This window comes from Chiloscyllium punctatum, chromosome 15 (genome assembly GCF_047496795.1).
Source record: "Chiloscyllium punctatum isolate Juve2018m chromosome 15, sChiPun1.3, whole genome shotgun sequence".
NCBI classification, from domain to species: Eukaryota; Metazoa; Chordata; class Chondrichthyes; order Orectolobiformes; family Hemiscylliidae; genus Chiloscyllium; species Chiloscyllium punctatum.
In genome coordinates, this window is record NC_092753.1 from 22228581 (window position 1) to 22372759 (window position 144179).

The window sequence follows — 144179 nt, forward strand, 5'->3', positions numbered from 1 at the left end:
GGGTGGTGTTAAACTTCTTGAGTGTTGTTGGAGCTGCATCCATCCAGGCAAGTGGGGAATATTTCATCACACTCCTGACTTGTGTCTTGTAGATGATGGTCAGACTTTGGGGTGTCAGGAGGTGAGTCACCCGCCACATTACCTCTAGTCTCTGACATGCTTTTGTAGCCACTGTGTTTATGTGGTGAGTCCAATTGAGTTTCTGGTCAATGGTAACCCAAGGTGGCGATTCAGTGATGCTAATACCGTTGAATGTCGAGGGGTGATGGTCATTGTCTGGCATTTGTTTGGCGCGAATGCTACTTGCCACTTGTTGGCTCAAGCCTGGAAATTGTCCAGATCTTGTTGCATTTGAGCACGGACTGCTTCGGTATCTGAGAAGTCACAAATGGTGCTGAACACTGTTCAATCACTGGTGAACATCCCCACTTCTGACCTTCTGACAGAGGGAATGTCATTCATGAAGCAGCTGAAGATTGTTGGACCTAGGACATTACCCCGAGGCACTCCTGCAGAGATGCCCTGGAGCTGAGATGACTGACCCTCCACAACCACAACCTTCTTCCTTTGTGCCAAGTATGACTCTAACCACTGGAGTGTTGCCCCCGATACCCATTGATTACAGTTTTGCCAGGGCTCCTTGATGTCATACTCGGTCAAATGTGGCCTTGATGTCAAGGGCAGTCACTCTCACATTCTCTCTGGAATTCAGCTCTTTTGTCCATGTTCGAACCAAGGATGTAATGAGATTAGGAGCTGAGTGACCCTGGTGGAACCCAAACTGGGAATCACTGAGCAGATGCTGCTTGATAGCACTGTTGATGACCCCTTCCATCACTTTACTGATGATGGAGAGTAGACTGACTGGGCAGTAATTGGCCGTGTTGGATTTGTCCTGCGTTTTGTGTACAGACAGACCTAAGCAATTTTCCACATTGTAGGGTAGATGCCAGTGTTGTAACTGTACTGGAAGAGCTTGGCTAAGGGAGTGGCAAGTTCTGGAGCACAGGTCCTCAGCACTGTTGCTGAAATGTTATCAGGGCCCATTGCCTTTGCAGTATCCAGTGCCTCCACCTGTTTCTTGATATCACATGGAGTGAATCAAATTCGCTGGAGACTGGTATCTGTGATGCTGGGGACCACTGGAAGGTTGTTGCGAATCATCAGCCTTATCTTTTGCCCTGATGTGCTAGGCTCCTCCATCATTGAGGATGGGCATATTTGTTGAGCCTCCTCCTCCAGTGAGTTGTTTAATTGTTCACCACCATTCACAACTGGATGTGGAAGAACTGCAGAGCTTAGATCTAATTCGTTGGTCATGGGATCACTTAGCTCTATCACTTGCTGTTTATGCCGTTTGGCACACAAGTCGTCCTGTTGGTATTTTCACTAGGTCGACACGTCATTTTTAGGTATGGCTGATGCTGCTGCTGGCATGCCCTCCTGCACTCTCTGTTGAATCATGGTTGATCCCCTGGCTTGATGGTAATAGTTGAGTGGAGGATATACCAGGCCATGAGGTTATAGATTGAGCTGGTGTACAATTCTGCTGCTGTTGATGGCCCATAGCACCTCGTGGATGCCCAGTCTTGAGCTGCTGAATTGGTTCGACGTTTGTCCCATTTAGCATGGTGATCGTGCCAAGCAACACGATCGAGGTTATTCTCAATGTGAAGGCGGGATTTAGTCTCCACAAGGACAGTGGGCACTTGTACCTACACTGTCATGGACAGATGCTTCTGCAGCTGGCAGATTAGTAAGGATTTTTTTTCCCTCTTGTTGGTTCTTTCACCACCTGCTGCAGATCCAATCTCGCAGTCATATCCTTTAGGACCCAATCAGTTTGATCGGTAATGCTGCTGCCAAGCCCCTCTTGGTGGTGGACATTGAAATCCCCCACCCAGAGTACATTTTGCATCTTTGCCACCCTCAGTGCTTCCTCCATTTGTTGTTCATCATGGAGCAGTACTGGTTTATCTGCCGAAGGAGGGCGGGACGTGGTAACCAGTAAGAGGTTTGCTTGCCCATGTTTAACCTGAAGCCAAGAGACATCATGGGGTTTGGAGTCGATGTCAAGGACTCCCAGGGCAACTCCTCCCGATTGTATCCTCCTGTGTCGCCACTGCTGCTGGGTCTGTCCTGCTGGTGGTGTCTGGGGTATTATCTGTAATGTATGATTCTGTAAGAATGACTATGTTAAGCTTTGAGACAGCTCTTCCAATTTTGGCACTAGCCCCCAGATGTTGGTAAGGAGGACTTTGCGTCGTCAACAGGACTGCTTGTGTTTTTGCCATTTCTTTTCCTGTTCCAAGGTTGATGCTAGGTGGTCCATCCAGTTTCATTTCTTTGTTGTGACTTTCTAGTGATTGATACAACTAAGTGGATTGCTAGACTCTCAACTGCACTCTGAAAGCATCAGTCTGTGACATTTCAGGGGGCAGTTGAGAGTCAACCACATGGCTGTGGGTCTGGAGTCACATGTAGGCCAGATAAGGCAAGGATGGTGAATTTCCTTCCCTGAAGGACATTACTAAACCAGATGGGTTTTTCCAACAATTGACAATGGTTTCATGGTCATCATTTTTAAAAAAAATTGAATTCAAATTCCCCATGTGTTGATGCAGTATTCAAACCCAGGTGCCCAGAACATTATTCTGGGTTTCTGGGATTAATAGTCAATAGTCAAATGGCCACTAGGCCATTGCTTACCCTTGATCATAGTGCTATCAAAGATCCTTATGTTGAGGATCACACCTCTGCTCACTGTTAAAGTGAGTCACCAATGGATTTGAACCTAGGTAAGAATAAACTGGGAGATTCAGGATTGAAGCAATTGTTTGTAGTTATGAAGAATCAGGATTGTAAAATACAGACACTTGAATATCAGACTTTCTGAAAATGTTTATAATAATTGTTGTTCGAAATGACTACATTAATCATAAGTGGAATCGGTAGGTGTTTTTAATAAACATTACAGTTTTAGTGTCAGTAATAAGGTTATTATTACAACTGCACATTATTTGTGTCATCAGTAGCGTTAATATTAAGCACTGTGCATTTTTAATAGTTCCTGCAATCACTTTTTTGACAAACACCAGGGGTTTCCTCTGATTCCTGTTACTTCTCGCTCTGATTCCCAGGCTGAAAGCTGTCAGGCTCTCAGTTTTCTGTGTCAAGGACTTCACCTCTGCTCTCGGAACTAACCAATCGCTGATGAATCTGAACCCGATGAATAATGTACTGGCGGATTCAGGAATGAAACTGGGCTCTGCAGTTCTGAGGAACATGGCTTGTAAAATACAGAAACTGGGGTCATCTGTGAAGTGGTGTTTTAAAAATGCTGTATATCATTATTATTATGCATAATACTGTCATCAATAAACACTTTTTAAAAAAACTCTGACTCCTGATATTTTTCTCTCTGAACCCCAGACGATGGGGTGTCAGTCTCTCAGATTCTAGTATTGATAATCTTGCCTCCAATTTCAGCACATACTGGTCACTAATAGTTCTGAACCTGGCATCATATACTGTCACAGACAAATCTGTCCCCACAAGCTGTCAGCTGATAATGGTCTGAGGAGTATGCAACAGATCTGAAAAGTTTTGGGTTAGTTTACGTAATAAATAAAATTGGATTAAGTCAAGGTTATGGTCAATGCTATGAAGTATTAGCATAATAACTCCAGTTTTCCTGTATTTTACTCTTGTTCACTCAGTTTATTATTTTAATCTGTTTCAGACTGCAGGGGAATCTGTTCAGTCCATCTAGAAAGAGAGGCTCAGTGTTGCAACAGGAACCAGACCTAGGTTGTGTGTGACAGTATGAGCATTTCACTTTATAAGCGGCTCTCACCATGTGAATGTTGTTGCCTTATTTCCTGCCCCTTCCCTTTAAGCAGCTGCACTCCAGATTGAAATCCTGCTGGTTATTTCTGGGAAGGAGCCAGGATGATGCTGAGTCTGGCTGCAGTGGCATGCTGATAGTTGCACTCGATATTCCGGGGTTCATGCTCATGCTTGATGTTCCTTCCAGGCAGGGAACCGGATTGGAGACAGGATCTGTAGGTGGACCCACCATCAGAAAGGGCCCACCAGCAAATACCCGGAGTTACTCAGAGATCGAGAGAGAGCAGCCTTGTTGGCAGGTTTCTGAGATTTATGTAGCCAGGATGGATCAGCAGACCGAAAGAAGAAATGGGGCATGTGCCGAATGGGCGTGCTGCTCCTTGGTATGAAGGAGCATTGGCACTGTTTAATGACTTGGTTTTATGCAAGGGAAATCATGTCTCATAAACTTGATTGAGATTTTTCAGAAAATAATCAAGAAGATTAATGAGAGACAGTGTGGTAGACATTGTTTACTTTGACTTTAATAAAGCTTTTGACAAGGATCCGCATGGTAGACTAATTAGTAAAGTTGGATCATATGGGATTCAGGGTGAATTTGCCAAACGGATACAAAATTGGCTTCACAACAGGAGACCGAGGGTGATAGTGGAGAGTTGTTTTTTCGGACTGGAGGCCAGTTACCAGCAGTGTTTCACAGGAATCGGTACTGGGTCCACTTTTGTTTGTCATTTAAATAAATGATTGTGATGAGAATATAGAAGGCATGATTAGTACGTTTGCACGTGACAGTGGACACTGAGAAAGGTTATCCAAGGCTACAAAGAAATCTTAATCAAATGGGTCAATGCACTGTGGACTGGCAGACAGTTTAATTTGGATAAATGCATTTTGGTAAAACAAACATGGTCAGGAATTACACAATTAAAAGTAGGGTCTTAGGTAATCTTGTAGAACAGAGAGACCTAGGGATTCAAGCACATAACGTTTTGAAGTTTGCGTCCCATAGAGACAAGGTGGTTAAGCACCCTGTTTAGCACGCTTGCCTTCATTGCTCCTTTGAGTATAGGAGTTGGGATGTCATGTTAAGGTTATACAGGATGTTGGTGAGGCATCTTCTGGAGTACTGTGTCCATTTCTGGTTCCCTTGTAATAGGAAGAATATTATTAAACTTGGGACGATACAGAAAAGATGCACCAGGTTGTCGCTGGAATGGAGGGTTTGAGTTATATGGATAGGCTGCGACTTTTTCGACTGGATTGAGGGGTGACCTTACAAAGAGGTCTATAAAATCATGAGCGGTATAGATTGGGTGCCTTTTCCCTAGGGTGGGAATTTCAAAGACATGAGAGGCACGCTTTTAAGCTGAGAGGAGAAAGAGTTTTTTTTAAAAAGTTGCCTCTCATGTCTTTTTTTAGAGTGTTTCATTTGTGGAATGAACTTCCAGAGGAAGTGGTACATGCGGGACAGTTACAACATGTAAAAGACATTTGGGTAAGTACATGAATAATGAATGTTTAGAGGGATATGGGCCAAGCATATGGAATGTGGGACCAGTTTAGTTTAGAAACATGGTTAGCATGAACTAGTTGGGCTGAAGGGTCTGTTCCCTTGTTGAATGACTTTATGATTCCTCTGCCTATGGTTCTTGCATTAGCAAGGGAACCAGACTGGCATCATTGTGAAAATTAACATCTTGTACTTAGCAGACTTAATTTTGAAACAGATCGACCTGAGGATGCAAACCTGAGGAAGCAGGGACCAGTGAATAGATCTCATGTTTGCTGTACTCCTGTGGTATTGTGCAGTGACATGCACCTAGAAATGTTTCTGAACAGGATGTAATTTGTAATATAATGAATGATTTCTGATGCCATCAGAATAACTGAGCCATCGGTTTTTTCTCACTCATTGTGTTATTTTCTTCACAATTTATTGTGTTGTTTAATTCACAGTTATCCAGCAACTTTAACTTTTAAAATTAATTGTTGATATACTCAATATGTAATTTATTACAATTTCATAGAAACCCTACAGCATGGAAGCAGGCCATTCGGCCTATGGATTCCACACCAACCTTCTGAACAGAATCCCACCCATCCCTGTAATGCCTCATTTTCCATGGCTAATCCACCAAGCCGATGCATCCCTGGTCACCGTGGACAATTTAACATGGCCAATCCACCCAGCCTGCACATCTTTGGACTGTGGGAGGAAACCTACTTAGACATGGGGAGCATGTGCAAAGTCCATGCAGATAGTCACCGGAAGCAAGAATCGAACCCAGGTTCCTGGTGCTGTGAGGCAGCAGTGCTCACTACTGAGCCACTGTGCTATCCATGCTCATTATGTTCGTATGTTAATTAAATATTGCCAGTTGACAAGATGTTGTCTGACTTGTTTAAAACATTTGACAAGAAAGATTAAACAGATTTGTATAGAAGCTTGTGGGGATTTGAATTGAGGATGGGTAAAGCTTACGTATATAATGCAGTTTTGATTTTTCACAAGATGATTCAACAGAACAATCTTAGACATTATTCACTTTTAGGTTGGGAGGAAAAGCACACAAAGTTCCATAGTGATGGTGCATCGTGAAGAGGTAAAGGTTAAATTAAGAAGGCGTCAAGTACAAGAACTGGCAAATCATGTTGCAGCAATATAAAACCCTTGTTTTATATTTTCCAGATTTGGAGTATTGTGTGCATTTTTTACAGTCACTCTACCAGAAGGATGTGGAAGCTTTGGAAGGAGTGCAGAGAAGGTTCACAGGATGTTGCCTGGTCTCAAGGGCATTGGCTATGACAAAAGGTTAAAAAGACTAGGATTGTTTGCACTGGAAGGACGGTGGCGAAGAAGAGATCTGATCAAGGTCTACAAAATTATGAGAGGCATAAGTAGAGGCTTTTCCTCGGGTCGAAGTTTCAAGGTGAGAGGGGGAAATGTTTAAGGAAGATGTGCGAGGGAAGCCTTTCATGCCGAGAGTGGTAGGAGCCAGAAGAGGTGGTGGAAGCAGGGGCATTGGCAACATTTAAAAAGCATCTGGATAGTCACATGAATAGGGAGGGAATAGAGGGATATAGACAGAATAAGGGTAGAAGGTTTGTTTGTTAGCTTAGTTAGGGCATGATGATTGGCGCAGGCTTGGAGGGCTGAAAAGCCTGGTCCTGTGCTTTCCTTCTCTTTTGTTCTTTGTTCTAAATCTTCTCCCTTGCCATGTATTTGTTGGAACCTAACAGGATTTATAATACACAGTCCTCTGTTTCAGAAAGAAGTGTCACTGGTGAACCAAAACTAACATTGATATGAAATGTAAATCCATCTGCATGACTGAGCCATGTTACAGATATCAAGGAATGATCAGGTATGTAAGGATAATGTACAAAAAGATCTACAGGATATGGTCTGGACCAAGACTCCAGTTTCAGTCCTGGGAACTGACCCAGTATCTGGTGACATATTAAGTAGGACATGGTTGAACGGCAGGTGCCCAGCTACAAATCTAGGGCTCAGGCTCTCCAGCGAGGAGAAGAATACAGAAATAGAGAACATTTACAGCACAGAAGGAAGCCATTTGGCCCAAAGCATCAGTGCAGATTGGAAAAGGGGTGGAGCCCCTGTCTCACTTTCCAGCTCTTGGTCTGTAGGTTGTGATCTCTCAGGTGTGTATCTGAGGTTTTACATAACTGTGATAAGAATTACCACACTTTCAAATAGTGTTCCTAACACCCACTGCCCTCTGAGTATAACACACCCTGGTAGCATGGTGGCTCAATGGCTCGCACTGCTTCCTCACAGCACCAGGGACCCAGGTTCAATCCTAGGCTCAGGCGACTGTCTGTGTGGAGTTTGCATGTCCTCCCTGTGTCTGTGTGGGTTTCTGCCCACAACCCAAAGATATGCAGACCAGGTGAATTGGCCATGCTAAATTGCCCGTAGTGTTCAGTGAAGTGTAGGTTAGGTGCATTAGAGTGATGGGGAATGGGTTTGAGTGGGATACTATTCAGAGGGTCAGTGGTAGACTTATTGGGACAAAGGGCCTGTTTCCATACTGTCAGGATTCTAATTCTAATTCGTAAAGAATCATCTGTGCCTGTCCTCTAATTTTGTACATTATTGTCCCTGATTATCAACCTCTCTGATAACAGAATAGGTCTTTCCTATAGACTGCAGCCAGACCTGAATAATTATTTACACTTCAGTGTCCTCTATTCACAAGAACACAACTTCAGCCTGTCAACCAAGACAAGGCAAGTAGAGGAGGAGATCTCCAAGCACATCTCATTTACAACTTGTGATGGTACTGTGACTTTAAGATGAATTTATATAGTGAATGGCAGAACCCTTAGGAGTATTGATATGCAGACGGATTTCCGTGTGCAGGTCCATAGATCACTAAAGATGACAATGCAGCTGGATAAGATAGTAATAAAGGCCTATGGCATGCTTGCCTTCATTGGAAGGGGCACTGAATATAAGGACAGGAAAGTTATGCTGCAGCTTTATAGAACTTTAGTTAGGTTGCATTGGAAATTTTGCGTGCAGTTCTGGGCACCATACTACCAGAAGGATGTGGATGCTTTGGAAAGAGTACAGAAAAGTTTTACAGGATATTGCTTGGTATGGGGCATTTTAACTATGAAGAAAGGTTGGATAGACTAGAATGCAGGAGGTTGAGAGGCAACCTGACTGAAGTTTATAAGATTGTGAATGGCATGAATAGAGTGCAAAGTACGAGGCTTTTTCACAGGGTGAAGGAGTCAATTTCTAGCGGACACAGGTTCAAGGTATGGGATGAGGGAGGAATTTAAAACAGATATGCGAGGCAAATTGTTCACACAAAGGGTAGTGAGTGCCCGGAACACACTGCCAGAGGAGGTGGTGGAAACAGACACATTAGCAGCATTCAAGAAGCACCTGGATGAAGACATGAATAAGAAGGGAATTGTAGGATACTGATCCTTAAATGAAGACAGTTTTAGTATGGAAGGGCAAAATGTGTTGGTAGGCCGAAGGGCCTGTTCCTGTGCAGACTTGTTCAGTTGGCATTTAGAGTTGCCTAGTGAAGCTGGTGTAGATACAGCTCCCTCTACGCTACAGCAAAAAGCCCAAGGTCTGTCTCTGCTGCTCAATTGTTCTGGTGTTCCTTTCTCCTGGTCTGGAAGAGAGATATTCCATGAGAAAAATCTGTTGCATTGAATTTGCCCTCGCCTAGGGTGTGTTTATGAGATGCTGCTATATTGGAATAGTCGATGATTAGTAATTAAACATATTATTTTATCAGGTTTTCCAATAGAGTTATGCCAATTCTTCTTTTGTATCATTTTATTTAACTGTATTATAACAATAAACATGTTTTGCTTAAAGCCCTATGTGGACCAATTGAATCACATCTGGAATGCAGTACCTTATACTTGCCTTCAAATAAGGTAGAAATTCGGGTCGAGGCTATCTCTTTGATATATTTTGAGGGGGTTTGGTCTGGTTCATAACAAATCGATATTCAGTCCTGAATACTAGGGAGAATGATGGTGCAACAGGGGGTGCAGCCGGAGATGATGCCTCAGTTGAGTTATCACTAGACTATTATCCCAGCTCAGTCTGGCCTGCCGACGGACACAGACATTTATGCTCAGTGTTCCTGGGTTTGGGTGTAAAGTATCCCAGATTCCCACTCAGTATCAGTGCAATGACTATACCTTGAATCCATTTATGGCAAAGATAAATAATACAGGACTTATTCAACTGGAGCAGGTCCCACCATCTGATCGAGCCAAGTACCCACTATCTGTGTCTCAGAGAATTCTCCGCTCAGACTAGTGGGGTCATTACACAAGTGAAAATGCACAAACTGATAGTGAGAATGCTACTGTTCTACATTGGTGATTGGTTCATCAACAAGTCACAAACATTCTGCATTTCTGGTATCAACAGGAGAATATATAATGGAAATTAAAGTCTATGTACTTGTTACAGATTTGAGCATTAAATAAAATCACTTCTGTGACCTCTAAATAGGAGTTAAAAATCACACAACACTAGGTTATAGTCCAACAGGTTTATTTAGAAGCACTAGGTTGCGGAGAATAAGGTTGTAAGACACAGTTTATAGCAAAAGTTTACAGTGTGATGTAACTGAAATTATATATTGAAAAAGACCCAGACGTTTGTTAAGTCTGTCATCTGTTAGATTGACCATGTTAGTTTCACTTATTTCATATGTAAATTGCAAAACCTTTTTTAAAAAGTTACATTCTCAAGTGCACTTTAACAACTGGTGTCATGTCGGCCCAGATAAGGTCTTGAAGGTGTTAACTCCCTGTGAGGCTGTCTGTGCCACAATGGTCAAACTGATTCTAATCTAAAAAACATATTTACAGAATCTTACATGGATTCACGCAGTGTTTGAGAAAAGTAAAATGTAATTCTACAAGTACAACTTCACCCCACAAACTTATATGTGTATGTGTGCATGTGGTGGGTGGGGTGGGGGGCGGGTTATGAGTGTCTCTGGGAGGGTGTGTGTATCCAAATCACTCTAAACATGAGATTATGAAAGCACTAAACATGCTGAAGAATATAGAGACTGATGAATGCATTTGTTGTTAGCTGTAGTCATGTGTGTTTGTTCCTGTGATTTATGCTTGGGAATGTCTCCGAATTGTTAACACTTTGAACCATCACATACCATTGTTGCCTGCATTTCCCTTTGCTGGGCACTTGCACAAAACACACACACACACAGTCTCATGTGTATTTCCCTTTGTGTGAATATCACCATGACCATAGTGTATTTCTGTCCCACGTCTCTTCAAATACAACAGAGCTCCTAACACTAATGAGAGCCTGATATTTCATTTCTTGAACAAATTTGTGCTGATTTGTCTTATAAACTTGCTTTCTGCTGCTTTAAGTTTGAAGCTGCAGCTTTTTGCCTGGTATGACATCCAGCTTTCTGATTCTTGTTGGAGGAGGATTCATCTGAAGTAAGTGAAGTATTCCATCACTGTGTTGACTTACACCTTGTAGATGTGGGAAAGAGTTTGTGGATTTAAGAGGCAAATACTTACTCACACACAAATATCTGAAGGATTCTATCAAAAATAAGAAATCTACATACTAAAAATTAAAATAAAAAGCCTTATAATAAGATATTGAATCACAGATTAAAAGTAATGTCCCAGAATCCAGCATTTCTATTCTTGAGCATGTTGTTTCACAACAGCAGTGAGGGCAGTATTGTTCAATATGGAGATGTGAGGAAATGATGGTATATTGATATTCTCACCACATCAATACTCTCGAACCCTACATTAATGCTTTGGGGACATGGGTTCAAATCCCACCATGGTAGATGGCATAATATAAATTCAGTAAAAATCTGGAATAAAAAGCAAGTCCAAAATCAACCATGTAAATAATGCTGATTGTCATATAAATCAAACACGTCTGGTTCACTTATTTAGTAATGATTTGGAAATGCCAGTGTTGGACTGGGGTGTATAAAATTAAAAATCACACAACACCAGGTTATAGTCCAACAGGTTTAACTGGAAGCACTAGCTTTCGGAGCACTGCTCCTTCATCAGGTTTATTTCATAGTCATCCTTATCTAGCCTGGCCTACAAGTCACTAACGACCCACTGCAATGTAGCTGACTCATAACTACCCTATGGGCCTAGTCAGTAACATTTACACTCCCTGTAAAGGAATATAAATCTTATACCTCCTAGCTTCTGGAGTAGAGTCAATGAGGGGCCACTTGTGGTGCAGTGTGAGTGTCCTCCCTCAAAGGCAGAAAACCCAAGTTTAAGTCCTCACTACTCCAAAGCTATGTCATAACATTACATTACCTACAGGGTGGAAACAAGCTATTTGGCCCAACAAGTCCACACCGACCCACCGAAGCACAACCCACCCAGACCCATTCCCCTACATTTACCCCTTCACCTAACACTACGGGCAATTTAGCATGGCCAATTCACCTAACCTGCACATTTTTGGATTGCGGGAGGAAACTGGAGCATCCGGAGGAAACCCACGCAGACACGGGGAGAATGTGCAAACTCCACACAGAGAGTCACCTGAGACGGGAATCGAACCCAGGTCTGCTGGCTCTGTGAGGCAGCAGTGCTAACCACTGTGCCACCCATTTTCTGTGTTCTTCCCACTTGATATTTGTGTGTTTGCTGAGGTAGGTGGTAACATTTCTGGTAATGTTTCTTCGTGGTTGGAATATGGGATCTGACTCGAAATGTTTGTTAATGGAATGCCAGGTTGAGTGCCAGACCTTCAGGAATTTCTGTGCATTTCTTTGCCATACGTCAAGGACATTTCTGAAACAAACACCAGACTACTCTGACCCCTAGGTATTATGGTAGCCCACAAATCAGCAATTACGCTACAACAGCTACTGATGAGCATAAAGGATCCCATACCTGCAACTAACAGAATCAACATTATATACAAAATACCATGGAAAGATTGCCACAAAAGGCACACTGGAAAAAAACTAGCCATCAGGATACATGAACACCAACTAGCCACCAAGATATATGATCAACTATCACTTGTGTCCATACACATGGACAAAGAAGGAGACCAATTTGACTGGGACACACGTACCTATCCACGGACAAGCTAAAGACATGCATGGGAATCCCTGGAGGCCTGGCACCAAACCTAGAACTCCATGAACAAACATGTAGAATTATACCCCATACACCAACAACTAAGAAACAAAACCAGATATGAAACAACCCACCTCAGCAAACCGGAAGACATAAATAACAACCAGGACAGAACACCAACGCTTCACGGGAGATGGACTGATTATGTTACCTAATGCGGTGTTGAAAAGTCTGCAAACAAACTTTCCAACAAGCAAGTCAACAACCTCTGATCCAAATCGTTTTGATGAACAGCAGTGGACCCAGCACTGAAACTTGCTGAACACCACTGGTTACCGGCCTCCAGTCTAAAAACAACTCTACAATCTTCCTCTGTTTTCTATTGTCAAGCTAATTTTGTATCCAATTGTATCCCATGTGATCTAACTATACTAATTAGTCTACCATGTAGAACATTATCAAAGGTTTTACTAAAGTCTATGTCAACAACATCTAATGCTCTACCTTTATTAATCCTTTTAATTACGTCCTCAAAAACCTCAATCAAATTGATGGGACACAATTTCCCAATCACAAAACCATACTGACTATCCTTAATCTGTCTTTACCTCTCCAAATGAAATGTATTTTATAATTTTATTTTTATAAATATGATATTTTATAATCTCTTCAACAACTGGCTCGAAGGTAGAAGATAGTGTGCTGACGCATGATTGCCTTCAGATTGGGGGCCTGTGACCAGCAGTGTGCCACAAGGATCGGTGCTGGGTTCATTGCTTTGTGTCATTTATATAAATAATATGGATGTGAAGTGTCGTTAGTCAGTTTGCAGATGACCACAGAATTGGAGGTGTAGTGGACAGCGAAGAAGGTTACCTCAGATTACAACAGGATCTTGACCAGATGGGCCAATGGGCTTAGGAGTGGCAGATGGAGTTTAATTTAGATAAATGTGAGGTGCAGCATTTAGGAAAGGCAAATCAGGGCAGGACTTGTATACTTAACACTAAGGTCCTGGGGAGTGCTGCTGAACAAACAGACCTTGGAGTGAAGGTTCATAGTTCTTTGAAAGTGGAGTCGCAGGTAGATAGGATAGTGAAGGTGGTGTTTGGTCAGAGCATTGAGTAAAGGAGTTGGGAGATCATGTTGTGGCTGTACAGGACCTTGGTTAGGCCACTTTTGGGATACGGTGTGCAATTTTGCTCTTCCTGCTATAAGATGGATGTTGTGAAACTTGAAAGGGTTCTGAAAAGACTTACAAGGATTTTGCTAGGGTTAGAGAGTTTGAGCAAAAGGGAAAGGCTGAATGGGTGGGGCAATTTTCATTGGAGTATCTGAGGCTGAGGGGTGACCTTATAGAGGTTTATAAAATCATGCAGGGGCATGGATAGGACAAATAGACAAGGTCTTTTCCCTGAGATGGGGGAGCTCCAGAATTAGAGGGCATAGGTTGAGGGTGAGAGGGGAGATATTTAAAAGGGACCTAAGAGGCAACTTTTCCACATAGAGGGTGGTGCATGTATGGAATATGCTGCCAGAGGAAGTGGTGGAAGCTGGTACGATTACAACATTAAAAGGCACAGGATGAGCACAGGAATAGGAGGCATCTAGATGGATCTGGGCCAAGTGCTGGCAAATAGAACTAGATTAGTTTAGGATATCTGGTCAGCATGGATGAGTTGGACCGAAGGGTCGGTTTCTGTGCTGTACATCTCTATGACTCTATAACTCCATGTGGCACCGATGACAGATTCACTGGTCTATAGTTCCCTGGCTTCTCCTTAGAGCCTTTCTTTAAATAAAGGCACATTAATCGACCTGCAGTCCTCTAGTGCCCCATAGATATCTATGGTAGGGGGCCCACAATTTCTTCTCTGTCTATCCACAACGTCCTGGGATACAGTTGATCAGGTCCCAGAGATTTATCCACCTTTATGTGTTTTTAAGATCTCCAGCACCTCCTCTTCTGTAATGTGGATTGTTTTCAAAACATCAATATTTATTCTCAGTTCTCTCGCCTTCATGTTTCTCCACAGTAAAAACTGGCACAAAATTTAGTATGCCTGCCATCATCTGTGGTTCCACACAAAGATAACCTCATCCATCTTTAAGGTGCCTTATTTTTTCCTTAGCTGCTCTTAACATATGTGTTGAATCTCTGGATTATTGTTAACCTTATCTGCCATGGCTATCTCATCTCCTTTTGTCCCCTGATTTCCCTCTTAATAATGGACCTATCTATCTCTCTTGAAATACTCTTCAAAGGATTCACTTGATCCCAGTTGTCTATACCTAACATATGCCTCCTTATACTTGTTCAAACAGAGCCTCAATGAAGGCAGCATTTGGTATACATGCCGTTATTGCATAGTGCATTGAGTATAGAGTTTGGGAGGTCATGTTGCAGCTGTACAGGACATTTGTTAGGCCATTATTAAAATACTGTGCGCAATTCTGGCCTCCCTGCTATGAGAAGGATGTTGTGAAATTTGTAAGGGTTTAGGAAAGTTTTACAAGGATGTTGCCAGGATTGGAAGATTTGAGCTATAAGGAGAGGTGGAATACACTGGGGCTATTTTCCCTGGAGGCTGAGGGGTGACCTTACAGAGGTTTATAAAATCATGAGGGGCATGAATAGGGTAAATACACAAGGTACTTTCCTCGGGTTGGGCGAGTCAAAAGCTTGAGGGCACAGGTTTAGTATGAGAGGGGAAAGATTTAAAAGGGGCAGTTTTTTCACGCAGAGGGTGGTGCATGTATGGAATGAGCTGCCTGAGAAATTGTTGGAGACTAGTACAATTACAACACTTAAAAGGCCTCTGGATGGGTATATGAATAAGAAGGGTTTAGAGGGATATGGGCCAAGTGCTGGTGAATGGGACTAGATTAATTTAGGGTATCTGGTTGGCATAGACGAGTTGGACCGAAGTCTGTGCTGTATGTCTCTGCGACTTTATGTCTTCATCCACTGTACTCGCATTTACCAGCTTTACTCTAACAGGAACATAATGGTGTCCAGAAAGAAAATCACTGCCAAGGTGCTGCAGGGATTAAAATCCCAAATTTGTGATGATTTTTGCATCCCCAGGATTAAGAGGCGATTAGTGAAATCTCTCATTTTCTGGAACAGTCTCAGTGGAATGGAATTTTTTTTAGTCACTTGTGGGACATGAGCATCACTAGCTGGCCAGCATTTATCACCAGTGCCCAGTGGCTCTTGAGAAGTTGGTGATGAGCTGCCTTCCTGAATTGCTGTAGTCCATGAGATATAGGTTGACCCCTCAGGGAGGGAATTCCATGATTTTGAACCAGCGACGGTGTAGGAATGGCAATATATTTCCAAGTCAGGATGGCGAGTGTCTTGGAGTGGAACTTGAGGGGTTGGGGTTCCATGTATCTGCTGCCCTTGTCCTTCTAAATGGAAATGGTCATGGATGCTTAGCTATCTACTAATCTGTCTCTTCACCTTCAGGGATCTGTGGGCAAGACCCCTGTTCCTCTGAGTTTCCTAGTGTCCTATCATTCACTGAGTACTCCCCTTGTCTTGTAACACAGGAACAGGAGATCATTCAGTTCCTCAATCCTGTTACACAGGAATAGGAAGGAGACCAGTCAGTCCCCCAGCAGATAAGATCAGTGAGCTCAGAATAAACCTTGGCTGATGGGAGGGAGATGGAGCAATCTGGGACCATCTTGCTGTGTGTGAAGCCTGCACCTTCACCCCGCATCCCTTATGACAACCCGTGAAAAGAATGAGTTCTGAAGTCAGACAGAATCTTTTGCTTTATTTAGGAATCGAAAGGAACTTGTTGCGATGCCTTTGCCCCATCTCACCTTCGGTCCCAAATTCCCATGCATCGACTGGTACACTCTCCGTGGTTCGCTGAGGATCAGCCCACTGTCTTTTAGCGCAGAGCGGAATCGCTGGACCTACAGAGCACAGAGAGATGGAGATGAGATGAGTTTGTTTGCTGATAGCCCCTTGCTGCCCTCCCTCTCTCTATCCCACAGGGTAACTGTCCCTTCTCTGCCCAATCCTGAGGCAGTGATTCTTCTCCTCCAGTCAAATCTACCCTCTTCTTCTGTAATACCTCTCCCAGACAACTATCCCTATGGGATTGTGATTCCTACCTCAATCGATGAGCCTAAAAAAATTCTGATTGTTTCCTCCTCCCCCACAAACTTTCTTTCATTATTCCAGGGTTTTGTGATTGCTATTTGGACTGACAAACTCCCATTTTTATCCCAGGTTAAAACTCAGTTTAGAAGATTGCGATACTGCAGACTTGAACTGTTTCCTGAGATGTAAGGGACAAGGAGAAGTTGTTATGAAGGAATTAAAGGCAACATTCCAATTAACCATACCTGGGAGAAAAAGGAGTCAAAGCAACATAAATAACCCGTTTCCAGGGTTAGCAAAGTTAATTGTTTGACAACCAGCTGTCTTGTGACTAATAGGTAATTAATATTCCCTGCATGAGGGATGTACTGAAGTGAAGGGGTTACTGGCACAACATGCAATGTTTTGAATAGAAAGTTGGCATCAAGTGTAACAAGGAACAGAAAAGCTACTCCCAATAAGAAGGCAATCCAAAGACTTGAATACTCCAGAATCAATATTGTGGATGAACAAATCTAAAGGAGCATCAATCATGTCACATCACAAGGCAGAAAATTCTAGAAGATTTCAGATTCAGGATTCCTCAGCAGCAGAACTCTGAAGAACGGTATTGTACAAGGATGATACCCTGGACATCCAAAGCCAGACATTGTAGGTCGTAATCGTAGCTAAATTCCACCATGAATCAGGTAATACCCAAGCTGGATTGTGAGGCCTAACTCGCTGACCGGAGGTCCTTATTTTGGCTGCCACGTGCAATAAAGATTAAGTACAGACTAACCTCAATTATCCGTATTTTGGATTATCCGAACAAGGTCTCAAGGTCTAATAAAAATATTACATCAAAGAGGTAGGTGAATTTGGATTGCCTGTACTGAAGAACATGTGAAAACACTGGCAAAATCAAAGAAACACAATCACCTCAAGCAACAATGAGTGGAGTTTTTGGTTTCACGTAAGGATTAGTTACACAGTCCTTTTCAAACGTGTGCTTTATTTCCGTCACTTTACTGGGCAGTTCTTGAAATAAATTGCCGAGAAAGTAAACATGCGCAAGGCAGTGCTTCTGATTTCCTACTGTGACACTGAGTTCACAGAAACTTGATAAATGCTCTTGTGATTGTAGAAGCTGTTCAGGACCTTGCTTAATGCAGGGATTTCATATATTTATGTGATGTTAAGGGTTTAAGTCCTTCTCAGTTTAACCTGCAATTTGCAGAATGCAAAGATTAGTTTGTTCAAATAGCAGACTCATCAAAATTATTGATTTAAACAAACTGTCTGGTAGAGCACTGCGTTCCGGACGAAAAGGTGCTCGCCCAACTCATTCAGATAATAGAGGTTCCTCTGTTTTAAGACTGGATTGTCTTGGAGATTCCTGAGTAAGTAGCCAAATTAAAGGTAGCTTGTGGTAATTCACCCACAAGATCTAATTGAAGTTTGTAAGATGCTAAAGGAGATTAACAAAGTAGACGCAGAGAAGATGTTTCCCCTTGTGGGGCAATGTAGGTTAAGAGGCTGAAAGATTTGGGAGGATGCACTGCAACATTGAGTCAAAGTTAAAATCAGATCGGCCATGACCTTATTGAACGGCAGAGTAAGCTGGAGGAGCTGAGTGGCTTCCTTACGGTCCTCGTTCATATGAGAGGTCATCGTTTTAGGCTTAACATGTGGCACGTTTAATAACAGACATGACGAGGGTTGGTACCTGGGACTTCGATGTTGTGGCCATTACAGAGACGTGGGTAGAACAGGGACAGAAATGGCTGTTGCAGGTTCCAGGGTTTAAATGTTTTAGTAGGGTCAGAGATGGGGGTAAAAGAGGGGGAGGTGTGGCATTGCTTGTCAAGGATAATATTACAGCAGTAGAAAGGGTGATGGAGGAAGACTTGCCATCTGAGGTAGTGTGGGCGGAGGTTAGAAATAGGAAAGGTGAGGTCACCCTGTTCGGAGTTTTCTACAGGCCTCCTAATAGTCCGAGAGAAGTAGAGGAAAGTATTGCCAGGATGATTCAGGAGAAGAGTGAAAGTAGCAGGGTGGTTGTTATGGGGGACTTTAACTTCCCAGATATTGACTGGGAAAGCTATAGCTCGAGTTCGTTAGATGGGTCGGTGTTTGTCCAATGTGTGCAGGAGGGTTTCCTGACACAATATGTAGACAGGCCAACAAGAGGTGAGGCTATACTGGATTTGGTTCTAGGTAATGAACCAGGCCAGGTGTTAGACTTGGAGGTAGGTGAGCACTTTGGGGGCAGTGACCACAACTCGGTGACTTTTACTCTAGTGATGGAGAGGGATAAGTGTGCACTGCAGGCCAACAGTTATAGCTGGGGGCAGGGAAATTATGATGCGGTGAGGCATGACTTAGGATGCGTGGATTGGAAAAATAGGCTTCAAGGGAAGAACACAAATGATATGTGGAGATTGTTCAAGGAACAGCTAATGGGTGTCCTTGATAAGTATGTACCAGTCAGGCAGGGAGGAAAGGGTCTTGTGAGGGAGCCGTGGTTTAATAAGGAATTGGAATCCCTTGTGAAAGGGAAGAGGGCGGCCTATGTAAAGATGAGGCGTGAAGGTTCAGTTGGGGCGATTGAGAGTTATAAGGTAGCCAAGAAGGATCTAAAGACAGAGCTAAGAGCAGCGAGAAGGGGTAATGAAAAGTCCTTAGTTGGTAGGATTAGGGAAAACCCAAAGGCTTTCTACAGGTATGTCAGGAATAAAAGGATGACTAGGGTAGGTATCGGTCCAGTCAAGGATAGTAGTGGGAAGTTGTGTGTGTGGAGGTGGAGGAGATTGGTGAGACACTGAATCAAAACTTTTCGTCAGTTTTCACTCAGGAACAGGACATTTTTGCCGATGTGAATATTGAGTCACAAGTGATTAGAATGGATGGCCTTGAGGTACGTAGGGAAGAGGTCTGGGGAATACTGGAAAGGATGAAAATAGATAAGTCCCCTGGGCCTGATGACATTTATCCTAGGATCCTCTGGGAAGCTAGGGAGGAGATAGCGGATCCATTGGCCTTGATTTTTATGTCGTCGTTGTCTACGGGAATAGTGCCAGAAGACTGGAGGATAGCAAATGTGGTCCCCTTGTTCAAGAAGGGGAGCAGGGATAGCCCGAGTAACTATAGGCCAGTGAGTCTCACTTCTGTTGTGGGCAAAGTCTTAGAGAGAATTGTAAGGGATAGGATTTAATGAACATCTGGATAGGAATAATGTGATCAAGGATAGTCAGCATGGTTTTGTGAAGGGCAGGTCGTGCCTCACAAACCTTATTGAATTCTTTGAGAAGGTGACCAAGGAAGTGGACGAGGGTAAAGCAGTAGATGTGGTGTATATGGATTTTAGCAAGGCGTTCGATAAAGTATCCCATGGCAGGCTAATGCAAAAACTACGGAGATATGGCATTAAGGGTACATTAGAGGCTTGGATTAGGAATTGGCTGGCTGGAAGGAGACAGAGGGTAGTAGTTGATGGTATAGTTCATCTTGGAGCGCAGTTACTAGCGGTGTTCCAGAAGGATCTGTTTTGGGACCATTGCTGTTTGTCATTTTTATAAATTACCTGGAGGAGGGGCTTGAAGGCTGGGTGAGCAAGTTTGCGGATGACACAAAAGTCTGTGGAGTTGGGGACAGCGAAGAAGGATGTGGCAGGTTACAGCGCGATATAGATAAGTTGCAGAGCTGGGCAGTAAGGTGGCAAATGGAATTCAATGTAGCTAAGCGTGAAGTCATTCACTTTGGTAGGAGTAACAAGAAGATGGATTACTGGGCTAATGGTAGACTACTTGGTAGTGTGGATGAGCAGAGGGATCTTGGTGTCCATGTACACAGATCTTTGAAAGTTGCCACCCAGGTAAATAGTGCTGTGATGAAGGCATATGGTGTACTGGGCTTTATTGGTAGAGGAATTGAGTTCCGGAGTCCTGAGGTCATGTTGCAGTTGTATAAGACTCTGGTGTGGCCTCATCTGGAGTATTGTGTGCAGTTTTGGTCGCCATACTATAGGAAGGATGTGGAGGCATTGGAACGAGTGCAGAGAAGGTTAACCAGGATGTTGCCTGGCATGGTAGGAAGATCATATGAGGAAAGGCTGAGGCACTTGGGACTTTTCTCATTGGAGAAAAGAAGGTTTAGGGGAGATTTGATAGAGGTGTACAAGATGATTAGGGGTTTAGATAGGGTTGACAGTGAGAACCTTTTTCCGTGTATGGAGTCAGCTGTTACTAGGGGACACAGCTTTAAATTAAGGGGTGGTAGGTATAGGACAGATGTTAGGGGTAGATTTTTTACTCAGCGGGTTGTGAATTCATGGAATGCCCTGCCAGTAGCAGTGGTGGACTCTCCCTCTTTATGGTCATTTAAGCGGGCATTGGACAAACATATGGAGGTTATTGGGCTAGTGTAGGTTAGGTAGGCTTCGGTCGGCGCAACATCGAGGGCCGAAGGGCCTGTACTGCGCTGTATTTTTCTATGTTCTATGTTCTCATAAGGGGATTTGCTTCTCCAGAGTGTGATAGTCACTGAATAAATTTGAGGTGGTAGACAATTCTTTAGTCAGTAATGGTTTCAAGACAGTGGGCAGGACTGTGGAGTTGAGGCCGGATGCAATCAGCCACAATCCTGTTTAAGTGAGTCACCCATCTTTCCTCCTAAACTAATCAGGACCCTCATTCTCTTAAAGTTCTCGGGACTTACCGACTCTGCCCAGTATTCCCAAGGGATAGCCCGGAATTGGAGGTAGCCGATCCCGGCCTCAAGGCAGCGTTGAGCTAGCACACGGCCCACAGTCTCGGCTGCAGTGACGTCCCGGGTGCTGTATAGGTGCTTCTTGATGGACCACTCTTGGGTCGAAGCTGAGATGACCACCTCGCCCTGACTGCTTGCTGCCTCCACACAGGCTGTGACGTGCCTCTGGCTCTTCCTGAAACGCAACCTGGCATCAAGCAGTAGAGAGACAGAAAAATCAATGACAAAGGAAATGAGAGATATCAGCAGCAAATCATCCTCTGAGGCACCACTTACCACAACTGCACTCCCCTGCCTTCTTCAATTGTCTTTGTCACTTCATCAAAAACTCAATTAAGTTGGTGAGATACCATTTCTCATGCACAAAACCATGTTGACTATCCCTAATAAGTCCTTGGCTTTCCAAATGCACATAGATCCTATCCCTCACAATCCCCTCCAACAACTTACCCACCACTGACATCAGTTCCCTGGCTTTTGCTTACCACCTTTCTTAAATAATCACACCACATTAGCCACCCTCCAATCTACTGGCACTTCATTCGTGGCTATCGATGATACAAATATATCAGCAAGGGACCCAAAAATCACTTCCCATACTTCTGAGGCGTTAGATAAAGTCCTTGGGATTACAGGAATGAAATGGGATCAGGGAACCGAGTTGGCTGATCAGCCATGATCACATGGATTGTTAAAAGGGGTAAACAGCCTCCTCCTTTGCTTATACTGTATGTTTCTATGAGCCCTGTGTGACCTTATTTCTAAGTCAATGAATGCGAACATGGCGCTACAGCTAGCAGTTTGGAAAACAAGTAGTCCTTTGGCCTTTTTATGAGTAGTAGTGAGTCCAGCCGTTAAACTGTCTTCCATTTTCTTCCACGCAATTTTGGTGAGATGGAATATTCCATCTAGTTTTGACATTCCTGATAAAGGGCTTACCCCCGGAACGTCGACTCTCCTGCTCCTCGGATGCTGCATGACCTGCCATGTTTTTCCAGCGCCACACTTTTCGACTCTAGTTTTGAGGCACAGTCTCAGAATAAAAGGGAAGCATGAGGAGGAATTTCTTCTCTCAGAGGGGAGTGAATCTGCGGAACTCTTGACCACAGAGGGCGGTCGAGGCTGAGTCATTAATTATATTGAAGGCTGCGATGAGATTTTTAATCTGGAAGGGATCAAAGATTATAAAGAGAGACAGGAGAGTGGAGGTGATAATTGCCAAATCAGCCATGACCCCATCGGACAAAAGAGTACATTCAATTGGCTGACCTCTGTTCCAACATCATATGGACTGTCAGGTAGATACTGCGGTTACTCAGGGAACACAGCAACTAACGTGCAGACAGCAAGAACTGACTAACAGCACTGTGATATCGGGCTGATTGCCTGTTTTCACCAACTGGACACAAGTTTTAAAGATTCAGATTGGCATTCACAGTGCTTCTTCCAAGGAGGTCACGAAATCTTTAATATGGACTTCAGACAGCAATCAGCCAGTTAGATGTCACAGAGGGACACAGTCTGGCACTCCCTCAGCACTGACCCTCCAACAGTGTGCTACTCCAGTACAACAGTTCTCACATCAGCCCAGATACCAGTGGTTAGATTTCTGCTCTCCCATCTAACCCAGAATCTCGGAAGTCTGAGACAAGAGGACTATTCACTGAAGAATTTTCACATTCACTCGGCCAGAGGCAGAACTCAGGGACAAAGAGCTGACAGCCACTGGCAATGGAAACGGGAAATTGGCAGAAACTGACACAGCAGTGAACCTGCACAGTTACTGCCTTTGCTGTTTGAATTCGTGAATCACTGGACATTGGAATACATCTGGGAAAACAAACAAGTGAAATTCACAACTAATCTTGGAGGAACCTGTTTGGGAGAGGGGACAGCACAGAAACAGGTAAGTGGATATTTTAAGCATGGCCTTACAGTAAATCTGCAGTTGTGAGTAGAGTTGGTGTTTTATTATGTTTTTTTGAGATATGCCTCTTGATTAAACTTAAAATATACGCCACAAGTATTAATTTAACCTGGAGCAGTGTTTTGTAGAGGAATAAGACAGTGCTATTTTCTGTGTCTGTAAACTAAAAGCAAAAATGGCCTTTAGTAGAGTGATATGCTCTTCTTGTCGGATGTAGGAGTTCAGGGAGAGTTTAAGGGTTACTGAGGACTATATCTGCAATATATGCCGTTGATTAAGAATCCTTTCAAATTGAATGGAACAGTTGGAGAGACAGTTCGAGGTAATGAGGAATTTACAAGAGCAGGGAGACATGAAGGATGGCAGTTATAGGAAGAGGGAAAAGATGCAGATCCAGTCACATGGATTGGTTAACTCCAGGAAAGGTAAGAGAGGTAGACAGTTGGTGCAGGAGTCTTCTGTGGCTATCCCCATTTCAAATAAGTATGCTGTTTTGGAACATGTGGGGTTGATGATTCTCAGGGAAACGTAGCAAACAGCCAAGATTCTGGTACTGAGACCAGTTCTAATGCAATGACAGGTACATCAGGTTCCAAGAGATCGATTGAATTTGAGGACTGTCTAGAATTTGAGGACAGATGGTCCTGTGGCCAGCAGCATAAAATCAGAATGGTGTGTTGCATTCCTGGTGCCAGAGTCAAGGATGTCTCAGAGGGGATGCAGAATGTTCTCAAGTGGAAGAGGGGCCAGCAGGAGGTCATTGGAACCAATGACATAGGAAGGGAAAAGATTGAGATTCTGAAAGGAGATTACAGGGAGTTAGGCAGGAATTTAAAAAGGAGGCCCATGAGAGTACTAATATCTGGATTACTCCTGGTGCTATCAGCTAGTGAGGGCAGGAATAGGAGGATAGAGCAGATGAATGCATGGCTGAGGAGCAGGTGCACGGGAGAAGGATTCAAAATTTTGGATCATTGGAAGCTCTTTTGGGGTAGAGGTGACCTGCACAAGAAGGATGGATTGTACCTAAATTGGAAGAGGACTAATATACTGGCAGGGAGATTTGTTAGAGCTGCTTGGGAGGATTTAAACTAGTATGATGGGGGTGTGGGACCCAGGGAGATAGTGAGGAAAGAGATCAATCTGAGACTGGTACAGTTGAGAACAAAGGCGAGTCAAACAGTAAGGGCAGGCAGGAACAAAGCAGAGAACAGAGTAGGACTGATAAATTAAACTGCATTTATTTCAATGCAAGAGGCCTAACAGGGAAGGCAGATGAACTGAGGGCATGGTTAGGAACATGGGACTGGGATATCATAACAATTAGAGAAACATAGCTCAGGGATGGACAGAACTGGCAGCTTAATGTTCCAGGATACAAATGCTAGGAAGGATAGAAAGAGAGGCAACAGAGGAGGGGGAGTGGCGTTTTTGATAAGGGATAGCATTACTGCTGTACTGAAGGAGGATATTCTCGAAAATACATCCAGGGAAGTTATTTGGGTGGAACTGAAATAAGAAAGGGCTTGTTGGGCTTGTATTATAGACTCCCTCATAGCCAGAGAGAAATTGAGAAACAAATTTGTAAGGAGATCTCAGAACTAGAGCAATAAGCTTAGGGTGAGAGGGGAAGACATAAAAGAGACCTAAGGGGCAACTTTTTCACACAGAGGGTGGTGCGTGTATGAAATGAGCTGCCAGAGGAAGTGGTGCAGGCTGGTACAATTACAACATTTAAAAGGCAATGAATGGGTATACGAATAGGAATGGTTTGGAGGGATATGGGCCAGGTGCTGAGAGGTGCCAGACTGGGTTGAGATATCTGGTCGGTATGGACAAGTTGGACTGTTCCCATGCTGTACATCTCTATGACTCTTTGACTTGCTATCTGAATGCTCATCATTTGGAGATGCCACTGCTGGACTGAGGTGTACAAAGTTAAAAATCACATAACACCAGGTTATAGTCCAACAGGTTTAATTGGAAGCACACTAGCTTTCGGAGTGCCGCTCCATCATCACAACCACCTGAAGAAGGACGAGCGGCACTCCGAAAGATAGTGCTCCCAATTAAACCTGTTGGAACTATAACCGGGTGTTGTGTGATTTTTAACTTTGTATCGGAATGCTGTTGACAAACTGAGGGCAGAAGCTGGAAGAGGGGGAAGAAGACAGATACATTCAAGGGCAAAGCGAAGGAAGATGGAGTGGATTTTTCCCGCTACAGGTGTACAAGTTAATGAGAGGCTTAGATAGAGTAGGTAGCCAGAGACTTCCCCACCCCCCACCCCCGGGCAGAAATGGGTGACACAAGAGGTCATAATTTTAAGGTGACTGCAGGAAGGTATCGGGGCGATGTGAGAGGTAGGTTCATTATTCAGAGAGCGGTGGGTGTGTGGAATGCACTGCCAGCGGTGGTAGAAAAGTCAGAGACATTAGGGACATTTAAGCAACTGCTGGACAAGCACATGGACGGCAGTAATTTGCAGGGGGTGTAGATGTGGTTGATGTTAGATAAATGCTCAGGACAACATGGTGGGCCGAAGGGCCTGTACTGTTCTGTCCCATGTGGTGTCCGGTGCTCACCGGTGCCAGTAGCTGCCCCTCGGCCAGGTGCTCTGCCAGCCGTTGTCCTTCCTCGCCAGCGCCAGACGCTCCAGGTTCCGGGGGTTGCGGTTCACAAATCGCGGCGAGACCGTCTCGTTCTCTCGCGTGTCCGGGGCGATCGAGGCTTCAGCCGAGGCCGACATCAACCGCCAACCTTCAGGCCCAGAGAGAGAGACGGGGTTAATGCAGGGGCACATGGGTCATCACTGCTGACAATGGCCGGGTGACAGGGGCATGACTCTGCCCACCCCGTACCTGTTCGAGCGGGAGGCGGCAACCCCACTCGCTCCAGCTGCAACCCGAGAGCGACCGCCACCGCCGCCATTGCGCTGAGAACCCCGCCCCCTGACGTCACTACGGGATACGTAGCCCCGCCCCTCGACCTCACTCCCAGACACTCAGCACTGTCCCCTGAAGCCTCGCCCTCCGCCCATGGACACCAAGCCCCGCCCACTTATTCCCCGCCCCGGCAACTAAGCCCCGCCCCCTTACGCCTCACCCGGTTTGGCAACCCACGCCCCCTGGCAACCAAGCCCCGCCCCCCTGGACATCCTCCCCGGACACCTCGCCTGGCCTCCGACGCCTCTCCTGGATACCGCGCCCCGCCCACTGACGTCTCTTCCCCAATATCAAGCCCCGCCCCACCCGGAGACCCATCCCCGTCGTCCCCTGACACCATTGACTAGTCACTAGCCCCGCCCCCTGACCGCTCAGCCGGAAGCTGGCCCTCACGGCAGTGACGGAACCGTCGCAGTGGGCGGGGCTTCCGTTCGCATCCTTCATTTGATTGGCGTTTGGATGAAGTCCCATCTCCAATCCACACCCCATCCCCTTCCCTCCCAACTATCCTCCAATCTGTCCCCATTCCACACATCATCCTCAATCTCTCATAACTGGCCTCATCCCCTGCTGTTATTAGACTGCTGCAAGGATCCCTCTCAGTTAAAATAATGTTGATATTGCTGTTGTTGAAACTGCTTTGTGCACCTTCTGTGCAGTGTAACGTGTATGCCTGGCTCTGCCCAGACACCCTCTGATCTATATGTCCTTGTTTGTTATGATCTCCATGTACTGCTCACAAAACAAAGCTGCACTTAGATTACGACAAAAAATACTGCAGGAGGCTGGAGGACACAGCAAGCCAGGCAGCATCAGGAGGTCTTGAAGAAGAGTTATACCCGAAACATCGACATCTCCACCTCCTGATGCTGCCTGGCTTGCTGTGTTCTTCCAGCCTCCTGCCTGTTTATTTCACTCTACTTGGGTACACGTGACTACAATAAATCAAGATGTGGAGGCACATTCTCTCCCAGTCAGGGAACACTTCAGCAGTCAGGGACATCCGGCCTCAGATCTTCAGGGGACTGTCCTCCAAGGCCGACTTCGGGATACGCAACATTGCACTGTGGCCGGGCAGAGGCTCATATAAGTTTGGTACCCATGAGGATAGCTTCAACCAGGATTTTGGGTTCATGCCACACTACAGGGGACCGCACTACACAATACCCACACACTGTTACATACTCACATGGACCCTATCATACACACACATACACCACCCACACTCACACCCATGTACACACTCTCTCACAGGCTTATTCTCCGTCATACTCATGCACACACTCTACCAAGAATGCACACACGCAAACACACCCTCTCACAAGCATTAACACTTACATGCACACACTCACAGTCTTTACCACACACCCACATAAAATCACTCAGAGTCTCTGAGACTTACATGCACGCACACACTCATGTAAGTCTATGGGGTGATTTTGCGTTTACAGTATTGTAATTGCAGATAGATTCTATTTTGTTCAAAAAGCACACAATTTGCAAGCAGTCAATGCAAGCAAGTCAATCCATGTAACATTTTACAAATTCCTACTTTGGAAATAGAACCAGTCTGGCTCAAGATTAAGATACAGACAGGCTCTAACTTCACACAGTTAATGCATTGTCTGAGCTGAAATGTCATCTCTTTTCTAATAAAGCCTGAAGTTATCTCAAGCATGTGACTTGAAAGAAGTTCTGGGATTTACATATTAATGAACTGAAACCTGCAGCCCATTCTAAAAGATGAAAGACTTAACAGCAATCTAGGTTTGTTCAACATATCATTTCAGTTGCATGACACTGTGATCTTTTTCTATAAAGTCTGTGTCTTATAGTCCTGCTCCACAGCTCCCTCATGAAGGAGCAGTGCTGTGAATGCTGGTACTTCCAAATAAACCTGTTGGACTACAACCTGGTGCCGTGTGATTTTTAACAATCTCCATCCCCTGTCTTCATCTTCCACACTATCACATAACTCATATCATCCCCATCCCTACACTGTTCCAAACCTCCACACCATCCTCATTCCACACACCATGTCCATCATTACTCTCACTTTCCCACAGCATTTCTCTCATCCCATTGGACAATCTCCACGTCAAGCAACACATTCATCCCAACTATTAGCCCCCATCGAATTGGCCATTCCCCTCATCCAAGGTAACTGTCTATAATTTTCAGTGAGGCCCCACATCATCTATCTACTCAGCCTTGTGTTCTGGCTCAGATTCCTCAACTTCTCCTCATATGACAACCCAGAACCATTCTTGTAGACCTTCTCTGTCACTTCCTTGGGTAACACATCCCTCCTTTGACACAGGGCTCATAGCTGCTCACAATGTAGAAAATGCCATCTGACCAGAACTTTGTACAGCCTCAACAGTTCACTTCTGCTCTTGTATTCTAGTCCATTCAAAACAAATGCAAACATTGCATTTGCCTTCCTAACTGTTCACTGAATCCACTTGATACCTCAAAAGATTTCTGAATTAAAACTCTGAAATACAGTATCCACATCCTTCATCCTGTGTCCTACTGCCCACCTCACCATCACTGCTATGTTATTGGCGAGTTTCCATGTTCATCACCAAACCTCCTCTGCACTATCTCCCACATCCTATTGGCCATTCCCAGAATCCAACATTACTGGCATCCCAATGGTCAGTTACCATGGCCATCATAGCACTCCATACCTAACCCACCATCACTCTAAACCCAGCATGCACATCTCCATGTCCAGTCTCCATGTACATTATCACTCTCTTTCTCACATATACCTCACCAACATTCCCATCCTATTGGCATTCATACCATCATTCCTCTGCCTGACCGCCCACATCATCACACCAACACCAATGGCCAATCACCATGTCCATTATTACTCTGACAGCTCACCATTGTTGCAAGCCCAGTCACTCATCTCCGGAGGCAGCATCATTCTGTCTTCTGTGATGATACTATGGCTTTATGTATTGTATTATGACACGGTGGTGAACTCCTCTGTTAATTAAACGAAACACCCAAAAAGGTTCACCTCACCTCATAATCTGTTAAAATATGAGTAATAGAGAACATCCAAATTCCACTATTTAGAGAAAATAACATTAATTTATTCCTTAACTCTAAAAGTGAACATTAAACAACAAATCACAACTCTAAGCTCCTTCCTCCCTCTCTTAACTGCTTATTGTCTGCCTACAATTCTATAACAATGAACTCTTCCAATAAAAAAAATATATTAATATTACATCAATTTAGTTTCAAAACCATATAGTGGCTGTCGTCTCCGGTGTCTGTCTTCTTTTGGCTGAAGATCTCTCTGGGTTGCTTTCTGCCTTTTAATGTGAAGATATTTCATATGAAGAAGATACCTCTGACAGAGAGTGTTTTTGAATGGCAGTCTTTCTTGATAGCAGTTACTCTCTCAATAACAGTTGCTCTGTCAGACTTTCTAAATGCCGGCTTTTTTTTTAATACCCCAACATCAGATCGTCTCACTGGTTGTATGTTTGCAAAAACAATAAATACAAACGCGATTGGGTTTAGGTATCCTGGGGCATAATTCAAAATGATTGGTTAAGTTTGAATTCTTGTCAAAGCAGCAACCAACTCATGTATCCATTTCACAGCCAAATTATACATATTTTCAAATTTCCAATACTCTCTGAAACTGCCATCTAGTCACCACAGGTGCGTGTCAGCTCTCAGTTCAGAACAGCATTTACTCTCTCTTAAACTTCAACTTCATAACACCTCCCCCCCGGTTAAGAAAAAGATGGACCATCATAATGAAACAACTGCTTCATCTTTTTTCTAATTCTTAAATCCCATTACAATAAAATACATAAGACATTAATTTAAGATCATATTAAATTTCTGCACACATATACATAACATAAGGTATCTGTCCAATCTTAGTTGTAATTTATCTGTTGAATTCACAATAACACGTGCTGTCAGATGAAATTCCTTGATGGCCTTTGTCTTTGCGATCCTTGAGGTCAACCTTCCATGACAGATTTTATGCCCCAAAAGCATCACCTCGGTTTTCGCAAATTCTGTTTTCTTTACATTTATTATGGTTTTATTTCTCTTAATTGTTCAAAGAGCTCTGCCAACTGTACCATGTGATCTTTCCATGACTTGCTAAACATCAATATATCATCCAGATAAACTGCACAGTTTGTTAACTCAGCCACGACTCTGTTCATAAATCTTTGGGATGTGGCTGGTGTGTTCTTCATTCGACTTTGAATTGATATAGCCCATTTGGAATGACAAATGCAGAAACCTCTTTCACTTTCTCTGATAAAGGTACCTGTCAATAACCACACAGTAAGTCCAACTTTCTGATGTAACTAGTTTATCCAACCTTCACCCTACAGTCCTCCAATCTTGTATGAGTCTGATTTTGTTACGGCATTGATCTTCCAATAGTCCACACAAAACCATTCAGTCTTGTCAGGTTTGGGAACTATCACGATCGGCGAACTCCACTTGCTCTGACTCAGTTCGAAGATATCTCCGTTAAGCATCACATCCACTTCCTTCTGGACCTGTGTGGCTTTGAAATGAAGAGGTCTGCAGGGGTGTTATTTTATGCATCAGCATTCCCAACTTCCAGCACATGCACAACAGTATTAGTCCTCCTCATCTTATTCCTGCATATGTTGTCATGCTGCTGCACCAATCATTTCAACTGGATTCTTTGCTCCTGAGACAGAGAGTTCATTAACCTATCCCACTCCTCAAGGACTTCCTCACTGAGACAATGAAATGTCCCCCCTACCTCCACGTGGATTGGATTCGCAGACGGGGAGTGTGAGGAGCGTTTAGAGACAGCCTGCAAAACCTCGCTCCTTCAGTAGCCCAAGGGTCTCGCGTGTTGGGGAAATGGCTCAATCATAATATAGGAGGCCTGCGGATGCTCTCTCTGTGGATGGGCACCGTTTCGCTGAGTACCTGAGGGTAGTGCATGGGTGGACTGCTACAAGAGGGGCTGTGATCCAATAATCCCTTGTCCAGTGACCCTGCTCTCTGTGTCCCCTGCATTGATCGGTATTCCTGTCCCGACATCACTGCGCCTGGCTACGACTTCCTCCCAGTCTAATGGTTCCTCTGTTTTTGCCGTTTTTGTTTTCTAAGAAAACTCTTGAGAAGTTTTAGAAACTGAAAGAACTGCAGAATTATGTGGGGCATGGATAGGATAAATAGACAAAGTCTTTTCCCTGGGGTCGGGGAGTCCAGAACTAGAGGGCATAGGTTTAGTGTGAGAGGCGAAAGATATAAAAGCGACCAAAGGGTCAACGCTTTCATCCAGAGGGTGGTACGTGTGTGGAATGAGCTGCCAGAGGAAGTGGCGGAGGCTGGTACAATTGCAACATTTTCCAGGCATTTGGATGGGTATATGAATAGGAAGGGTTTGGAAGGATATGGGCCGGGTGCTGGCAGGTGGGACTAGATTGGGTTGGGATATCTGGTCGGCATGGGCAGGTTGGACCGAAGGGTCTGTTTCCGAGCTGTACATCTCTATCTCGATGACTATGTCTACGCTGTAAATCAGAAACCAAACCCGAAGTCGGTGGTAAAGCTGTATGAAGAGAAATCAGAGTTCACGTTTCGGTCCGGTGAACCTTTCTGAGAACTTGACAAGTTTTAATTGTGTGATCGTTCCAGGGTTGCCCTGGGATTTTCGTGCTATTTCTGTTATTGATTGATTTCAGATGATGAGAAATCCGAAATGCTGCTTTGTGTGTATTAAAAAGTGAGGCGGGGCATCAGGAGACCGATCCACTCAGTAAAACTCGGTCTTTGATGACTTCTCAATTCTAATATTTCACTGCAAAATTTCCAACAAAACAACAACGAAATTTCGAGTCAAGAACTATTATGGCACATCAGCTGATTTCTAGAGCGCTTCAGCCTGTAGCGATGGTGGTATAGTGGTGAGCATAGCTGCCTTCCAAGCAGTTGACCCGGGTTCGATTCCCGGCCATCGCAAGCAGTGCATTTTAACACCACTCCACAACCAAAAGAGCCGATCGATTCAGTGGGAATGAAACACCTCCATCTGCACATCACATTGAGTCTGCCAGACCTCTGGAGTGCAGACACAACTTTGAAGTTGAGGATGTCCCCAGGAGGATTAAGGAGTCAAGTCGAGCACGGTTCAAAGAAACACGAGTCATGGCAGAATTCCTTGGTTTTCCATCTTATTTCGAAAGAAATGTTTCCGGATTTCACTCATTTCAACATTACTCTCATTTTGTTTTTTGTGAACTACAGCCTAATATCAAGTGAAATCTGGGTGGACAGTTCACAAATATCCAAACAACGTTATTTCTCATATCGAATCGGTAATGTTATTGTTTTAGGTGCAGGTCAGAAATAGGAGGAGTGGACACCAGCTGCTTTTATATTTCCAGTATGAGAAAATGATTCGATAAAACTCTGAGAGATGATAGAAGTGACCACACAGTGAGTGAAAGTTTAATCCAGGATAAAGTTAAAAATCACACAACACCAGATTACAGTCCAACAGCTTTACTTGGAAGCACTAGTTTTAGGAGTGCTCCGAAAGCTACTTGGACGATAACCTGGTATTGTGTGATTTTGAACTTTGTCCTCCCCAGTCCACCACAGGCTCCTCCACGTCATCATCCGATATAGTCATCATGGATTTGTTAAGGGAAGGTAGTGTCTGATGAAGGTGACTGATTTTCTTTGAAGGATAAAGAATGGATGGAGTGTATCCGATGTAGATCAACCTGATGATAAGAAGGACCATAAGACGCAGTATTTACAGCAAAAGGATTACAGTTTAATGCAGCTGAAATGATATATTAAACACATTTAGGTTAAGCCTTTCATCTTTTATAATGGGTTTACTAGTTTCCGTTCTTTAATATAAGAACCTCAGAACCTTTTCAAAGTTACGTTGTCGAGATAACTTCAGGTTGTCTAACAAGAGATGCCATCTCAGCTCAGACAATGCATTAAAGGTGTGAGGTTAAAGTCTGTCTGTGTCCCAATCTTGAGTCAGACTGGTTCTAGCCTCCCAGTCGGAGAGCACTTCAGCGCTCTGTGCCTTTCGGTCTCGGACCCCTGGGTGACAATCCTGCAAGGCAGACTATGGGACAGCCAACAATGCAAAGTGGCCAAGCAGAGGCTGATAGTCAAGTTCGGTACCCATGGGGATGACTTTAACTGGGCACTTTGGTTCATGTCACACGACACGTGACAACACTGCACTGTATACTATTTCACGGACACTACACAAGTACACGCACACACACAAAAGCACACTCCTACCGACCCACACACACATGCATACCCTCTCTCAAACACAAGCTCTCTCTCATAAACTCACTCAAACACTTCCACATTCACAGCCACTCACGCACATTCTCACAAATTGATACCCCAGTACACTCACACACATGCACCTACACACACTCTCACACACCCGCATATCCCTACATGCACACACACACACAGACACACACACACACAGCCACACACACCCACACATGCACCCACACACACACACATGCAGCCACACACACACGCATGCACCCACACACGCAGACACACACACACACACACACACATATACACACACACACACACACAGTCCCCCCCGCCCCCCCCACACACACTGATTCCGGGTTCTCACGACTCTCAGCTGGAGACTATCATTGCCTGCAGACCCGACCTTCATCCCCCCACGACACCATGAAGGGTAACACTTGCTCATGCCCTTACACTGCCGTCTGTGCCCTCCCTTGACCCCGTCCTTTCCATCTTGCCCACCGCCCCTCCATGACGCTCTCCCTCCTTCCTGCGCAGGTTTGCTCTGACAATGTCAATTTCACGTCCTTTGTCAATTTCACTTCCTTTGTCAATTTCACCGCACTACGTTTTCTTTTTCCCCTCACGAACCGGGATCACCCTACGCTGTGCTTGCTGACCCCACCCCCTACGTTTGCCTTCCCGGATAGCGCTTTGTGTTTCGTTGGACCCGCAGGAGTAGCTGCGGACGTTCTGCTTAAACCTGAGCGGATAACACTGTTCTGCTCGGAGACAGGGAGGTCTGCAGATGCTGGAGCCCGAAACATCGATTTCCCTGCTGTGCGTTTCCAGCAACACACTCTCGACACTGTTCTGCCACGACCCTGTCTCGGTTGCACGCAATCCCATTCATCATTAAGGCGCCACGGCATCCCAAGGACTTGGGACCCATGGGAACTAAATGATGACAGCGGCATCAGCACTCTGCACCCCCTGACCTTGGAAAGCCCATCTTGGTTCAGGTTACCTATCTAGGGCAGGGAGGGTTTTGCGTGCACTGCCTTCCCACATCAGTGGAAGCGACCTTCACTAAACAGCTGCCCATGACTACCCCTTGCTGTGAAGTTAAACATCACACAACACCAGGTTATAGTCCAACAGATTTAATTGGAAGCTCTAGATTTCGGACAACCACCTGATGAAGGAGCAGCGCTCCGAAAGCTAGTGCTTCCAATTAAACCTGTTGGTCTATAACCTGGTGTTGTGTGATTTTTAACTTTCTATACCCCAGTCCAACACTGGCATCTCCAAATCATGCCCTCCTGTGAAAACCCCTTACTGCTGACTGACACCTCCCCCTCTTCTACAAAGTAAAAGAGAAACCTGCAAATCTATCAACGGGATCGAACTTCAAATTAATACATATTCCTCGAGAGGGTTCTGCTTCCCGAACTGTTACCCGGAATTCCCTCCTCTCCACAATTACTGCAGCGTGGCCTCAGTCTAATGGTTCCTCTGTTTTTGCCGATTTTGTTTTCTAAGAAAACTCTTGAGAAGTTTTAGAAACTGAAAGAACTGCAGAATTATGTGGGGCATGGATAGGATAAATAGACAAAGTCTTTTCCCTGGGGTCGGGGAGTCCAGAACTAGAGAGCATAGGTTTAGTGTGAGAGGCGAAAGATATAAAAGCGACCAAAGGGTCAACGCTTTCATCCAGAGGGTGGTACGTGTGTGGAATGAGCTGCCAGAGGAAGTGGCGGAGGCTGGTACAATTGCAACATTTTCCAGGCATTTGGATGGGTATATGAATAGGAAGGGTTTGGAAGGATATGGGCCGGGTGCTGGCAGGTGGGACTAGATTGGGTTGGGATATCTGGTCGGCATGGGCAGGTTGGACCGAAGGGTCTGTTTCCGAGCTGTACATCTCTATCTCGATGACTATGTCTACGCTGTAAATCAGAAACCAAACCCGAAGTCGGTGGTAAAGCTGTATGAAGAGAAATCAGAGTTCACGTTTCGGTCCGGTGAACCTTTCTGAGAACTTGACAAGTTTTAATTGTGTGATCGTTCCAGGGTTGCCCTGGGATTTTCGTGCTATTTCTGTTATTGATTGATTTCAGATGATGAGAAATCCGAAATGCTGCTTTGTGTGTATTAAAAAGTGAGGCGGGGCATCAGGAGACCGATCCACTCAGTAAAACTCGGTCTTTGATGACTTCTCAATTCTAATATTTCACTGCAAAATTTCCAACAAAACAACAACGAAATTTCGAGTCAAGAACTATTATGGCACATCAGCTGATTTCTAGAGCGCGTCAGCCTGTAGCGGTGGTGGTATAGTGGTGAGCATAGCTGCCTTCCAAGCAGTTGACCCGGGTTCGATTCCCGGCCATCGCAAGCAGTGCATTTTAACACCACTCCACAACCAAAAGAGTCGATCGATTCAGTGGGAATGAAACACCTCCGTCTGCACATCACATTGAGTCTGCCAGACCTCTGGAGTGCAGACACAACTTTGAAGTTGAGGATGTCCCCAGGAGGATTAAGGAGTCAAGTCGAGCACGGTTCAAAGAAACACGAGTCATGGCAGAATTCCTTGGTTTTCCATCTTATTTCGAAAGAAATGTTTCCGGATTTCACTCATTTCAACATTACTCTCATTTTGTTTTTTGTGAACTACAGCCTAATATCAAGTGAAATCTGGGTGGACAGTTCACAAATATCCAAACAACGTTATTTCTCATATCGAATCGGTAATGTTATTGTTTTAGGTGCAGGTCAGAAATAGGAGGAGTGGACACCAGCTGCTTTTATATTTCCAGTATGAGAAAATGATTCGATAAAACTCTGAGAGATGATAGAAGTGACCACACAGTGAGTGAAAGTTTAATCCAGGATAAAGTTAAAAATCACACAACACCAGATTACAGTCCAACAGCTTTACTTGGAAGCACTAGTTTTAGGAGTGCTCCGAAAGCTACTTGGACGATAACCTGGTATTGTGTGATTTTGAAGTTTGTCCTCCCCAGTCCACCACAGGCTCCTCCACGTCATCATCCGATATAGTCATCATGGATTTGTTAAGGAAAGGTAGTGTCTGATGAAGGTGACTGATTTTCTTTGAAGGATAAAGAATGGATGGAGTGTATCCGATGTAGATCAACCTGATGATAAGAAGGACCATAAGACGCAGTATTTATAGCAAAAGGATTACAGTTTAATGCAGCTGAAATGATATATTAAACACATTTAGGTTAAGCCTTTCATCTTTTATAATGGGTTTACTAGTTTCCGTTCTTTAATATAAGAACCTCAGAACCTTTTCAAAGTTACGTTGTCGAGATAACTTCAGGTTGTCTAACAAGAGATGCCATCTCAGCTCAGACAATGCATTAAAGGTGTGAGGTTAAAGTCTGTCTGTGTCCCAATCTTGAGTCAGACTGGTTCTAGCCTCCCAGTCGGAGAGCACTTCAGCGCTCTGTGCCTTTCGGTCTCGGACCCCTGGGTGACAATCCTGCAAGGCAGACTATGGGACAGCCAACAATGCAAAGTGGCCAAGCAGAGGCTGATAGTCAAGTTCGGTACCCATGGGGATGACTTTAACTGGGCACTTTGGTTCATGTCACACGACACGTGACAACACTGCACTGCATACTATTTCACCGACACTACACAAGTACACGCACACACACAAAAGCACACTCCTACCGACCCACACACACATGCATACCCTCTCTCAAACACAAGCTCTCTCTCATAAACTCACTCAAACACTTCCACATTCACAGCCACTCACGCACATTCTCACAAATTGATACCTCAGTACACTCACACACATGCACCTACACACACTCTCACAGACCCGCATATCCCTACATGCATACACACACACAGACACACACACACACAGCCACACACACCCACACATGCACGCACACACACACACATGCAGCCACACACACACGCATGCACCCACACACGCAGACACACACACACACACACACACACATATACACACACACACACACACAGTCCCCCCCGCCCCCCCCACACACACTGATTCCGGGTTCTCACGACTCTCAGCTGGAGACTATCATTGCCTGCAGACCCGACCTTCATCCCCCCACGACACCATGAAGGGTAACACTTGCTCATGCCCTTACACTGCCGTCTGTGCCCTCCCTTGACCCCGTCCTTTCCATCTTGCCCACCGCCCCTCCATGACGCTCTCCCTCCTTCCTGCGCAGGTTTGCTCTGACAATGTCAATTTCACGTCCTTTGTCAATTTCACTTCCTTTGTCAATTTCACCGCACTACGTTTTCTTTTTCCCCTCACGAACCGGGATCACCCTACGCTGTGCTTGCTGACCCCACCCCCTACGTTTGCCTTCCCGGATAGCGCTTTGTGTTTCGTTGGACCCGCAGGAGTAGCTGCGGACGTTCTGCTTAAACCTGAGCGGATAACACTGTTCTGCTCGGAGACAGGGAGGTCTGTAGATGCTGGAGCCCGAAACATCGATTTCCCTGCTGTGCGTTTCCAGCAACACACTCTCGACACTGTTCTGCCACGACCCTGTCTCGGTTGCACACAATCCCATTCATCATTAAGGCGCCACGGCATCCCAAGGACTGGGGACCCATGGGAACTAAATGATGACAGCGGCCTCAGCACTCTGCACCCCCTGACCTTGGAAAGCCCATCTTGGTTCAGGTTACCTATCTAGGGCAGGGAGGGTTTTGCGTGCACTGCCTTCCCACATCAGTGGAAGCGACCTTCACTAAACAGCTGCCCATGACTACCCCTTGCTGTGAAGTTAAACATCACACAACACCAGGTTATAGTCCAACAGATTTAATTGGAAGCTCTAGATTTCGGACAACCACCTGATGAAGGAGCAGCGCTCCGAAAGCTAGTGCTTCCAATTAAACCTGTTGGTCTATAACCTGGTGTTGTGTGATTTTTAACTTTCTATACCCCAGTCCAACACTGGCATCTCCAAATCATGCCCTCCTGTGAAAACCCCTTACTGCTGACTGACACCTCCCCCTCTTCTACAAAGTAAAAGAGAAACCTGCAAATCTATCAACGGGATCGAACTTCAAATTAATACATATTCCTCGAGAGGGTTCTGCTTCCCGAACTGTTACCCGGAATTCCCTCCTCTCCACAATTACTGCAGCGTGGCCTCAGTCTAATGGTTCCTCTGTTTTTGCCGTTTTTGTTTTCTAAGAAAACTCTTGAGAAGTTTTAGAAACTGAAAGAACTGCAGAATTATGTGGGGCATGGATAGGATAAATAGACAAAGTCTTTTCCCTGGGGTCGGGGAGTCCAGAACTAGAGGGCATAGGTTTAGTGTGAGAGGCGAAAGATATAAAAGCGACCAAAGGGTCAACGCTTTCATCCAGAGGGTGGTACGTGTGTGGAATGAGCTGCCAGAGGAAGTGGTGGAGGCTGGTACAATTGCAACATTTTCCAGGCATTTGGATGGGTATATGAATATGAAGGGTTTGGAAGGATATGGGCCGGGTGCTGGCAGGTGGGACTAGATTGGGTTGGGATATCTGGTCGGCATGGGCAGGTTGGACCGAAGGGTCTGTTTCCGAGCTGTACATCTCTATCTCGATGACTATGTCTACGCTGTAAATCAGAAACCAAACCCGAAGTCGGTGGTAAAGCTGTATGAAGAGAAATCAGAGTTCACGTTTCGGTCCGGTGAACCTTTCTGAGAACTTGACAAGTTTTAATTGTGCGATCGTTCCAGGGTTGCCCTGGGATTTTCGTGCTATTTCTGTTATTGATTGATTTCAGATGATGAGAAATCCGAAATGCTGCTTTGTGTGTATTAAAAAGTGAGGCGGGGCATCAGGAGACCGATCCACTCAGTAAAACTCGGTCTTTGATGACTTCTCAATTCTAATATTTCACTGCAAATTTTCCAACAAAACAACAACGAAATTTCGAGTCAAGAACTATTATGGCACATCAGCTGATTTCAAGAGCACTTCGGGCGGTAGCGAGGGTGGTACAGTGGTGAGCATAGCTGCCTTCTAAGCCGTTGATCACGGTTCGATTCCCGGCCATCGCAAGCAGGGCATTTTAACACCACTCCACAACCAAAAGAGCCGATCGATTCAGTGGGAATGAAACACCTCCGTCTGCACATCACATTGAGTCTGCCAGACCTCTGGAGTGCAGACACAACTTTGAAGTTGAGGATGTCCCCAGGAGGATTAAGGAGTCAAGTCGAGCACGGTTCAAAGAAACACGAGTCATGGCAGAATTCCTTGGTTTTCCATCTTATTTCGAAAGAAATGTTTCCGGATTTCACTCATTTCAACATTACTCTCATTTTGTTTTTTGTGAACTACAGCCTAATATCAAGTGAAATCTGGGTGGACAGTTCACAAATATCCAAACAACGTTATTTCTCATATCGAATCGGTAATGTTATTGTTTTAGGTGCAGGTCAGAAATAGGAGGAGTGGACACCAGCTGCTTTTATATTTCCAGTATGAGAAAATGATTCGATAAAACTCTGAGAGATGATAGAAGTGACCACACAGTGAGTGAAAGTTTAATCCAGGATAAAGTAAAAAATCACACAACACCAGATTACAGTCCAACAGCTTTACTTGGAAGCACTAGTTTTAGGAGTGCTCCGAAAGCTACTTGGACGATAACCTGGTATTGTGTGATTTTGAACTTTGTCCTCCCCAGTCCACCACAGGCTCCTCCACGTCATCATCCGATATAGTCATCATGGATTTGTTAAGGGAAGGTAGTGTCTGATGAAGGTGACTGATTTTCTTTGAAGGATAAAGAATGGATGGAGTGTATCCGATGTAGATCAACCTGATGATAAGAAGGACCATAAGACGCAGTATTTACAGCAAAAGGATTACAGTTTAATGCAGCTGAAATGATATATTAAACACATTTAGGTTAAGCCTTTCATCTTTTATAATGGGTTTACTAGTTTCCGTTCTTTAATATAAGAACCTCAGAACCTTTTCAAAGTTACGTTGTCGAGATAACTTCAGGTTGTCTAACAAGAGATGCCATCTCAGCTCAGACAATGCATTAAAGGTGTGAGGTTAAAGTCTGTCTGTGTCCCAATCTTGAGTCAGACTGGTTCTAGCCTCCCAGTCGGAGAGCACTTCAGTGCTCTGTGCCTTTCGGTCTCGGACCCCTGGGTGACAATCCTGCAAGGCAGACTATGGGACAGCCAACAATGCAAAGTGGCCAAGCAGAGGCTGATAGTCAAGTTCGGTACCCATGGGGATGACTTTAACTGGGCACTTTGGTTCATGTCACACGACACGTGACAACACTGCACTGTATACTATTTCACGGACACTACACAAGTACACGCACACACACAAAAGCACACTCCTACCGACCCACACACACATGCATACCCTCTCTCAAACACAAGCTCTCTCTCATAAACTCACTCAAACACTTCCACATTCACAGCCACTCACGCACATTCTCACAAATTGATACCCCAGTACACTCACACACATGCACCTACACACACTCTCACACACCCGCATATCCCTACATGCACACACACACACAGACACACACACACACAGCCACACACACCCACACATGCACCCACACACACACACATGCAGCCACACACACACGCATGCACCCACACACGCAGACACACACACACACACACACACATATACACACACACACACACACAGTCCCCCCCGCCCCCCCCACACACACTGATTCCGGGTTCTCACGACTCTCAGCTGGAGACTATCATTGCCTGCAGACCCGACCTTCATCCCCCCACGACACCATGAAGGGTAACACTTGCTCATGCCCTTACACTGCCGTCTGTGCCCTCCCTTGACCCCGTCCTTTCCATCTTGCCCACCGCCCCTCCATGACGCTCTCCCTCCTTCCTGCGCAGGTTTGCTCTGACAATGTCAATTTCACGTCCTTTGTCAATTTCACTTCCTTTGTCAATTTCACCGCACTACGTTTTCTTTTTCCCCTCACGAACCGGGATCACCCTACGCTGTGCTTGCTGACCCCACCCCCTACGTTTGCCTTCCCGGATAGCGCTTTGTGTTTCGTTGGACCCGCAGGAGTAGCTGCGGACGTTCTGCTTAAACCTGAGCGGATAACACTGTTCTGCTCGGAGACAGGGAGGTCTGCAGATGCTGGAGCCCGAAACATCGATTTCCCTGCTGTGCGTTTCCAGCAACACACTCTCGACACTGTTCTGCCACGACCCTGTCTCGGTTGCACGCAATCCCATTCATCATTAAGGCGCCACGGCATCCCAAGGACTTGGGACCCATGGGAACTAAATGATGACAGCGGCATCAGCACTCTGCACCCCCTGACCTTGGAAAGCCCATCTTGGTTCAGGTTACCTATCTAGGGCAGGGAGGGTTTTGCGTGCACTGCCTTCCCACATCAGTGGAAGCGACCTTCACTAAACAGCTGCCCATGACTACCCCTTGCTGTGAAGTTAAACATCACACAACACCAGGTTATAGTCCAACAGATTTAATTGGAAGCTCTAGATTTCGGACAACCACCTGATGAAGGAGCAGCGCTCCGAAAGCTAGTGCTTCCAATTAAACCTGTTGGTCTATAACCTGGTGTTGTGTGATTTTTAACTTTCTATACCCCAGTCCAACACTGGCATCTCCAAATCATGCCCTCCTGTGAAAACCCCTTACTGCTGACTGACACCTCCCCCTCTTCTACAAAGTAAAAGAGAAACCTGCAAATCTATCAACGGGATCGAACTTCAAATTAATACATATTCCTCGAGAGGGTTCTGCTTCCCGAACTGTTACCCGGAATTCCCTCCTCTCCACAATTACTGCAGCGTGGCCTCAGTCTAATGGTTCCTCTGTTTTTGCCGATTTTGTTTTCTAAGAAAACTCTTGAGAAGTTTTAGAAACTGAAAGAACTGCAGAATTATGTGGGGCATGGATAGGATAAATAGACAAAGTCTTTTCCCTGGGGTCGGGGAGTCCAGAACTAGAGAGCATAGGTTTAGTGTGAGAGGCGAAAGATATAAAAGCGACCAAAGGGTCAACGCTTTCATCCAGAGGGTGGTACGTGTGTGGAATGAGCTGCCAGAGGAAGTGGCGGAGGCTGGTACAATTGCAACATTTTCCAGGCATTTGGATGGGTATATGAATAGGAAGGGTTTGGAAGGATATGGGCCGGGTGCTGGCAGGTGGGACTAGATTGGGTTGGGATATCTGGTCGGCATGGGCAGGTTGGACCGAAGGGTCTGTTTCCGAGCTGTACATCTCTATCTCGATGACTATGTCTACGCTGTAAATCAGAAACCAAACCCGAAGTCGGTGGTAAAGCTGTATGAAGAGAAATCAGAGTTCACGTTTCGGTCCGGTGAACCTTTCTGAGAACTTGACAAGTTTTAATTGTGTGATCGTTCCAGGGTTGCCCTGGGATTTTCGTGCTATTTCTGTTATTGATTGATTTCAGATGATGAGAAATCCGAAATGCTGCTTTGTGTGTATTAAAAAGTGAGGCGGGGCATCAGGAGACCGATCCACTCAGTAAAACTCGGTCTTTGATGACTTCTCAATTCTAATATTTCACTGCAAAATTTCCAACAAAACAACAACGAAATTTCGAGTCAAGAACTATTATGGCACATCAGCTGATTTCTAGAGCGCGTCAGCCTGTAGCGGTGGTGGTATAGTGGTGAGCATAGCTGCCTTCCAAGCAGTTGACCCGGGTTCGATTCCCGGCCATCGCAAGCAGTGCATTTTAACACCACTCCACAACCAAAAGAGTCGATCGATTCAGTGGGAATGAAACACCTCCGTCTGCACATCACATTGAGTCTGCCAGACCTCTGGAATGCAGACACAACTTTGAAGTTGAGGATGTCCCCAGGAGGATTAAGGAGTCAAGTCGAGCACGGTTCAAAGAAACACGAGTCATGGCAGAATTCCTTGGTTTTCCATCTTATTTCGAAAGAAATGTTTCCGGATTTCACTCATTTCAACATTACTCTCATTTTGTTTTTTGTGAACTACAGCCTAATATCAAGTGAAATCTGGGTGGACAGTTCACAAATATCCAAACAACGTTATTTCTCATATCGAATCGGTAATGTTATTGTTTTAGGTGCAGGTCAGAAATAGGAGGAGTGGACACCAGCTGCTTTTATATTTCCAGTATGAGAAAATGATTCGATAAAACTCTGAGAGATGATAGAAGTGACCACACAGTGAGTGAAAGTTTAATCCAGGATAAAGTTAAAAATCACACAACACCAGATTACAGTCCAACAGCTTTACTTGGAAGCACTAGTTTTAGGAGTGCTCCGAAAGCTACTTGGACGATAACCTGGTATTGTGTGATTTTGAAGTTTGTCCTCCCCAGTCCACCACAGGCTCCTCCACGTCATCATCCGATATAGTCATCATGGATTTGTTAAGGAAAGGTAGTGTCTGATGAAGGTGACTGATTTTCTTTGAAGGATAAAGAATGGATGGAGTGTATCCGATGTAGATCAACCTGATGATAAGAAGGACCATAAGACGCAGTATTTATAGCAAAAGGATTACAGTTTAATGCAGCTGAAATGATATATTAAACACATTTAGGTTAAGCCTTTCATCTTTTATAATGGGTTTACTAGTTTCCGTTCTTTAATATAAGAACCTCAGAACCTTTTCAAAGTTACGTTGTCGAGATAACTTCAGGTTGTCTAACAAGAGATGCCATCTCAGCTCAGACAATGCATTAAAGGTGTGAGGTTAAAGTCTGTCTGTGTCCCAATCTTGAGTCAGACTGGTTCTAGCCTCCCAGTCGGAGAGCACTTCAGCGCTCTGTGCCTTTCGGTCTCGGACCCCTGGGTGACAATCCTGCAAGGCAGACTATGGGACAGCCAACAATGCAAAGTGGCCAAGCAGAGGCTGATAGTCAAGTTCGGTACCCATGGGGATGACTTTAACTGGACACTTTGGTTCATGTCACACGACACGTGACAACACTGCACTGCATACTATTTCACCGACACTACACAAGTACACGCACACACACAAAAGCACACTCCTACCGACCCACACACACATGCATACCCTCTCTCAAACACAAGCTCTCTCTCATAAACTCACTCAAACACTTCCACATTCACAGCCACTCACGCACATTCTCACAAATTGATACCTCAGTACACTCACACACATGCACCTACACACACTCTCACAGACCCGCATATCCCTACATGCATACACACACACAGACACACACACACACAGCCACACACACCCACACATGCACGCACACACACACACATGCAGCCACACACACACGCATGCACCCACACACGCAGACACACACACACACACACACACACATATACACACACACACACACACAGTCCCCCCCGCCCCCCCCACACACACTGATTCCGGGTTCTCACGACTCTCAGCTGGAGACTATCATTGCCTGCAGACCCGACCTTCATCCCCCCACGACACCATGAAGGGTAACACTTGCTCATGCCCTTACACTGCCGTCTGTGCCCTCCCTTGACCCCGTCCTTTCCATCTTGCCCACCGCCCCTCCATGACGCTCTCCCTCCTTCCTGCGCAGGTTTGCTCTGACAATGTCAATTTCACGTCCTTTGTCAATTTCACTTCCTATGTCAATTTCACCGCACTACGTTTTCTTTTTCCCCTCACGAACCGGGATCACCCTACGCTGTGCTTGCTGACCCCACCCCCTACGTTTGCCTTCCCGGATAGCGCTTTGTGTTTCGTTGGACCCGCAGGAGTAGCTGCGGACGTTCTGCTTAAACCTGAGCGGATAACACTGTTCTGCTCGGAGACAGGGAGGTCTGTAGATGCTGGAGCCCGAAACATCGATTTCCCTGCTGTGCGTTTCCAGCAACACACTCTCGACACTGTTCTGCCACGACCCTGTCTCGGTTGCACACAATCCCATTCATCATTAAGGCGCCACGGCATCCCAAGGACTGGGGACCCATGGGAACTAAATGATGACAGCGGCATCAGCACTCTGCACCCCCTGACCTTGGAAAGCCCATCTTGGTTCAGGTTACCTATCTAGGGCAGGGAGGGTTTTGCGTGCACTGCCTTCCCACATCAGTGGAAGCGACCTTCACTAAACAGCTGCCCATGACTACCCCTTGCTGTGAAGTTAAACATCACACAACACCAGGTTATAGTCCAACAGATTTAATTGGAAGCTCTAGATTTCGGACAACCACCTGATGAAGGAGCAGCGCTCCGAAAGCTAGTGCTTCCAATTAAACCTGTTGGTCTATAACCTGGTGTTGTGTGATTTTTAACTTTCTATACCCCAGTCCAACACTGGCATCTCCAAATCATGCCCTCCTGTGAAAACCCCTTACTGCTGACTGACACCTCCCCCTCTTCTACAAAGTAAAAGAGAAACCTGCAAATCTATCAACGGGATCGAACTTCAAATTAATACATATTCCTCGAGAGGGTTCTGCTTCCCGAACTGTTACCCGGAATTCCCTCCTCTCCACAATTACTGCAGCGTGGCCTCAGTCTAATGGTTCCTCTGTTTTTGCCGTTTTTGTTTTCTAAGAAAACTCTTGAGAAGTTTTAGAAACTGAAAGAACTGCAGAATTATGTGGGGCATGGATAGGATAAATAGACAAAGTCTTTTCCCTGGGGTCGGGGAGTCCAGAACTAGAGGGCATAGGTTTAGTGTGAGAGGCGAAAGATATAAAAGCGACCAAAGGGTCAACGCTTTCATCCAGAGGGTGGTACGTGTGTGGAATGAGCTGCCAGAGGAAGTGGTGGAGGCTGGTACAATTGCAACATTTTCCAGGCATTTGGATGGGTATATGAATAGGAAGGGTTTGGAAGGATATGGGCCGGGTGCTGGCAGGTGGGACTAGATTGGGTTGGGATATCTGGTCGGCATGGGCAGGTTGGACCGAAGGGTCTGTTTCCGAGCTGTACATCTCTATCTCGATGACTATGTCTACGCTGTAAATCAGAAACCAAACCCGAAGTCGGTGGTAAAGCTGTATGAAGAGAAATCAGAGTTCACGTTTCGGTCCGGTGAACCTTTCTGAGAACTTGACAAGTTTTAATTGTGCGATCGTTCCAGGGTTGCCCTGGGATTTTCGTGCTATTTCTGTTATTGATTGATTTCAGATGATGAGAAATCCGAAATGCTGCTTTGTGTGTATTAAAAAGTGAGGCGGGGCATCAGGAGACCGATCCACTCAGTAAAACTCGGTCTTTGATGACTTCTCAATTCTAATATTTCACTGCAAATTTTCCAACAAAACAACAACGAAATTTCGAGTCAAGAACTATTATGGCACATCAGCTGATTTCAAGAGCACTTCGGGCGGTAGCGAGGGTGGTACAGTGGTGAGCATAGCTGCCTTCTAAGCCGTTGATCACGGTTCGATTCCCGGCCATCGCAAGCAGGGCATTTTAACACCACTCCACAACCAAAAGAGCCGATCGATTCAGTGGGAATGAAACACCTCCGTCTGCACATCACATTGAGTCTGCCAGACCTCTGGAGTGCAGACACAACTTTGAAGTTGAGGATGTCCCCAGGAGGATTAAGGAGTCAAGTCGAGCACGGTTCAAAGAAACACGAGTCATGGCAGAATTCCTTGGTTTTCCATCTTATTTCGAAAGAAATGTTTCCGGATTTCACTCATTTCAACATTACTCTCATTTTGTTTTTTGTGAACTACAGCCTAATATCAAGTGAAATCTGGGTGGACAGTTCACAAATATCCAAACAACGTTATTTCTCATATCGAATCGGTAATGTTATTGTTTTAGGTGCAGGTCAGAAATAGGAGGAGTGGACACCAGCTGCTTTTATATTTCCAGTATGAGAAAATGATTCGATAAAACTCTGAGAGATGATAGAAGTGACCACACAGTGAGTGAAAGTTTAATCCAGGATAAAGTAAAAAATCACACAACACCAGATTACAGTCCAACAGCTTTACTTGGAAGCACTAGTTTTAGGAGTGCTCCGAAAGCTACTTGGACGATAACCTGGTATTGTGTGATTTTGAACTTTGTCCTCCCCAGTCCACCACAGGCTCCTCCACGTCATCATCCGATATAGTCATCATGGATTTGTTAAGGGAAGGTAGTGTCTGATGAAGGTGACTGATTTTCTTTGAAGGATAAAGAATGGATGGAGTGTATCCGATGTAGATCAACCTGATGATAAGAAGGACCATAAGACGCAGTATTTACAGCAAAAGGATTACAGTTTAATGCAGCTGAAATGATATATTAAACACATTTAGGTTAAGCCTTTCATCTTTTATAATGGGTTTACTAGTTTCCGTTCTTTAATATAAGAACCTCAGAACCTTTTCAAAGTTACGTTGTCGAGATAACTTCAGGTTGTCTAACAAGAGATGCCATCTCAGCTCAGACAATGCATTAAAGGTGTGAGGTTAAAGTCTGTCTGTGTCCCAATCTTGAGTCAGACTGGTTCTAGCCTCCCAGTCGGAGAGCACTTCAGCGCTCTGTGCCTTTCGGTCTCGGACCCCTGGGTGACAATCCTGCAAGGCAGACTATGGGACAGCCAACAATGCAAAGTGGCCAAGCAGAGGCTGATAGTCAAGTTCGGTACCCATGGGGATGACTTTAACTGGGCACTTTGGTTCATGTCACACGACACGTGACAACACTGCACTGTATACTATTTCACGGACACTACACAAGTACACGCACACACACAAAAGCACACTCCTACCGACCCACACACACATGCATACCCTCTCTCAAACACAAGCTCTCTCTCATAAACTCACTCAAACACTTCCACATTCACAGCCACTCACGCACATTCTCACAAATTGATACCCCAGTACACTCACACACATGCACCTACACACACTCTCACACACCCGCATATCCCTACATGCACACACACACACAGACACACACACACACAGCCACACACACCCACACATGCACCCACACACACACACATGCAGCCACACACACACGCATGCACCCACACACGCAGACACACACACACACACACACACATATACACACACACACACACACAGTCCCCCCCGCCCCCCCCACACACACTGATTCCGGGTTCTCACGACTCTCAGCTGGAGACTATCATTGCCTGCAGACCCGACCTTCATCCCCCCACGACACCATGAAGGGTAACACTTGCTCATGCCCTTACACTGCCGTCTGTGCCCTCCCTTGACCCCGTCCTTTCCATCTTGCCCACCGCCCCTCCATGACGCTCTCCCTCCTTCCTGCGCAGGTTTGCTCTGACAATGTCAATTTCACGTCCTTTGTCAATTTCACTTCCTTTGTCAATTTCACCGCACTACGTTTTCTTTTTCCCCTCACGAACCGGGATCACCCTACGCTGTGCTTGCTGACCCCACCCCCTACGTTTGCCTTCCCGGATAGCGCTTTGTGTTTCGTTGGACCCGCAGGAGTAGCTGCGGACGTTCTGCTTAAACCTGAGCGGATAACACTGTTCTGCTCGGAGACAGGGAGGTCTGCAGATGCTGGAGCCCGAAACATCGATTTCCCTGCTGTGCGTTTCCAGCAACACACTCTCGACACTGTTCTGCCACGACCCTGTCTCGGTTGCACGCAATCCCATTCATCATTAAGGCGCCACGGCATCCCAAGGACTTGGGACCCATGGGAACTAAATGATGACAGCGGCATCAGCACTCTGCACCCCCTGACCTTGGAAAGCCCATCTTGGTTCAGGTTACCTATCTAGGGCAGGGAGGGTTTTGCGTGCACTGCCTTCCCACATCAGTGGAAGCGACCTTCACTAAACAGCTGCCCATGACTACCCCTTGCTGTGAAGTTAAACATCACACAACACCAGGTTATAGTCCAACAGATTTAATTGGAAGCTCTAGATTTCGGACAACCACCTGATGAAGGAGCAGCGCTCCGAAAGCTAGTGCTTCCAATTAAACCTGTTGGTCTATAACCTGGTGTTGTGTGATTTTTAACTTTCTATACCCCAGTCCAACACTGGCATCTCCAAATCATGCCCTCCTGTGAAAACCCCTTACTGCTGACTGACACCTCCCCCTCTTCTACAAAGTAAAAGAGAAACCTGCAAATCTATCAACGGGATCGAACTTCAAATTAATACATATTCCTCGAGAGGGTTCTGCTTCCCGAACTGTTACCCGGAATTCCCTCCTCTCCACAATTACTGCAGCGTGGCCTCAGTCTAATGGTTCCTCTGTTTTTGCCGATTTTGTTTTCTAAGAAAACTCTTGAGAAGTTTTAGAAACTGAAAGAACTGCAGAATTATGTGGGGCATGGATAGGATAAATAGACAAAGTCTTTTCCCTGGGGTCGGGGAGTCCAGAACTAGAGAGCATAGGTTTAGTGTGAGAGGCGAAAGATATAAAAGCGACCAAAGGGTCAACGCTTTCATCCAGAGGGTGGTACGTGTGTGGAATGAGCTGCCAGAGGAAGTGGCGGAGGCTGGTACAATTGCAACATTTTCCAGGCATTTGGATGGGTATATGAATAGGAAGGGTTTGGAAGGATATGGGCCGGGTGCTGGCAGGTGGGACTAGATTGGGTTGGGATATCTGGTCGGCATGGGCAGGTTGGACCGAAGGGTCTGTTTCCGAGCTGTACATCTCTATCTCGATGACTATGTCTACGCTGTAAATCAGAAACCAAACCCGAAGTCGGTGGTAAAGCTGTATGAAGAGAAATCAGAGTTCACGTTTCGGTCCGGTGAACCTTTCTGAGAACTTGACAAGTTTTAATTGTGTGATCGTTCCAGGGTTGCCCTGGGATTTTCGTGCTATTTCTGTTATTGATTGATTTCAGATGATGAGAAATCCGAAATGCTGCTTTGTGTGTATTAAAAAGTGAGGCGGGGCATCAGGAGACCGATCCACTCAGTAAAACTCGGTCTTTGATGACTTCTCAATTCTAATATTTCACTGCAAAATTTCCAACAAAACAACAACGAAATTTCGAGTCAAGAACTATTATGGCACATCAGCTGATTTCTAGAGCGCGTCAGCCTGTAGCGGTGGTGGTATAGTGGTGAGCATAGCTGCCTTCCAAGCAGTTGACCCGGGTTCGATTCCCGGCCATCGCAAGCAGTGCATTTTAACACCACTCCACAACCAAAAGAGTCGATCCATTCAGTGGGAATGAAACACCTCCGTCTGCACATCACATTGAGTCTGCCAGACCTCTGGAGTGCAGACACAACTTTGAAGTTGAGGATGTCCCCAGGAGGATTAAGGAGTCAAGTCGAGCACGGTTCAAAGAAACACGAGTCATGGCAGAATTCCTTGGTTTTCCATCTTATTTCGAAAGAAATGTTTCCGGATTTCCCTCATTTCAACATTACTCTCATTTTGTTTTTTGTGAACTACAGCCTAATATCAAGTGAAATCTGGGTGGACAGTTCACAAATATCCAAACAACGTTATTTCTCATATCGAATCGGTAATGTTATTGTTTTAGGTGCAGGTCAGAAATAGGAGGAGTGGACACCAGCTGCTTTTATATTTCCAGTATGAGAAAATGATTCGATAAAACTCTGAGAGATGATAGAAGTGACCACACAGTGAGTGAAAGTTTAATCCAGGATAAAGTTAAAAATCACACAACACCAGATTACAGTCCAACAGCTTTACTTGGAAGCACTAGTTTTAGGAGTGCTCCGAAAGCTACTTGGACGATAACCTGGTATTGTGTGATTTTGAACTTTGTCCTCCCCAGTCCACCACAGGCTCCTCCACGTCATCATCCGATATAGTCATCATGGATTTGTTAAGGGAAGGTAGTGTCTGATGAAGGTGACTGATTTTCTTTGAAGGATAAAGAATGGATGGAGTGTATCCGATGTAGATCAACCTGATGATAAGAAGGACCATAAGACGCAGTATTTATAGCAAAAGGATTACAGTTTAATGCAGCTGAAATGATATATTAAACACATTTAGGTTAAGCCTTTCATCTTTTATAATGGGTTTACTAGTTTCCGTTCTTTAATATAAGAACCTCAGAACCTTTTCAAAGTTACGTTGTCGAGATAACTTCAGGTTGTCTAACAAGAGATGCCATCTCAGCTCAGACAATGCATTAAAGGTGTGAGGTTAAAGTCTGTCTGTGTCCCAATCTTGAGTCAGACTGGTTCTAGCCTCCCAGTCGGAGAGCACTTCAGCGCTCTGTGCCTTTCGGTCTCGGACCCCTGGGTGACAATCCTGCAAGGCAGACTATGGGACAGCCAACAATGCAAAGTGGCCAAGCAGAGGCTGATAGTCAAGTTCGGTACCCATGGGGATGACTTTAACTGGGCACTTTGGTTCATGTCACACGACACGTGACAACACTGCACTGTATACTATTTCACCGACACTACACAAGTACACGCACACACACAAAAGCACACTCCTACCGACCCACACACACATGCATACCCTCTCTCAAACACAAGCTCTCTCTCATAAACTCACTCAAACACTTCCACATTCACAGCCACTCACGCACATTCTCACAAATTGATACCTCAGTACACTCACACACATGCACCTACACACACTCTCACAGACCCGCATATCCCTACATGCATACACACACACAGACACACACACACACAGCCACACACACCCACACATGCACGCACACACACACACATGCAGCCACACACACACGCATGCACCCACACACGCAGACACACACACACACACACACACACATATACACACACACACACACACAGTCCCCCCCGCCCCCCCCACACACACTGATTCCGGGTTCTCATGACTCTCAGCTGGAGACTATCATTGCCTGCAGACCCGACCTTCATCCCCCCACGACACCATGAAGGGTAACACTTGCTCATGCCCTTACACTGCCGTCTGTGCCCTCCCTTGACCCCGTCCTTTCCATCTTGCCCACCGCCCCTCCATGACGCTCTCCCTCCTTCCTGCGCAGGTTTGCTCTGACAATGTCAATTTCACGTCCTTTGTCAATTTCACTTCCTATGTCAATTTCACCGCACTACGTTTTCTTTTTCCCCTCACGAACCGGGATCACCCTACGCTGTGCTTGCTGACCCCACCCCCTACGTTTGCCTTCCCGGATAGCGCTTTGTGTTTCGTTGGACCCGCAGGAGTAGCTGCGGACGTTCTGCTTAAACCTGAGCGGATAACACTGTTCTGCTCGGAGACAGGGAGGTCTGTAGATGCTGGAGCCCGAAACATCGATTTCCCTGCTGTGCGTTTCCAGCAACACACTCTCGACACTGTTCTGCCACGACCCTGTCTCGGTTGCACACAATCCCATTCATCATTAAGGCGCCACGGCATCCCAAGGACTTGGGACCCATGGGAACTAAATGATGACAGCGGCCTCAGCACTCTGCACCCCCTGACCTTGGAAAGCCCATCTTGGTTCAGGTTACCTATCTAGGGCAGGGAGGGTTTTGCGTGCACTGCCTTCCCACATCAGTGGAAGCGACCTTCACTAAACAGCTGCCCATGACTACCCCTTGCTGTGAAGTTAAACATCACACAACACCAGGTTATAGTCCAACAGATTTAATTGGAAGCTCTAGATTTCGGACAACCACCTGATGAAGGAGCAGCGCTCCGAAAGCTAGTGCTTCCAATTAAACCTGTTGGTCTATAACCTGGTGTTGTGTGATTTTTAACTTTCTATACCCCAGTCCAACACTGGCATCTCCAAATCATGCCCTCCTGTGAAAACCCCTTACTGCTGACTGACACCTCCCCCTCTTCTACAAAGTAAAAGAGAAACCTGCAAATCTATCAACGGGATCGAACTTCAAATTAATACATATTCCTCGAGAGGGTTCTGCTTCCCGAACTGTTACCCGGAATTCCCTCCTCTCCACAATTACTGCAGCGTGGCCTCAGTCTAATGGTTCCTCTGTTTTTGCCGTTTTTGTTTTCTAAGAAAACTCTTGAGAAGTTTTAGAAACTGAAAGAACTGCAGAATTATGTGGGGCATGGATAGGATAAATAGACAAAGTCTTTTCCCTGGGGTCGGGGAGTCCAGAACTAGAGGGCATAGGTTTAGTGTGAGAGGCGAAAGATATAAAAGCGACCAAAGGGTCAACGCTTTCATCCAGAGGGTGGTACGTGTGTGGAATGAGCTGCCAGAGGAAGTGGCGGAGGCTGGTACAATTGCAACATTTTCCAGGCATTTGGATGGGTATATGAATAGGAAGGGTTTGGAAGGATATGGGCCGGGTGCTGGCAGGTGGGACTAGATTGGGTTGGGATATCTGGTCGGCATGGGCAGGTTGGACCGAAGGGTCTGTTTCCGAGCTGTACATCTCTATCTCGATGACTATGTCTACGCTGTAAATCAGAAACCAAACCCGAAGTCGGTGGTAAAGCTGTATGAAGAGAAATCAGAGTTCACGTTTCGGTCCGGTGAACCTTTCTGAGAACTTGACAAGTTTTAATTGTGCGATCGTTCCAGGGTTGCCCTGGGATTTTCGTGCTATTTCTGTTATTGATTGATTTCAGATGATGAGAAATCCGAAATGCTGCTTTGTGTGTATTAAAAAGTGAGGCGGGGCATCAGGAGACCGATCCACTCAGTAAAACTCGGTCTTTGATGACTTCTCAATTCTAATATTTCACTGCAAATTTTCCAACAAAACAACAACGAAATTTCGAGTCAAGAACTATTATGGCACATCAGCTGATTTCAAGAGCACTTCGGGCGGTAGCGAGGGTGGTACAGTGGTGAGCATAGCTGCCTTCTAAGCCGTTGATCAGGGTTCGATTCCCGGCCATCGCAAGCAGGGCATTTTAACACCACTCCACAACCAAAAGAGCCGATCGATTCAGTGGGAATGAAACACCTCCGTCTGCACATCACATTGAGTCTGCCAGACCTCTGGAGTGCAGACACAACTTTGAAGTTGAGGATGTCCCCAGGAGGATTAAGGAGTCAAGTCGAGCACGGTTCAAAGAAAGTAGAGTCATGGCGGAATTCCTTGGTTTTCCATCTTATATCGAAAGAAATGTTTCCGGATTTCACTCATTTCAACATTACTCTCATTTTGTTTTTTGTGAACTACAGCCTAATATCAAGTGAAATGTGGGTGGACAGTTCACAAATATCCAAACAACGTTATTTCTCATGTCGAATCGGTCATGTTATTGTTTTAGGTGCAGGTCAGAAATAGGAGGAGTGGACACCAGCTGCTTTTATATTTCCAGTATGAGAAAATGATTCGATAAAACTCTGAGAGATGATAGAAGTGACCACACAGTGAGTGAAAGTTTAATCCAGGATAAAGTTAAAAATCACACAACACCAGATTACATTCCAACAGCTTAATTTGGAAGCACTAGTTTTAGGAGTGCTCCGAAAGCTACTTGGACGATAACCTGGTATTGTGTGATTTTGAACTTTGTCCTCCCCAGTCCACCACAGGCTCCTCCACGTCATCATCCGATATAGTCATCATGGATTTGTTAATGGAAGGTAGTGTCTGATGAAGGTGACTGATTTTCTTTGAAGGATAAAGAATGGATGGAGTGTATCCGATGTAGATCAACCTGATGATAAGAAGGACCATAAGACGCAGTATTTATAGCAAAAGGATTACAGTTTAATGCAGCTGAAATGATATATTAAACACATTTAGGTTAAGCCTTTCATCTTTTATAATGGGTTTACTAGTTTCCGTTCTTTAATATAAGAACCTCAGAACCTTTTCAAAGTTACGTTGTCGAGATAACTTCAGGTTTTCTAACAAGAGATGCCATCTCAGCTCAGACAATGCATTAAAGGTGTGAGGTTAAAGTCTGTCTGTGTCCCAATCTTGAGTCAGACTGGTTCTAGCCTCCCAGTCGGAGAGCACTTCAGCGCTCTGTGCCTTTCGGTCTCGGACCCCTGGGTGACAATCCTCCAAGGCAGACTATGGGACAGCCAACAATGCAAAGTGGCCAAGCAGAGGCTGATAGTCAAGTTCGGTACCCATGCGGATGACTTTAACTGGACACTTTGGTCAATGTCACACGACACGTGACAACACTGCACTGTATACTATTTCACGGACACTCACAAGTACACGCACACACACAAAAGCACACTCCTACCGACCCACACACTATTGCATACCCTCTCTCAAACACAAGCTCTCTCTCATAAACTCACTCAAACACTTCCACATTCACAGCAACTCACGCACATTCTCACAAATTGATACCCCAGTACACTCACACACATGCATCTACACACACTCTCACAGACCCGCATATCCCTACATGCACACACACACACAGACACACACACACAGCCACACACACCCACACATGCACCCACACACACACACATGCATGCACCAACACACGCAGACACACACACACACAGGACACACACCCACACATGCACCCACACACACACACATGCAGCCACACACACGCATGCACCCACACACGCAGACACACACACACACACTCACACACACGGTCCCCCCCCACACACACACTGATTCCGGGTTCTCACGACTCTCAGCTGGAGACTATCATTGCCTGCAGACCCGACCTTCATCCCCCCACGACACCATGAAGGGTAACACATGTTCATGCCCTTACACAGCCGTCTGTGCCCTCCCTTGACCCCGTCCTTTCCATCTTGCCCACCGCCCCTCCATGCCCCTCTACCTCCTTCCTGCGCAGGGTTGCTCTGACAATGTCAATTTCACGTCCTTTGTCAATTTCACTTCCTTTGTCAATTTCACCGCACTACGTTTTCTTTTTCCCCTCACGAACCGGGATCACCCTACGCTGTGCTTGCTGACCCCACCCCCTACGTTTGCCTTCCCGATAGCGCTTTGTGTTTCGTTGGACCCGCAGGAGAAGCTGCGGACGTTCTGCTTAAACCTGAGCGGATAACACTGTTCTGCTCGGAGACAGGGAGGTCTGCAGATGCTGGAGCCCGAAACATCGATTTCCCTGCTGTGCGTTTCCAGCAACACACTCTCGACACTGTTCTGCCACGACCCTGTCTCGGTTCCACACAATCCCATTCATCATTAAGGCGCCACGGCATCCCAAGGACTGGGGACCCATGGGAACTAAATGATGACAGCGGCCTCAGCACTCTGCACCCCCTGACCTTGGAAAGCCCATCTTGGTTCAGGTTACCTATCTAGGGCAGGGAGGGTTTTGCGTGCACTGCCTTCCCACATCAGTGGAAGCGACCTTCACTAAACAGCTGCCCATGACTACCCCTTGCTGTGAAGTTAAACATCACACAACACCAGGTTATAGTCCAACAGATTTAATTGGAAGCTCTAGATTTCGGACAACCACCTGATGAAGGAGCAGCGCTCCGAAAGCTAGTGCTTCCAATTAAACCTGTTGGTCTATAACCTGGTGTTGTGTGATTTTTAAATTTCTATACCCCAGTCCAACACTGGCATCTCCAAATCATGCCCTCCTGTGAAAACCCCTTACTGCTGACTGACACCTCCCCCTCTTCTACAAAGTAAAAGAGAAACCTGCAAATCTATCAACGGGATCGAACTTCAAATTAATACATATTCCTCGAGAGGGTTCTGCTTCCCGAACTGTTACCCGGAATTCCCTCCTCTCCACAATTACTGCAGCGTGGCCTCAGTCTAATGGTTCCTCTGTTTTTGCCGTTTTTGTTTTCTAAGAAAACTCTTGAGAAGTTTTAGAAACTGAAAGAACTGCAGAATTATGTGGGGCATGGATAGGATAAATAGACAAAGTCTTTTCCCTGGGGTCGGGGAGTCCAGAACTAGAGGGCATAGGTTTAGTGTGAGAGGCGAAAGATATAAAAGCGACCAAAGGGTCAACGCTTTCATCCAGAGGGTGGTACGTGTGTGGAATGAGCTGCCAGAGGAAGTGGCGGAGGCTGGTACAATTGCAACATTTTCCAGGCATTTGGATGGGTATATGAATAGGAAGGGTTTGGAAGGATATGGGCCGGGTGCTGGCAGGTGGGACTAGATTGGGTTGGGATATCTGGTCGGCATGGGCAGGTTGGACCGAAGGGTCTGTTTCCGAGCTGTACATCTCTATCTCGATGACTATGTCTACGCTGTAAATCAGAAACCAAACCCGAAGTCGGTGGTAAAGCTGTATGAAGAGAAATCAGAGTTCACGTTTCGGTCCGGTGAACCTTTCTGAGAACTTGACAAGTTTTAATTGTGTGATCGTTCCAGGGTTGCCCTGGGATTTTCGTGCTATTTCTGTTATTGATTGATTTCAGATGATGAGAAATCCGAAATGCTGCTTTGTGTGTATTAAAAAGTGAGGCGGGGCATCAGGAGACCGATCCACTCAGTAAAACTCGGTCTTTGATGACTTCTCAATTCTAATATTTCACTGCAAAATTTCCAACAAAACAACAACGAAATTTCGAGTCAAGAACTATTATGGCACATCAGCTGATTTCTAGAGCGCTTCTGGCTGTAGCGATGGTGGTATAGTGGTGAGCATAGCTGCCTTCCAAGCAGTTGACCCGGCTTCGATTCCCGGCCATCGCAAGCAGTGCATTTTAACACCACTCCACAACCAAAAGAGCCGATCGATTCAGTGGGAATGAAACACCTCCGTCTGCACATCACATTGAGTCTGCCAGACCTCTGGAGTGCAGACACAACTTTGAAGTTGAGGATGTCCCCAGGAGGATTAAGGAGTCAAGTCGAGCACGGTTCAAAGAAACACGAGTCATGGCCGGATTCCTTGGTTTTGCATCTTATTTCGAAAGAAATGTTTCCGGATTTCACTCATTTCAACATTACTCTCATTTTGATTTTTGTGAACTACAGCCTAATATCAAGTGAAATGTGGGTGGACAGTTCACAAATATCCAAACAACGTTATTTCTCATATCGAATCGGTAATGTTATTGTTTTAGGTGCAGGTCAGAAATAGGAGGAGTGGACACCAGCTGCTTTTATATTTCCAGTATGAGAAAATGATTCGATAAAACTCTGAGAGATGATTGAAATGACCACACAGTGAGTGAAAGTTTAATCCAGGATAAAGTTAAAAATCACACAACACCAGATTACAGTCCAACAGCTTTACTTGGAAGCACTAGTTTTAGGAGTGCTCCGAAAGCTACTTGGACGATAACCTGGTATTGTGTGATTTTGAACTTTGTCCTCCCCAGTCCACCACAGGCTCCTCCACGTCATCATCCGAGATAGTCATCATGGATTTGTTAAGGGAAGGTAGTGTCTGATGAAGGTGACTGATTTTCTTTGAAGGATAAAGAATGGATGGAGTGTATCCGATGTAGATCAACCTGATGATAAGAAGGACCATAAGACGCAGTATTTATAGCAAAAGGATTACAGTTTAATGCAGCTGAAATGATATATTAAACACATTTAGGTTAAGCCTTTCATCTTTTATAATGGGTTTACTAGTTTCCGTTCTTTAATATAAGAACCTCAGAACCTTTTCAAAGTTACGTTGTCGAGATAACTTCAGGTTGTCTAACAAGAGATGCCATCTCAGCTCAGACAATGCATTAAAGGTGTGAGGTTAAAGTCTGTCTGTGTCCCAATCTTGAGTCAGACTGGTTCTAGCCTCCCAGTCGGAGAGCACTTCAGCGCTCTGTGCCTTTCGGTCTCGGACCCCTGGGTGACAATCCTGCAAGGCAGACTATGGGACAGCCAACAATGCAAAGTGGCCAAGCAGAGGCTGATAGTCAAGTTCGGTACCCATGGGGATGACTTTAACTGGGCACTTTGGTTCATGTCACACGACACGTGACAACACTGCACTGTATACTATTTCACCGACACTCACAAGTACACGCACACACACAAAAGCACACTCCTACCGACCCACACACACATGCATACCCTCTCTCAAACACAAGCTCTCTCTCATAAACTCACTCAAACACTTCCACATTCACAGCAACTCACGCACATTCTCACAAATTGATACCCCAGTACACTCACACACATGCACCTACACACACTCTCACAGACACGCATATCCCTACATGCACACACACACAGACACACACACACAGCCACACACACCCACACATGCACCCACACACACACACGTGCATGCACCTACACACGCAGACACACACACACACAGGACACACACGCACACATGCACACACACACACACACATGCAGCCACACACACACGCATGCACCCACACACACACACACACACGGTCCCCCCCCACACACACACTGATTCCGGGTTCTCACGACTCTCAGCTGGAGACTATCATTGCCTGCAGACCCGACCTTCATCCCCCCACGACACCATGAAGGGTAACACTTGTTCATGCCCTTACACAGCCGTCTGTGCCCTCCCTTGACCCCGTCCTTTCCATCTTGCCCACCGCCCCTCCATGTCCCTCTATGCCCCTCTATGCCCCTCTACCTCCTTCCTGCGCAGGTTTGCTCTGACAATGTGAATTTCACGTCCTTTGTCAATTTCACTTCCTATGTCAATTTCACCGCACTACGTTTTCTTTTTCCCCTCACGAACCGGGATCACCCTACGCTGTGCTTGCTGACCCCACCCCCTACGTTTGCCTTCCCGGATAGCGCTTTGTGTTTCGTTGGACCCGCAGGAGTAGCTGCGGACGTTCTGCTTAAACCTGAGCGGATAACACTGTTCTGCTCGGAGACAGGGAGGTCTGCAGATGATGGAGCCCGAAACATCGATTTCCCTGCTGTGCGTTTCCAGCAACACACTCTCAACACTGTTCTGCCACGACCCTGTCTCGGTTCCACACAATCCCATTCATCATTAAGGCGCCACGGCATCCCAAGGACTTGGGACCCATAGGAACTAAATGATGACAGCGGCCTCAGCACTCTGCAGCCCCAGACCTTGGAAAGCCCATCTTGGTTCAGGTTACCTATCTAGGGCAGGGAGGGTTTTGCGTGCACTGCCCTCCCACATCAGTGGAAGCGACCTTCACTAAACAGCTGCCCATGACTACCCCTTGCTGTGAAGTTAAACATCACACAACACCAGGTTATAGTCCAACAGATTTAATTGGAAGCTCTAGATTTCGGACAACCACCTGATGAAGGAGCAGCGCTCCGAAAGCTAATGCTTCCAATTAAACCTGTTGGTCTATAACCTGGTGTTGAGTGATTTTTAACTTTCTATACCCCAGTCCAACACTGGCATCTCCAAATCATGCCCTCCTGTGAAAACCCCTTACTGCTGACTGACACCTCCCCCTCTTCTACAAATTAAAAGAGAAACCTGCAAATCTTTCAACGGGATCGAACTTCAAATTAATACATATTCCTCGAGAGGGTTCTGCTTCCCGAACTGTTACCCGGAATTCCCTCCTCTCCACAATTACTGCAGCGTGGCCTCAGGCTAATGGTTCCTCTGTTTTTGCCGTTTTTGATTTCTAAGAAAACTCTTGAGAAGTTTTAGAAACTGAAAGAACTGCAGAATTATGTGGGGCATGGATAGGATAAATAGACAAAGTCTTTTCCCTGGGGTCGGGGAGTCCAGAACTAGAGGGCATAGGTTTAGTGTGAGAGGCGAAAGATATAAAAGCGACCAAAGGGTCAACGCTTTCATCCAGAGGGTGGTACGTGTGTGGAATGAGCTGCCAGAGGAAGTGGCGGAGGCTGGTACAATTGCAACATTTTCCAGGCATTTGGATGGGTATATGAATAGGAAGGGTTTGGAAGGATATGGGCCGGGTGCTGGCAGGTGGGACTAGATTGGGTTGGGATATCTGGTCGGCATGGGCAGGTTGGACCGAAGGGTCTGTTTCCGAGCTGTACATCTCTATCTCGATGACTATGTCTACGCTGTAAATCAGAAACCAAACCCGAAGTCGGTGGTAAAGCTGTATGAAGAGAAATCAGAGTTCACGTTTCGGTCCGGTGAACCTTTCTGAGAACTTGACAAGTTTTAATTGTGCGATCGTTCCAGGGTTGCCCTGGGATTTTCGTGCTATTTCTGTTATTGATTGATTTCAGATGATGAGAAATCCGAAATGCTGCTTTGTGTGTATTAAAAAGTGAGGCGGGGCATCAGGAGACCGATCCACTCAGTAAAACTCGGTCTTTGATGACTTCTCAATTCTAATATTTCACTGCAAATTTTCCAACAAAACAACAACGAAATTTCGAGTCAAGAACTATTATGGCACATCAGCTGATTTCAAGAGCACTTCGGGCGGTAGCGAGGGTGGTACAGTGGTGAGCATAGCTGCCTTCTAAGCAGTTGATCAGGGTTCGATTACCGGCCATCGCAAGCAGTGCAGTTTAACACCACTCCACAACCAAAAGAGCCGATCGATTCAGTGGGAATGAAACACCTCCGCCTGCACATCACATTGAGTCTGCCAGACCTCTGGAGTGCAGACACAACTTTGAAGTTGAGGATGTCCCCAGGAGGATTAAGGAGTCAAGTCGAGCCCGGTTCAAAGAAAGTAGAGTCATGGCAGAATACCTTGGTTTTCCATCTTATTTCGAAAGAAATGTTTCCGGATTTCACTCATTTCAACATTACTCTCATTTTGTTTTTTGTGAACTACAGCCTAATATCAAGTGAAATGTGGGTGGACAGTTCACAAATATCCAAACAACGTTATTTCTCATGTCGAATCGGTCATGTTATTGTTTTAGGTGCAGGTCAGAAATAGGAGGAGTGGACACCAGCTGCTTTTATATTTCCAGTATGAGAAAATGATTCGATAAAACTCTGAGAGATGATAGAAGTGACCACACAGTGAGTGAAAGTTTAATCCAGGATAAAGTTAAAAATCACACAACACCAGATTACAGTCCAACAACTTAATTTGGAAGCACTAGTTTTAGGAGTGCTCCGAAAGCTACTTGGACGATAACCTGGTATTGTGTGATTTTGAACTTTGTCTTCCCCAGTCCACCACAGGCTCCTCCACGTCATCATCCGATATAGTCATCATGGATTTGTTAATGGAAGGTAGTGTCTGATGAAGGTGACTGATTTTCTTTGAAGGATAAAGAATGGATGGAGTGTATCCGATGTAGATCAACCTGATGATAAGAAGGACCATAAGACGCAGTATTTATAGCAAAAGGATTACAGTTTAATGCAGCTGAAATGATATATTAAACACATTTAGGTTAAGCCTTTCATCTTTTATAATGGGTTTACTAGTTTCCGTTCTTTAATATAAGAACCTCAGAACCTTTTCAAAGTTACGTTGTCGAGATAACTTCAGGTTGTCTAACAAGAGATGCCATCTCAGCTCAGACAATGCATTAAAGGTGTGAGGTTAAAGTCTGTCTGTGTCCCAATCTTGAGTCAGACTGGTTCTAGCCTCCCAGTCGGAGAGCACTTCAGCGCTCTGTGCCTTTCGGTCTCGGACCCCTGGGTGACAATCCTCCAAGGCAGACTATGGGACAGCCAACAATGCAAAGTGGCCAAGCAGAGGCTGATAGTCAAGTTCGGTACCCATGCGGATGACTATAACTGGACACTTTGGTCAATGTCACACGACACGTGACAACACTGCACTGTATACTATTTCACGGACACTCACAAGTACACGCACACACACAAAAGCACACTCCTACCGACCCACACACACATGCATACCCTCTCTCAAACACAAGCTCTCTCTCATAAACTCACTCAAACACTTCCACATTCACAGCAACTCACGCACATTCTCACAAATTGATACCCCAGTACACTCACACACATGCATCTACACACACTCTCACAGACCCGCATATCCCTACATGCACACACACACACAGACACACACACACACAGCCACACACACCCACACATGCACCCACACACACACACATGCATGCACCCACACACGCAGACACACACACACACAGGACACACACCCACACATGCACCCACACACACACACATGCAGCCACACACACGCATGCACCCACACACGCAGACACACACACACACACACACACACACGGTCCCCCCCCCACACACACACTGATTCCGGGTTCTCACGACTCTCAGCTGGAGACTATCATTGCCTGCAGACCCGACCTTCATCCCCCCACGACACCATGAAGGGTAACACATGTTCATGCCCTTACACAGCCGTCTGTGCCCTCCCTTGACCCCGTCCTTTCCATCTTGCCCACCGCCCCTCCATGCCCCTCTACCTCCTTCCTGCGCAGGGTTGCTCTGACAATGTCAATTTCACTTCCTTTGTCAATTTCACCGCACTACGTTTTCTTTTTCCCCTCACGAACCGGGATCACCCTACGCTGTGCTTGCTGACCCCACCCCCTACGTTTGCCTTCCCGATAGCGCTTTGTGTTTCGTTGGACCCGCAGGAGTAGCTGCGGACGTTCTGCTTAAACCTGAGCGGATAACACTGTTCTGCTCGGAGACAGGGAGGTCTGCAGATGATGGAGCCCGAAACATCGATTTCCCTGCTGTGCGTTTCCAGCAACACACTCTCGACACTGTTCTGCCACGACCCTGTCTCGGTTCCACACAATCCCATTCATCATTAAGGCGCCACGGCATCCCAAGGACTGGGGACCCATGGGAACTAAATGATGACAGCGGCCTCAGCACTCTGCACCCCCTGACCTTGGAAAGCCCATCTTGGTTCAGGTTACCTATCTAGGGCAGGGAGGGTTTTGCGTGCACTGCCTTCCCACATCAGTGGAAGCGACCTTCACTAAACAGCTGCCCATGACTACCCCTTGCTGTGAAGTTAAACATCACACAACACCAGGTTATAGTCCAACAGATTTAATTGGAAGCTCTAGATTTCGGACAACCACCTGATGAAGGAGCAGCGCTCCGAAAGCTAGTGCTTCCAATTAAACCTGTTGGTCTATAACCTGGTGTTGTGTGATTTTTAACTTTCTATACCCCAGTCCAACACTGGCATCTCCAAATCATGCCCTCCTGTGAAAACCCCTTACTGCTGACTGACACCTCCCCCTCTTCTACAAAGTAAAAGAGAAACCTGCAAATCTATCAACGGGATCGAACTTCAAATTAATACATATTCCTCGAGAGGGTTCTGCTTCCCGAACTGTTACCCGGAATTCCCTCCTCTCCACAATTACTGCAGCGTGGCCTCAGTCTAATGGTTCCTCTGTTTTTGCCGTTTTTGTTTTCTAAGAAAACTCTTGAGAAGTTTTAGAAACTGAAAGAACTGCAGAATTATGTGGGGCATGGATAGGATAAATAGACAAAGTCTTTTCCCTGGGGTCGGGGAGTCCAGAACTAGAGGGCATAGGTTTAGTGTGAGAGGCGAAAGATATAAAAGCGACCAAAGGGTCAACGCTTTCATCCAGAGGGTGGTACGTGTGTGGAATGAGCTGCCAGAGGAAGTGGCGGAGGCTGGTACAATTGCAACATTTTCGAGGCATTTGGATGGGTATATGAATAGGAAGGGTTTGGAAGGATATGGGCCGGGTGCTGGCAGGTGGGACTAGATTGGGTTGGGATATCTGGTCGGCATGGGCAGGTTGGACCGAAGGGTCTGTTTCCGAGCTGTACATCTCTATCTCGATGACTATGTCTACGCTGTAAATCAGAAACCAAACCCAAAGTCGGTGGTAAAGCTGTATGAAGAGAAATCAGAGTTCACGTTTCGGTCCGGTGAACCTTTCTGAGAACTTGACAAGTTTTAATTGTGTGATCGTTCCAGGGTTGCCCTGGGATTTTCGTGCTATTTCTGTTATTGATTGATTTCAGATGATGAGAAATCCGAAATGCTGCTTTGTGTGTATTAAAAAGTGAGGCGGGGCATCAGGAGACCGATCCACTCAGTAAAACTCGGTCTTTGATGACTTCTCAATTCTAATATTTCACTGCAAAATTTCCAACAAAACAACAACGAAATTTCGAGTCAAGAACTATTATGGCACATCAGCTGATTTCTAGAGCGTTTCAGCCTGTAGCGATGGTGGTATAGTGGTGAGCATAGCTGCCTTCCAAGCAGTTGACCCGGCTTCGATTCCCGGCCATCGCAAGCAGTGCATTTTAACACCACTCCACAACCAAAAGAGCCGATCGATTCAGTGGGAATGAAACACCTCCGTCTGCACATCACATTGAGTCTGCCAGACCTCTGGAGTGCAGACACAACTTTGAAGTTGAGGATGTCCCCAGGAGGATTAAGGAGTCAAGTCGAGCACGGTTCAAAGAAACACGAGTCATGGCCGGATTCCTTGGTTTTCCATCTTATTTCGAAAGAAATGTTTCCGGATTTCACTCATTTCAACATTCCTCTCATTTTGATTTTTGTGAACTACAGCCTAATATCAAGTGAAATGTGGGTGGACAGTTCACAAATATCCAAACAACGTTATTTCTCATATCGAATCGGTAATGTTATTGTTTTAGGTGCAGGTCAGAAATAGGAGGAGTGGACACCAGCTGCTTTTATATTTCCAGTATGAGAAAATGATTCGATAAAACTCTGAGAGATGATTGAAATGACCACACAGTGAGTGAAAGTTTAATCCAGGATAAAGTTAAAAATCACACAACACCAGATTACAGTCCAACAGCTTTACTTGGAAGCACTAGTTTTAGGAGTGCTCCGAAAGCTACTTGGACGATAACCTGGTATTGTGTGATTTTGAACTTTGTCCTCCCCAGTCCACCACAGGCTCCTCCACGTCATCATCCGAGATAGTCATCATGGATTTGTTAAGGGAAGGTAGTGTCTGATGAAGGTGACTGATTTTCTTTGAAGGATAAAGAATGGATGGAGTGTATCCGATGTAGATCAACCTGATGATAAGAAGGACCATAAGACGCAGTATTTATAGCAAAAGGATTACAGTTTAATGCAGCTGAAATGATATATTAAACACATTTAGGTTAAGCCTTTCATCTTTTATAATGGGTTTACTAGTTTCCGTTCTTTAATATAAGAACCTCAGAACCTTTTCAAAGTTACGTTGTCGAGATAACTTCAGGTTGTCTAACAAGAGATGCCATCTCAGCTCAGACAATGCATTAAAGGTGTGAGGTTAAAGTCTGTCTGTGTCCCAATCTTGAGTCAGACTGGTTCTAGCCTCCCAGTCGGAGAGCACTTCAGCGCTCTGTGCCTTTCGGTCTCGGACCCCTGGGTGACAATCCTGCAAGGCAGACTATGGGACAGCCAACAATGCAAAGTGGCCAAGCAGAGGCTGATAGTCAAGTTCGGTACCCATGGGGATGACTTTAACTGGGCACTTTGGTTCATGTCACACGACACGTGACAACACTGCACTGTATACTATTTCACCGACACTCACAAGTACACGCACACACACAAAAGCACACTCCTACCGACCCACACACACATGCATACCCTCTCTCAAACACAAGCTCTCTCTCATAAACTCACTCAAACACTTCCACATTCACAGCAACTCACGCACATTCTCACAAATTGATACCCCAGTACACTCACACACATGCACCTACACACACTCTCACACACCCGCATATCCCTACATGCATACACACACACACAGACACACACACACACAGCCACACACACCCACACATGCACCCACACACACACACATGCAGCCACACACACACGCATGCACCCACACACGCAGACACACACACACACACACACACACATATACACACACACACACACACAGTCCCCCCCGCCCCCCCCACACACACTGATTCCGGGTTCTCACGACTCTCAGCTGGAGACTATCATTGCCTGCAGACCCGACCTTCATCCCCCCACGACACCATGAAGGGTAACACTTGCTCATGCCCTTACACTGCCGTCTGTGCCCTCCCTTGACCCCGTCCTTTCCATCTTGCCCACCGCCCCTCCATGACGCTCTCCCTCCTTCCTGCGCAGGTTTGCTCTGACAATGTCAATTTCACCTCCTTTGTCAATTTCACTTCCTATGTCAATTTCACCGCACTACGTTTTCTTTTTCCCCTCACGAACCGGGATCACCCTACGCTGTGCTTGCTGACCCCACCCCCTACGTTTGCATTCCCGGATAGCGCTTTGTGTTTCGTTGGACCCGCAGGAGTAGCTGCGGACGTTCTGCTTCAACCTGAGCGGATAACACTGTTCTGCTCGGAGACAGGGAGGTCTGTAGATGCTGGAGCCCGAAACATCGATTTCCCTGCTGTGCGTTTCCAGCAACACACTCTCGACACTGTTCTGCCACGAACCTGTCTCGGCTGCACACAATCCCATTCATCATTAAGGCGCCACGGCATCCCAAGGACTTGGGACCCATGGGAACTAAATGATGACAGCGGCCTCAGCACTCTGCACCCCCTGACCTTGGAAAGCCCATCTTGGTTCAGGTTACCTATCTAGGGCAGGGAGGGTTTTGCGTGCACTGCCTTCCCACATCAGTGGAAGCGACCTTCACTAAACAGCTGCCCATGACTACCCCTTGCTGTGAAGTTAAACATCACACAACACCAGGTTATAGTCCAACAGATTTAATTGGAAGCTCTAGATTTCGGACAACCACCTGATGAAGGAGCAGCGCTCCGAAAGCTAGTGCTTCCAATTAAACCTGTTGGTCTATAACCTGGTGTTGTGTGATTTTTAACTTTCTATACCCCAGTCCAACACTGGCATCTCCAAATCATGCCCTCCTGTGAAAACCCCTTACTGCTGACTGACACCTCCCCCTCTTCTACAAAGTAAAAGAGAAACCTGCAAATCTATCAACGGGATCGAACTTCAAATTAATACATATTCCTCGAGAGGGTTCTGCTTCCCGAACTGTTACCCGGAATTCCCTCCTCTCCACAATTACTGCAGCGTGGCCTCAGTCTAATGGTTCCTCTGTTTTTGCCGTTTTTGTTTTCTAAGAAAACTCTTGAGAAGTTTTAGAAACTGAAAGAACTGCAGAATTATGTGGGGCATGGATAGGATAAATAGACAAAGTCTTTTCCCTGGGGTCGGGGAGTCCAGAACTAGAGGGCATAGGTTTAGTGTGAGAGGCGAAAGATATAAAAGCGACCAAAGGGTCAACGCTTTCATCCAGAGGGTGGTACGTGTGTGGAATGAGCTGCCAGAGGAAGTGGCGGAGGCTGGTACAATTGCAACATTTTCCAGGCATTTGGATGGGTATATGAATAGGAAGGGTTTGGAAGGATATGGGCCGGGTGCTGGCAGGTGGGACTAGATTGGGTTGGGATATCTGGTCGGCATGGGCAGGTTGGACCGAAGGGTCTGTTTCCGAGCTGTACATCTCTATCTCGATGACTATGTCTACGCTGTAAATCAGAAACCAAACCCGAAGTCGGTGGTAAAGCTGTATGAAGAGAAATCAGAGTTCACTTTTCGGTCCGGTGAACCTTTCTGAGAACTTGACAAGTTTTAATTGTGTGATCGTTCCAGGGTTGCCCTGGGATTTTCGTGCTATTTCTGTTATTGATTGATTTCAGATGATGAGAAATCCGAAATGCTGCTTTGTGTGTATTAAAAAGTGAGGCGGGGCATCAGGAGACCGATCCACTCAGTAAAACTCGGTCTTTGATGACTTCTCAATTCTAATATTTCACTGCAAAATTTCCAACAAAACAACAACGAAATTTCGAGTCAAGAACTATTATGGCACATCAGCTGATTTCTAGAGCGCTTCAGCCTGTAGCGATGGTGGTATAGTGGTGAGCATAGCGGCCTTCCAAGCAGTTGACCCGGGTTCGATTCCCGGCCATCGCAAGCAGTGCATTTTAACACCACTCCACAACCAAAAGAGCCGATCGATTCAGTGGGAATGAAACACCTCCGTCTGCACATCACATTGAGTCTGCCAGACCTCTGGAGTGCAGACACAACTTTGAAGTTGAGGATGTCCCCAGGAGGATTAAGGAGTCAAGTCGAGCACGGTTCAAAGAAACACGAGTCATGGCAGAATTCCTTGGTTTTCCATCTTATTTCGAAAGAAATGTTTCCGGATTTCACTCATTTCAACATTACTCTCATTTTGTTTTTTGTGAACTACAGCCTAATATCAAGTGAAATGTGGGTGGACAGTTCACAAATATCCAAACAACGTTATTTCTCATATCGAATCGGTAATGTTATTGTTTTAGGTGCAGGTCAGAAATAGGAGGAGTGGACACCAGCTGCTTTTATATTTCCAGTATGAGAAAATGATTCGATAAAACTCTGAGAGATGATAGAAGTGACCACAGAGTGAGTGAAAGTTTAATCCAGGATAAAGTTAAAAATCACACAACACCAGATTACAGTCCAACAGCTTTACTTGGAAGCACTAGTTTTAGGAGTGCTCCGAAAGCTACTTGGACGATAACCTGGTATTGTGTGATTTTGAACTTTGTCATCCCCAGTCCACCACAGGCTCCTCCACGTCATCATCCGAGATAGTCATCATGGATTTGTTAAGGGAAGGTAGTGTCTGATGAAGGTGACTGATTTTCTTTGAAGGATAAAGAATGGATGGAGTGTATCCGATGTAGATCAACCTGATGATAAGAAGGACCATAAGACGCAGTATTTATAGCAAAAGGATTACAGTTTAATGCAGCTGAAATGATATATTAAACACATTTAGGTTAAGCCTTTCATCTTTTATAATGGGTTTACAAGTTTCCGTTCTTTAATATAAGAACCTCAGAACCTTTTCAAAGTTACGTTGTCGAGATAACTTCAGGTTGTCTAACAAGAGATGCCATCTCAGCTCAGACAATGCATTAAAGGTGTGAGGTTAAAGTCTGTCTGTGTCCCAATCTTGAGTCAGACTGGTTCTAGCCTCCCAGTCGGAGAGCACTTCAGCGCTCTGTGCCTTTCGGTCTCGGACCCCTGGGTGACAATCCTCCAAGGCAGACTATGGGACAGCCAACAATGCAAAGTGGCCAAGCAGAGGCTGATAGTCAAGTTCGGTACCCATGGGGATGACTTTAACTGGGCACTTTGGTTCATGTCACACGACACGTGACAACACTGCACTGTATACTATTTCACGGACACTACACAAGTACATGCGCACACACACAAAAGCACACTCCTACCGACCCACACACACATGCATACCCTCTCTCAAACACAAGCTCTCTCTCATAAACTCACTCAAACACTTCCACATTCACAGCCACTCACGCACATTCTCACAAATTGATACCCCAGTACACTCACACACATGCACCTACACACACTCTCACACACCCGCATATCCCTACATGCATACACACACACACAGACACACACACACACAGCCACACACACCCACACATGCACCCACACACACACACATGCATGCACCCACACACGCAGACACACACACACACACAGCACACACACCCACACATGCACCCACACACACACATGCAGCCACACACACACGCATGCACCCACACACGCAGACACACAAACACACACACACACACACACAGACATACACACACACACACGGTCCCCCCCCACACACACACACTGATTCCGGGTTCTCCCGACTCTCAGCTGGAGAGTATCATTGCCTGCAGACCCGACCTTCATCCCCCCACGACACCATGAAGGGTAACACTTGTTCACGCCCTTACACAGCCGTCTGTGCCCTCCCTTGACCCCGTCCTTTCCATCTTGCCCACCGCCCCTACATGACGCTCTACCTCCTTCCTGCGCAGGGTTGCTCTGACAATGTCAATTTCACCTCCTTTGTCAATTTCACTTCCTATGTCAATTTCACCGCACTACGTTTTCTTTTTCCCCTCACGAACCGGGATCACCCTACGCTGTGCTTGCTGACCCCACCCCCTACGTTTGCCTTCCCGGATAGCGCTTTGTGTTTCGTTGGACCCGCAGGAGTAGCTGCGGACGTTCTGCTTAAACCTGAGCGGATAACACTGTTCTGCTCGGAGACAGGGAGGTCTGTAGATGCTGGAGCCCGAAACATCGATTTCCCTGCTGTGCGTTTCCAGCAACACACTCTCGACACTGTTCTGCCACGAACCTGTCTCGGTTGCACACAATCCCATTCATCATTAAGGCGCCACGGCATCCCAAGGACTTGGGACCCATGGGAACTAAATGATGACAGCGGCCTCAGCACTCTGCACCCCCTGACCTTGGAAAGCCCATCTTGGTTCAGGTTACCTATCTAGGGCAGGGAGGGTTTTGCGTGCACTGCCTTCCCACATCAGTGGAAGCGACCTTCACTAAACAGCTGCCCATGACTACCCCTTGCTGTGAAGTTAAACATCACACAACACCAGGTTATAGTCCAACAGATTTAATTGGAAGCTCTAGATTTCGGACAACCACCTGATGAAGGAGCAGCGCTCCGAAAGCTAGTGCTTCCAATTAAACCTGTTGGTCTATAACCTGGTGTTGTGTGATTTTTAACTTTCTATACCCCAGTCCAACACTGGCATCTCCAAATCATGCCCTCCTGTGAAAACCCCTTACTGCTGACTGACACCTCCCCCTCTTCTACAAAGTAAAAGAGAAACCTGCAAATCTATCAACGGGATCGAACTTCAAATTAATACATATTCCTCGAGAGGGTTCTGCTTCCCGAACTGTTACCCGGAATTCCCTCCTCTCCACAATTACTGCAGCGTGGCCTCAGTCTAATGGTTCCTCTGTTTTTGCCGTTTTTGTTTTCTAAGAAAACTCTTGAGAAGTTTTAGAAACTGAAAGAACTGCAGAATTATGTGGGGCATGGATAGGATAAATAGACAAAGTCTTTTCCCTGGGGTCGGGGAGTCCAGAACTAGAGAGCATAGGTTTAGTGTGAGAGGCGAAAGATATAAAAGCGACCAAAGGGTCAACGCTTTCATCCATAGGGTGGTACGTGTGTGGAATGAGCTGCCAGAGGAAGTGGCGGAGGCTGGTACAATTGCAACATTTTCCAGGCATTTGGATGGGTATATGAATAGGAAGGGTTTGTAAGGATATGGGCCGGGTGCTGGCAGGTGGGACTAGATTGGGTTGGGATATCTGGTCGGCATGGGCAGGTTGGACCGAAGGGTCTGTTTCCGAGCTGTACATCTCTATCTCGATGACTATGTCTACGCTGTAAATCAGAAACCAAACCCGAAGTCGGTGGTAAAGCTGTATGAAGAGAAATCAGAGTTCACGTTTCGGTCCGGTGAACCTTTCTGAGAACTTGACAAGTTTTAATTGTGTGATCGTTCCAGGGTTGCCCTGGGATTTTCGTGCTATTTCTGTTATTGATTGATTTCAGATGATGAGAAATCCGAAATGCTGCTTTGTGTGTATTAAGAAGTGAGGCGGGGCATCAGGAGACCGATCCACTCAGTAAAACTCGGTCTTTGATGACTTCTCAATTCTAATATTTCACTGCAAAATTTCCAACAAAACAACAACTATTATGGCACATCAGCTGATTTCTAGAGCGCTTCAGCCTGTAGCGATGGTGGTATAGTGGTGAGCCTAGCTGCCTTCCAAGCAGTTGACCCCGGTTCGATTCCCGGCCATCGCAAGCAGTGCATTTTAACACCACTCCACAACCAAAAGAGCCGATCGATTCAGTGGGAATGAAACACCTCCGTCTGCACATCACATTGAGTCTGCCAGACCTCTGGAGTGCAGACACAACTTTGAAGTTGAGTATGTCCCCAGGAGGATTAAGGAGTCAAGTCGAGCACGGTTCAAAGAAACACGAGTCATGGCAGAATTCATTGGTTTTCCATCTTATTTCGAAAGAAATGTTTCCGGATTTCACTCATTTCAACATTACTCTCATTTTGTTTTTTGTGAACTACAGCCTAATATCAAGTGAAATGTGGGTGGACAGTTCACAAATATCCAAACAACGTTATTTCTCATATCGAATCGGTAATGTTATTGTTTGAGGTGCAGGTCAGAAATAGGAGGAGTGGACACCAGCTGCTTTTATATTTCCAGTATGAGAAAATGATTCGATAAAACTCTGAGAGATGATAGAAGTGACCACTGAGTGAGTGAAAGTTTAATCCAGGATAAAGTTAAAAATCACACAACACCAGATTACAGTCCAACAGCTTTACTTGGAAGCACTAGTTTTAGGAGTGCTCCGAAAGCTACTTGGACGATAACCTGGTATTGTGTGATTTTGAACTTTGTCCTCCCCAGTCCACCACAGGCTCCTCCACGTCATCATCCGATATAGTCATCATGGATTTGTTAAGGGAAGGTAGCGTCTGATGAAGGTGACTGATTTTCTTTGAAGGATAAAGAATGGATGGAGTGTACCCGATGTAGATCAACCTGATGATAAGAAGGACCATAAGACGCAGTATTTATAGCAAAAGGATTACAGTTTAATGCAGCTGAAATGATATATTAAACACATTTAGGTTAAGCCTTTCATCTTTTCTAATGGGTTTACTAGTTTCCGTTCTTTAATATAAGAACCTCAGAACCTTTTCAAAGTTACGTTGTCGAGATAACTTCAGGTTGTCTAACAAGAGATGCCATCTCAGCTCAGACAATGCATTAAAGGTGTGAGGTTAAAGTCTGTCTGTGTCCCAATCTTGAGTCAGACTGGTTCTAGCCTCCCAGTCGGAGAGCACTTCAGCGTTCTGTGCCTTTCGGTCTCGGACCCCTGGGTGACAATCCTCCAAGGCAGACTATGGGACAGCCAACAATGCAAAGTGGCCAAGCAGAGGCTGATAGTCAAGTTCGGTACCCATGGGGATGACTTTAACTGGGCACTTTGGTTCATGTCACACGACACGTGACAACACTGCATTGCATACTATTTCACCGACACTCACAAGTACACGCACACACACACACACAAAAGCACACTCCTACCGACCCACACACACATGCATACCCTCTCTCAAACACAAGCTCTCTCTCATAAACTCACTCAAACACTTCCACATTCACAGCAACTCACGCACATTCTCACAAATTGATACCCCAGTACACTCACACACATGCACCTACACACACTCTCACAGACCCGCATATCCCTACATGCACACACACACACAGACACACACACACAGCCACACACACCCACACATGCACCCACACACACACACATGCATGCACCCACACACGCAGACACACACACACACAGGACACACACCCACACATGCACCCACACACACACACATGCAGCCACACACACGCATGCACCCACACACGCAGACACACACACACACACACACACACACACACACGGTCCCCCCCGACACACAGACTGATTCCGGGTTCTCACGACTCTCAGCTGGAGACTATCATTGCCTGCAGACCCGACCTTCATCCCCCCACGACACCATGAAGGGTAACACTTGTTCATGCCCTTACACAGCCGTCTGTGCCCTCCCTTGACCCCGTCCTTTCCATCTTGCCCACCGCCCCTCCATGCCCCTCTACCTCCTTCCTGCGCAGGGTTGCTCTGACAATGTCAATTTCACTTCCTTTGTCAATTTCACCGCACTACGTTTTCTTTTTCCCCTCACGAACCGGGATCACCCTACGCTGTGCTTGCTGACCCCACCCCCTACGTTTGCCTTCCCGATAGCGCTTTGTGTTTCGTTGGACCCGCAGGAGAAGCTGCGGACGTTCTGCTTAAACCTGAGCGGATAACACTGTTCTGCTCGGAGACAGGGAGGTCTGCAGATGCTGGAGCCCGAAACATCGATTTCCCTGCTGTGCGTTTCCAGCAACACACTCTCGACACTGTTCTGCCACGACCCTGTCTCGGTTGCACACAATCCCATTCATCATTAAGGCGCCACGGCATCCCAAGGACTGGGGACCCATGGGAACTAAATGATGACAGCGGCCTCAGCACTCTGCACCCCCTGACCTTGGAAAGCCCATCTTGGTTCAGGTTACCTATCTAGGGCAGGGAGGGTTTTGCGTGCACTGCCTTCCCACATCAGTGGAAGCGACCTTCACTAAACAGCTGCCCATGACTACCCCTTGCTGTGAAGTTAAACATCACACAACACCAGGTTATAGTCCAACAGATTTAATTGGAAGCTCTAGATTTCGGACAACCACCTGATGAAGGAGCAGCGCTCCGAAAGCTAGTGCTTCCAATTAAACCTGTTGGTCTATAACCTGGTGTTGTGTGATTTTTAACTTTCTATACCCCAGTCCAACACTGGCATCTCCAAATCATGCCCTCCTGTGAAAACCCCTTACTGCTGACTGACACCTCCCCCTCTTCTACAAAGTAAAAGAGAAACCTGCAAATCTATCAACGGGATCGAACTTCAAATTAATACATATTCCTCGAGAGGGTTCTGCTTCCCGAACTGTTACCCGGAATTCCCTCCTCTCCACAATTACTGCAGCGTGGCCTCAGTCTAATGGTTCCTCTGTTTTTGCCGTTTTTGTTTTCTAAGAAAACTCTTGAGAAGTTTTAGAAACTGAAAGAACTGCAGAATTATGTGGGGCATGGATAGGATAAATAGACAAAGTCTTTTCCCTGGGGTCGGGGAGTCCAGAACTAGAGGGCATAGGTTTAGTGTGAGAGGCGAAAGATATAAAAGCGACCAAAGGGTCAACGCTTTCATCCAGAGGGTGGTACGTGTGTGGAATGAGCTGCCAGAGGAAGTGGCGGAGGCTGGTACAATTGCAACATTTTCCAGGCATTTGGATGGGTATATGAAAAGGAAGGGTTTGGAAGGATATGGGCCGGGTGCTGGCAGGTGGGACTAGATTGGGTTGGGATATCTGGTCGGCATGGGCAGGTTGGACCGAAGGGTCTGTTTCCGAGCTGTACATCTCTATCTCGATGACTATGTCTACGCTGTAAATCAGAAACCAAACCCGAAGTCGGTGGTAAAGCTGTATGAAGAGAAATCAGAGTTCACGTTTCGGTCCGGTGAACCTTTCTGAGAACTTGACAAGTTTTAATTGTGTGATCGTTCCAGGGTTGCCCTGGGATTTTCGTGCTATTTCTGTTATTGATTGATTTCAGATGATGAGAAATCCGAAATGCTGCTTTGTGTGTATTAAAAAGTGAGGCGGGGCATCAGGAGACCGATCCACTCAGTAAAACTCGGTCTTTGATGACTTCTCAATTCTAATATTTCACTGCAAAATTTCCAACAAAACAACAACGAAATTTCGAGTCAAGAACTATTATGGCACATCAGCTGATTTCTAGAGCGCTTCAGCCTGTAGCGATGGTGGTTTAGTGGTGAGCATAGCTGCCTTCCAAGCAGTTGACCCGGGTTCGATTCCCGGCCACCGCAAGCAGCGCATTTTAACACCACTCCACAACCAAAAGAGCCGATCGATTCAGTGGGAATGAAACACCTCCGTCTGCACATCACATTGAGTCTGCCAGACCTCTGGAGTGCAGACACAACTTTGAAGTTGATCATGTCCACAGGAGGATTAAGGAGTCAAGTCGAGCACGGTTCAAAGAAACACGAGTCATGGCAGAATTCCTTGGTTTTCCATCTTATTTCGAAAGAAATGTTTCCGGATTTCACTCATTTCAACATTACTCTCATTTTGTTTTTTGTGAACTACAGCCTAATATCAAGTGAAATGTGGGTGGACAGTTCACAAATATCCAAACAACGTTATTTCTCATATCGAATCGGTAATGTTATTGTTTTAGGTGCAGGTCAGAAATAGGAGGAGTGGACACCAGCTGCTTTTATATTTCCAGTATGAGAAAATGATTCGATAAAACTCTGAGAGATGATAGAAGTGACCACACAGTGAGTGAAAGTTTAATCCAGGATAAGTTAAAAATCACACAACACCAGATTACAGTCCAACAGCTTTACTTGGAAGCACTAGTTTTAGGAGTGCTCCGAAAGCTACTTGGACGATAACCTGGTATTGTGTGATTTTGAACTTTGTCCTCCCCAGTCCACCACAGGCTCCTCCACGTCATCATCCGATATAGTCATCATGGATTTGTTAAGGGAAGGTAGTGTCTGATGAAGGTGACTGATTTTCTTTGAAAGATAAAGAATGGATGGAGTGTATCCGATGTAGATCAACCTGATGATAAGAAGGACCATAAGACGCAGTATTTATAGAAAAAGGATTACAGTTTAATGCAGCTGAAATGATATATTAAACACATTCAGGTTAAGCCTTTCATCTTTTATAATGGGTTTACTAGTTTCCGTTCTTTAATATAAGAACCTCAGAACCTTTTCAAAGTTACGTTGTCGAGATAACTTCAGGTTGTCTAACAAGAGATGCCATCTCAGCTCAGACAATGCATTAAAGGTGTGAGGTTAAAGTCTGTCTGTGTCCCAATCTTGAGTCAGACTGGTTCTAGCCTCCCAGTCGGAGAGCACTTCAGCGCTCTGTGCCTTTCGGTCTCGGACCCCTGGGTGACAATCCTCCAAGGCAGACTATGGGACAGCCAACAATGCAAAGTGGCCAAGCAGAGGCTGATAGTCAAGTTCGGTACCCATGGGGATGACTTTAACTGGGCACTTTGGTTCATGTCACACGACACGTGACAACACTGCACTGTATACTATTTCACGGACACTACACAAGTACACGCACACACACAAAAGCACACTCCTATCGACCCACACACACATGCATACCCTCTCTCAAACACAAGCTCTCTCTCATAAACTCACTCAAACACTTCCACATTCACAGCCACTCACGCACATTCTCACAAATTGATACCCCAGTACACTCACACACATGCACCTACACACACTCTCACACACCCGCATATCCCTACATGCATACACACACACACAGACACACACACACACAGCCACACACACCCACACATGCACCCACACACACACACATGCAGCCACACACACACGCATGCACCCACACACGCAGACACACACACACACACACACACACACATATACACACACACACACACACAGTCCCCCCCGCCCCCCCCCCCCACACACACTGATTCCGGGTTCTCACGACTCTCAGCTGGAGACTATCATTGCCTGCAGACCCGACCTTCATCCCCCCACGACACCATGAAGGGTAACACTTGTTCATGCCCTTACACAGCCGTCTGTGCCCTCCCTTGACACCGTCCTTTCCATCTTGCCCACCGCCCCTCCATGCCTCTCTACCTCCTTCCTGCGCAGGTTTGCTCTGACAATGTGAATTTCACGTCCTTTGTCAATTTCACTTCCTATGTCAATTTCACCGCACTACGTTTTCTTTTTCCCCTCACGAACCGGGATGACCCTACGCTGTGCTTGCTGAACCCACCCCCTACCTTTGCCTTCCCGGATAGCGCTTTGTGTTTCGTTGGACCCGCAGGAGTAGCTGCGGACGTTCTGCTTAAACCTGAGCGGATAACACTGTTCTGCTCGGAGACAGGGAGGTCTGTAGATGCTGGAGCCCGAAACATCGATTTCCCTGCTGTGCGTTTCCAGCAACACACTCTCGACACTGTTCTGCCACGACCCTGTCTCGGTTGCACACAATCCCATTCATCATTAAGGCGCCACGGCATCCCAAGGACTTGGGACCCATGGGAACTAAATGATGACAGCGGCCTCAGCACTCTGCACCCCCTGACCTTGGAAAGCCCATCTTGGTTCAGGTTACCTATCTAGGGCAGGGAGGGTTTTGCGTGCACTGCCTTCCCACATCAGTGGAAGCGACCTTCACTAAACAGCTGCCCATGACTACCCCTTGCTGTGAAGTTAAACATCACACAACACCAGGTTATAGTCCAACAGATTTAATTGGAAGCTCTCGATTTCGGACAACCACCTGATGAAGGAGCAGCGCTCCGAAAGCTAGTGCTTCCAATTAAACCTGTTGGTCTATAACCTGGTGTTGTGTGATTTTTAAATTTCTATACCCCAGTCCAACACTGGCATCTCCAAATCATGCCCTCCTGTGAAAACCCCTTACAGCTGACTGACACCTCCCCCTCTTCTACAAAGTAAAAGAGAAACCTGCAAATCTATCAACGGGATCGAACTTCAAATTAATACATATTCCTCGAGAGGGTTCTGCTTCCCGAACTGTTACCCGGAATTCCCTCCTCTCCACAATTACTGCAGCGTGGCCTCAGTCTAATGGTTCCTCTGTTTTTGCCGTTTTTGTTTTCTAAGAAAACTCTTGAGAAGTTTTAGAAACTGAAAGAACTGCAGAATTATGTGGGGCATGGATAGGATAAATAGACAAAGTCTTTTCCCTGGGGTCGGGGAGTCCAGAACTGGAGGGCATAGGTTTAGTGTGAGAGGCGAAAGATATAAAAGCGACCAAAGGGTCAACGCTTTCATCCAGAGGGTGGTACGTGTGTGGAATGAGCTGCCAGAGGAAGTGGCGGAGGCTGGTACAATTGCAACATTTTCCAGGCATTTGGATGGGTATATGAATAGGAAGGGTTTGGAAGGATATGGGCCGGGTGCTGGCAGGTGGGACTAGATTGGGTTGGGATATCTGGTCGGCATGGGCAGTTTGGACCGAAGGGTCTGTTTCCGAGCTGTACATCTCTATCTCGATGACTATGTCTACGCTGTAAATCAGAAACCAAACCCGAAGTCGGTGGTAAAGCTGTATGAAGAGAAATCAGAGTTCACGTTTCGGTCCGGTGAACCTTTCTGAGAACTTGACAAGTTTTAATTGTGTGATCGTTCCAGGGTTGCCCTGGGATTTTCGTGCTATTTCTGTTATTGATTGATTTCAGATGATGAGAAATCCGAAATGCTGCTTTGTGTGTATTAAAAAGTGAGGCGGGGCATCAGGAGACCGATCCACTCAGTAAAACTCGGTCTTTGATGACTTCTCAATTCTAATATTTCACTGCAAAATTTCCAACAAAACAACAACGAAATTTCGAGTCAAGAACTATTATGGCACATCAGCTCATTTCTAGAGCACTTCTGGCTGTAGCGATGGTGGCATAGTGGTGAGCATAGCTGCCTTCCAAGCAGTTGACCCGGGTTCGATTCCCGGCCATCGCAAGCAGTGCATTTTAACACCACTCCACAACCAAAAGAGCCGATCGATTCAGTGGGAATGAAACACCTCCGTCTGCACATCACATTGAGTCTGCCAGACCTCTGGAGTGCAGACACAACTTTGAAGTTGAGGATGTCCACAGGAGGATTAAGGAGTCAAGTCGAGCACGGTTCAAAGAAACACGAGTCATGGCAGAATTCCTTGGTTTTCCATCTTATTTCGAAAGAAATGTTTCCGGATTTCACTCATTTCAACATTACTCTCATTTTGTTTTTTGTGAACTACAGCCTAATATCAAGTGAAATGTGGGTGGACAGTTCACAAATATCCAAACAACGTTATTTATCATATCGAATCGGTAATGTTATTGTTTTAGGTGCAGGTCAGAAATAGGAGGAGTGGACACCAGCTGCTTTTATATTTCCAGTATGAGAAAATGATTCGATAAAACTCTGAGAGATGATAGAAGTGACCACAGAGTGAGTGAAAGTTTAATCCAGGATAAAGTTAAAAATCACACAACACCAGATTACAGTCCAACAGCTTTACTTGGAAGCACTAGTTTTAGGAGTGCTCCGAAAGCTACTTGGACGATAACCTGGTATTGTGTGATTTTGAACTTTGTCCTCCCCAGTCCACCACAGACTCCTCCACGTCATCATCCGATATAGTCATCATGGATTTGTTAAGGGAAGGTAGTGTCTGATAAAGGTGACTGATTTTCTTTGAAGGATAAAGAATGGATGGAGTGTATCCGATGTAGATCAACCTGATGATAAGAAGGTCCATAAGACGCAGTATTTATAGCAAAAGGATTACAGTTTAATGCAGCTGAAATGATATATTAAACACATTTAGGTTAAGCCTTTCATCTTTTATAATGGGTTTACTAGTTTCCGTTCTTTAATATAAGAACCTCAGAACCTTTTCAAAGTTACGTTGTCGAGATAACTTCAGGTTGTCTAACAAGAGATGCCATCTCAGCTCAGACAATGCATTAAAGGTGTGAGGTTAAAGTCTGTCTGTGTCCCAATCTTGAGTCAGACTGGTTCTAGCCTCCCAGTCGGAGAGCACTTCAGCGCTCTGTGCCTTTCGGTCTCGGACCCCTGGGTGACAATCCTCCAAGGCAGACTATGGGACAGCCAACAATGCAAAGTGGCCAAGCAGAGGCTGATAGTCAAGTTCGGTACCCATGGGGATGACTTTAACAGGGCACTTTGGTTCATGTCACACGACACGTGACAACACTGCACTGTATACTATTTCACGGACACTCACAAGTACACGCACACACACAAAAGCACACTCCTACCGACCCACACACTATTGCATACCCTCTCTCAAAAACAAGCTCTCTCTCATAAACTCACTCAAACACTTCCACATTCACAGCCACTCACGCACATTCTCACAAATTGATACCCCAGTACACTCACACACATGCACCTACACACACTCTCACAGGCCCGCATATCCCTACATGCACACACACACACAGCCACACACACACACAGCCACACACACCCACACATGCACCCACAAACACACACATGCATGCACCCACACACGCAGACACACACACACACAGGACACACACCCACACATGCACATACACACACACATGCAGCCACACACACACGCATGCACCCACACACGCAGACACACACACATACACACACACACACACACACACACACACACACGATCCCTCCCCACACACACAAAGATTCCGGGTTCTCACGACTCTCAGCTGGAGACTATCATTGCCTGCAGACCCGACCTTCATCCCCCCACGACACCATGAAGGGTAACACTTGTTCATGCCCTTACACAGCCGTCTGTGCCCTCCCTTGACCCCGTCCTTTCCATCTTGCCCACCGCCCCTCCATGACGCTCTACCTCCTTCCTGCGCAGGGTTGCTCTGACAATGTCAATTTCACCTCCTTTGTCAATTTCACTTCCTATGTCAATTTCACCGCAATACGTTTTCTTTTTCCCCTCACGAACCGGGATCACCCTACGCTGTGCTTGCTGACCCCACCCCCTACGTTTGCCCTCCCGGATAGCGCTTTGTGTTTCGTTGGACCCCCGGGAGTAGCTGCGGACGTTCTGCTTCAACCTGAGCGGATAACACTGTTCTGCTCGGAGACAGGGAGGTCTGCAGATGCTGGAGCCCGAAACATCGATTTCCCTGCTGTGCGTTTCCAGCAACGCACTCTCGACACTGTTCTGCCACGACCCTGTCTCGGTTGCACACAATCCCATTCATCATTAAGACGCCACGGCATCCCAAGGACTTGGGACCCATGGGAACTAAATGATGACAGCGGCCTCAGCACTCTGCACCCCCTGACCTTGGAAAGCCCATCTTGGTTCAGGTTACCTATCTAGGGCAGGGAGGGTTTTGCGTGCACTGCCTTCCCACATCAGTGGAAGCGACCTTCACTAAACAGCTGCCCATGACTACCCCTTGCTGTGAAGTTAAACATCACACAACACCAGGTTATAGTCCAACAGATTTAATTGGAAGCTCTAGATTTCGGACAACCACCTGATGAAGGAGCAGCGCTCCGAAAGCTAGTGATTCCAATTAAACCTGTTGGTCTATAACCTGGTGTTGTGTGATTTTTAAATTTCTATACCCCAGTCCAACACTGGCATCTCCAAATCATGCCCTCCTGTGAAAACCCCTTACTGCTGACTGACACCTCCCCCTCTTCTACAAAGTAAAAGAGAAACCTGCAAATCTATCAACGGGATCGAACTTCAAATTAATACATATTCCTCGAGAGGGTTCTGCGTCCCGAACTGTTACCCGGAATTCCCTCCTCTCCACAATTACTGCAGCGTGGCCTCAGTCTAATGGTTCCTCTGGTTTTGCCGTTTTTGTTTTCTAAGAAAACTCTTGAGAAGTTTTAGAAACTGAAAGAACTGCAGAATTATGTGGGGCATGGATAGGATAAATAGACAAAGTCTTTTTCCTGGGGTCGGGGAGTCCAGAACTAGAGAGCATAGGTTTAGTGTGAGAGGCGAAAGATATAAAAGCGACCAAAGGGTCAACGCTTTCATCCAGAGGGTGGTACGTGTGTGGAATGAGCTGCCAGAGGAAGTGGCGGAGGCTGGTACAATTGCAACATTTTCCAGGCATTTGGATGGGTATATGAATAGGAAGGGTTTGGAAGGATATGGGCCGGGTGCTGGCAGGTGGGACTAGATTGGGTTGGGATATCTGGTCGGCATGGGCAGGTTGGACCGAAGGGTCTGTTTCCGAGCTGTACATCTCTATCTCGATGTCTATGTCTACGCTGTAAATCAGAAACCAAACCCGAAGTCGGTGGTAAAGCTGTATGAAGAGAAATCAGAGTTCACGTTTCGGTCCGGTGAACCTTTCTGAGAACTTGACAAGTTTTAATTGTGTGATCGTTCCAGGGTTGCCCTGGGATTTTCGTGCTATTTCTGTTATTGATTGATTTCAGATGATGAGAAATCCGAAATGCTGCTTTGTGTGTATTAAAAAGTGAGGCGGGGCATCAGGAGACCGATCCACTCAGTAAAACTCGGTCTTTGATGACTTCTCAATTCTAATATTTCACTGCAAAATTTCCAACAAAACAACAACGAAATTTCGAGTCAAGAACTATTATGGCACATCAGCTGATTTCTTGGGCGCTGCTGGCTGTCGCGATGGTGGTATAGTGGTGAGCATAGCTGTTTTCCAAGCAGTTGATTTGGGTTCAATTCCCCGCTATCGCATGCTCTGAGCTTTGAACCACTCAACAATAATAAACAAAAAGAGCCAGTGCATTCAGTGGCAATTAAACACTTCCATCTCTACGTGACATTGAGGCCGCCTGCATCTTCTGAGATAGACAATTTTGGCCAAGTACCTGCCGCGTACATGGTGGGTGTGTCCCCACGTGCAATGGTGGTACCTGTGTTGACACTCTGACACATCTTGCAGCAGCTGCCCTGACAGGGTTATATGGTGTCATGGTCAATGTGGTCCTGAAGGCTAGGCAGTTTGCTGTGAACAATGATCTGTTTCAGGTTTGGTGGCGATCTAAAGCTGAGCAGTGGAGGCAGAGGGAAGGTCTTGGCGAGGTGCGCATCCTCAGCGACAATGTGTTGCAGTCTGCGAAGAACATGGTGCAGTCTTTTGTTTCTGACCTGCACCATCCAACACAAGGGCAACAATTATTGTCTGTTCTCTCATTCTCTCTGATCAGGGAACTTCATTGTTCCACAAGTTAGTGACCACTACTGGCCACAAGTGGGAATTCCAACCAAACCGCAGAAATACTCAAGAGTCTGTCCGGGTGAATGAAGTGAGCAAAACAGATTCTGTCTGTGCACGACACAATCAGATTGGTGTACATTTCAATTAAAAAATAAAATTACCGATTCGATGTAATAAATAATGTTCTTTGGATATTTGTGAACTTCCCACCCACATTTCACTTGATATTAAGCTGTATTTCACAAAAAAACCTGAGAGTTATGTTGAAAGGAGTGAAATCCGGAAACATTTCTTTTGAAATAAAATGAAAAACCAAGGAATGCTGCCCTGACTCCAGTCTATTTGAACCATGTATTGACCTGACTCCTGAATCCGCTCGGGCGCAACATCAACTTCAAAATTGTGGTTTCACTACAAAGGTCTGGCAGATGGAAGTGTTTAATTACCACTGAATGCACCGGCTCTTTTTGTGTTTTATTGTTGAGTGGTTTAAAGTTGGCAGCTTGCGATGGCTGGCAATTGAACCCAAGGCAACTTCTTGGAAGGCAACTCTGTTCACCACTATACCACCATCACAACAGCCCACAACGCCCGACAAATCAGCTGATGTACAATAATAGTTCTTGACTCTAAATTTTGTTGTAGTTTGGTTCGAAATTTTGCAGCGAAATGGTAAGATTGAGATTTCCTGTGAGGGTTGGTCTCATGATGCCCCGCCTCACTTACACACAAAGCAGTTTTTCGGATTTCTCATCATCTGAAATCAATCAATAACGAAATTAGCAAGAAAATCTAAGGGCAACCGTGAAACCATCACACAATTAAAACTTTTGAAATTCTCAGAAACTTGGCAGAACAGTGTTGAGAGTGTGCTGCTGGAAACGCACAGCAGGGAAATCGATGTTTCGGGCTCCAGCATCTGCAGACCTCCCTGTCTCCGAGCAGAACAGTGTTATCCGCTCAGGTTTAAGCAGAACGTCCGCAGCTACTCCCGCGGGTCGAACGAAACACAAAGCGCTATCCGGGAGGGCACACGTAGGGGGTGGGGTCAGCAAGCACAGAGTAGGGTGATCCCGGTTCGTGAGGGGAAAAAGAAAACGTAGTGCGGTGAAATTAACATAGGAAGTGAAATTGACATTGTCAGAGCAACCCAGCGCAGGAAGGAGGTAGAGGGGCATGGAGGGGCGGTGGGCAAGATGGAAAGGACGGGGTCAAGGGAGGGCACAGACGGCTGTGTAAGGGCATGAACAAGTGTTAACCTTCATGGTGTGGTGGGGGGATGAAGGTCGGGTCTGCAGGCAATGATAGTCTCCAGCTGAGAGTCATGAGAACCCGGAATCACTGTGTGTGTGTGGGTCTGTGTGTGGGTGTCGCTGCATGTGTGTGAGTGGCTGCATGTGTGGGTGTGTGTCCTGTGTGTGTGTCTGTGTGTGGGTGCATGTGTGGGTATGTGTGGCTGTTTGTGTGTGTCTGTCTATGTGTGTGGCTGCATGTGTTGGTGTCTGTGTGAGTGGGTGTCTGTGTGTGTGGGTGCATGTGTGGGTGGGTGTGGCTGTGTGTGTGTGTCTGTGTGTGTGCGCATGTAGGGATATGCGGGTCTGTGAGAGTGTGTGTAGGTGCATGTGTGTGAGTGTACTGGGGTATCAGTTTGTATGAAGGTGCGTGAGTGGCTGTGAATGTGGAAGTGTATGAGTGAGTTTATGAGAGAGAGCTTGTGTTTGAGAGAGGGTATGCATGAGTGTGTGGGTCGGTAGGAGTGTGCCTTTGTGTGTGTGCGTGTGCTTGTGAGTGTACGTGAAATAGTATACAGTGCAGTGCTGTCACGTGTCGTGTGACATGAACCAAAGGGCCCCGTTAAAGTCATCCCCATGGGTACCGAACTTGACGATCAGCCTCTGCTTGGCCACTTTGCATTGTTGCCTGTCCCATAGTCTGCCTTGGAGGATGGTCACCCAGGAGTCTGAGACCGAAAGTCCTAGACCGCTGAAGTGTTCTCCGACTGGGAGGTTAGAACCAGTCTGACACAAGATTGGGACACAGACAGACTTTAACCTCACACCTTTAAAGCATTTTCTGAGCTGAGATGGTGTGTCTTGTGAGACAACCTGAAGTTATCTCGACAACGTAACTTTAAAAAGGTTCTGAGGTTCTTATATTAAAGAACGGAAACTAGTAAACCCATTATAAAAGATGAAAGGCTTGACCTAAATGTGTTTAATATATCATTTCAGCTGCATTAAACTGTAATCCTTTTGCTATAAATACTGCGTCTTATGGTCCTTTTTATCATCAGGTTGATCTACATCAGATACACTCCATCCATTCTTTATCCTTCAAAGAAAGTCAGTCTCCTTCATCAGACACTACCTTCCCTTAACAAATCCATGATGACTATCTCGGATGATGACGTGGAGGAGCCTGTGGTGGACTGGGGAGGACAAAGTTCAAAATCACACAATACCAGGTTATCGTCCAAGTAGCTTTCGGAGCACTCCTAAAACTAGTGCTTCCAAATAAAGCTGTTGGACTGTAATCTGATGTTGTGTGATTTTTAACTTTATCCTGGATTAAACTTTCACTCACTGTGTGGTCATTTCTATCATCTCTCAGAGTTTTATCGAGTCATTTTCTCATACTGGAAATATAAAAGCAGCTGGTGTCCACTCCTCCTATTTCTGACCTGCACCTAAAACAATAACATTACCGGTTCGATATGATAAATAACGTTGTTTGGATATTTGTGAACTGTCCACCCACATTTCACTTGATATTAGGCTGTAGTTCACAAAAAACAAAATGAGAGTAATGTTGAAATGAGTGAAATCCGGAAACATTTCTTTCGAAATAAGATGGAAAACCAAGGAATTCTGCCATGACTCTCGTTTCTTTGAACCGTGATCGACTTGACTCCTTAATCCTCCTGGGGACATCCTCAACTTCAATGTTGTGTCTGCACTCCAGAGGTCTGGCAGACTCAATGTGATGTGCAGATGGAGGTGTTTCATGACCACTGAATCGATCGGCTCTTTTGGTTGTGGAGTGGTGTTAAAATGCACAGCTTGCGATTGCCGAGAATCGAACCCGGGTCAACTGCTTGGAAGGCAGTTACGCTCACATCCAAATCATTTATGTAAATGACAAAAAGTAGTGGACCCAGCACCGATCCTTGAGGCACTCCACTGGTCACAGGCCTCCTGTCTAAAAAACAACCACCCAACGCCACCCTCTGTCTTCTACCCTTGAGCCAGTTCTATATCCAAATGGCTGGTTCTCCCTGTATTCCATGTGACCTAAAGTTGCTCACCAGTCTCCCATGGGGAACCTTGTCGAACGCCTTACTGAAGTCCATATAGATTACATCTACCACTCTGTCCTCGTCAATCCTATTTGTTACTGCTTCAAAAAAACTCTATCAAGTTTGCCTGACTTGATTTCTCACACACAAAGCCTTGTTGACTATCCCTAATCAGTCCTTGCCTTTCCACATACATGTACATCTGTCCCTCAGGATTCCCTCCAACAACTTGCCCACCACCGAGGTCAGGCTCACCAGTCTATAGTTCCCTGGCTTGTCTTTACCACCCTTCTTAAACAGTGACACCACGTTCGCCAATCTCCAGTCTTCCGGCACCTTACCTTGACTATCGATGATACAACTATCTCAGCAAGAGGCCCAGCAATCACTTCTCTAGCTTCCCACAGAATTCTCGGGTACACCTGATCAGGTCCTAGGGATTTATCCACCATTAACCATTTCAAGACATCCAGCACTTCCTCCTCTGTAATCTCAACATTTTGCAAGATGTCACCATCTATTACCCTGCAGTCTATGTCTTTTTTATCTTATTAAACAATACGCAGTTTGCTAAAGAATTAACATTAACAGCTGCACACAGAGAAACAGCAATTTTACGAGGGAAAGGAGTGGCAAAGCCAGGCCCCAACCCTACCAGTTCAACCAGTTTTCAGGGAAATGGGGACAAACCTCAAATCCCACTTTCAATCATTACAAAACACTACCAATAATATTTGTACATATAAGACAGTCCAATTATGTTTTAAAAAATGTATACAATATAGACCACAAGCAACCCACCAGTCCCTCTCACCTTCCGGCCACTCTAAGGCAGCCTGCCCCTACACCCCTTCCAGCTCTCAGTCCACCCTGACACACCTTCCGGCCTCCTCTAGGACAGCCCACCCTGGTTTGTTCCCCTTGTATCAGACGGTTCAAGTTAGAAATAATGAGTGGAGACCAGCTGCTATTATATTTCCTGTGGTGAGAAAATGATTGGAAAATCTCTGAGCGACAATAGAAATGACCAAATAGAGTGTGAAATTTTAATCCAGGAGAGTCAGCATGGACTCGTTAAGAGAAGATCGTGACTGATGAACTTAACTGATTATCTTCGAAGGAACAAGATTATTAATTGAGATAGCATTTGTGATGTAGGTCAAACGGATCACAGGAATAGTGATATATGTTCTTGGCTGAAATAGCTCAGTTGTGAGAACGTTAGCCTGAAGATCTGACCTGGTTCAAACCTGGTGTTGGACAAGAGTTGATTTGGTTTTTACTGACACAATGACAATGCTTCTTTCTTTGCTATAAACTGTCTCTAGTTCCATGACCCCATGTAACAGTGTGGTAGCAAGGTAAAGTAACAGGTTAGATTAATAATGACACCAAAGTGAAAGGTAATGATGGACTCATATTTGCATGATTGGAAAGTTGGTTTCGAAACAGAGGAACAAGAACGGGCTGTTTTGCCCCTGGAGCATATTCCACTATTCAAAAGCCAGTTCCTTGGCCTAACTCCATATGCCTTGGGCCTATATTTCTTGAAACCCTTGCTTTTAAAAATGTTTATCTCAGATTTCAATTTAACAATTGAATGAGGAACAACCACCCATTTGAGGAAGAGAATTCAATTCTCCTGAAGTCTTGTGTGACTAAGTGCTTACCACCATCCCTCGTGAATGGCCTGGCCCTAATTCTTACTCTATGCCCCTGTTTCTACAATCTTTAACCAGTGGAAAAAGTTATCTCTATCAACTCTGTTTTTGCCTGTTAATTTGCTGAAGAGCTCAATAAACTCATTCCTGAACCATCTAAATTCTGGAGAATAAAAGCCATTTTGATTAAATTGATTGCATATCTTGACCCCTGAATCCCAGGTATCATCCTTGTAAACCTATGTTGAACTCCCACCAGAGCTAAAGCAGTCTTCCTAATGTATGATGCCCAGCTCTGCTCACAGTACTCTAAGTGGGATCTAACTAGGATTTTCCATACCATATGCATCCCCTTACTCCAGCTTTTTAGATTTGAAGGCCAGCATTCCATTAGCTGCCTTGATTATTTTCTGAAACTGAACCTCAAAATCTTGTTGGACGTTCACTGCATTAAACAAATTGCCTTCTAAAAATAATCCTAATCTATCCTTGTTCGAACCAAATGGGTAATTTCACATTTGTTTGCATTGAAATCCATCAGTCTCAGCTTTGCCCATTCACCTCATCTATTAATATTACGCTGCAATTTGATTACGCTTGCTCCAATTTTGCCCAATTTTGTGTCTTCAGCAACCTTGGATATTTGATTTTTGGTACCATTACCAAAGTGTTAATGAAATGGCGAATAATTGAGGGCCCCACCACAGATCCCTTTGGGACATCACTAGCCACAACCTTCCAGTTTGATTACTTACCAAATATTCTGACTCCTTGTTTGCTGTAACAACTTTGAGCAGATGAGCTGAGGTTGATAGCCAAGTTGGGTACCCATGGGGATGACCTTCAACTAGGACCTGGGGTTCACGTCACACTGCAGGTGACCCCAGTGCACTACAAACTCTTACACAAGCACACGCACACACACACTTACATACACACACTCACACAGATCCTCTCTCATACGTACGGTCTGTCTCATTCACTCTCTTTCTGTTCTCTCTCTTTCTCTCTTTCCCTCAGTCGATTTCTACTCCAAAACAATCTACAACCTCATCGCTTGACATATCCCACACTCAACCCCTTCCCATCACACCAGGACGTTAAGCCTGTTTCAATGAAGATTGCAGTTGAAAAATGTGTTGCTGGAAAAGCGCATCAGGTCTGGCAGCATCCAAGGAGCAGGAGAATCGACGTTTCGGGCATGAGCCCTTCTTCAGGAATGAGGAGGGTGTGCCAAGCAGGCTAAGATAAAATGTAGGGAGGAAGGACTTGGGGGAGAGGCGTTGGAAATGCGATAGGTGGAAGGAGGTTAAGGTGAGGGTGATAGGCCGGAATTGGGGGTGGGGGCGGAGAGGTCAGGAAGAAGATTGCAGGTTAGGAAGGTGGTGCTGAGTTTGAGGGATTTGACTGAGACAAGGTGGGGGGAGGGGAAATTAGGAAACTGGAGAAATCTGGGTTGAGTGTGGGATATGTCAAGCCATGAGGTTGTAGATTGTTTTGGAATAGAAATCGACTGCTGTCGATGGCTCACAGTGCCTCATGGGTGCCCAGACTTGAGTGGCCATGTCTATTCAAAGGTAGACAAGCAGGAGGCTGGAAGAACAAAGCATGCCAGGCAGCATTAAGAGGTGGAGAAGTCAACGTTTCAAGTTGTTGAAGAAATTCTCCAGACTCAGACATTAGGGAGCTCACCTTTTCTTAGTACACTCTGGTATTACTTCAAAGCGTTTCAGATCACTGTGGATTTATATAGTACAATATAGAACTAGCTGTCAGTTGCTCAATCAGACACCAACTACAGGACAGTCACTAGAGGGCCTACATGACAATACACCAGGCAGAGTCTGAGGTCGGCCTTATCTTAGACAGTACATAACAAGCTATTGTTCTCAGATCTTGAGTCAATGCACATTCCAGAGGCGAGATTTGCCCATTTATAAAATCCGGCAGGGCTACGCTTTTGCTTAGCAGGTAGCTGCAGATAAAAAGCAGACGTTATGTGGGAAGAGTGCAATTTATGTGGTTAATGCAGAATGTACTAGTATGCTAGGGGTCACCCAGGGCAAGGGGCCAAGCCCGGTGAGAACAATATAATGTCTGACTAAAATGGCTGCAAACAGGCAGGCTTGCAAAAACAGCTTCCACAATCCCTCCTTTTTGATCCAAGATCAAAGCAACAGGTCAGGATCCCCGCCAAAATGGGGAATGTCCCTGGAGTGTGGCGGATTATCCGATGGTGGACGCTCAGAATCAATGGATTAAAGAAGGGCGAGACATGAAACGTTGATTTCTCCACCTCCTTATGCTGCCTGCCTTGCTGTGTTGTTCCACCCTCCTGGTGCTGCCTGCCTCACTGTGTTGTTCCACCCTCCTGGTGCTGCCTGCCTTGCTGTGTTGTTCCAACCTCCTGGTGCTGTCTGTCTTGTTGTGTTGTTCCATCCTCCTGGTGCTGCCTGCCTGACTGTTGTTCCAACTTGCTGCTTGAATGTGTTGAATTCCAGCATCTGCTGTTTTTTGTCTATATTTTCGAATTCTGTCCCGTCTAGCACTGTGGTGGTGCCACGCAATGCAATAGAGGATATTCTCTCTGTGAAGAGGAGTCTGAGTTTTCAGAAGGATATTAAGGTGAATAAGTCCCCAGGGCCCAATGGTATCTACCCCAGGTTATTGAAAGAGTTAAGCGAAAAGATTGCTGGGGCCTTTACCAAGATCAGTTGCAGTGGAAGGAGCGACAGCGAGGACCAGAGGCCCAATGGCAAGGTGGGAGTAAAGTTTAGAAACTTGCTTCATGTATCGGCAGAGCACACATGAGCCAGAGCAGACACTTGACTGCTGAGTAAGTGAGGCTTTTTAATTGGGCGCTTGCTTTACCTAAAATACTCCTTGGGTCGTGTCTCCCACCCAACCTCCTCCTCTAACCAAAGAAAAAGATTCTGTGCACGAATTGATAAGGTGACTGGTTTCATTTTTTTCAGTTTTCAGTCATCTCGTTGGGAATTTAGAACAGTGGGGATGGAGATTGGGGCAGTTGAATGTTCCTCCTGCAGAATGTGGGAGGTAAGGGTCACCACTTGTGTCCCTGCTGACTACATCTGCGGGAAGTACATCCAACTCCAGCTCCTCGAAAACCGCGTTAGGGAACTGGCACTGGAGCTGGATGAACTTCGGATCATTCAGGAGGTGGAGAGGGTTATTGAGAGGAGTTACAGGGAGGTAGTCACACTTCAGGTACAAGAAGGCAGATGGGTTACAGTCAGGGGATGAAAAGGGAACTGGCAGGCAGTGCAGGGATCCCCTGTGGCCGTTCCCCTCAACAACAAGTATACCATGTTGGAAACTGTTCGGAGGGAGTGACTTACCAGGGGTGAGCAATGTGGCACAGGTCTCTGCCACAGAGTCTGTCCCTGTTGCTCAGAAGGGAAAGGGAAGAGGAGCAGAGCAGTAGTCATTGGGAACTCTACAGTTAGGGGGACAGATAGGAGGTTCTGTGGGCACAAGAGAGACTCACGGTTGGTGTGTTGCCTCCCAGGTTCGTGATGTCTCTGATCATGTTTCTGGGATATTTGAGGGGGAGGAGGAGCAGCCCCAAGTCCACATCGGCACCAATGACATAGGTAGGAAGAGAAATGGGGATCTAAGGCATAAATTCCAGGAGCTAGGATGGAAACTTAGAGATAGAACAGACAAAGTTGTTAGCTCTGGTTTGTTGCCTGTGCAATGTGCGAGTGAGGTGAGGAATAGAGAGAGAGAGAGAGAGAGAGAGAGAGAGAGGAGTTGAACACATGTCTACAGGGATGGTACAGGAGGAAGGGTTTGGTTTCCTGGATAATTGGGGCTCATTCTGGGGAAGGTCGGACCTGTACAACAGGATGGTCTTCACCTGAACCAGAGGGATACCAATATCCTGGGGGTGGGGGGCATTTGCTAAATCTCTTCAGGGGCATTTAAACTAATTCAGCAAGAGGATGGTAACTGAAATTATAGTTCAAGTATATGGAAATTGAGAGTAGTGAAGTCCGAAATAAGGTTTCAGGGTCACAAGAGGGTACTGGCAAGCAAAGAATTTGTTTGAAGTGTGTCTATTTCAATTGTGTCTATTACAGCATCCAGAATAAGTTGGGTGAATTTGCAGCATGGGTTGGTACCTGGGATTTCAATGCTGTGACCATTTCAGAGACATGGATAGAGCAGGGACAGGAATGATTATTGCAGGTTCTGGGATTTAGATGTTTCAGGAAGAACAGAGAAGATGGTAAAAGAGGGGAAGGTGTGGCATTGTTAGTCAAGGGCAGTATTACGGTGGCAGAAAGGGCATTTGATGAGGACTCATCTACTGAGGTAGCATGGGCTGAGGTTAGAAACAGGAAAAAGAGAGGTTACGCTGTTGAGAGTTTGCTGTAGGCTTCCAAATAGATCCAGAGATGTTGAGGAAAGGATAGCAAAGATGATTCTCGATAGGAGCGAGAGTAACAGGGTAGTTGTTATGGGGACTTTAAGTTCCCAAATATTGACTGGGAATACTATAGTTCAAGTAGCTTGGATGGGTCAGTTTTTGTCCAGTGTGTGCAGGAGGGTTTCCTGACACAGTATGTAGACAGGCCAACAAGGGGCGAGGCCACATTGGATTTGACATTGACGAACCCAGCCATGTGTTAGATTTGGAAGTAGGTTAGCATTTTGGTGATAGTGACCACAATTCGGTTATGTTTACCTTAGCGATGGAAAGAGATAGGTATATATCGCAGGGCAAGAGTTACAGCTGGGGGCAAGGCAATTATGATGCGAATAGACAAGATTTAGGATGCATTGGATGGGGAAGGAAACTACAGGAAATGGACACGTTAGAAATGTGAACTTATTTAGGGAACAGCTCCTGCATGTCTTAGATAAGTATGTACCTGTCAGGCAGGGAGGAAGTTGTTGAGTGCGGGAGCCCTGGTTTATGAAGGAAGTTGAATCTCTGGTCAAGAAGAAGAAGGCTTACATCAGGATGAAATGTGATGGCTGTTAGGGTGAATGAGAGTTACACATTAGCCAGGAAAGACCTAAAGAGAGAGCTAAGAAGAAATAGGAGGGGACATGAGAAGTCATTGGTGGGTCGGATCAGGGAAAATCCTAAAGCTTTCTATAGGTATATCAGGAACAAAAGAATAACTAGAGTAAGATGAGGGACAATCAAGGACAGTAGTGGGAAGTTGTGCGTGGAGTCAGAGGATATGGGGAAGTGCTAAATGACCAGTTTTCATAGTATTCACACTGTGAAAAAAAAAGGTTATCGTGGAGGCTACAAAAGTGCAGATTCCAAGACTAGATGGGATTGCAGTACAGAAGGAGGAGGTGTTAGCAATTCTGGAAAGTGTGAATACAGATAAGTCCCCTGGACTGTATGGGATTTATCCTAGGATTCTCTGGGAAGCCAAGGAGGAGATTGTGGAGCCTTTGACTTTGATCTTTATGTCATCATTGTTGAGAGGAGTAGTGCCAGAAGACTGGATGACAGCAAATGTTGTTCCCTTGTTCAAAAAGGGGAGTAGAGACAACCCTGGAAATTATAGACCAGGGAGCCTTACTTCAGTTGTGGATAAAGTGTTGAAAATGGTTATGAGAGATAGAATTTATAATCATCTCAATAGAAATAAGTTGGTTAGGGGTAGTCAACAGGGTTTTGTGAAGGGAAGTCACGCCTCACAAATCTTTGAGAGTTCTTTGAGAAGGTGACCAAACAGGTAGATGAAGGTAAAGAGGTTGATGTGGTGTATATGGAATTCAGTAAGATGTTTGATAACTTTCCCCACGGTAGGCTATTGCACAAAATACAGAGGCATGGGATTGAGGGTGAGTTAGCTGTTTGGATCAGAAATTGGCGAACTGAAAGATGACAGAGGGTGGTGGTTGATGGGAAATGTTTTCCTGGAGTTCAGTTACTAGTGGTGTACTGTAAGGATCTGTTTTGGGTCCACAGCTGTTTGACATTTTTATAAATGACCTGGATAGTTGTAGAAGGATGGGTTAGTAAATTTGCAGATGACACTAAGGTCGGTCGAGTTGTGGATAGTGCCGAAGGATATTGTGGGTTACAGAGAGACATAGATAAGCTGCAGAACTTGGCTGAGAAGTAGCAAATGGAGTTTAATGCAGAAAAGTATGAGGTGATCCAGTTTGGAAGGAGTAACAGGAATGGCAAGTATTGGGCGAATGGTAAGATTCTTGGCAGTGTAGATGAGCAGAGAGATCTCGGTGTCCAGGTACATAGATCCTTGAAAGTTGCCACTCAGGTTGACAGGGCTGTTAAGAAGGCATACGGTGTGTTAGCTTTTATTAGTAGAGGGATTGAGTTTTGGAGCCATCAGGTCATGCTGCAGCTGTACAAAACTCTGGAGTGGCCACACTCGTAATATTGCGTACAGTTCTGGTCACTGTACAAAGCTCTGGTGCAGCCCCACTTGGAGTATTGTGTGCCGTTCTGGTCACCGCATTATCGGAAGGATGTGGAAGCTTTGGAAAGGGTTCAGAGGAGATTTACTAGGATGTTTCCTGGTATGGAGGGAAAGTCTTACGAGGAAAAGTTGAGGGGCTTGTGACTATTTTCGTTAGAGAGAAGAAGGTTGAGACGTGACTTAATTGAGACATATAAGATAATTGGAGGTTTTGATCAGGTGGACAGCAAGAGCCTTTTTCCTCGGAGGGTGCTGGCTAGTACAAGGGGACATAGCTTTAAATTGAGGGGTGATAGATAAAGGACAGATGTCAGAGGTTGTTTCTTTACTCAGAGAGTAGTCGAGATGTGGAATGCACTGCCAGCAACATTTTTAGTCTCACCAACTCTAAGGGCATTTAAATTGTCTTTGGATAGGCATATGCACGAGATTGGAATAGTGTAGGTTAGATGTGCTTCAGATTGGGTTTCATAGGATGGTGCATGTAGAAGGCCTAATGATCTGTCACAATACTAATAAAAGGTTTAATTATCACCCTTCAAATATTCATAGATATAGATTCTGGAATAGTTATAGCATTACCTAGATACAAAACAAAAATCACTAAAAGCATTAGGAGAAAGGACTCAAATAAAATTATGCAAGCAAATCAGTCTCTCAGGAAAAGCGGCCCGATGTTATTACAGGGAGAATTGAATCACAGGTACAGAAACTGGCAGACATTGGAATGTGGGTTGAATGAAAACATTGTAAGACACCCAATAGTAAAGGTAGGGCTGTTTATTAATAAGGCAAGAAAGAAACCGCTCACAACTTGTCAGTTTAAGAATTCTAACATTAAGTGTAACCACATAAGTTTGTTGGAACGAACATTGTACCAACTTGCAAAAAATCAATATTCTTTTGTATTTCCTGCAATGAGGTTCATACAGAATTTAAAAAGGTCCTCAAGAGACAGGCAAAAGTCCAATTAATTGGCAGTGATGGAGCCAATTATGATAGGATCATTTAAGGGGCTTTTCGATGAGCACATGAATATGCAGGAAACGGAGGGATATGGGCCAAGGGCACACAGAAGGGATGAGTTTAATTTGATTTCATGTTCAGCATAATATGGTGATCATGTTCCTGTGCTGTACTGTTCTAAGAACTACATAGTGGACAATCTTACTGATACTGCTATCGGCAGATGCTTTTGCAGTTGGCAGGTTGGTGAGCATGAGGTCAAGTATGTTTTTCCCGTTTCCCTGACCACCCACTGCAGTCTCAATCCAACTATGTCCTTTAGGACCCAATCAGTTTGATCAGAGGTGCTGCTGTTGAGTCACTCTGTTGAGTTCTCTCCCTCTGTCCTGCCTCTTTTGCTTGGAATCTCTCTCTGCTGTGTACCCCTGACTGGGTTAGATTCGGATTAGTGGTGCTGGAAGAGCACAGCAGTTCAGGCAGCATCCAACGAGCAGCGAAATCGACGTTTCGGAAGGGCTTTTGCCTGAAACGTCGATTTCGCTGCTCATTGGATGCTGCCTGAACTGCTGTGCTCTTCCAGCACCACTAATCCAGTATTTGGTTTTCAGCATCTGCAGTCATTGTTTTTGCCTTGGGTTAGATTTGGACTCAGTGCCACATGTTTTGTATAGTTAATGCAATGCCTCTTTCTGTTCCCCATCTCTCCTTTGCTTTACTCCCATGCTGTCTAATCTGAAGGAGACAGTGGTGAGAGGGGAAGATAAAAAAACTCTCACAGTGAGGGGATTGCAAGGAATACCTGCAAATTTGGATCTTGCTGTGTGTTAAAGCAGTCAGTCAACAGGCCAGTTTGTCTCTGCACCTGCTCACTGTGTCCTACATCCCAGGAGCTGGGACTCAGTGAGGAGGTAGGGAATTGTAAACTGATGGAGTTACAGAGGGATTTTACACATATGGTGAATGGGTAACATAGGAACTTTTGAGGGTGCAGGTCAGGCAGTTGGACAGAGACTGTGGGGAGGGAATGTAGTTTGGTATGCACAAAAGCTAGGGGTCCAAATCCCTGAGCTGATCCCTTTCTGTCCTAGACCTGACATCTTCCCTCCCCACCCCCACCACCCCCATCACAACCTCTTGCCCCCAATCTCTATTTCATGCCTTTTTTTCTCTCCTTGTCCACTTACATTCCACAATCCCTTTTAAACTTTATACCCATTTCAGAATTTCCAGTTTGCAGACTCCAGCTGCCCCCTCCTTACTATGGATGTGCAATCCCTTTCCTCATCTTTTTCCCCATTAGGATGGTCTCAGGACTCTCCACTTCTCCCTTGGATAAAACGGCCTGAACTCTCCCTATCCACCACTGCCCTCCTCCGCATGGCCAAGCTCATCCTCACTCTGAACAACTTCTCTTTTAACTCTATCCCTTTCTTCAGGCCAGATGCATGGCCATGATTACCTGCATGAGTCCCAGTTATGTCTTTGTGAGCTAGTAATGTTCTTATTCTGCTCTTATTCTGACCCCCACCCACAACTCTTTCTCCGATATATATCGATGATATTTTCGGTGCTACTTGTCCCTCTTGTCAATTTAACTTCCAATTTCTCACATTCACGTGGTCCATCTCTGACTCTGCCCTTCCCTTCCTCGACATCTCTGTTTCCATTTCTGGGGATAGGCTGGCCACCAGTATAAATCCACTGACTTCCACAATTACCTTGACAATACATCTTCACACCCTGCTTTCTAGAAAGACTCTAATATATTCTTCCAGTTCTTCCATCTTAGTCGCATCTGTTCTGATGATGCCAGCTTCAACAAGGGGGCCTCCGCAAAGTCTACTTCATCCTTAACTGAAGGTTCCCCAAAACCATTGTGTCAAGGCCCTCAACAGGGTCTGACCCATCTCCTACACTTCAGACCTCTCTTCCTTCCCACAATGGCGATAGGGTGCCCTTTGTCCTCACCTATCATTCCACCAGCATTCACACCCAGATGATCATTAGCTGCCATTTCTGTCACATCCAATGGGTGCCACCATCAGAGACATATTTCCCCTCCCTCCACTCTCAGACTTCTTCAGGAATCATTCCCTCTAAGACACCTCCTCTTCGCTCCCCAACCCTCTGCACCACCCCTACCCCCAAACACTCACAGCCCCATGGCACTTTTGCAGTTGCAGAAGGTATAACAACTGACTGTTTACCTTCTCCCTCTTTAGTATCCAATGGCCCAAACACACCTTCTAGGTGAAGCATGGTTTAATCAAGGGGAGCTGAAAATGTATTGCTGGAAATGCGCAGCAGGTCAGGCAGCATCCAAGGAGCAGGAGAATCGACGTTTCGGGCATGAGCCCTTCTTCAGGAATCCTGAAGAAGGATGGATGTTGTCTGCCTGGACTTCAAGAAGACCTTTAACAAGGTGCCAAATCGGAGGCTACTGCATAAGATAAGGGCCCGTGGTGTCAGAGGCAAGGTGCTAGCATGGATAGAAGCCTGGCTGTCTGGCAGAAAGCAGAGAGTGGGGATAAAAGGGTCCTTCTCAGAATGGAAGCTGGTGATAAGTGGTGTTCCACAAGGCTCAGTGTTGGGACCACAACCTTTCACTTTATACATTAATGATCTAGATGAAGGAACTGAAGGGATTCTGGCTAAGCTTACAGGCAACATAAAGATTGGTAGAGGGACAGGTAGCATTGAGGAGACATGGAGGCTGCAGAAGGATTTGGACAATTTAGGAGAGTGGGCATAGAAGTGGCAGATGGAGTACAACACGGAAAAGTGTGAGGTCATGCACTTTGGTAGGAAGAATAGGGACAAGGACTGTTTTCTAAAGGAGGAGCAAATTCAGAAACTGGCACAGTGGTTAGCACTGCTGCCTCACAGCGCCAGAGACAATGGTTCAATTCCCGCCTCAGGCGACTGACTGTGTGGAGTTTGCACGTTCTCCCCATGTCTGTGTGGGTTTCCTCTGGGTGCTCCAGTTTCCTCCCACAGTCCAAAGATGTGCAGGTTAGGTGAAGTGTCGATGCTAAATTGCCTGTAGTGTTAGGTTAGGGGTAAATGTAGGGGTATGGGTGGGTTGCGCTTCGGTGGGTCGGTGTGGACTTGTTGGGCCGAAGGGCCTGTTTCCACACTGTAAGTAATCTAATCTAAAAAAGCCTGAAGTGCAGAGACTTGGGAGTTCTAGTCCAGGATTCTCTCAAGGTAAACTTGCAGGTTGAGTCAGTAGTTAGGAAGGCAAACGCAATTATGGCATTTATTATGAGATGACTTGAATATAAAAGCAGGGTCATACTTCTGAGACTCTATAACTCTGGTCAGACTATATTTGGAGTACTGTGTGCAGTTTTGGGCACCATCTTTCAGGAAGGATGTACTGGCCGTGGAGTGTGTTCAGAGGAGGTCCACGAGAATGGTCCCAGGAATGAAAAATCTAACATATGAGGAGTGTTTGAGGTCTCTGGGTTTATAATAGATGGTGTTTAGAAAGATCCGGGGTGGGGGTGGTGGTGGAGGGGCGGTGGGGATCTAATTGAAACATATGGAATACTGAATGGTCTGGACAGAGTGGGTGTTGGGAAAATGGTTCCATTGGTAAGAGAGATTAAGACCTGAGGGCATAGCCTTAGAATCAAGGAAAGATTTTAGAATGGAAATAAGGTGAAACATCTTCAGCCAGAGAGTGGTGCATCTGTGGAATTCATTACCACAGAAGGCTGTGGAGGCCAGGTCAGTGAGTATTAGACTGTGATAGGTTTTTGAGTATCAAGGGCATCAAGGGTGACAGGGAGAGAACAGGAGAATGGGGTTGAGAAACTTAATGGAGCAGACCCGATTGGGTGAATGGCCTAATTTCTGTTCCTATGTCTTATGGTTTTGTGGTCTTATTCTGTCCATAAAAATGGCCCTGACCTTCCTCTTGGTTTGCACGTCAACATATCCCCTTGTTTCCTGGTGAACATCTCTGCCTCAGGCTTACAGCTGTGTTCCACTGAAGCTCAGCTGGATGAAGAGTACCTTATTTTCTGCTTGCGAGCTCGACAGCCCTCTAGACTCAATACCAAGTTCAACAATTTCAGGGCTTGAGGCGCCTTCCCCCAACTCCCAGACATCAGGCTTTATGATCATGTGTTCTGCGATTACACACAACCCATTGGGAGCCATTAAAAGATTGGCATGGTGGCTCAGTGGTTAGCACTGCTGCCTCACAGCACCAGGATCCCAGGTTTGATTCCAGCCTCAGGCGACTGTCTATGTGGAGTTTGCACATTCGCCCCGTGTCTGTGTTGGTTTCCGTCCAAAGATTTGCAGGTCAGGTGAATTGGCCATGCTAGGTAGTCCATAGTGTTAGGTACATTAGTCAGAGGGAAATAGGTCTGGTGGGTTACTCTTCGGGGGGTTGCTGTGGACTTGTTGGGCCGAAGGACTGTTTCCACACTGCAGGTAATCTAATCTAATCAGCAGCCATTCTTTCTCCCAAGGTGATTGTAAACAACTATCTAACTGCTCCTCTTTTTGGGCTTTGCCTCCACCTATCCTTAACTGCTTACCTCCGACACCAGCCTATCTTCTGCATAAAAACTAACTTTATCCGAACTACCATCAGTTCTGAAGAAGGGTCTACTGGACCTGAAAAGTTAACTCTGATTTCTTATCACAGTTGCTGCCACACGTACTGAGCTTTTCCAGCAATTTCTGTTTCTGTTCCGATCTCATGCTTCCGAATTCCGATCTATTGCTCCCCAGTCCTGACCTCTTCCCCGTCACAATTTCTTCCTCCTCATTCAGGATCACTCCACTGACCTCTTTGCTCACCCCTACCTAGTCCAAGTCTCTTTGCCCTTGTCCTGATCTCTCTGTTCTCCCTGCTGTTCCAGTCTCTCTATCCCTCGTCCTGATCTCTTCCTTACTTCTCCACACCTCCCAGTCTCTTTGGCCCTTGACCTGATCAACCCCCACCCTGCTGTGTTCCCCTGAAGTCCGTGCATATATGTTTTAAAGCGTCACATGGTGAGCATGCTCCATGGTAACAGCAAATGCCGCTGTTGAGTGAAAGAAATGTTCAGAGGTCGAATGGTACACGTGTGTTGACATCATTCCAAGATGGCCACCATGTGCATGGTTGGATTTACAAGGAGGTGACGCTTGGAGGACCAGAACCATGAGGAAAGAAAAAGGGGCCAGGAAGAGGCATCAGCAGCCACTATCTGAATGAATGACACTGGTTCAGTGTCTTTGAGAAATGTTCCACTGTCTCCCACCCATTGTCCTGTAACAAGATAGTACCTCTCACCAAATCTCCAACATTAATGCTCGAAAGATTCAGGGTTTGTCTGCACAGGTTCATTTCTTAAAATTGTCACTCTATCTCTGCCTGCATCTCTCTCTGTCTCTATGAAATGGCTTCTGTCTATGTCCTGATCTTTGTTTCTGATTCTGTCTAATTTTGTCTCTCTCCCTCTCTCTGTTTCCGTGCCAGTGAGGAGCACATGTACATGCCAAATGCTTCTAACTCTTGTCTGCTGGAGGAAAGATATCTTTGTTTCCCCCATCTCCAACTCCCCACACCTTGTTAAAGAAGGTTAAAGCAACAATAACATGTAAAATATGGTGTTAATTAGGATGTGAAAGGGAGACTTTTGTGCTTTCTGTTAAGTGCAAAGTAAACAAAATACAAACTCTAAACACATGTGGGAGCACGCTAGAGGATGTCCAAAAAATGAAGAGCAGATCGAATCTTTTATGTCCACAAATGTTGACAGAACAACGGAATTTCTTAAGCATTATAGAACATAGAACAGTACAGCACAGTACAGGCCCTTCGGCCCGCGATGTCGTGCTGACCTTTTATCCTACTTAAGATCGAACTAACCTACATGCCCCTCGTTGTATTATCTTCCATGTGCCTGTCCAAGAATTGGTTAAATGTACCTAATGTCTCTGACTCTACTACCACCACTGGCGGTGCATTCCAAACACGCACCACTCTCTGAGTAAAGAACCTCCCTCTGACACCTCCCCTAGACCTTCCTCCAATCACCTTAAAATTATGCCCTCTTGTGATAGCCATTTCTGCCCTGGGAAAAAGTCTCTGGCTATCCACTCTATCTAAGCCTCTCAACATCTTGTACATCTCTATCGAATCACCTCTCATCTTTCTTTGCTCCAATGAGAAAAGCTTGAGCTCCCACAACCTCTCTTCATAAGACAAGCCCTCCAATCCAGGCAGTATGTTGGTAACCCTCCTCTCCACCCTCTCTAAAGCATCTACATCCTTCCTATAATCAGGCAACCAAGAGTGGTCTAAGTCGGGTTTTAGAGAGCTGCAGCATAACCTCATGGCTCTTAAACTCAATCCCCCTGCTAATGAAAACCAATACATCAAATGCCATCTTAACAACCCTATCAACTTGGGTGGCAACTTTGTGGGACTTGTGGACCCCAAGATCCCTCTGTTCCTCCACACTGCCAAGAATCCTGCCTTTATCCCTGTATTCTGCATTCAAATTTGACCTTCCAAAATGAATCACTTTGCACTTATCCAGGTTGAATTCAATCTGCCATTTCTTAGTCCATTTCTGCATCCTGTTAATGTCCCGTTGCAACCTGCAACAGCCCTCCACACTATCCACAACTCCACCAACCTTCGTGTCATCAGCAAACTTACTAACGCACCCTTCCACTTCCTCAACCAAGCCATTTATAAAAATCACAAAAAGCAGAGTTCCTAGACAGATCCCAGTGGAACGCCAATGGTCACTAAACTCCACACTGAATACTTTCCATCTACTATCACCCTCTGTCTTCTATGGGCCAGCCAATTCTGTATCTCGACAGTCAAACTCCCTGTATTCAATTCCTCCTTACTTTCTGAACGAGCCTCCCATGGGGAACCTTATTAAACACCTTGCTAGAATCCATATAAACCACATCCATTGATCTACTTACATCAATACATTTTGTCACAACCTCAAATAATTCAATAAAGTTCAATAAGATCTCTCAAATATTTCAATGAGGCATGATGTGCCCCTCACAAAGCCAAGCTGACTATCTCTAATCAAACTATGCTTTCCAACAAATCATAATTCCTGTCTCTCAGAATCATCTCGAATACTTTGCCCACCACCAACATAAGACTGACTGGTCTGTAATTCCCAGGATTATCCCTATTCCCTTTCTTGAACAAGGCAATAACATTTGCCACCTTCCAATCATCTGGTACTACTCCACTGGATAGTGTGGATGCAAAGATCATCGCCAAACGCACAGCGATCTCTTCCCTCACTTCCCCCTGAAACCTTGAGTATATCCCGTCTTCCCCAGGGGACATATCTGTCCTCATGTTTTTCAAAATTTCCAGCACATCGTCCTTAACATCAACCTAATATCAACCTAATATCAACTTATCATTAACCTAATATCAGCCTGTTTCACACTGTCCTCACAAACGACAACGTCTCTCTCAGTAGTGAATACTGAAGCAAAATATTCATTAAAGATGTCCCCTACCTCCTCCGACCCGAAGCATACATTCCCGACACCATTCCTGATTGGCCCTACTCTCACTCTGGCCATCCTCTTGTTCCTCACATAAGTGTAGAATACCGTAGGGTTTTCCTTAATTCTACGCGCTAAAGCTTTTCCATGCCCCCTTCTCGCTCTCCTCAGTCCATCCTTCAGTTCCTTCCTGGCTGCCTTTTAGCCCTCTAGAGTCCTGTCTGATCCTTGCCTCCTCAACCTTAAGCAAGCTTATTTCTTCCTCTTGACTGGATATTCCACATCCCTTGTCACCCAAGATTCCTTCACGCTACCATCCTTTTCTTGCCTCAGAAGGACAAACCTATCCAGCATTTGCAGTAAGTGCTCCTTCCACATTATCGACATGCATTTCCCTGAGAACATCTGTTCCCAATTTATGCTCCACAGTTCATGCCTAATAGCTTTGTAATTCCCCCTTTCCCAAATTAAATACCTCCCCACACTATCTGCTCCAATTCTTCTCCATGACCAAAGTAAAGATCAGGGAGTTAGGATCACTATAACTGAAATGCTCTCCCACTGAAAGATCTGACACCAGACCTGGTTCGTTTCAAGCACCAAATCCAACATGGCCTCCCCTCTTGTCAGCCTATCCACATCCTGGACACACCTGACAAAATCTACTCCATCCAAACTCTTTGCACTAAGTCAGATCCAATCAATATTGAGAAAGTTGAAGTCACCCATGGTAACAACCCTGCTACTTCTGCACTGTTCCAAAATCTGCCTCCCAATGTGCTTCTCCGTGTCTCTGTTGCTGTGAGGAGGTCTATAGGAAACTCCCAATAAAGTGAATGCTCCTTTCCTGTTTCTGACTTCCACCATAATTATTCAGTTGGCAAACCCTCCTCAACAACCTCCCTTTCTGCAGCTGTGATACTATCCCTGATTAGGAATCCCAATCCCCCACCTCTTTTACCTCCCTCCCTATTCCTTTTGAAACACTTAAACCCTGGAACATCCAACAACCATTCCTGTCCCTGTGATATCCAAGCCTCTGTAATAGCTACAGCACTTTAGCTCCAAGTACAGATCCATGCTCTAAGTTCATCATCCTTATTCCTGACACGTCTTGCATTAAAATGGACATACTTCACCCCATCACACCGACTGCAACTTTGCCCTATCAACTGTCTGTCTTTCCTCACAGACTCTCTGCACACTCTATCTACCTGTACACCTGTTACCCCATCCTCAAATCTGTAACTCTGGTTACCACAACCACTCCCCTCCAAATTCTTTGTTGATGATGGAAGGACATTATCCTGCTTTCAAGCAGAAGAATCAGGGCTTTTTAAAAACTTCTGAGATGAAATCGTAATATCTTCATAGAATCCCTACAGTGTGGGAAGGAGGCCATTCGGCCAATTTAGTCCAAACCAACCCTCAGAAGAGAGCTCTGCCCAGAGGTGGCACAGTGGCTCAGTGAGGGGTGGCACGGTGGCTCAGTGGTTAGCGCTGCTGCCTCACAGTGCCAGGGACCCGGCTTTGATTCCCACCTCAGGCGACTGCCTGTGTGGAGTATGCACATTCTCCCTGTGTCTGCGTGGGTTTCCTATGGGTTCTCCGGTTTCCACTCATAATCCAAAAGATGTGCCGGCTTGGTGAATTGGTTGTGCTAAATTGCCCATAATGCAAGGTGCATTAGTCAGGGTTAAATATAGGATCGGGGAATGAGTCTGGGTGGGCTACTCTTTGGAGGGTCGGTATTGACTTGTTGGGCCAAAGGACCTGTTGCCACTCTGTAGGAAATCTAACCTAATCTAATCAGACCCAACTCCCACCTTATCCCCGTAACCCTGCATTTCTCAATGTCAGTCTACCTAGCTTACAGTTCCTTGGCGATTTAGCATGGTCAATCCACCTAAGCTGTGCATCTTTGGACTGTGGGTGGAAACCGGACCACCTGGAAAAAACCCTGCAGATTCGGGGAAAATGTGGAAACTCCACACAATCGCTGGAGGATGGGATCAAGTCCATCTCCCTGGCAGTCCGAACCACTGATCCATCATGCTACCCACAAACCTTTCACTAAATCTTTTAGTTTCACATCGCACACAACCTGGTTCACTATGGATGTTGGAAGTGCTTACTCAAGAGTAAGGAGATTTCTCAGAATAGTTCAGAAACCCTCATTTGAAAGTAAGTAACATCAAATAACATTTAATAAAATCAGAATCTCTACAGTGTGGAAGCAAACTATTCATCCCATTCTGTCCACACCAACCTTATCCCTGTAATTTCCATAACTAATGACAATTTAACATGGCCATTCCACTGAAACTGCACAACTCGGCACTGTGGGACGAAACCAGATATGTGCAAACAAACTGGGACTAGAATTGAACTTTGCGCCTGGCATTGTGAGGCAGTATTGCTAACCACTAAGCCACTGTGCTGCCTTGTCACTTTGGTAAGGTCAGAAACTTGTGTTTACATGTGATACCTGAGCTTCAAGTTCATTCTAGTTGTTGGACCCCTCACATTAATAGCCTGACTCGGCCGACTACAACTGCAAAGAGGGACAGGTTCCTGAAACATCGAGAGATACTTGCTTGCCGACATCCAGGTCAAACCAGACCAGACTTGATGTCAGTGTCATCCATCATTTACTTTGGACAATCAATGGAAATTTATTGAAAATATAACTTTCAAATGTACCATTTCAGCTTTTATTAAAGAACATTCATGTCATTCCCAACATTTCCTATTGTTAGGTTGTCAGGAAGATTGACATTCTCATGCAGAAAAACAAATGAAATATTGTTTTAGTTACAAGATTTTTTTTTGGTTTGAATTCACATGTTCGTTATTTTAAAAAAAGGATCAAGAAATTTATCCCAAGGAGACTTCAGAACATTTCTCAGCTCTTCTCTGAATTTCCTCTGGGTTGCTGCATAAATGCACGTGTTTGTACAGGAACTTAAATACACAAGCAGATATCCTGTTTCCGTGGCGATATATCCAGGATTTGAGCAATCACCTTGATAGTAGACACTACTTGATAGTCTGGTGGCTGCAAAACTTCCAACAGATGTTAACCACAACAGAATAAAGCTGCCTGACACAGTGAAGAGTAATATGATGGATTTCCTCCGACCTCTCACCTCTGGATCACTCTGGCTCTCGGTGCTTTTAGCTCGGAGTCCCTTGCGTGTTCTGTTAGCCAATAAAATACGTCTGACGGTCAAAGAATTAAACAAGGTCATGAGAGCAAAAGGAAGCAAAACGACTGACGCTGACTGCATCCAACTATACACTGACCATGCAGGTATTGTATAAACAGCTGCTTTTGTCCTGCACCCCCAGTGCACATTGTTAATTATTTGTTCAGCTTCGTATGAAAACAACATACGAATACCTTTTAAACAAGTCAGGACTGAAGATGTTGCTCTCACTGTAGTTGCAATTCTCTTGGTGCAGTACTTTTCTTTAAAGTCATGACAACAGATCGCCACAAATCGATCAAATGTGAATGTGACTGTGAACCACACTGACATATCCAGCGCAGCAAAAGCTATGTACAAGACAAACTTACAAACAGCAGTGTAAGACAGAAAGGAATAGGGAAAGTGATAATTAAATATCAAGTACACAATCACATTGAAGATCATGACAAATAGATCTGCTACTGCCATGCCTACCATGTAGACAGAGATGCATTTCGAAAGGCCACAATTTCCTCTGGAGAGAATCATAATTGTCATAACATTTGCTGCAAGAAACGGACAGAGAAGTGGAAAATTATTGTGTGCTTCACATCGTAAGTTCATTTCTGTTATATCTTACTTAGGCTTTCAGGTGTACTGCTTAGTCATATACATTAATAGGAAGGTGGAAACTGAACGTGTTGTCAGGATGAAAAGTGGCCTCATAATCTATGTTTGTTCCAGTAGAGTTTGGCTGGAATTTGCCAAGGAAGTGATAATGGATGGACAAATGGTGGCAGATCTTTGAAGGCTAAGGTAGTAGGCAGATTTCTGCCTCTTCTCTTCATGCCTCAGCTTGTGGCCTTCTGCATAAAGGGTGGTGATCTTCAAAGGTGAGTCACTCAGCAGATACTTATAAATCAGGTGACTTGACCAATACTCCAAAAAGAATGGTGCTCAATGAGCTACTTTAGCAGACTAGCATGATCTGAGTGGATTTGTGCCACTCAGGTGACATACGATTACTGTCACCAGTAGCACAGAATGACACCATCTCTGCTTATCATTCAATGACATGACCATATTTAAATTCCCCATGATGAACATTTAGGCTGGACAAGAAACTGAACTGGACTTATGTTATGGACCCCGACAAAACATTTACGAAGGTAGCTGAGACCTTAACATTTTTTGTTAACTTAGGCAGATGGAAGGTGGATATTCCAGGACTCATGCAGCTGGTCAAACCACTCAGTTTTAAACAAAACAGAATTTATTTAAAGCCTACTGAATGAATCATGAACAGAAAAGAGAACAGAATGTAGAGTGTAGAGTAGCAACCAAACTGCAAATCCATCCCAATCTATCTAGAAAACTAGCCATCCGGATACATGAACATCAACTAGCCACAAAAAGACATGACCCTCTTTCACTAGTATCCTTTCATGCAGATGAGGAAGGACACCACTTGAACTGGGACAACACATCCATCCTAGGACATGCCCAACAGCGACATGTGGGAGAATTCCTAGAAGCATGGCATTCCAACCGGAACTCTATCAACAAACACATTGACTTGGATCATATTTACCAACTCCCTGAGAAAAAGAACAGGAAATGACATCACCGTAGGAAATGACATCACCACCAGAAATGGCACTACTAACCCAAGGAAACCTAAACATGTAAATAGAAAGTGGGCTGCACCCCCAGTGCTTCATCCGGAGGTTAAAGTATGGTGATGAAATGTCTGACAATGAACATTCCAGCTGAGCGAGCAAACCTACATCCAGAACCTCAACCTGAGCTACAAATCAACTCAAAGACCAGCTGATGTTACTGATTGGTGGAGCAGGCTCGAAGGGCCTACTCTTGCTCCTAGTTCTTATGTTCTTAAAAGCTTTAGTTGCTACCTTCCCAGCTTAGTACTTTCCAGCTTATTTCCGCATAATTCCCCAGCTGATAGTAATAACTCTTGCAGGTCATTTTGATTCACTTCCTGAAAGTAATTCAATAATTTACCTCAATTTTTGACACCTTCCTCATTGTCCAATTTAATTTGAGGAATGTCCAATACAGAATCCTCTAAACTAGTTCTTCACTCTGCGTTGTAACTCGTTTCACATTCCCCTTTTGCTTTCCTTCCTGATCAAAATACTTTTGAATATATTCACATGACATACTTGACGAAATTTCTTTCTGTCTGGAGTCTTTATCAAATAGGTCACCTCACTCACTCTCATTTTAACGTAATAAGGTCCATTAAACCTTCGTTTAAAAGGTTCATCTACCACTGGAAGTAACTTTATCTCCAATAGCAAAATTGCGAGTTTTTAACTCATTGGCTACTTCCTGTTTCATTGTATGTTGTGATGTTTTTTAAAAGCTATGTAGCGAAGGACCCCCACTCCATTTAGTCATTCCATAAAATTTGACACATAGTTCAAACATGTGGTCTCTGAATTCTGGCTTACCAATTTCTCCTTAATCAATTTTAGTGGCCCTCTCACTTCATGCCCAAAAACTAATTCAAATGGCCTGAATTTGTTCGATTTACAGATAGTACAAATGGAAATCCTTTACCCTAATCATCTGGGTAGTGTTGACTACAAGCCCTGAACATGGTCTTTGATATCTAATGCCATCTTTCCATCACTCCCTGTGATTCTGGCTGGTATGCATTGGATTTGAATTGTTTTATTCCCAAGCTGTCCATTTCTTCCTTGAACAATTTTGATGTGAAGTTTAACCCTTTATCTGATTGTATCTTTTTGGGTAGCCCATACAGAGTCATAGAGTCATAGAGATGTACAGCATGGAATCAGACCCTTCAGTCCAACCTGTCCATGCCAACCAGATATCCCAATCTAATCTCGTCCCACCTGGCAGCACCTGGCCCATATCCTCCCATCCCTTCCGAAATACCCTTCCAGATGCCCTTTAAATGTTATAATTGTATCAGCCTCAATCACTTCCTCTGGCAGCTCATTCCACACACGCACCACCCACTACATGAAAAAGTTGCCCCTTGAGTCTTATATCTTTCTCCTCTCACCCTAAAATATGCCCTCTAGTTCTGAACTCCCCCCACCTCAGGGAAAATACCTTGTCTATTTACCGTATCCATGCTCCTCATGATTTTACAAACCTCTATAAGGACACCCCTCAGCCTCCGACATTCAGGGAAAACAGCCCCAGCCTATTCAACTTTGCTCTACAGCTTAAGTCCTCCAACCTTGACAACATCCTTGTAAATCTTTTCTGAGGCCTTTCAAGTTTCACAACATCTTTCCAATAGGAAGGAGACCAGAATTGCACGCAATATTCCAACAGTGGCCTAACCAATGTCCTCTACAGCCTCAACATGACCTCCCAACTCCTGTACTCAATACTCTGACCAATAAAGGAAGCATACCAAACACCTTCTTCACTATCCTATCTACCTGCGACTCCACTTTCAAGAAGCTATGAACCTGCACTCCAAGGTCTCTTTGTTCAGCAACACTCCCTAGGACCTTACCATTAAGTGCAGTAGTCCTGCTGAGATTTGCTTTCCCAAAATGCAGCACCTCTTATTTATCTAAATTAAACTCCATCTGCCACTCCTTAGCCCATTCTTGTGAAAACTTTGAATAACTCTTCTACAATCCTTTTAGCTGTGATATTGCCTCATGGAATGTCTCCAGAAATCTAGTGGACACATCCATCAATGTTACCAAATATTGATTCCCACTTTTTGTTTCAGGTAGGGGTCTTACATAATCAATCAAGACTCTTGTGGAAAGTTCCTCAAACGCAGGAATGGGTATTAAAGGTATAGATTTTATTATTGCCTGTGTTTTTTCCAAATACTTGACATGTACGGCATGTCTGGAAACATTCACCTCCATCCTTGTGCAGTCCAGGTCAGTAATAATATTTTTGTATTTTAGCACAGGTTGGACTGAAGGGTCTGTTTCCGTGCTGTACATCTCCTTGACTCTATGACTCTAAATGACCTCCTACTGGTAGTTCATGCACCTCCAGTAACACCTTCTTTCTATAACCCACTGTCAATACAACTTGACGAACTTCTGCCCATTTCTCATCCTCCTGAATACGTGATGGTCTCCATTTCCTCATTAAGACATTATTTTTAAGATAGTAGTACACAGGGATACATTCAGTTTCTCTTCTGTGTATGCTTTTCGATACAATTGCTTCAGTTTTTCATCTTCCTGCTGTAACTCAGTTAATTTCTCTGAGCTAAAGATGTCTGCTTTGTCATGCATCTGCTCCTGTTTTGTTCTCAACCATCTGATCAAACCAGCGTGTCTGATAATTTCATTTCATATTTCTTACTTCTCTTTGATCTCTCCTGTTTGAACTACTGACATTGTGACCTCCTTACCACACAGTCAGGAACAATCCCAGGGCATGCTTCTTGTAATAGCTCAGTTGCCTGATTGTCCACTGGGCTTATCAACCACAGTAGGCAGCACTCCTACCTGTGAACCAGCTATATCGTAAGCAAGGACAAATTGTATTCCTGTAGCTCAGAGTTTTTCCAGTACTTCGACTGTCACTTCTCCACTTTGCACTCTAACCTCACTTTCTCACTTTACATACTTGAGCCCTCTTGTCTCACCGTGAGTTCCACTTACCAGCACATTTTCTGGCACTGGTCCTTCGGAGGTCCTTCGGAGGGGGGGTGGCAGCACGGTGGCACGGTGGTGAGCACTGCTGCCTCACAGCGCCAGAGACCTGGGTTCAATTCCCACCTCAGGCGACTGTCTGTGTGGAGTTTGCACGTTCTCCCCGTGTCTGCGTGGGTTTCCTCCGGGTGCTCCGCTCTCCTCCCACAGTCCAAAGATGTGCAGGTCAGGTGAATTCGCCATTCTAAATTGCCTATAGTGTTAGGTAAGGGGTAAATGTAGGGGTATGGGTGGGTTGCGCTTCGGCGGGGCGGTGTGGACTTGTTGGGCCGAAGGGCCTGTTTCCACACCGTAAGTAATCTAATCTCACCATTCAAAATCCTGCTGGTCCCTGAATATGTGAGTAAACTTTACCTTCACAAGTATATGGTTTTAGAAGATCTGGCACTTCCTCCTGAACCAACCTCCGATCAGCTTGTACATTCCGGTCTCCATTGTGCTTTCCTTTACAACTCCAACAAAATTCACGGGCTTATCCTACTTTCCCAGTGCTTTTCTTTACTGACCAACACTGTGCGTTCATGTGGCCTCCTTTAATGCAGTGAAAGCACCAGAGATTTTTAACTTCTCTTTCCCCATCACGGTTTTCTTTTTACCCTGTGGTAGGTTATTCTTACAATCTTCACTGAGGTTTACAGTTCCCTTATCATGTGAGGATTTCTCTCTTCCCCCAGTTTCTATCCCTCATGGGTTGAAATTGTTGGAAACCAAACTTTGATTTATGAACCATCTCGCAATCATCAGCCATTTCAGCTGCTCGTTGTTTTAACTCTCTGTTCTTCCATGAGTTCTCATTATTGCTGGAAGTGCATTTCTGAACTCCTCCAAAATAATCATCCCCGGAAGAATGTCATGGGTATGCTCGATTTTTAGTGCCTTTATCCACCTATCAAATGTACGTTGTTTGATCCTTTCAAACTGAAGAGTATGTTTGAGCAAGGTCCCTCCTTAGGATTCCTGAAATGTTATCTGTAGTGTTCTGGCACAAGCTCATATCTACTTAAGATGTCTTTCTTCACATCCTCATATTCCCCAGATGCCTCTTGTGATAGTGATTCAAATACCTCACTAGCTCTACCTACCAGCTTTGTTTGAATCAACAAAACCCACATGGTCACTGGCCACTTCATTTGTTTAGCCACTTGCTCAAATGAGGTGAAAAAGGCTTCTACATCTTTCTGATCAAATTTAGACAATGTTTGTATATATTTGAACAGATCCCCACCAGGCCTTTTGTTATGATGGGTTTGGTCATCCTCATTAAGCTTACCTTCTGCATTCACCTCTACCCTTTTCAGCCAACTTTTCTTTGTAAGTACCAATTTCTGAAGTTCAAACTCTCTCTCTTTCTCCCTTTCCTCTCTCTGTCCTTTTCTTTTTATTCTGCTCAGGCGATCCATTCATTTTTTCTTTCCTCTGCTTTTAATTGGAATTCAAACAGTTTCATGTCTTCTTCCTCTTCTTTGTCTTCTAACTGTTGTTGCCTAACTTGCAATTTGAATTTTTCTAACTCCACTGCACTTGCCTCTTTCTTTGATATATCCAAGCACTTGACCAACTCCATTACCATTTCAGCTTTGGTTTTGGGACAAACCCAATCCTAAATGTATGTCCTTCCTCTGTCTTTCTAAACTTTCTTGGCAAATTTGGGAAACGCCTGCAAACCCCAGGACGTACTTAGCAATGTCAAGAGCCATTTCCAAAGATTCTAATGACATTTGCAGCACATTTAAATGTTGAGCGATTTTGGTAATAACCAAATCCTTTTTCAGAGACGCAGCAATTTCAGCTCCAGCTTGACTGTCATTTCCAGCGGCTTTGCCTTTTTCACCTTCTGGAAAGCCCCAATGTCATTTCTTCCACCCCCAGAACATTCCTTGTGACTGAAAGATCCATTACCACACAAAGCACTGTTTAAACTAACCAAATATAACATGCGGAACAAAAGACACTCACACGACCACTTGCTGCCTTTGAGTCTAGCAACCCTAATCCTAAATTGGAACGATAGAATAAACGCGACAAAGGGACTCCAATCTGTAATGGATCAGACCAGACCCCTTCCAAACATTTTAAGAAGGTAGCCCAGATGGTCACTTGTTTTATGCAGATGTAAGGTAGATATTCCAGGAATTATGTTGCTGTTTCAAACCAATCAGTTTTATCAAAACAGAATTAACTTACAGTCTACCAAATGAAACACAAACAAAAGAGTACAGAACACAGAGCAACAACCCATCTGAAAGCCCAGGTGACTCTATTGCAAACTAATGATGTTGTTCCAATTTATTGCAACATCCCCTTCAACTCAGCCTTTTTAAAAAGGGTAAGTTCAAACACAGGTTCTGACATGTGAGATGTCAGAGAGAGAGGATCAGCTAGGGATCATTTGCTGAAGCATGGAACTTTTTTTAACTGAACCCCCTGTTTCTCTGATGTTTCTTTCTGAAATATGTTCCATGTTAACATTCAAAGAATGTGAGGTGAAGGTGTCTGAAAATCCAATAAATGATCAGAATATAAAAATAGATTAAGATGAGCAATTCAATTGTTATCAGAAGGGGCAGAATAGTGTCAAACTTCAGTGACTGATCCTCTCTGAAAGGGAAGGCGAGTCCCTGACTGGGGTAAGGAATCCCAAGCTCTCATTGTTGCAGTGGTGCAGTGAGTTTACACACTGGGTATACCTGACCCCCATGGACTGCAGCAATTCAAGACTGATTTCTGCACCAATCTCTGAACAGCAATGGAAGTAGCCAGTGACAGTGACCTCTTTGGGATGAATAAATACACCACTGCAATAACAAATAAACATAAAGAAATAATGCCCAGGTTGCTTGTAAATGATTGAGAAGGGTTGTCTGGTAATTTGGAACTTACGGAATATCAGCCCTGCAGTCAACAGCCAGAGCATTCTCTTGTTTTTTGAAAGCACTTCCTCTCTGATCAACTCAAACATATTTTTGAGTCAGCATTGTGCTCTGAACAGATATAGCCATGAATTTTTAACGCATATGTTGCGCCATCCAATATCATACCTTCTTTCAATTTAAACTACAGACCTATTTAAGTAACAGATGGAAACAATGTTAAATTAGAATTGTTTTCCAGGTTTCCCAAGTGTAGGAGAAATGGTGAAGCATGACTCTCAGTCTGAGGCCAGCGAATGAAGGGAAAGAGAGAGCGAGCATCACAAGACACAAAGCATTCATCTCAAACTGTATTGAGGAGCGGGAAGGGGGAGAGGAAAAACGGGAATTCCGGGAGTGTGCAACAGGAGGGAATCAGACAAGGAGCCAGACAGCAAGATCCCTATTGGCCACGGACAGTGGGAAATAGTGCAGGAGTCTTATTGATCACGGACAATAGGAAATAGGGGAGGAGTCTTATTGATCACGGACAATAGGAAATAGGGCAGGAGTCTTATTGGTCATTGACAGTGGGAAATAGGCAGAAGTCTTATTGTTCACGGATAGTGGGAAATAGTGCAGGAGCCTTATTGATCAAGGACAATAGGAAATGGGGATGGAGCCTTATTAGTCATGGACAGGAGGAAATAGTGCAGGAATCTTATTGATCACGGGCAGTGGGAAATAGTGCAGGAGTCTAATTGATCATGGACAGTGGGAAATAGTGCAGGAGCCTTATTGGTCATGGACAGATGGCAAAACTGTATGAACCCAAGTGATCAAGGACAGGAGGTAAGCGAACAGGAGTTTGATTGATCATGGATAGTTTTCAGGGCAGAAGAATGCCTATTGATCCAAAATGGGGGGGCGGGGGTGGGGGGTGGTGGGGGTGGGGAGGACATGTTTGGGGCAAGGCAGCAGGAGACCATTGATCAAAGAGTTGTGGAAAGAAAACATGAGGCTTTATTGAACATATAGAGGAGGCAGTACAGCAGGGACAATATTAATCAAGACATCTAGAATTTTATTGATTAAGATATTTGGAATTTTATTGATCATCACCTTGAAGCCATGAATGTAACAGGGGGGAGTGATCATCCATTCCGCAAAAACTTGTTACTTACTGGATTCCAAATACACGACTGAAAGAATTTTAAATAGGTACTGCAAATATCCAACAGGTCAGGCAGTGCAGTAAGAGATTAAACATTGCCTTTTCAGATTTGTGAGCTTTCTGCAGCATTCTGATTTCTATTTGTTATGGACACGGCCAGACCCCCTCAAAATATTTTAAGCCTAGACTCAAACATTTTCTTATTTTAAGGGCAGATGTGAAGTGGATATTGCTGGTGTAACGCAGCTGGTCAAACCACTCGGCATTAAGCAAAACAAAACTTAATTAAACATGACAGCTGAAAATCAACAAAAGAAGGCAGAATTTAGAATAAGCTAACTATTGGAAAATGTAACTGACCCGATACAGTAACTGTTATTAATTAACAGTCCCAAGGCAACAACACCCAAGAACACATACCTTGGCAAAAAGGAAAGTTCAAACGCAGGTTCATACAGGCAAGAGGGAGCAATATCCAAAGGGATAGCTCAGAGGAAAATCAGAAGAGTTCTTCATTGAAGCTTGCAACTCCTCTGGATTCTCACAGCTTGTGATTGCTATCGCAAAATCAAACTAGAAATAAAGTGAACTGGGAGAACTGGCAATTCCCCTACCATTGTTAAACTAGATCCTTAGGTAGCTCTGCCTTTACAATCCTTATTCCAAAAACCTCAGACAAAAGAACCTTTTCAAAGTGACAGCATCATTGCGTAATTTCCTCGCCTTTTTGACTGTCTGACATTAAAGTGGTTACAGCATTTGCTTGTCTCTCTTTGATGATACAAGCACATTCCTGATATCACTCAAAATGATCACTTTTCTCTGGGTCAAACAGGAAAGAGAGCGGGAGATCAAACAAGATGTGATAGGCTGAAATCTTTGCCATGAATGTCATTCACACTTTTTCAATATAGTGCACTCTGGTATTCCCAGAATATTCCTCATCATGCGTCGGGGCCAGTTTTGGGGCTGCATTCTGGCGTCAGGAATTATTCATGATGTCTCCACAACAAGAGTCGGTTCCCAGAGACCCTTTACTGTTTCTTCCAACAAACATTTCAAAAACTGTGGAGTTGCCTCAGACTGCATTGTCCACATTAAACAGCATGCAGGACGTGGGCGGCACGGTGGCACAGTGGTTAGCACTGCCAGAGACCCGGGTTCATTTCCCGGCTCAGGCGACTGACTGTGTGGAGTTTGCACATTCTCCCCGTGTCTGCGTGGGCTTCCTCCGTGTGCTCCGGTTTCCTCCCACAGTCCAAAGATGTGCAGGCCAGGTGAATTGGCCATGCTAAATTGTCTGTAGTGTTAGGTAAGGGGTAAATGTAGTGGTATGGGTGGGTTGCGCTTTGGCAGGTCGGTGTGGACTTTTTGGGCCGAAGGGCCTGTTTCCACACTGTAATCTAATCAAGCACAGACACTGCACTGTACAAGGTACAAGGGACTGGAGGTGGAGGGAGAGACAGAGAGCGAAACTCCTGTGCGACATCAAAGAATTTCAAGATCCCATTTTGCATCACTGAGACAAACACATCCCTTGCCACACGCACGGTTGAAATTCTGTATTCTGTCGGCTCCAAGATTGTGTAGCTCTGGTGTCAGAGGGGAAATGTTAATGTAACTATCAGGCACCAAACTTTCAGCTCCCATGACAACGCTTCATCAACAAGGATTCACTGACTTACCAGGTACACCAAAGGCTGCCAGAATGGGATAATAAATATCCTTTATCAGGAGGATTGCCGGCCGTCCCATTCTATTTTCAAGGGAATGGGAATTCACTTTGCCCTGATAGGTTCCAGAGAAACTGTGGATCCTACCCAAAACTGAGTCCCATTTATGACTCTCTCTGTGCCCAGGTGAGATCAGTCAGTGACATCATGTGGAACATTACTTACTCCCATTAAACAAATAACATTGCATTCTCTGCTTCCCCATTCTCTCCTGGGATCAGCATCTCGCAATAATGACAGTGTAGGAGGAGGGCATTTTAGCAAATACCAGAGGTTACAGCAACTCACAATTCATATTTTAATGAGTTGGATTTATTCTGTGGAATTAAAGTTGCTGCATGAATATACTTATTTATGTGGCCACTCAGTTGAAATTTCGAGAGCAATTGAAGAGCCTGGTGAAATTCCCGATTGCGTCAATGTTTCCAGTCATTCATGAACAAACCAATCAGCAGCAACCTTGAGGCAGGTTCCAGTGATTTGAATTTTTGTCGAAAGACTCTAAATAGAATCAAAGGCATGAGTGATGCAATCTGGCAACATGTGAAAAACTGGAGTAGCAGTTGTACTCCAGGCTGGAGCAGGTGCAGTGCTGGCTGCACAAGGGGAAAGGAAAAGTCTACCATAAAATCTCAATTACCTCAATGGGTTCGAATCTCACCTTACTTTTAATCGAGAAATAAAAATAGAATAAACATCTCCTTACAGAACTCAAAGTACTGCAGATGCTGAAAATTGATATGTGTATCCAATTATTCCTCCCTTTTCTTTTAGAAACACTCTACTGAGCTTGTCTTCCTTCCATTGTCGCCAGATTGTCATAACCAATTTCTTTTTTCAAACATTTTATTCCACCCCCACCGCGATAATTCACTCTCTCTTTTTTATTTCACTCTATTAAGCGTTTTCACTCTATTCTCTTTTTCTCTTATTCTTGATTATGACTAATTGAACTCACTCCTGCTTTTTCTGATGACTGATGTACCTTCCAGATTTCTTCCCTCCTTATAGTCTCTGGCTTTATGTGTGAGTCTCCATAAAGGCACATGGATGGTGGTGGTGTCCTATATCAGTGTGGATGCATGGTTCACTGTCTAAAATTAAACTGAGAGTGGGCATTCCTGGGTGTTATTTGGGTTAGCAAACCTACAGGGAGAATATTTGAGACCTTAACCTTTTTCAAGTTATTTGTTTGACATGGATGATCAGGCAGATGCTGCCAGAATTGCTCATGAATCAAATGTGCGTTGAAAAATAAATTATGAAGTGGATGTAAAGTCACCTTAAAGCACTTTGAACAGTAGTCACGCAAATGAGATAATATCAGGTTAATGGACTTAAACTGGGGAGATGTGCAAGTGTTTATTTTGGATGCAAGAATGAAGAGAAGCAAATTATGAGCGATGAATTGAAGGGTCTGGAAAGTGGCAAGGAAAGTGAACTTGGAGCAGACACAAGATCAGCCATAACCAAATGAGTTGCCAGATTAGGTCTTGAGCGGCTAAATGATCTATTCCTGCTCCTAGTTCTTATATTCTTCAGTCTTATATATTCTTATATTTCCTTCCTACACGATGAGAGAGTGCAAGAGCTGTGGTCTACCCATAGATCTGGTTGTTATAGAACATGAATTACAAAGACTGCATAATACCATAAGGTATAAAATGAACCAGTCTACCAAGCTCATTGGTGTTGGCAACTCGAGAAGAACAAGGGCATCAGATACATGGGAACACCGCCACCTTCAAGTTGCTTTCCAAGTCACTCATCACCCTGATTTGGCAATCGTTTGTCCTTTCTTCACTGTCTCTGGGTCAAAACCCCCACCCTAACCACATACTGGGTCAACGCACAGCAGGTGGACTTCAAGAAGGCAGCTCACCACCATCATCCCAAGGGCAACTTCGGATGGGGAATAAATGCTGGCCAGCCAGTTATACCCACATTCCAGAAATGCATAAAAAATTAAAAATAAAGTAGTTTGTGCAGTTACACAAGAATTAGGAGTGAATCTCCACAGTGTGGAAACAGGCCATTCAGCCCAAGGAGTCCATTCTCAACATCCACGCCCCCATGCCCCCACCCTATCCCTGTCATTCCCACAGCTAATCCACCGAACTTAAACATACGTGTGTGTGCGTGTTATGAAGTTGAAGGTGTGTACTGTACCTTTAAGAGCAAGTGAATGCTGTTCAGCACTGACAGTCTCAGAGAATACTGGAGAGTTGAAAATATGTAATATTTGGCTGTGAAATAGATAACTGAGTTGGTTGCTGTTTTGATAACCATTTGTCACTAAAACCCAATTGTGAGCGAATTTATTGTTTTGCCATCATTGAATGAATGAGACAATCCGATATTAGGGATAGAAAAAAGAGACAAGCATTTTGAAAATCAGATAGAACAAATGCCATCGAGAGACACCCCAAAATTAGGAAAACCTCTCTATCAAACGTACCTTTTCATATGAAACATATTCATAGTAAAAAGAAAGAGACGACCCAGGGAGATCCTCCAGCTGGAAGAAGACAGACACTGAAGATGACAGTGACTGTGTGGTTTTGAAATGAAGTTGATGTAATCTCAATAAGTGTTTTATTGGAGGCAGGTAATAAGCAGTTAAGAAAAAGGAGGCTTAGAGCTGAGAAAAGTTGTCATTTAATGTTCAATTTTAGAATTAATTTCCCTTAAACAGTGGAAATTAGGAGATAATTGTCAGTCATATTATAACAGATTATGAGTTGAGGTGAGCTTTCCAGGGTGTTTGGTTTAGTTAACAGAAGAGTTCACCACCATATTGTAACACTGGAACTGTTGGCAATTAGTCAAACTACCTAACGTGTACATGTCTGCAACTATGGGAGAAAACCAGAGCACCCAAAGGAAAGCCACACTGACATGGGGAGAAGGTGTGAACTCCACACAGTCATGTGAGGTTCGAATCGAACTTGCGTCCTTGGTACCATGAGATTGCAACGCTAACCACTAAGCCACCATGCCATCCAGTGTTTTGTGCTCACTATTCTATTCACAAGCTCTTCCCTCACCTCTCCCTGTAACGACTTGATTGTGGAGACTAATCCAGGAAAACACAAGTCCGGGAATCTCCAAAACAAGGTTGTCATTCTGAGTGGATCCAAAGAGTGGATCTTATTGAGCCGAGGAGTCAATCTCAGCTGAGGCACCCAGTCCCCTTTTCACTCATAAAGTCATAGAGGTGCACAGCAGCTCCACAAATTCACCTCGAATTGGATTAACACGGGGCACTGGCAATGAACAGGAACAAAGAGTAACTTACTGATAGACGCAATGTAATTGTCAGTGTCCCACTGCAGCCCAGACTGAGTCCCACGTTTGGCTCCTTCCTGTCTGTCCCCCTTTGGAGGACAACAGAAACCGTGCTGTGGGAGAACCAATGACCCTTTGGTTGGCCTCTGACTTCACAATGGGTGATGATCCTTACTCAGCACGAGCTGGGGAAGGAGGACAAGGGACAGGGAATCAGCAGAAAATGTTCACGTGATGACAGTGGTGATGTTTATAACTTCCACTGATGTGATGTTCACACTGTCACTCTCAGTATGGATTGGAGCTCCTGCAGAGACTCCAAGTGCCTTTTTCCATTTGGAGTGAACGTATCTTTCTCACAATCTGAAACAGATGGAAAAATAAACAAGAAGTAAAGAGATGAAAACCGAATATAAATGATAGGTAGCCTGGGGTTAACATTCAGTAATGAGTACCGAAACGTATTGTATACAACCTATATTTGATTTCTAATAGTAAAGAAGCTATGAATACTCACTCAAACCACTGCAGACTCCTGCAGTTCTGGATTAGTTGGAGCAATGAGGGGTTAGGATGTTGAACGGGAGGCGAGGGTGTGGTGACGGAAAAGCACAGCAGGTCAGGCAGCATCCGAGGAGCAGGAGAATTGACATTTCGGGCAAAGGTCCATCACCATTAATGGGAGGGGCAACTCCTTCAGTGTCTGGCTTGTACTGAAACCAAGGACAGGTTCCTCAGCACAAAGATTGGAGATGACTGCAGTATGTATCCCTGGGGGAGGTGGAAAGAAAGACCAAGAACCAAGATTTATTCATCATGGGAGGGAAAACCAAAAAATGCTGGTGATCACAGCATATCAGGTGAAAGAGAGAGAGAGCAAGCTTACATTTCGAGTCGAGCTGACAGCATTACTGACTCTGATACAAATGTATAATGTGAGATATTCTGTGACAGTGAACTGACGATAACATTGGGCAGAATGTTTCCAAGCTCAGAACAAACTGGACGACAGTGTGAAATCCAGGGAAATCCAAAGAACTCCAACAGTATCTTCCCCGACATTGAGAGCGTCAAGCACGTTTTCCAAATGAGCTTTTGTCTGTCTTTATTCATGGGAGGTGAGTGTCGCTGGCTGGGCCAGCATTTACTGCCTGTCCCTACTGGGCCTTGAGAAGGCCCATCTTGAGCTGCCATCTTGATCTGCTGTAACCCACATGCTGTATGTTGGCCCACAATGCTGTTAGGCAGGGAATGTCAGGATTAGGTCGAGTGAGGATGGAGGAATGGTGATATTTATCCAAGTCAGGGTTGTGAGTGATGTGGAGGAGATCGCAGAAGCTGTGATGATCCCATATATCTTGTATATGTCCTATATCCCTTGTCCTTCTTAATGGAAGTGGTCGTCACTTTGAATCTGAGGATGCTTGGTGAATTTGGACACTACACCTGGGCAGGAGTGTAACCAATGTCCTTGGGAGCGCTTTTGCTAACGCAGTTGGGGAAGGTTTAAACTAATGTGGCAGGGGGATGGGAACCAAATGAGGAGGTTAGTGGACAGTAAGGAAGTAGAAACTAAAGCCTGTAAGGAATTAGACAATGAAGTCAGTGTGACAAATGGGAAGAGGAGGCAGGGAGCAGATGATGAGCACAAAGGAATAGGTGGTCTGAGGTGCATTTGTTTGAATGTAAGAAGTGTAGTAGGTAAGGCAGCTGAACTTAGGGCTTGGATTAGTACCTGGGAGCATATGTTATTGTTATTACTGAGACTTGGTTGAAGGAAGGTCATGATGTGGCAACTAAATATCCCAGGATATAGATGCTTCAGGTGGGATAGAGAGGGAGATAAAGTGCGTGGAGGAGTTGCATTACTGGTCAGGGAGGGTATCACAGCTGTGCTAAAGGAGGGAACTGTGGAAGACCCAAGCAGTGAGGCAAGAGAAAGAAGGTGGCTTACGTTAGGATGAGACGTGAAGGCTCAGTTAACGCACTTGAGAGTTACAAGTTAGCCAGGAAAGACTGAAAGATAGAGACAATTCCAGCCAGAGTGTGGTTTACTTATTCCCATGCCTCACCAACCAAGAGTTTGTCACTGTTTACATACAATTCCTGACTATGGAACCTGGGAATACCTGTAAGTGCCACAATGATGCACACAGTAAGAAAGACAGATTTGAGATATATCTCTGTTTTGTTGCTGGTTTGTCCTCCCTACAGGCAGATTGTGCTCTGGAGGAGTTCCTGGATGCATCTCATCAACAAACAACCCTCCAAATGATCAACTGAGTGAAGGAGATGTTTGAATAAACTCGATATTACTATGACACAGCGGTGAACCCTTCTGTTAATTCAAACAAATACCCAGCAAAAACATACCTTGCCTCATAATCTATTAAAATATGAATTTGAGAACTCCCAAATTCTACTATTTAGAGAAAGTAATAGCAATTTATTCATTAACTTTGAAAGTGAGTATTAAACAACAACTATTGACAAGTCTAAGACCACCTTTGCTTAACTGCTTATCACCTGTCTTCAACTCTATAATAACATTCTGTTCCAATGTATCATTTATTAAAATTATGTCAACTTAATTTCAAAACCACACAGTGGCTGTCATCTTCGCTGTCTGTCTTCTTTCGGCTGAAGATCACCCTGGGTCATCTCCTTTCTTTTTACAGCGAACAAGTGTCATATGAAAAGGTACCTTTGATATAGAGTGCTTCCTAATTTCTTGGGTCGCTCTCAAAGGTGGTTGCTCTCTCACCAATTTCCAAAATATCCACATTTTTTTATCCAACCGTGAACATCTCCTTGGTTTGATGTTGGCAAAACAATAAATTCAAACTTGATTGTGTTTTAGTATCCTGAGGCATAATCTAAACTGATTGATCAAATTCGAATTGTTGTCAAAACCACAACCAAAACTCAGGTATCTATTTCACAGCCCAATGTTACATATTTTCAATTTTCCAGTACATGCTAGGGCTGCCATCTAGTCATATGACACAGGTGCTTGTAAACTCTCAGCGCAGAACAGCATTCACTCTCTCTTAAAGGTATAGTGCATGCCTTCAACTTCATTTCACAATTAAAATGTTCAAAAGGCATCTGGATGGGTGTATAAATAGGAAGGGTTTGGAGGGATATGGACCAAATGCTGGTAAATGGCACAAGTCTAATTTAGGATATCCAGTGGCATGGACAAGTTGGACTCTACTGGGTCTTGGCTGTTTGTGATATATATAAATGACTTGGATGAAAACATTGATGGGTGGGTTAGTAGATTGGTGGAGTTGTGGCTAGCGTATAAAGTTGTCAAAGGCTGCACTGGGATACAGACATAGGCAGAGAACGGCAGATGGAATTTAATCTGGGTAAGTGTGAAGGGCTGCACTTTAGGAGATCAAATATTAAATAACAGTATCCAGTTAATGGCAGGACCATGAACAGCATTGATATACAGGGGGATCTTGGAGTTCAACTCCATAGCTCTCTGAAAGTGCCCACACATAGGTAAGTCGGGAAAGAAGGCATATGGCATGCTTGCCTTTACTGAGAAAAGAGTCAGGATCTCATGTTGCAGTTTTACAAGGCTGGCTAGGCCACACTTAGAATATTGCATTCAGTTCTGGATGCCACATTACAAGAAGGAAATAGAGGCTTTGGAGCGGGTGCAGAAGAGGTTTTTCGGGATGCAGCCTGGATTAAAGGGTATGAGCTATAAGAAGAGATTTTAAAAACTCAGAATGTTTGCTCTGGGGCAGCAGAGGCTGAGGGAAACTTGATAGAAACTTATTAACTTGTGAGATGCATAGATATGTTTGACAATCAGATTCTTTTTCCCATAGTTGAAATGTCAAATACATGCATTTAAGGTGAGAGAGGGAAAGCTGAAAGGAACATGATGGAGAGGTTTTTCACACAGAGGGATAGATGTCTGGAATGTGCTGCCAGGGGTAGATATGATAGGGGTGAGTAAGGGGTTTTTAGATAAACACACGAATATGCAAAGAATGGAGTGTTATGGGCCAAAGGCAGGTAGAAGGGAATAGTTAAACATGGCTTCGTGCTTGACAGAACACCATGGACCAAAGAGCCTGTTCCAGTGCTGGACAGTTCTATGTTCTAAGAACTGTGTGGTGGTCGCTCTTACTGAGATTGCAATCGACAGATATTTCCACAGTGGCAGATTGGAGAGGGTGAGGTCAAGTATGTTTTTCCCTCTTGTTGGTTCCATCACCACCCAGTCTCAATCCAACTATGTCCTTTAGGACCCAATCAGTTTGATCAGAAGTGCTGCTGCCAAGTCACTCTGTCTTCCTGAGTTTTCTCTCCCTCTCTCTTGCCTCTTTTGCTCTGAATCTCTCTGACTGGGTTAGATTTGGACTCAGTGCCACATGGAATGTATAATTAATGTAATGGCTCTTTCTGTTCCCCATCTCTCCTTTGCTTTACTCCCATGCTGTCTAATCTGAAGGAGACGGTGGTGAGAGGGGAAGATAAAGCAACTTTCTCAGTGAGAGGATTGCAGGGAATACCTGCTACCTTGGATCTTGCTGTGTGTTAAAGCAGTCAGTCAACAGGCCAGTTTGTCTCTGCACCTGCTCACTGTGTCCTCCATCCCAGGAGCTGGGACTCAGTGAGGAGGTAGGGAACTGTAAATCGATGGAGATTCAGAGGGAAGTTCCATATATGGTGACTGGGTAATATGGGAATTAGAGAGGGTGCAGATCAGCCGGTTGGACAGAGATCATGGGGAGGGAAGTGCAGTTTGGTATGCACAAAACCAAGGGGTGCAAATCCCTGTGCTGATCCCTGATGCGAGGACTGCAGATGCTGGAGATCAGAGTCGAACGTGTGGTGCTGGAAAAGCACAGCTGGTCAGGCAGCATCCGAGGAGCAGGAGAACTCGCTTGCTGCCTGACCTGCTGTGCTTTTCCAGCACCACACTCGTCATTCCTTGTTCCAGTCCTACTTCAACCCCCACTCACAGTTCTTTCTCCGATATATCGATGATATTGTCGTTGCCGCTTCCCTCACGTGTCTGGAATTGAAAACTTTTATCAATTTCGCTTCCAATTTCTGCCACGCTCGCAAATTCATCTAGTCCATCTCTGACTCTGCCCTTTCTTCCTTTGATGCCTCTGTTTCCATTTCTAGGGATAGGCTGGCCACCAGTCGAAACACCACAATCATCTTAACTGTGCATCCTCTCTCCGCATGGGGACTCCGCAGCCTTATGGAGTCAATACCAAATTCAACAATTTCAAGGCTTGAGACACCTTCGCCCACATCCTACCCCCAATTCCCAAACACCCGGCCTTTTTATCAAATGCCCTGCTCTAACACACAATTCATTGTTAAGGAAGGATGGGAGAAATGATGAAAGGAAAGAATGAAGGGATTGAGGAAAGAGAAGTATGAAAGGAAGGAATGAAAGAATGTAGGAATGAAAGATGAAAGGAATCACTGAAGTAATGTAGGAATGAAGGAAGGAAAGAAGGGAGGGAGGAAGGAATGAGAGCTTGAAGGAAAAAAGGAAGGAAGTAACAAAGGAAGGAATGAGGAGGGAATGAGTGAATGAAAGGAGGAGGGAAGAATGGAAGAAAAGAAGAAAGGAAAGAATGAAGGAATGAATGAATGAAAGAAGGAATGAAGTAGTGAAGGAAGGAAAGAATGAAATAAGGAATGAAAAAAGGAAGGAAGGAAGAATCGAAGGAAGGTATCAAGGAAGAAATGAAGGAACTAAGGAGGAAAGGAAATGAAAGCACGAGGGAAGGAATGAATGAAGGAAGGAATGAAGGAATGAAGGAATGAAGGAAGGAAGGAAAGAAAGAAGGATTATTGACGTAATCAAGGAAGGAATGGAGTAAGAATGGAATGGAGTTCAGAAGGAAGGTAGGAAGGAAGGACCAAAGGAAGGAAGGAATGAAGAAGTGAAGGAAGGACAGAAGGAGGAAAGGTGGGATGGAAGGAATGATGAAATGTAGGAATCTAGGAATTAATGATGGAAGGAATCATTAAAGTAATGTAGGAATAAAGGAAGGAAGGAAAGACGGAAGGGCGGAACAAATGATAGCTTGAAGGAAGGAAGTAACAAAGGAAGGAATGAGGAGGGAATGAATGAATGAAGGAAGGAGTGAAGGTTGGAAGAAAAGAAGAAAGGAAAGGACGAAGGAATGAATGAAGGAAGGAAGGAAGGAAGGAATGAAGTAGTGAAGGGAGGAAAGAACTATAGAAGGAACGAAAGAAAGACGGAAGGATGAATCAAAGGAAGGAATCAAGAAAGAAGTGAAGGAAAGAAGGAGGAAAGGAAATGAAAGCACAAGGGAAGGAATGAATGAAGGAAGGAAGGAATCGAGGATGGAACGAAGGCAGGAAGGAAGCAGTGAAGGAAGGAAGGAGCAGAGGAAGGATTATTGACATAATCTAGGAAGGAATGGAGAAAGAATGGAATGGAGGTTGAAAGGAAGGTAGGAAGGTAGGAAGGAAGGAGCAAAGGAAGGAAGGAATGAAGAAATGAAGGAAGGACAGAAGGAGGAAAGGTTGGATGGAAGGAATGACAGAATGAAAGAATAAAGGAAGCAAGGAAGAAATGAAGGAAGGAATATCGGATGGAATGCTGAGAGGATTGATGGAAGGAAGCAATGAAGGAAGCATGGAAGGATTGAAGGAAGGAGGGAAGGATGGATGGTTGGAAGGAAGGTAGGATGGAATGAAGGAAGGAAGGAAAGTTGGAAGAAAAGAAGGAAATAGATAAAGAAATAATGAAGAAATGAAGGATGGAAAAAAGGAAACAAGCAAGGAAAGAAGGAAGGAAGGAATGAAGGACAGAACTAATGAAGGAAAGAAGAAAGGATGAAACAAATGAAGGAAGCAATGTATGGATGAAGGAAGAAGGAAAGAAGGAAAGAAGGAAGGAATAAAGGAAGGAAGGTAGAATGGACGGAAGGAAGGATGAAAGATAGGAAGGAAGGAACGAAGGAAAGAAGGTATGAATGAAGGAAGGAAGGAATCAACAAAAGAAGGAAGGAAGAGTGGAGGGAATGAAAGAATTAAGAAAGGACAGAATGAAGGAGGTAATGTAGGAAGAAATGAAGGAAATAATGGAGGGAATGAAGGAGGGAAGGAAGGAAGGAATGAGGTATGAAGGCAAGAAGGAAGAAACGAAGGAAATAATGAAGGGTATGAAGGATGGAAGGAAGGAATGAAGGAGGCAATGAAGGAAGTAAAAAATGAAAGACAGAAGGAAGGATTGAAGAAAAGAAGGAATGAAGGATAGAAGGAATGAAAGAACGAGGGAAGGAATGAATGAAGAAAGGGAGGAAGGAATTAAGGAGTGAAGTAAGGAAGGAATGAAGGATGGAATGATGGAAGGGAGGAAGAACAGAATGAAGGATTGAATGCTGGAAGGGCGGAATGAAGCATTGAAGGAAGGAAGAAATGAAGAAATCAAGGAGGGAAGGAAGGAAGGAAACAAGGAAGGCACGAAGGAAGAAAGGAATGATGGAATGAAGAAATGAAGGAAGGAAAAAACAAATAAAGAATTAACATAATCAAGGAAGGAATGAAGAATGAATAGAAAGAAGATCGGAAGGAAGGAAGAAAAAAGAAGTAAGTAAAGAATGAAGAAATGAAGGATGTAAAGAAGCAAATGAGAAAGAAAGAAGGAAGAAATGAAGAGTGAACAGAAGGAATGAAGGAATGAAGGAAGCAAGGAGGGAGTATAGGATGGAATGATGGAAGGATTGAAAGAAGGAAGTATGGAAACATGGAAGGATTGAAGGAAAGAGGGAAGGAAGGATGGAAGAAAGCAAGATAGGAATGAATGAAGGAAGGATGGAAGGAAGGTCAGCTGGAAGGGAGGAAGGAAATAAGTGAGGAAAGAATGAAGAAATGAAGATTGGAAAGAAGGAAGCAAGCAAGTAAGAAAGGAAGGTAGGAAGGAATTAATTAAAGAATGAAGTTGATGAGACCACAATCAGTATATTGCATGCAATTCTGGTTTCCTTCCTATCAGAAAGATGCTGTGAAACTTGAAAGACTTCAGAAAAATTCACAAGGTTGTTGCCAGGCTTGGAGGATTTGAGCTATAGGGAGAGGCTGAACAGGCTGGGACTGTTTTCCCTGGAGTGTCGGAGGTTGAGGTGTGACATAATAGAGGTTTACAAATTTATGAGAGGCATAGATAGGATAAATAGACAAAGTATTTTCCTTGGGGTAGAGGAGTCTGAAACTAGTGAGCATAGGTTTAGGGTGAGAGGGGAAAGATATAAAAGAGACCTAAGGGGCAAACTTTTCACACAGAGGGTGGTACGTGGATGGAATGAGCTGCCAGAGGAAGTGGTGGAGCCTAGCAAATTTGCAACATTTAAGAGGCATTGGGATGGGTATATGAATGGGAAGGGTTTGGAGGGATATGGGCCGGGTGCTGGCAGGTGGGACTGGATTGGGTTGGGATATCTGGTCAGCATGGATCGGTTGTACTGAAGGGTCTGTTTCCATGTTGTACATCTCTATGACTCTATGACTCTTAATCAATAGTAGTCCCTATTAGTAATCATTCACTCCCCCAGGTTGATCATTATCCAATCCTTTGTCTGTCCAACCGCTGTACTCTCTCTTGAGGCTCTCTCTCCACTTGTCATTTACTCCTTCCCCACCCCACCAACCACCCGCCCTGCCCAAAACGTATGTTCTGCACAAAAACACTTTATCCTAGCTACCATCAGTTCTGAGGAAGGGTCACTGGTCCTGAAACATTAGCTCTGTTTTCTCTCCATGGATGCGGATGGACCTACTGAACTTTTCCAGCAATTTCTGCTTTTGTCCCTATTTCATGCTTCCAAATTCCCTATCTATTGCTCCCCAGTCCTGGCCTCTTCCCCTGTCATGGTTTCTTCCTTCCCACTCAGGATCACTCCACTGACCTCTTCTCCCACCTCTCCCCCGTCCAAATCTCTTTGCCCTTGTCCTGGTTTCTCTCACTTCTCCCTGCCTTCTCAGTCTCTCTGCAGGAACAATACGGTTGTCATAGTGGGGGATTTTAATTTTCCTAACATGGATTGGGACTGCCAGGGTGTTAAGAGCTTAGATGGGGTGGAATTTGTTAAGTGCTTTCAGGAAAGTTTCCTCAAGCAGTGTATAGAGGGACCTACTTGGGAAGGGGCAAAGCTCGACCTACTCTTGGGAATTAGGGCAGGACAGGCGACGGAGGTGACAGTGGGGGAGCACTTTGGGAGCAGTGACCATAGTTCTATTAACTTTAAAATAGCTATGGAGAGGGGTAAAACTATCCACAGGTTCACATTCTGAACTGGGCAAGGCGAATTTTGGTGGAATTAGACAGCAGCTTGGTTGGATTAGTTGGTTTGCAGGCAAAGGGACCTCCGGCAAGTGGGAGGCCATTAAAAGTGAGATAGCTAGAGTTCAAGATCTATATGTTCCTGTGAGGGGGAAGGGCAAGGTTGGCAGGAATAGGGAATGCTGGATGGCAAGAAATACTGAGGCCTTGACCAGAATAATGAAAGAAACAAAGCTCAGGTACAGACAGCTGGGATCAAGGGAATCCCTGGAAGTATATAGGGAACACAGGTCTTTACTGAAGGAGAAAATCAGGAGGGCATAAAGGGGCTATGGTTTCCTTTGTTGAGAAGATTAGGGTGAATCCAAAGAGGTACTTTAGGTATCTTAAAGGAAAAAAGAATATCTAGACAGAGAATGGGGCCCCCTCAAAGCCCAAAGTGGACATGTATATGTCGAACTGCAGGGGTTAGGCGAGGGTCTCAATGAACATTTCTCCTCTGTATTTACCATGGAGAAAGATATGAAGACCTGGGAACTTGGGGCCGTTAGTGGTCATATCTTGGGGGACACTCCATTTCACAGTAGAGGAGGTATTAGATGTATTAGAATGTATGTAGATGAATAAATCTCCTGGTCCTGACCAGATATATCCAAGACCACTGCAAGAGACTAGAGAAGAAATCATAAGTTACCTGGCTGATATTTTTGCATCATCATTAGTCATGGGTGAGGTCCTGGAAGATTAGAGGGTGGAGAATGTTATTCAAGAAGGGCTGCTAAGAAAAACCTGGAAATTATAGACCAGTATGCCTAACATCTGTAGTGGGTAAATTGCTTGAGAAGATTCTGAGGCATAAGATATATGTGCATTAGAAAGTCAGGGTTTTATTCAGCGTAGTCAGCGTGGCTTTGTGCATGGGAGATCATGCCTCATAAATCTGTTACAGTTTTTTGATGAAGTGAGCAGGAAGGTTAACGAGGGCAGGGCGGTGGATGTAGTCTGTATGGATTTCAGAAAGGCCTTTGATAAGCTTCTAGATAGTAGGCTGCTCTGGAAGGTGAGATCACATGTAATCCAGGGGGAGCTGGCAAAATAGATAACAATTGGCTTGATGGTATGATGCAGAGGGTAATAGTGGAAGGATGCTTGTCGGACTGGAAGCCTGTGACAAGTGGAGTGCCTCAGGGATCGGTGCTGAGCCCATTACTGTTTGTTATCGATATCAATGAATAGGATGAGAATATAAAAGGCATGATTAGTAAGTTTGCAGATGACACTAAAATATGCGATATTGTGGACAGAGAGAAAAGTTATCAGAAATTGCAGCAGGACATTAATCATCTGGGAAAGTGGGCTGAGAAATTATAAAAGGGATTTAATATAGATCAGTGTGAGGTCTTGCATTTTGGAAGGTCAAATCAAGGTAGAAGTTTCATGGTGAATGGTTGGACCTTAAGGAGCATAGTGGAAAAGAGGGATCTTGGAGTTCAGGTTCATGGTTCTCTAAAAGTGGAGGCACAGGTAGACAGTGCAGGGAAGGCTTTTGGAGCACTGGCCTTCATCAGTCAGGGCATTGAGTAGAGGAGTTGGGAAGTTAAGTTGCAGTTAGACAGGACATTGGTGAGGCTGGACTTACAGTACTGTGTTCAGTTTTGATCACCTTGCTATAGGAAGGATGTTATTAATCTGGAAAGAGTGCAGAAGAAGTTTAGAAGAAGGTTGCCTGGACTCAATGGTCTGAGTTATAGGGAGAGGTTGGACAAACTGGGACTTTTTTCTTCAGAGCGTAGGAGACTGAGGGAGGACCTTATAGAGGTTTATAAGATCATGAGAGGCATGGATAGGGTGAGCGCACTCAGTCATGTTCCCAGGGTTGGGGAATCGTGGACTAGAGGGCATCAGTTTAAGGTTAGAGGGGAAAGAATAAAATGGAACCTGAGGGGCAGCATTTTTTACACAGAGGGTGGTACGTATATGGAATGAGCTGTGGTTGAGGTGGGCACATGAACAATATTTAAAAGGCATTTGAACAAATACCTGGATAGGAAAAGATTAGAAGGATATAGGTCAAGTGCAGGGAAACGTGTACAAATGTTTTGGTCAGCATTGACCAGTTTGCGCCAAAGGACCTGTCTCCATGTTGTAGGACTCTGACTCCATGACTGCCCCTTGACCTAATCTCTCTCCTCTCCCTCCCAGATGCAATCTCTTTGCTCTTCTCCAGGTCTCTTCCCTGCTTCCCCCCCCCACCCGCCCTCCCCACGGGCTTCCAGTCTTTTTGCCCTTGTCCTGATTACTCACATTCCCCCAATCTCAGTCACTTTACTCTCTATCCTGATCTCTCACCAACCAGGCACAATATCTTTGCCCCTTTTCCCGATCTATCCTCCTTCCCAATCCAAGTCTCTTTGCCCCCTGTCTTTATCTCTCCATAAGATGGTAAAAGAGGTGGGGGGTGGGGGGTGGCGTGTGTGGCATTGTTAATCAAGGACAGTATTACAACAGCTGAGAGAATGTTTGAGGATTCATCCACTGAGGTAGTTTGGGCTGAAGTTAGAAACAGGAAAGGAGAGGTCACTCTTTTGGGAGTTTTCTATAGACCTCTGAATAGTTCCAGAGATGTAGAGGAAAGGTTCGGAAAGATGATTCTCAATAGGAGTAAGAGTGACAGGATAGTTGTTATGGGGGACTTTAAATTCCCAAGTATTGACTCGGAATACTATAGTACAAGTAGTTTCAAAGGGTCAGTTTTTGTTCAATACGTGCAAGAGGGTTTCTGACACAGTATGTAAACAGGCCAACAAGGGGCGATGCCATATTGAATTTGGTACTAAGGAATGAACCCAGCCAGTTGTTAGATTTGAAGGTAGGTGAGCACTTTGACAATAGTGACCATACTTCGGTTATATTTACAATAGCAATGGGCAGGGATAGGTATATACCACATGGCAAGAGGTATAACTGGGGGAAAGGCAAGTTTGATGTGATTAGGCAAGGTTTAGGATGCATAAGATGGGGAAGGAAACTGCAGGGGATGGAATCTCTTGAAATGTGGCTCTTATTCATGGAACAGCTACTGCGGATCTTTAATATGTACATACCTATCAGGCAGGGAGGCAATTGTCGAGAGAGGGAGTCATGGTTTACTAAAAAGAGGGCTAAGAAGAGCCAGGAGAGGACATGAGAAGTTGTTGATGGATAGGATCAAGGAAAACCATAAGGTATTCTATTGATATGTCAGGAATAAAAGAATGGTGAGTGAAAGATTAGGGCCAATCAAAGAAAGCAGTGGAAAGTTGTGTGTGGAATCTGAGGACATAGGGGAAGCGCTTAATGAGTACTTTTTGTCAGTATTAACAGTAGAAAAGGGCAACATTAGTGAGAATATGGAGATAGAGGCTACTAGATTAGATGGGATTGAGGTTGACAAAGAGGAAGTTTGAGCAATTTTGGAAAATTTGAAAATAGATAAGACCCACTTTGGTGGCAAGAACAGGAAGGCAGATTACTACCTCAATGGTATCAAATTAGGTAAAGGGGCTGTTCAGAGAGATCTGGGTGTTCTTGTCCACCAGTCAATGAAGGCAAGCATGCAGGTACAGCAGGTCGTGAAGAAGGCTAATAGCATGCTGGCCTTCATAACAAGAGGGATTGAGTATAGAAGCAAAGAGGTGCTTCTGCAGCTGTACAGGGCCATGGTGAGACCACACCTGGAGTACTGTGTACAGTTCTGGTCTCCAAATTTGAGGAAAGACATTCTGGCTATTGAGGGAGTGCAGCGTAGGTTCACGAGGTCAATTCCTGGAATGGCAGGATTGCCTTACATGGAAAGACTGAAGCGACTGGGCTTGTATACCCTTGAGTTTAGAAGACTGAGAGGGGATCTGATTGAAGCGTATAGGATTATGAAAGGACTGGACACTCTGGCAGGAGGGAACATATTTCCGTTGATGGGGGAATGCCGAACCAGAGGACACAACTTAAAAATACGGGGTAGACCATTTAGGACAGAGATGAGGAGAAACTACTTCACCCAGAGAGTGGTGGCTGTGTGGAATGCTCTGCCCCAGAGGGCAGTGGAGGCCCAGTCTCTGGATTCATTTAAGAAAGAATTGGATAGAGCTCTTAAAGATAGTGGAGTCAAGGGGTATGGAGATAAGGCTGGAACAGGATACTGATTAGGAATGATCAGCCATGATCATATTGAATGGCGGTGCAGGCTCGAAGGGCAGAATGGCCTACTCCTGCATCTATTGTCGATTGTCTATTGTCTATACCCCTGGGCCAGATTCGGATTTATCCTCAGATTCTCTGGGAAGCCAGGGAGGAGATTGCAGAGCCTTTGGCTTTGAACTTTATGTCATCATTGTTGACAGGAGTAGTGCCAGAAGACTGGAGGATAGCAAATGTTCCCTTGTTTAAGAAGGGGAGTCGGGACAATCCTCGTAATTAAAGGCCAGTGAGCCTTACTTCAGTTGTGGGTAAGGTGTTGGAAAAGGTTATAAGAGATAGGATTTATAATCACCTGGAAAGGAATAATTTGATTAGGAAGAGTCAGCATGGTTTTGTGAAGAGTAGGCTATTGCACAAAATATGGAGTTCGGGATTGAAGGTGATTTAGTGTTATGGATTAGAGAGTGTCTAGCTGAAAGATGACAGAGGGTGGTGGTTGATGGGAAATGTTCTTCCTGGGGCTCAGTTACCAGGGTGTGCCAGAAAGGTCTGTTTTGGATCATTGCTTTTTGTCATTATAATAAATGATCTGGATGTGGACTTAGAAGGATGGGTTAGTAAATTTAGGCTAAGATAGGCCGAGTTGTGGATAGTTCCAAAGGATGTTGTGGGTGACAGAGGGACATAGATAAGCTACAGAACTGGTCTGAGAAGTGGCAAATGGAGTTTAATGAGGAAAAGTGTGAAGGACTTCACTTTGGAAGAAGTAACACAAATGCAGAGTACTGGACGAATGGTAAAATTTTTGGCAGTGTAGACGAATAGAGAGATCTTGGTGTCCTGGTGCATAATTCCCTGGAAGTTTCCACCCAGGTTGATAGGGATGTTAAGAAGGCATATAGTGTCTTGGTATTTATTGGAAGGGGGATTGAGTTTTGGAGCCACGAGGTCATGCTTCAGCTATTGGTCAGGCTGCACCTGTAGTATTGCATGCAGTTCTGGTCACTGCATTGTCGGAAGGATGTGGAAGCTTTGGAAAGGTTTCAGAGGAGATTTACTTGGATGTTGCCTGGTATGGAGGAAAGGTCTTATGAGGAAAGGCTTAGGTTACTGAGGATGTTTTCATGAGATAGAAGATGGTTGAGGGTGAATTAATTGAGACCTATAAGATAATCAGAGGCTTAGATTGGGTGGACAGTGAGAGCCTTTTTCCTTGGATGGCAAAGGCTAACACGAGGGAACATAGCTTTAAATTGAGGGGGTGACAGATTGAGGACAGATATTAAGGGTTATTTCTTCACTCAGAGAGTAGTAGGGGTATGGAATGGCCTGCCTGCTAATGGACTTGCTGACATTAAGGTTATTTAAATGGGCATTGGACATATCTATGAATAACAATGGAATGGTGTAGGTTAGATGGGCATCAGATTATTTTCACAGGTCAGTGCAACATGGAGGGCCGAAGGGCCTGTACTGCGCTGTAATGTTTATGTTCTATTTTCTAAATGCTGCCAGACCTGCTGAAATTCTCAAGCATTCTCCTTATTTGTTATGGAAGAACATTATCCTGCCTTCAAGTAGAAGAATCATGGATTGTTTCTTTTAGTAAACATCTGAAATGAAGCCTTAATGACTTCACAGAATCATAGAATTGCCACGGTGTGGAAGCTGGCCATTTGGCATATTGTGTCCACATTGATCCTCAGAACAGCGTCTCAGCTTGGACCTTATCCCTATAGCCCTGCATTTCCCATGGCTAATCCAGCTAGCCTGCACATCCCTGGATATTGTGGGCAATTCAGCATGGCCAATCCACCTAACCTGCACTTCTTTTGACTGTGGAAGGAAATCAGAGCACCCGGAGGAAAACCCATACAGATAGAGGGAGAATGTGCTAACTCCGCACAGACAGTGACCCAAGGGCAGACTCGATTCCAGATTCCTGTGAGGCAGCAGTGCTAATCATTGAGCTGTGTGCCATCGGTGAACCTTCTCATTTCATATCACACACAACCAGATTCACTGTTGATGTTGGAGCTGGTTGACTCAAGAGAAAGGAGATTGCTCAGAATAGTTGAGAAGTCGACTCCCATATTGAAAGGGTTTTTGTTTGAAAGTTGCAGGCGAGAAATTGTTTATTAGAATTCATAACATATTATTTGAAGCTGAAAAGGTTGGATTTCAAATTTGAGTGAATACTCAAGGAAGAGGCTACCAATCTCTCAAGACCAGAAATTGAAAACAACAGTTAAGTCAAATGTGTATCTGTTACAGAGAACGCAATTCTCTGGTACATGTAGGTTAGCCATTGGGATAGAAATAAGGTTGTATGTTTACTGTCTGTCGATATTTTAAAAAGTGTATTATTTGCATGTGGATTGATTTATTTGATTTTATCATCTTTTGCTTAACTAACTGCTCTTGTGTTGTTGAAACCAGACTTACAGCATTGGGTAGCAATGTTTCAATTAAAGCCCAACTTGTCAAATGAAAAACAAATACCTATCAGGGGATATTTCATATTGAGATCTGCCTTGCCCAGTGTGAACATCAGCATTCTTCAACATACAAGCAATTAAGAATCCATGGAACATTTTTCTCAGTTTTTTTCACAAGGGAGACTCGAATACTATAAGAAGATGATGTTCTATTTCCTCAGGACTCAATGAGTACACACATACAGTGCAGTGAAACCTTGGCCTTTCTCCCGAAGGAATGAAGTAATGATATTCATGTCTTGAATCTGCTGCACTTGTCTTTCTAAATTCCCTCTAACAGCAATGTCCTTTGACACTCAGCTACATCAGTCGGTATTGGTGCTATCAATACATTTAGGAGGCTGAGAGGTGACCTTTATAGAGATTTATGAAATCATGGGGTGCATGGATAGGATAAATAGAGAAAGTCTTTTCCCTGGGGTGGGGGAGTCCAGAACTAGAGGGCATAGGTTTAGGGTGAGGGGGCAAGACATAAGGGGCAATGTTTTCACGTAGAGGGTGGTACATATATGGACTGAGCTGCCAGAGGGAGTGGTGGAGGCAAGTAAAATTGCAACATTTAAAAGGCATCTGGATAGGTATATGAATAGGAAAGGTTGGGAGGGATAGGGGCCAGGTACTGATAGGTGGGACTAGATTGGGTTGGGATATCTGGTCAGCATGAACAAGTTGGACCGAAGGGTCTGTTTCCATGCTATACTTCTCTTTGACTCTATGACATATAGAGCACCTGCACAGTCCTTGCCACCATTAGAGCTTCCTCCACAGACTTTCCAACATGGAGGTGTACAGAGATATCAGCCGCATGTAGGAAGGACTAGATGGAGTTTGGCAGCAGGTTATCTGTCCCATCTTTCAGATGATGCCATGAGATTTCATGATTATGAAATGATTGTTGAGCGATTGTAGGGCAACTCAGTTCTAATCGTGTTCATTTGTACCTCCATTTCTGTCCTGATGGTTACTAAGAAAATGTCCAGCGTTATTGTTCAGATATCATTCCATCAGTCTGACTCAGTGAGGTTTTTGTTTGACACGTGTGCATGCCCTCCCAGTGTTGAGTGAAGCATCATGAGAAGTGTTTAAAATCGCTCCGCCCCATGTTTGGCTGGTTGTGTGACAAACAGCGTCCATGCCTGATCTGCCATGAGAAAGAACAGAAAAACAGAGAACCACTGAGTAGGTCAGCAATTATTTCGGGTTGGGACAATATAAGAGTGGTGACTTTCCATTAACACTTGACTAACACAGAGCAGGGGGTTAAAATGCAATAGTTTTCCAACAAGTGGAAACATGTATGATAGAAAAAAAAGAGGTTCATCTGTTACTGGGGGAGTGAAAGAGATGAGGTGACAATAATCTTTCATGTGAAACAGAAGAATGTGAAAAGGAAGAGCTTTATCTAGAATAGTCTGAATGCCTCCATTTCTCCCTCCATTTTGCTAGATTCTTTTTAACTATTTTGATTCTGCCTCTCTCTTTGCATTTTATTCCATGACCTTTGATTCAGTGAAATGTAGTTAAGGTGAAGCTTCTACCAGGATGCTACAGTGTGACAGAGCAGACCGAGTTGTACATATACCGTCTACTTCTTCTGTGTGTTTTGAGTTTCTTTGACCAGAATGTAATCCTGCACTTGCTATGCAAATGAGATTTACTTTCCCATTCGCCATGCTGGGATTTTAAGTAGAGTTTACCAAGTTTTATTTTTGTTATGAATACAGGGAGTTACAACTATTCGTCCAGTGTCATTACAATTACGCCATCTTTCACTTCCAGGGAAAAGTCCCACTTTAGCTGCTTATGTTCTTTCTTTAAGTGACACTCAGCATTTTGCACCAGCTATAACCTCTGTTTTCAGGAGTGTAAAAGCAAAGGTTTCTCTTTTTGCAACCTAACATTTCAAACCCATTTTCATCATCCCAGCAATTCTGTTTTATTTTTGCCCAGCACACATTGTCACGAAGTTGGTCAGCTACTTCCAATGGGACTTCACAAATCTGAACAGCTTTCCCTGATCATTAATAAATTGTTAGATTTCTGTTTGCTGTGCAACTCTCATATTGATTGCCATTTGAATCAAAAGATACCAGACCATTTTGTGTATGTTTTTCCATCTCATTTGCGAGGAGACTTTCATAGACACAACGGCGGTCATGATTCTTGATCCTGACATGCTTTCAAATGGAAGCAATGTGATTACCTTGAGGGGGCAAACGTTCAGCTCAACAGGGTGATACTTTAACAGCTACGCATCATCAATTTCCACTAGCCTAATTTGATCCTATTAAACATCACAGAAAGTTATGTCTTAATATGGTGAACAATTTGAACTTGTTTCCTTTCATCAGCTTTTATTGAACATCATTCATGCCAATCCCAATATTTCCCATTGCCAGATTGTCAGGACAATTGTCATTGTTATGCGGTAAACCAGAAGAAACCTTATTTTAGTTGAGTTGGCTTTTTGGGAGGTTTTGTGTTCTTTATCTTTAAAAAAGAACAAGGAAATTGTTCCCCAGGAGATTTCAGAACATTTCTCAGCTCTTCTCTGAATTTCCTCTGGGTTGATGCATAAATGCACATGTTTGTACAGGAACTTAAATACTCAAGTAGATATCCAGTTTCCGTGGCGATATATCCAAGGTTGGAGAAATCACCTTGATAGTAGACATTGCTTCATAGTCTGGTGGCTGCAGAACTTCCAACAGATGTTAACCACAACAGAATAAAGCTGCCTGACACAGTGAAGAGTAATATGATGGATTTCCTCCAACCTCTCACCTCTGGATCACTCTGACTCTCGGTGCTTTTAGCTCGGAGTCCCTTGCATGTTCTGTTAGCCAATAAAATACGTCTGACAGTCAAAGAATTAAACAAGGTCATGAGAGCAAAAGGAAGCAAAACGACTGACGCTGACTGCATCCAACTATACACTGACCATGCAGGTATTGTATAAACAGCTGCTTTTGTCCTGCACCCCCAGTGCACATTGTTACTTATTTGTTCAGTTTCATATGAAAAGAACATAGGAATACCCTTTCAACAAGTCAGGACTGAAGATGTTGCTATAACTGTAGTTGCAATTCTCTTGGTGCAGTACTTTTCTTTAAAGTCATGACAACAGATCGCGATAAATCGATCAAATGTGAATGTGACTGTGAACCATACTGACATATCCAGCGTAACAAAAGTTAAGTACAAGACAAACTTACATACAGCAGTGTAAGACAGAAAGGAATATGGAAAGTGATAATTAACTATCAAGTACACAATCACATTGAAGATCATGACAAATAGATCTGCTACTGCCATGCCCACCATGTAGACAGAGATACATTTCGAAAGGCCACAATTTCCTCTGGAGAGAATCACAATTGTCATAACATTTGCTGCAAGAAACATAGAACATAGACCATAGAAAAATACAGCGCAGTACAGGCCTTTTGGCCCTCAATGTTGCGCCGTTCCAAGCCCACCTAACCTACACTAGTCCACTATCCTCCAATGCCCGTTTAAATGCCCATAAAGAGGGAGAGCCCACCACTGCTACTGGCAGGGCATTCCATGAACTCACGACTCGCTGAGTAAAGAATCTACCCCTAATATCTGTGCTAAATGGAGAGAGAAGTGGAAAATTATTGTGGCCCACATGGAATGTTCAGATTGGTTGTATCTCACTTAGACTTTCAAGTGTGCTGTTTAATCATGCACATTCACGGGAAGGTCAAAACTCAAAGTGTTAGCAGGATTGAATATGGATTAATAATCCACATTGCTTCTAATAGAATTTGGCTGGAATTTGTCAAGGCAATGATAATGGGAGGACAAATGGTGGCAGATTTCTGAAGGCTAAGGCAGTGGGACATAATTCTGCCTCTTCTTTGTGTCTTAGTTTGTAGCCTGTTGCATAAATGTAGTGATCTACAAGGGGAGAATCACTCTGCAGATGCTTGTAAATCAGATGAGTTGTCCAATCCCTTATAGAGAATGGCATTCATGTAGCTACTGTAGCAGACTACCTGATCCAAGTGGATTTGTGCCACTCAAGTGACATATTATTACTGTCGTCAGCAACAAAGAATCTCAGCATCTCTACTTATCATTCAATGACACTACCAACCTTAAGTTCTCCACAGTCAACATGCTGGGATTTGGAATAGTCGAGAGACTGAACTGGATTAACGATGCACATACTGTTACGACATGAGAAGGTCATGATCAAGGAATTCTTTGGTGAGTAACTCATCTGCTAACTTTCCAAATTCCACCACATTTTAAGCATAGTTAGGAAGAGAGATGGAATAGACTCCATTTGACTGTTTCAGTAGAGCCTAACTCTAAGGAAAATTCAGGAAGCTAAGAAAAGTGCCTAGCCGTTTGATGCTAAATCCACAAGGTACACATTTCCTGCCTCCACCTGCAACACATGGTTGTCAGCAGTCTGTACCATTTACAAGATGCACTGCAGTTACTCACCATGTCTCCTTTGAAGGCAGGTTTTAAACCCACAATCTCTCCCAACCAGAAGGACAAGGGCAGCAGATGGCTGGGAGAATTGCTACCTGAAAAGTTCCCTCCGAGACAAACACTGCTCTGATCACGGACTGAATCACTGTTCTTTCTCTGTTACTGCTTCAAAATTCTGAAGCTCGCATTCTTCCAGAGCTGGTGATTGTGAAAGTACATTAAAGGAGATATTGTTCTTGACCACCTCTACCTGCGTCCTGTACCCTACCCTACCTGTATCCCATGCTGACATACACAGGATGTCTGGTCATAACACACTGGTGGAAGTCTCCCCCAAATTTTCTAGTCTGCCCTAATAATATGATGGAGGATTGAGCCACCTGGAGGGATAGTTGGAGGTGCTCTGGAGTAAAGGCAGCTCTGCAGGTCACAGTTTCCTTTTTAAAAAAAATGTTTTGAAGAATGCGAGGTGAAGGTGTCTGCAAATCCAGTAAATGAGCATATTAAGAAAATGGATTACGTCTAACAATTAAATCATTATCAGAAGGGGTAGAATAAAATCAAAGTTTATTGACTGATCCACTCTGCAAGGGAAGGCGAGTCCCTGACTGGGGAAAGGAATCCCAAGCTCTCAATGTTGCAGTGGTACAGTGAGTTTGCACACTGGGTATACCTGACCCCCATGGACTGCAGCAATTCAAGACTGATTTCTGCACCAATCTCTGAACAGCAATGGAAGTGGCCAGTGACAGTGAGTTCCTTGGGATGAATAAAGACACCTTGGCAATAACAAATAAACATAAAGAAATTATGCCCAGATTGCTTGTAAACAATTGAGAAGGGTTGTCTGGTAACTTGGAACTTACAGAATATCAGCACTGCAGATGACAGACAGAGCATTCTCTTGTTTTTTGAAAGCACTTCTCTCTGATTGACTCAAACATATTTTTGAATCAGTATTGTGCTCGGAACACATATAGCCATAAAATTTTTATGTATATAATTTGCCACCCAATATCATATCCTGTTCTTTCAATTTAAAGTACAGACCTATTTGAGTAATAAATGGTAATAATGTTGAACTGGAGTATAGGAGAAATGGTGAGGCATGACTCTCTGTCTCAGGTCAGCGGATGAAGGGAAATAGGGAGTGAGCATCATCAGACACAAAGCATTCATCATAAACTGTATTGAGGAGCAGGAAGGGGGAGAGGAAAAACTGGAATACCAACAGGAAGGGAATCAGACAAGGAGCCAGACAACAAGAGCCGTATTGGTCACGGACAGTGGGAAACAAGGCAGGAGTTTTATTGGTCAGGGACAGTGGGAAATAGTGCAGGTGTTTTATTGGTCATGGATAGTGGAAATAGTGCAGGAGCCTTATTGGTCATGGATAGTGGGCAAGACTGTATGATCCCTCGTGATCAACGACACAAGATAAGGAAGCAGGAGTTTGATTGATCATGGATAGTTTGCAGGGCAGAAGGATGCCTATTGAGCAGGATGGAGTTGGAGCGGGGTGGCGGCAAGGCATCAGGAGCCCATTGATCAAGCACAGGGGAGGGGGTGCAAGACACCATGAGGCTCTATTGACCATATAAAGGAGGTAGCATAGCAGGGACAATATTGATCAAGGACAAGGCACAAGACTGGAGGAATCATATTGACCTCAACTTAAAACAGTTAATGTCACAATGGGGAAGGGGAATGGGTTGTGATCACCCGCCCAGCTAAAACTTGTTGCTTACTAGATTCGAAATGCATGGCAGAAAGACCAAGAATGTTGTTTAAAAATCACTGGAAATAGTCAGCAGGTCAGGCAGTACAGAAAGGGATTAAACATTTCCTTATCAGGTCTATGAGCTTTCTTCATATTTCTGATTTCTATTTTTCCTCGCCTTTTTGACTACCCGACATTAAAGTGGTTACAGCATTTGCTTGTCTCTCTTTGATGATACAAGCACATTTCTGATATCACTTGAACTGATCACTTTTCTCTGGGTAAAATGGGAAAGATTTGAGATTAAACAAGATGTGTTAAGCTGAAATCTTTGCCATGAATGTCATTCACACTTTTTCAATACACTGTGCTCTGGTATTCCCTGAATATTCCTCGTCATGGGATGGGGCCAGTTTCAGGGCTGTATTCTGGTGTCAAGAAATATTCATGTTGTCTCCATGACAAGAGTTGGTTCTCAGAGCCCCTTCACTGTTTCTTCCAACAAACATTTCACAAAATGTCCTCCAAAAAACACTGTGGCGTTGCCTTGGGCTGCATTGTCGCATTAAACAGAGTGAAGGATGTCAGTGTGTGACTCAAACA

General features: G+C 44.9%; 1 protein-coding gene and 9 non-coding genes across 10 annotated transcripts; 9 read left to right on the forward strand and 1 right to left on the reverse strand.

Moving 5' to 3' along the window:
* Window positions 1-16237: 16237 nt before the first annotated feature.
* Window positions 16238-26222, reverse strand: LOC140486116 (large ribosomal subunit protein uL18m-like). The gene is made up of 4 exons (XM_072584767.1): window positions 26138-26222; window positions 25862-26036; window positions 21299-21536; window positions 16238-16410 (listed from the first exon to the last, which is right to left on the reverse strand). Exons 1-4 carry the CDS (start codon window positions 26205-26207, stop codon window positions 16246-16248), a joined length of 648 nt encoding a protein of 215 aa, XP_072440868.1. The 5' UTR covers window positions 26208-26222; the 3' UTR covers window positions 16238-16245.
* A 5927-nt stretch (window positions 26223-32149) lies between these two features.
* On the forward strand, window positions 32150-32221 carry trnag-ucc (transfer RNA glycine (anticodon UCC)). Its single transcript has one exon. It is a non-coding gene; the product is annotated as a tRNA-Gly (tRNA).
* Window positions 32222-35836: 3615 nt separating this feature from the next.
* On the forward strand, window positions 35837-35908 carry trnag-ucc (transfer RNA glycine (anticodon UCC)). Its single transcript has one exon. It is a non-coding gene; the product is annotated as a tRNA-Gly (tRNA).
* Window positions 35909-43212: 7304 nt separating this feature from the next.
* trnag-ucc (transfer RNA glycine (anticodon UCC)) lies at window positions 43213-43284 on the forward strand. The gene has a single exon. It is a non-coding gene; the product is annotated as a tRNA-Gly (tRNA).
* Window positions 43285-50588: 7304 nt separating this feature from the next.
* On the forward strand, window positions 50589-50660 carry trnag-ucc (transfer RNA glycine (anticodon UCC)). The gene has a single exon. It is a non-coding gene; the product is annotated as a tRNA-Gly (tRNA).
* A 7347-nt stretch (window positions 50661-58007) lies between these two features.
* Window positions 58008-58079, forward strand: trnag-ucc (transfer RNA glycine (anticodon UCC)). The gene has a single exon. It is a non-coding gene; the product is annotated as a tRNA-Gly (tRNA).
* Window positions 58080-65455: 7376 nt separating this feature from the next.
* On the forward strand, window positions 65456-65527 carry trnag-ucc (transfer RNA glycine (anticodon UCC)). Its single transcript has one exon. It is a non-coding gene; the product is annotated as a tRNA-Gly (tRNA).
* A 3618-nt stretch (window positions 65528-69145) lies between these two features.
* trnag-ucc (transfer RNA glycine (anticodon UCC)) lies at window positions 69146-69217 on the forward strand. Its single transcript has one exon. It is a non-coding gene; the product is annotated as a tRNA-Gly (tRNA).
* Window positions 69218-76614: 7397 nt separating this feature from the next.
* Window positions 76615-76686, forward strand: trnag-ucc (transfer RNA glycine (anticodon UCC)). The gene has a single exon. It is a non-coding gene; the product is annotated as a tRNA-Gly (tRNA).
* A 3624-nt stretch (window positions 76687-80310) lies between these two features.
* Window positions 80311-80382, forward strand: trnag-ucc (transfer RNA glycine (anticodon UCC)). Its single transcript has one exon. It is a non-coding gene; the product is annotated as a tRNA-Gly (tRNA).
* The last annotated feature ends 63797 nt before the right edge of the window (window positions 80383-144179 follow it).

Excerpts from the sequence above, each read along its gene's own strand:
- LOC140486116 (XM_072584767.1), bottom strand. The coding sequence starts at position 26,207 with ATGGCGGCGGTGGCGGTCGCTCTCGGGTTGCAGCTGGAGCGAGTGGGG. Across the intron at positions 26,037-26,137 it reads GCCGCCTCCCGCTCGAACAG|GTTGGCGGTTGATGTCGGCC; the intron begins GTACGGGGTGGG and ends CTGGGCCTGAAG. Across the intron at positions 16,411-21,298 it reads GGGAATACTGGGCAGAGTCG|GTCCAGCGATTCCGCTCTGC; the intron begins GTAAGTCCCGAG and ends TGTGCTCTGTAG.